At 40.4% G+C, this 144,179-nt stretch overlaps 1 protein-coding gene across 2 annotated transcripts; it reads right to left on the reverse strand.

Moving 5' to 3' along the window:
* Positions 1–44,339: 44,339 nt before the first annotated feature.
* MINDY4 (MINDY lysine 48 deubiquitinase 4) lies at positions 44,340–120,223 on the reverse strand. 2 transcript variants are annotated; one of them, XM_075082218.1, is made up of 18 exons: positions 119,983–120,223; positions 117,813–117,932; positions 116,416–116,624; positions 112,613–112,871; positions 111,144–111,562; positions 95,428–95,486; positions 94,969–95,078; positions 93,707–93,823; positions 89,849–89,937; positions 85,174–85,275; positions 84,120–84,183; positions 82,695–82,760; positions 82,365–82,432; positions 64,816–64,879; positions 62,774–62,935; positions 54,264–54,440; positions 49,279–49,351; positions 44,340–44,873 (listed from the first exon to the last, which is right to left on the reverse strand). In XM_075082218.1, exons 1-18 carry the CDS (start codon positions 120,043–120,045, stop codon positions 44,821–44,823), a joined length of 2,274 nt encoding a protein of 757 aa, XP_074938319.1. In that variant the 5' UTR covers positions 120,046–120,223; the 3' UTR covers positions 44,340–44,820. The 2 variants fall into 2 exon arrangements, with proteins under 2 accessions (XP_074938319.1, XP_074938318.1); XM_075082217.1 differs by having other exon boundaries at positions 54,260–54,440.
* Between the last annotated feature and the right edge of the window lie 23,956 nt (positions 120,224–144,179).

Below are 144,179 nucleotides of genomic sequence, written 5' to 3' on the forward strand. Positions count from 1 at the left end.
TCCTTTATTTTCTCATCAGGGGAACAGGCAACTGTACTGCTGTTGGCTCATTGAATAACATTCTGTCTAGTCTTTCCATTTTTTTAAATATATAGTCTTTATTATTTTAGTACAAGGATAATCTGCCTTTCCAGCCGAGTTCTGGAGGCTTTTTTCATTCTATCTGATGTCTACTGAGTTTAAACAAAACAATTTCACTTTTCTCTCCTTTGTATCCCTGTCTGTAACTTTTCCTGTGCCAGGTTCTTGCAGACTGTTCTCTTCAAATGTTTTATTTACTGCTTTGGGTTTTAAAGATACACTTTGGTTTTTCCAACTCTCCAGTTCCTAATGTTTGTATGTTCCACAGTCTCCCCTTATCTCTTGACTCTTTTGCACTCATGCAATATGCAGCAGTATTGGGAAAATCCCCCAAAACTCCACATCATCCTTTCATACTGTTTGCAAGGTGGCCAACAGTTCATGGAAACCTGGACTCTTTGGTTCCTTCAGGATTATCAACACGAAGAGAGACACTTTGACTCACACAGAAGTTTCCGGAGTTTTCTTTATTAATCTTGATGCCAAAAGCTGCATTTACAAATCAGACTTGCTCAACAAGCAACTGGTGAAATAACTTCTCTGGTTTACTGGACTGTGTCCACATGGTCTGGAGAGCGGGTGAGGAATAGCTGGGGTTCAGGGCTCACACTACTGTCCGTGTGCTCAGCAATGCTCCAAAACTCGCTCGCAATTCCAGTGTTATGGGTTTCACTCATGGCAAGGACAGGAATCAGGGCACTTGAGAGGTGGGTCTCAGTGTCTCACAATGTAGCTGAGGCCCAGCTGAAACTGTTGATCTTCTAAACATTTATTTGCATTGACTTTTCCAGGACAAATGCTCAGAGTGGATCACTCTAACCATAAAATCTATGAAAGAAGGGGAGAAAAACACATAATGCAGAGTCCTAAATGGTAACAAACTTTTATACTTACAGGAACTTTTGCTTCCATAGTGGCGGGTGCTGAATTGCCCAGAGAACACATACACTGCCAATTACCTAAAGTCTTGATATCTTTGGCAGGATCGCATAAATAATGTTTCTCCTAGAATAACATGTTCTTGAACTGTTTCTCCAGTGCATTTTCTGCACATATGTTTCCCATCAGTAGCAGATGGAGAAGTCTTACCCAAGAGCACTTGTATATCTAGTTTATAGAGGTGAAAAGGAAAAAAAACAAAAGATTTCTAACATTGTCTTTGATTTTGGTTTGAAAACTTTCTGATCTGCCTCATGCTTCTTTACAGCTGTCTGTGTGTTAAAGGACACGGTGCCTGTGCAAGACTTTTGATGCTTTAGGACCACTTCCCACTCTTGTGATCTCTGAGAATTAGATAATTTTGTAGGTTAGGAATGAAGAAAATATTAAATGCATTTATCATTGCAATATTATAAAATAAAACAAAGAAACCCTTTACATCAGTCACTGTGAGGTAACCCCAGCTCAAGTAGAAAAATGCTGGTGGATTAGCAGGTTTATATCAGGAACACACTGCATGAAAACTTCATACTGCCCAATGAATTTAGACAGCAAAGCCAGTGGACACTGGGGAGTCGGTCGGCAGAGCAGTACTTGGTTCAATACTTCTGCCTAAATGTAAGTATCTGGCACCATTTTATGCATTGCAGTCTCTTGCCTGGCCTCTGGCAGCTCTGCCAGAAATATTGGGTGTCCTTGTGCTGTCTCTCTGTCATATATGCCAGCCTAATTGTGGGTATTTCAGCTACCCAATGGTGAAGAGTTTCCAGCCTAAATGACTAAATAATGTGTGGCAATTTAAAATCAATGCTCAGGTTTATGAAAGTTATGTGGGCCCCCTTTACTGAAAGTAGATAATGAGCAACACAGTCAGGTGGTAATGCACCCTGTCCCAGTACAGTGGCCAAAAGAGGTGATGCAAACCATTCCCTGGAAGTACCACCTTCTCCCTAGAGAGGAACCTGCTCCTTCATTTTCAGATGCCTAAAGGTGAGGTGGATCCCAAGCTTTACACCACACTCAGTGAACATTTGTCCAATACAGTTTCTTTTACTAACTCAGCCATAAGGGATCACTTCAGCCTCACCGAATTCCCTTTGGAAGCCTCTCTGACACACACAGGTTTGTGCTAGCACTTTCCACCTTGACAAACATACAAGACTGGCACAATCTCATTCCAGGGTTGGAAACATAATTAATGGTGTGTCAGAATGACTCACATCACCACTTACCTCATGTTTCCCCTTCTACATCTTAACTCTGCATAGTCTTATTTTCCAGCTGCCACCCATGTGCAGGTGGCATGCAGACCTGTCTGCTCTGAATTCTCATCCTGCTCAGTGCGGCTTCTTCTCTTCACCTCCCTTTGAGATAAGCTGCAAAGCATCATAGTTTTCATAGTTTCTATGTTATTGGGAAAGACTGTCATGTTATTAGCTATCCCATCTTTCTCCAGTTAATATATTGTTGGAAATTAGTTTTTCTGTCCATCCACAGAAGGGCAGATCTCATTTTGACTCTTATCTTGTATCTTTGTCTCAAATCCTAACATACACAACCTTACCTTGCTACTTACACATGCTGAATTTTCCTCCACCTTTCCTTAACTGAGAGTTAATGATATGTCATTTTTCTCCTCTGATCCCTTGCCTCGCTCCTTTTCTATCATATGAAACAAACTGCTTGTTTTCAAACTCAGAGCCTTTAATGGAGGATATTTATCTTCTTTTAATTATTAACGAGCTGATACAAACTTCTAGGCAGGCAGTGAGGACAAACCTTTTTATCTGTTTAATTTTCAAGTGATCTGAACACAGACTTTTTTCCACGTTATGTTTTACACACCAAAAAGTATTTGTATGTATGTTCAAAACATTTTTGTTGCTCTTTACTCATCTCTTCACAGAATCTCAAAGCGGTTAAGGTTGGAAGGGACCTCTGGAGGTCATCGGGTTCAATCCCCCTGCTCAGGCAGGACCACCTAGAGCTGGTTGCTCAGGACTGTGTCCAGATGGCTTTTGAATATCTCCAAGGATGGAGACTCCACAACCTCTCTCTTTGAAACCAGCTTTCACTGTGATGCCTGCAAAGCACATGAGAACAGAGGGCTTGTGCTGAGATGTGAGGCAGCCATCCAGGGTAGCTCTGTAAGAGAGAAACCATCTTGTCATTTTCACAGCTATAACCTGCTCCATGAGGGATGATGTTTCAAATCTCTGTGATAGTAACACAAACAACATGTGTCTCAGTATTTTATTTAGCAACACATTTCAAAGGGTCAGTAAATGCCAGAAGCCCAGGTAATATGATCTCTCACAATCTCATTTCATATGATATACCCCTCAGATACCACACAAGCTAGGATTTTGGAGGAGGATCTAACAGTGAAGTATTGTGATTGAAATACGACTCCATGGATTCTCTGTTTTTTTTCCTTCTGGAAATACATGGTTCTATTACTCGTAGCCCTATAATCTCTCTTCCAAGACCAGCTAAGAAATCATGAGAAGTTCACATCTTAAACTGAACACCCCAAAAAGTCTGTGAAAAGAAACAAACCTACATGTTAAAAAACTTATTACCTCTGTCAAAATCTATGCTCTTGTTAGGAACACCATGATTATTATCTTCTTTTTTTTTTAATTATATGGTGTTTTCTGCTGGAATTCAGCTCAAAAAATCAGACATCTCAGTGTTCATGTCTACATGTAAACTAGGTGCCTATGATCCCTTTGTATTTAGTTGAGATCTGGAATTAATTGTTACCTTAATATAGGCATCAAGGTGGCACATTTTTGTGTCAAGGGCATTTGACATTCCTTTTCCTATCTGATAACCAGTTGCTAGTCCATAAATTCATGGCTCCTCTGTAATGGCCACTATTTACATGTAGATTCATCCCAAATGGCACTAGACCCTATCTTCAGGCAGATGAATCAATTAGTAAAATCAACTCAGCCTCGGGACTTTTGAAACTTATGTTGTAGAAATACCTTTGACCAGTTGAATTATTGTCTAGATTTCATTGATTATATTGATTGGCCATCCATAGATTGCAATGGGATGGGACACAGTTCCAGGTAGACATCTAGATGTAAACATCTAAATATAAGTGTCTTAATCTCTGAGGTGAAACCCAGCACATATTCCTAGACAACCTGCTTCATAGTACGCTGGCTGCATCCCATTATATTTCTTGAGATGGCACAGTTTCAAATAACAACTGGAAAAACACATGTAGAACAAAAATACCAAATATTCTTTTGGAGGGCTTTTTTTTTTGCCTTTTTTTTTTTTTTTTTGGAAGCAGAAGCTTTGGAGACCTTCCAAGGAAAGTGTAATCAGTATATATTAGGTTTTGTTCAACAGCCAAATGTTACGGATGATTCCATTTATATGCGAAACTGAAAGAGTCATATTGAAAGGGTCAGTTTATTTCTTGTTCCAAGAAACTTCTCAAAAATAATACCTGGATGCAAACTTGCAAACATTGAGAAAGTAAATACATTCACTTCAGACCATTATGAGTCTCTTTTAATTGTAATGTTTATATGTCGACTGTACGCTCACTTACTACAGTGTTTTCATACTCTCCAATCAAACCTGAATTTAGATCTCTTAATGGGGAAGAGTTATTTACCACCCTTGGAAAACTGTTCCAGGACCTGACGGATCTCGCTATTATAAAGTTGGTTATTGCATTACACTTAAATTACTTTTTTCTTCCATTTTGTTCCATCCTCCTGGTTATATTCGACTACACTTACAGTGCTGAGTAGCTTTTTCTCTGTTACACTTACCCCTCTCATTACTTTAAGATTGCTCTTAGGCCCCTCAACCATTCTTGGGTTAAGTTATTTATAATACTTTTTTTTTTCATAAGTCTTAGCCCTTTCAAAGCCTTTGCTGTTTCTCTGAATTCATTCCAGTCTACCTCCATCTAGATGTTTTACGTTTAGAATAATATAGGTCACGGCAGTTTTTCCATCCATAGTATGTCATATGTAAGTATTATTAAAAAAACACTTTCTGTGGATTGCCTGTCTGTATTTTAGGATTATAATGTTGCTAATTCCTGCGCACTTAGCATCTTCCATGATTTGACAAACATGATAAGTCTAAATGCCTAAGATCTGCGTTGCATCAGTTTTAAATCAAGTGTGCTCTTCCATAAGGAGCTGTATCTATTCTGAAGAGAAATGAGAGGTTCTGCATAACGTTTTCCATCATGGATTTACAGTGCCATTTGGCAAAGTAATATGCCAGTTATTCATAAGAACAAAAACACAGTGAACTCAAAATATCCAGTCTACTTTTTTTCTTACCACAGGTTAAAATTAGAATAAAATAATCGGCTAGATATAAACTTGGTGAACTTACTTACAGTTTCCAGCTGCATTTTTCCTTTACCACCTGAAAATGTGAAACTAACTGCCCTGGGTCCAATTTTGAATGTGTTTACCCAAACATAAATAAGCAGCAACTCTGCTGAAACTGAGAATCTATAGAATGTAAGAATAGTAAGTTGGGACCCCTAGGTGATATTATTTGCCAGCACAGATTTTCCCAGTACAATAAATGGAAATGATCCAAGAGAAGAAAACAATGAAGCTATCTATGGTGGTGTACTGTGAAAGAATAACAGAGAAAAAAGCATTGTTGTTGGAGAAAGCAGCTGGAGTTGTAAGGCTACCCTTCTTGCAATGTATTTGTGGTGCTGTAATCAATTCTCTAAAAACCAAAGCATTAATGAATGGGTTATTATACAGCAACTTACTCCAGGGGCTGGTTCTTTTCCAAGTGATTGTCAGCTTCACCCTGCCTGCGGTGAGAATATGTTGGCCCTGGGCCTTTGATTCAAGCCTAAAAGTACTCTTCAAAGATGCTCCGTCCCAGTGCAATTCTCCCATACGCTACAAATTGCAGATTCATGGTTAGTTATTCTGCCACTGACCGCAGCAGGCCATGGTCTACAGCAAAGCCTATATTCAGAGAGATTAAATAATACATAAGCTTTCTTTAGGGCAACACCACACCATGCAAATCATATACTAAGGCTTTCGTTGCAATGTGGCAGGCCTACCCGCTGCTTTATGTCTCCTAGCATAGCAGAACTCCTCTAGTGTACGGTCACAAGACAATGGGCTCAGGAAGACAACCTTTGATTTTCAGGGGCCTCACCATTTTTTAAAAATTATTACTATAACAACTGACACAGGTTGAAAAAAAATTCTTTGATTTTGCTGCACTTCTCATGAAGTAGCCATAAAAAGGCAAGTTACAAAAAAATAGTCTCAACAGCGATTTCTATGATGACAATGCGTGGAAATAGAATACGAGAAAAGAGGCAAAAAAGAGCCCTAGAAAATGAGAAACAGAAATTAATCAGTGATACACGGCCTTGTGGAGTATACAAAGTGAAAGCAGATTTCTTGCACTGTTTTGAAGGTTTCAAAGAAGGAAAAAATAGCATATTTCAGGCTCGGGTTTAACTGTTATTTGGAAGACTTCCAGTGGTCACCGACTGACTGAGCCCTGAGCTTTAAAATAAAATACAAATGGCTTGACGAACCACTGGGAATTTGTCTAGCCAAGGAAAAGAGGGGGGCAGGGGAGAGGGCATAGGCAAAATCACATTCCTAACTCTGATCTGCATGGGATGTTAGAGTGCACCGGTCCTTGTTTTGTGTCAAAGATGTCTTGTAAAAGCAAGTCTGGGGATGTAAAGGACATAGGGGCCACAGAGCTCTCAGAGCATTTCCTTGGTGATCCAATTGCCAGGGCCTCAGTGTTCATTGCTCTGCATACCCAATCTTTCTGTAAAAGAATTCAGAAATTTTGTTTACATTTTGAGCATGCTAAGTAACAAATGCACAAGACAGAGTGCTTAAATGCATAAGAATTCAAACACTGTTTTCTAGGATTTATAAATACATTTATTCAGTATACAAAATTAAAGCCTGAAAATTGTTCTTAAAAAGAAAAATCACTTAATGTAAATTGAAAAAAAAAAAAACAAACACAAAAGTAGATGATGCAGGTGTCGATCTAGGTTGAGTTATCAGTGCCAAGGGACAGATGGCATGCACTGACGCATGCTAATGATCATACAGATTAGCTTTTAATACACTTATTGTCAACATGAAAGGAAAAACATGATAGATAATCTGCTGTTGTTTTCTATTCCTTTCATTCAGTGCTGCTGGGAAACGTATTATTGGGGCTGTGCTATACATCAGTAGTAGTGAGTGTTCAGCTGAGCATGACCCCATGTGATGACAGAAGGTATATTTTTAACTTTCTGCTCCATACTTTTCTGCATTCTCCTCCATATTCAAAAGCAATTTTGAGACTATAGGGCGACACTAAAATCAAGTGCCTATAGAAGTGTCTACAGCGCCTGAACAGCATGTGCTGTTCAAGAGCATAATACATGAACCATAACCACGTAGGCTCAACTTTTCTATACATTCAGTGGGGAAACCAAGACCAAGAAATCATTAGAAATTTAGCTAGATGCCATCCAACAACACAGGTGAGAAAACTGAACTACAGCATCCCATCCTCACAACTACGGAGAGGGTCAATGAGTTTAGTGCATTGAAGTCCTTTTCTTGTGGTTTTGAAGAGTTGTTGGCCTACATCTCCCAGCAGAAAGTCTGGCGAGCCAGCCACACCATGCTAGAGATGGTTGTAGCAACTTAATGTTATAAATGGTTGTCTGCTGGAGACATAGAATCATAGAATCATAGAATGGTTTAGGTTAGAAGGGACCTTTCAAGGCCATCCAGTCCAACCCTGCTGCGGTGAGCAGGGACATCTTCAACCAGATCAGGTTGCTCAGAGCCCCATCCAACATGGCCTTGAAATAACATACCCCATGCCCTGGACCCATTCAGTTTGCTAGTACAAACACAGACAATTTAATTCACCTGGATCTACGAGGTACTGTTGCAAGAGAGGAGGTGGTGTGATCTGTAGCTGAAACTCCACTGTGGACTTTCAACAGCACTGCTTTTAGTTCACCTGGGCAGGCATTAGGATGACACGAAATATTCCACATTCCAGCATTTGTGCCACAGTGAGAAGACAAAGATGGCATTAACAGCTAAAGAAACGATAGATTAACATCTTCAGGGCAGATGGTTGATTTTGGGGGATTGTTGTTACTTCTGCAGTTGAAGGTTGATTATATGGTTCCTGCCCCAAAGGCTTGCTCCTAAATAGTCTACGGAAGAAGCTATGCTATAGTGCACTGTAATAACCTCTGATGTTTCCTAGTAGGCTGCAGTGTTTTTCCATTTCCGTTAGCTGGTTTGGCCACAGGGCTCCTACATTTTTTCATTTTCTTTTATGTAACAAGAATATTAGGTAGTAAGATCGAGTGGCTTGGTGTTTGGTTGATTCATCATTTAGGTTTATTAGCTGAGATAGTCAGTGTGGAGCCTTAGAGGCAGATGGGTAGACAGGGGATGGGATGGGCATGAGGTATTATTTCCAATTTTTGTCTTCCTGTTGTGTTCAGTGTTCAAAAGTAACGAACACTGGAGTATCTCCACACAGTAAAATTCAGACAAAATTTCTCTACTTTTGACTTTTCTTAAATATTGGATTAATATAGAAATAGTATACTAGCAGTAGCCTACTACTAAACAGTAGAAATATAATCAGCAGCCACTAGAAATATTCCCTTGATGACAGCAAAGGCTTTGTACAGTACAGGACATAGGAATAAACTACCTTAGAGTCTTTTCTAGCCTTGAAAGGCAATGAAGTCTAATGCAGCTTGAAATCCCTCAGGGGCACCAAACAAAGGCCCTAAGGGAAACATCTGTATTAAATTGGACTTAAAAGCCACCGTCTTTGGCACTGACCAGTAGTCTTTACTACAGAGATGAATAGTGTGATTTTCCAGTGAGATAAATTATAACATGCTTTCAGTTTTGACTCCAGTATTTCAAACCCATGAGCTGATTGAAAAAAAAGGGCTCTGATATTGCTGAATGCAATAAATTGGGCCATGAAGGAATAGTCTTAGGTATGCATCCCCATAAATTAGACTGAGATAACTAGCTAATTTTATTGAACATAAAACAGCCTCTTCATTTGCTGAGAACAACAGCCTGATTTCCAAAGCTGTCCTCTGCTGAAATCTTCCATATCCTGTCTCTAATCTCCTAAGCCATCTCAACCCTGGAGCACAAATATTAGATAAAAACATGGAGATACATTTTCATTCCATGTGCTTCCTCTGCTTCTGTGTGAATAGTGTTCACAATATCTTATCTAGCCCATGTACAAAGAGGACATGTGGTTTTGTCAGCATCTGTTTCTTGGAAGTGAAATGAGCTGCATGATGTCTTCCACCATCAAATTCAATTCACTCCTGTTAAAAAGAATCCATACCTTATTATTCCTTCAGTAAATACACAAAGCTCCAGCTTACAAGCAGTTGGCCCTTTCTTTCCTCCCTCTGTTTCTCCTATTACAGTGCTGTTCCGAAATTCAGTGGAAGCATGGCTAGGAACATCTAATTTCAGAATACAGGCATATTATTTTTTCAAATAAACCCCACTATTCCTGTGCCATGCTTTAACTTAAACAATTCTTCTCTCTCTCTCTCCTTCATCTTCCCTCAAAGTAATTACAAAGAACAGCCACAGCCTTTCTCAGTCATTGCTCTAGCCAAGTTCTTATACTCTCTGCTCTGAAGTCAAGTTGACCAATTCAAAACAGCATAGAAACACTCTAAATTTGCAAGATTTTAAGAGTTTATAAAGGTGAGCTTTGACTCAAATTAAACTGTATTTCTATTAAAGCTTATCCTGTCAGCTCACATATCCATTCAAACTGTCTATAATTTCTTGAAGGCCTATGGTTATCAAGCATTCCAGCACTGAACTTAAGCAGCCAGCCTGGTTTCTCAGGCTAATCTAGACTGCTTCCATATGGGGCATCCTTTGGTATCATGTAAAGACCCTGACAACCTCCTTATGAAGGTTGGATTACACTTTATATGAAATAAAATTACGCTTTGGGGAAAAAATAATCTGTCCTTGGATAATATGCTTATCAGGAAACACTTTCTTCCTTTTTTCCTTCTGCTACCCATACTCCTGGTTATATTAGGGGGACACCGTGTCCAGCCAAGCCCCTCTTTGCTGGCAGATTAAAGATGTATTTCTTTCTTTTGTTGTTTAGACAGTTGAACTAAATTATCATCAATGCATTTTCTGGCCCCAGAGTAATAAATTAGGTGGCCTGTTTCAGGCTTAACCTTGTACTGCTTATTGAGATGAATAATTCAATTTACTTCTATGTGTGTAATATGAATATGAACAGGGGGGTGCAGGAGCAGGTTCCCCCTGGCTGGTTTGAGGCATCTGCCAGCTCTGGGACCTGCACAGTCTAGGCATACTGGGCAGGATAAAGTGGGAGGCGACAACCCATTGATGCTTCCTTGGTTAAAATATCCCCATTTACATGTAGTTTAGATAGCTTATTAATAGAAATGCAAGGCTTACTTCTGCAGCTACAGCCTTCAGACCTTTTTTCTCCTTGACTTTCAGACACAGAACATAATTTTTAGATACGTTCTGGGCATTGTCCTTGGATGCTAACCAAGACTGTCAAGCACTCTGCTGCTCTCAGAGACTTTTAGCAGTCACTTGGAGCAAGTTTTTTCATGGAGCAGAGCAGCAGGATATTGGAGTCAACATGAAGTCCCCCCATCTCCCAGCACTGAATCAAATAAAACCTTCTTCCACCCACACATTGCTATCTCAGCTTAACAACAAAAACAACCTGCCAATCTCTCCCCACACAGAAACCTTCAGAGTTTTCATCAAAAGTAAAGGAAAGGTACTGCAAAATTTCTCAAGCACAGACGGCAGAAATTGCCATAATTCCTTTCAAATTATCTTCTGTTATTTTTTTTGAAACCACTGGATGGATTAGATCAGGAGCAAGGGAGTGGGATATTTCCTGTACCCAAAACATGCTAAAACTAAAGACACTAAAGTTTTGCTCCCCTCTAGAGGAGCACTTGTTGGACAGAACTATCAATGTCTGCTGAGCAAAAACTTCAGTCTAGAAAGTCAGAAGCAAAAGCATATGGGAGCCTTTAAATGCAGTTGTAGGTATGGGGGAGACTAATCTTGGAAAGGCTACCAGCACAAAAAAAAGTAAATTCAAGTATTTGAAATCCCTACTCTAAACAGGGGCAAGAAAAGAGAAGGCTGAGGGGGGATCATATCAGTGCTTATAAATACCTGATGGGCAGCTGTCAAGAGAATGGGACGAGACTCTTTTCAGTGGTGCCCAACAACAGGCCAAGGGGCCACGGGCACAAGCTGGAACACGGGAAGTTCCACCTGAACATGAGGACAAACCCCTTCCCTGTGCGGGTGCCAGAGCAGGGGCACAGGCTGCCCAGAGAGGCTGTGGGGTCCCTTCCCTGGAGACATTCACCCCCCGCCTGGACGCGGCCCTGTGCCCCTGCTCTGGGGGTGCCTGCTCACGCAGGGGGTGGGACGGGGTGAGCTCCAGAGGGCCCTTCCAACCCCCATAACTCTGTGATTCTGTGAAAAAAAACAGGAAAAGAACAGTCAGATTCAATCTTGATAAACCAGAGACAGTTAGGGAAAAGGAAAACATCCAAAACAATTGCACTTACAAGGAACAAAAAGAACTAAAGATGAAAAGTCAGAATCTGATGGAAAGGATATGGCAGAGCAAGAAACTGAATTTAAGTCTTCCCAGACTTGGTTATTACTGTAGTCGTGGGGCTGTGGTGACTTACTAGAAGGAGGCTGGAGACATTAATGAAAATTAATAAGGGAGTCATAAGAGTAAATTGTTTATCCAAGCTGTAGGTTATGCAGGACTTTGGGGTATCATACCCCTTAATGACGTGTTAAAAAACACAATTGGGAACTTATTTGAATCATTCACATTATTTTGAACCTTTCTCAGCATGCCCCTCTCTAATCGGCAAACATGACTCAGCCCATGATTTTACCTGGATCACAGTATCCTGCAATTCTTCACTGGCCACATCCATGCTTGTGAATAACAGAGAGCTTAGAGACCATTCGCAGGACAAGATATGGCCAAACTCTTAAGCCACTCAGCTAAAACCGTCATCGCCCTTCTGCTCCCCAGACGGCCTTACCCATACCACCCATTGTGAACCCGTCTCTTTGTGTTACCCACCCAAAGCATATCCAGGCCCTTTCTGGCAAGGTGCTGCTCATCCTATACCAAAAAACAATTAGGGATTATGCCACTAAATTACACAGTGTGGACAACAGTGAGCAGGTTACTGAGTCCCTCTTGTGGCCCTCTGCACCTTAATGAAGGGCACCAGCATATAGATGGATAAAGGTGACTTAAGTAAGTCATCATAAGCAGCAGCAATCCTTATGGGCATGTCTTTTGCTGAACAGACAAGGTATGAGGAGCACGCTGAATGGATGGAGGATGTTGGAAGATGTACAAGCTTGAACACAACTTTTCTCTTGCCTGTGAGTCACTTACCAAGTTTGTGGTTTTTTTTCCCTGGCCTTCACCACTGCTATGAGACAAGGTTAACTACAAGCTGTATAGGATTATTCTGTGAAATCACTTTTTCAGTTAATCTCGTTTTTCTGCTCTGTGCACTACACTGTGCCATGAGATAGACAAAATGGAGCCTTTAAGCCCATATCACTCATTTCTTCTTCGGGTGGTTTTGGTGCAATATGAGAGTATGTATAAATTTCTGATGATGTGTTTTTGTTCATGTAAACAGACCTTCTTTGTTTTCAACCAAATTTAAAAGTTTAAAACTCAGGGATGGTAAATTTCTAAAACACTTATTAAAATAGGCAGCTGAGTAGAAAAGTCCTCTTAGTGAACTTTAACTACCTTTCTAGACATCACAAAACCTACTCATTGGGGAAAATAAATAAGAGAGGGAAAATATACACAAACATGACCAGTGCAAACCAGTCTTCATTTATTCCACTGCTTATAGAAGAAGAGCATTTTTGCTCTAAATTTACATCTCATTGCATCTTTAGCCCTTTGGTATTTCATGCAACTCATCACACAGGAAAGTGCATTAATGTAAGATTCCCAGCCATGACACAGTTCCTGACAATCATATTGAAGTGAAATCTGTGAGGAATATGAAGCCAATTGCTAACTGCACTATATACATAAGAAATAGCGTCATTAGCATTCAGGGTGTTTTAGACCTCCTTTTATGCTATCACCATAATTTTATAGACTTTAATTGTAATTTGCTGACAGGCTTTTACTACTCAAACTTAGAAAAAGGAAAACAGTATTTCACTTATCCATCTTGGGCATTTTCTATTAATAGTTCCACTGAAACGCAGACCTGCACATAAAAAACTGAACAAACACAGCAACAGGACTAGTAAGATATATATACATACGTGTGTGTGTGTATATATATGTATATTTATATATACACCCTTAGGAAGAGAAAATCTGGGCTAAGTTATCAAGGTAGAGGGGAAACCTCCCTTACAAGACCTATTGTGTAATAGCTCTGCTGGGGAAGTGATGAGCACATAATTGCTTGAAATACTGGACGTGAGCTTTTTCAAAACCAACAAGTGTGCAACCAGAAGACCTCTACTGGCAAGAAAGCAGACCATTTAGAGACCATTGGACTGTAGAGATAGGAAAGGATAGGGCCTTCCCTATCTCTACAGTTTGTGATTCTGTGAAGATCATTAGGGGCTAAACAAGCCACAGAGATTTTGACAATGTTTTCCGGTAATTTGCTGTCAGTCACAAGGGAGAGAACAGCTGTGGAGTTACTAGACCAGTTCATGCAATTTCCCAAACCCGGTCAGACCAAGCAACCTGTCACCTTGGTACATGATAGAACCAAGAGTGGAAGTGATTAATACCACGTAGTATCTGACTGTGCTCCCTATACTAGTGTGCCGTAAAGACCTATGCCTTGCCATTAACAAACACATTGTTTGCTAATTTCTTATTAATTTCATGAAGAAAATTCAGAAAAACAAAGATGAAGACAATCAGAACTGATGAGGCAGGGGAGCAACATTTTTCTTTTTTTCCGAGCTTTCTTTCCAGTGCACCCCTCTTGACCCACTTATCTCCAGGCCCTGGTCTGCAACCAGATAGCTAAGGGCAGCTGCTTTGCTCAACAAACAAGCTCATGTACCCACTGCATGTGGGTTTTGCCTATGAATCACCTTCTGATGTTGTTCCAGTTCTTTTCTGTGCATATATTGAAAACCATTCCAAGAGTGGGATGGACATCAGATGAAAGATGGCTTGGTAGACGAAGCTGCAATTTCATACGGAATTGCTTCAGGACTTATCAGTCTGAGGAAACTGCATAGATTTTGTATTCCTAAGCTTTAACTTATCACTAAATAAGCACTGTTTCAACATAATTTATATTTCAGTCTTGGGATTTCCCTGACAACCTCCTCCAAATAATTTCTAGCTGTTAATGTCCTGTCAGATTTAATGGTTCTGGCTTCTCTGACAGTTTTATCCTTAATGTGAAATAAATGCTTTCCTGATGCTTCATTCTGTGCTGCTAATGGGGTGGCAGCTTAGCATTTTTATTCATGTTTGTCTTTTGGTCCTCAGCAGCTAATCAAAGCTGGCCGCTGAAGGCCATGAAATTGATCCTGCTGGCTTCACTGAAAGTTAGAGTAGTCTCCTGGCCAGGTCAGACTGCAGTGGTCACTGAAGCAGATGTGGAGTGGGATAAGTCTCAAAGGAAGCCACTCCTACTGGATAACAGAAGTCAGATAAATTGCTTGAGAGACAAAATATTTTTGCCAGAGGAAGTAGAAAGAAGGGAAAGTATTGGGGCTCTTAGGGCATCATCACAGGCACAGGATCAGCTGCATTAAGCATAGGCCAGAGGAAGGAAAGTTTTTGTTCACTAAAACTTCTTTCACTCTATACAAGTAAATATCCAGGTTTCACAGTGCACACAATCTAGTCGCAGCACCACAACACGAATAAGCAGCCCTCGTGTATCAACCACAAGTATTTATTCCAGACACAGAAAGGTCTGGCATTTCTTAATTCAGCTCTTGATTTGGGTCAGAAATCCTCCCTAAGACTGTACTGTCTGCTTCTGTAATGTAGGAGAAAAGCTGTTCAAAAGCATCTCTGAACTACAATTCCCTAATCTATCAAATGCTTGATTCAGCAAGACTGGGTCCAACCCAATGCCAGCAGGATAAATGGTCCTCTCTGGGAAGTTATCATCTTTGCAAAGCCTAAATTTGCTCCTCAGGATTTGCCTTTGCTGAGCTGCAAATCTCTATGCCATAGTCCCTAGGGACTGATTATTATGGGAAGAGGCTAATACCTATATGCTTTGTCTCCTAGATGGTTGTTATAAAGAGAGGCTCCTCCACAAGCTGTCACCAAACACTCATCCCTCTCCTTTGAATAGGGAGAAGTACATGGAGCCTAAACTGCTGAATTTTGTGACTCACTTTGATGCTTAAAATTAGGTGACATGAGTATCTCCCTCCCCACGGTGTCTCTGCTACAATCAACTTTCATAAGGATCCAGGAAATTTGAGGTCCTTAGCCACAGAGGTGGAAGAATGTGTTGCCATCAAGAAAATGGCTGTACAGGTGACGCAGTTGTATGGAATAATTGCAACATTGTCAGCACATTCTAATACTGATAAAAGATAGAAATTTCAAATCCAGGCTTCAAGGAGTACAAATTATCTTCCCCTGTATTATGCAGGCTGCTGAGGGATGCACGTTGTTCTACAAACACGATGACAGAAAAGCAAGACATACAAAGAAGCATTTTCCCCATGGCAAGACTTGATTCTGCCTTATTTGGGTGATTTTTCTGTGCCTGCTTAATGTGACCAAAACATCTTCAGCACAAGACAATGCAAGAAAAGAAGCTGGCCCAGAAGCACAAAATGTGATGTGGAGAAAGAATTCTTGTTTCTAACATAGCAAATATTTCAAAGAACCTCATTTTTCATACTCACTGTTTCCTTCTGTGATTTTTTAATCTTTTTTTTTCTCCACAGAATAAGCCAGACCAAAAAACACCTCCCCAAACCCAAAACCTTCTCAAAAGGTCAGCACGAAGAATATTTCATACTGCAGGTTGTGGAGTCATTGCATTCCTTTTCAGAAACACCAGAACCACATGAGAAAGTCTGCAAATACCATTTAAGATAGCAGGGAATGGGTTGCCTTACATAGGATCCCACTGTCCTATTTAGGTAATACACTGCCTAGCTAAAATTGCTGTAACTGGTACCAGATATCACTGTGAGTAACAAGTACTCTATAAGCAAGTTATCCCTTAATCTGCCAGTACCACTCCCAACATTTAATTACTCTGACTAAAGGGCTAGTGCTGCCTCAGTGGGGTAATGGAATGTTTTGCCATTTATTTAGAGCTAAAACATAACCCAATTGCCATTTTTAGGCACTTGAGCACTGTCTGATTTTCCAGATGTGCAGCACCATTCGTTTCAGCAGCACAGCCAGATAGCTGGTTTCTAAGGGGATTTAGAAGACTAATTTCAGAGCTGACAATATTTTTTATAATATCTGTAACGTTTAAATACCTGGCACTCCAATGATCCTTGGTCATCATTATTTTTATTTTTCTTCATTCTGTAAATAAATATTTGTGAAATAATTCAATCCCAGGGCACAGTGGAGGGATAAACTATTTGTGTTTCTCATGCAGTTTGTGTATACGAGAAACTCCAGGTTTACAACTTTTCCTTCCACTTCTTTCCCAATTCAATAAACCTACTGGAAGGGGCATTTGTTCCAGAAACCAGTCTGGTATATAAACCTATCAGCCACAGGCTGTGAATGAAAAATGCTGGTATCGATATGAAGTGCTCACGTGGTGTGTCCTTATGTGTTGGCCCATTTAATCTTCCAATATAAAAGACCACCACATGTGTAGTTACTGTTTTGTGATAAAAATAGTCTTTTTTTTCTGTGGTATCAGCAGCACTTTCAGCTATCACCATGACAGAGTGAAGTAATTTATGCCCACTAGGTCTCAATTTCATACAAATCCTTTCTCAAACTAACTTCTGAATCTTAATCTTTTCTTTTCAATTTCATACAAATCTTTTCTCAGACTAATTTCTGAATCTTAATCTTTTCTTTCAACAACAACAACAAAGTAAAGTTATTTTATTCTTGGGATTCTCCAAAAATCAGTAATGCAGAAACACAGGAAATAATTACAAAATTACTTAAAAAAAAAAGCACATACATTTGCAAACTCCCCCCTTTTGGCCAATGACCACACCCAGCACAACCTGGACTTCATCCTGTATCCATTTATTTAAACAACTGAAGAACAATGAAACATTTCTGAACATTCCTGCAATTGCTTTCTATCCATCAGCTCTGGCAGCTGCTTGGCAACTCTTTACTTGGCCTCCAAAGTAAACCCACCCTCTGAAGAAAACACGGCAAACCTCTACAGCCAGCCTGTTTGTGTGCAACGTGATTAATTTTGAGCGTCTTGAAACCAAAGCCAGTGCGCTGATAACATGAAGCAAACAGAGGAGCAGTGTGCTGAACAGCTTGGAACGAACTGTTCTTGCTTTGCAAGCCAGGCTGATAGCTTCACCACACATTAGGTTTTCCAAGGGATGCAAAGGGAACACCCTGGGCAAGTTTGAAAGGCTTGAGAGGAGATCTTCCTCGTTATACACCTCCTCATCTCTGTGATTGTGGAGACACCCTTTGATAAACGTACATTAAAGCTCTTCATGTTGCTCAAGTCTGAGATCAATCTCTCTGCTGAAATTCAGGGTCTTCCCGCTCTGAGACACCCCTGAAAATTCCTTCCATTATTCTATTGATAAAACAGGAATATTTCATATAACATATACTGATAAGACACAAAAGCTGAGATCAAGAGGCCTCTTATGAAAGTCAGTTAAAAACACTTGGGTTATCTCAAACAGATGTTATTAAATTCACCACAGCAATTACTGGCTTAGATATGCTAGCCTACGTTAGGAAGTATTCAAGCTACATGATTAAAACAGTATCTTTTAGCTTTAAAATCCACCTATCCTTGCAGCTACTGAACTTGCTAACTCCTTCTCTGGAATTCATGTGACAACATCAGTTTAATCCACCTTTTCAGAAAAGTGTTTGCAAAGAAAAGATTAAAAGCATCAAAACAACAAAAGAGTCCCATTTCCTTTAATAATTTTCAAGTCAGTATTACAATCTGTAGGGATCTGCCTGAGGATTTATGAGTTATATGAAAAGTTGGCCTATTTACCTACCTTTTATGCTTTTATCTCATGCTCATCCCATAGTTTCTGGACATGCCCTGTTGTAGCCAAGGAAAACTTAATTAATCATGACTTAAGTCAAGGTAAACAATTTAAAGCATTTTAAAATGCTCTCTGGGGCTCAAAAAACAAGCAAACAAGCTTCAATAGTGGAATACATGATTTCATTCCACAAGCTATTGTTGAGGTTTCTTCAATTTGATTGAACATCTGCAATGATTTTCCAAAAAGAAAGCAATAACTGTTGTTTGTAGCTACAGGGCGTGATTTCATGTCCCATTTGATCTCTCCTGACAGCTGTCAAGATGATCCTAGGAATGCCCTGCTCTTTTTTCTTTTTTTTTCTCCCCACCCCTTCCTTCATGTATAGCAAAGCATCCTGAGAAATCGTGACAGGGAGTGGAGGTGTCACCTGCTTGTTCAATTTAACGAAGACAGTGTGCTCACAGCATGTTATACATAACATCAGAGCCATGCATGGGGATAGTGTATCTAGGGACTGTCCAAAATGTTGACTTCCTCTTGCCTAGGTGTTTTTGGAAGGACACCAGGATGATGTAGCTTCCAGCATGTACCTGCCTTTACTGAACTTCAAAATTAAGTCTGTGCTGGATAAGGTGTATCCTCTACAAGCTGCTTAAACTCTTTATTCTCCTTAGAAAAACACTGAAACTAGGTTGTTAACGACAAGTCCTCAATACATTTCAGAGCATACTGAAAGTGATCTAAGTGGGTGGCTTAGAGTTCATTGAACTATCACACATTCACTGCTCCCATAGCCTGGAAAGGTTTCCAAGAGATACAAACCAGTGAGCCAGGACCAAGCAAGAAGGCGTCAGAGAGCTCGACGGCACTGCTTACATTGCTGCCAAGGCTCAGGCGTGACCAAGGCAAGAGAGTGACCTGAGAAAGGCGCTTACATTGCGATCGACAAGCTAGGGCCAGAGACTACCTATGAACAGCAACCTTAAAACCCTCCGAGGACTTTTGACGACATTCGGTGACACCACTGGGAATCCAGCCATGGCTCACAGCTTCATCTTTCCTGTGTGTAGTAACCTCTGTGTGTTTTGTCTTGAACCTCAAAAGCACAACATTCGTCACATTAAATTATCCAATACAGGGCCGTGATTCTTGGAGAGGCCAGAATAGAAGTTTGAAGGGACTTTAAGGAAAAGACCTTTGCATCCTGAAAAGAAAAGGTTACGGAAACTGTACCCTAAGCAAAATGGGAAAGGGGGGAAAAGTTGTTTTATGTCTGTTTGTTTCCAGATATAAAATGAAGGGGATTCCCCATTGCCTTATACAAGGCTGTACAGTTCTGGGCAGCAAAAGCTAAATTTCAGTGCTCAGGAAACCATATCTTTAGAAAGCTGAGAAAACTTCCTTTAAAATTCCTAAACAGTCTTAACATTTACCATGCACAAGATCTTCCGAATGGTAGCTGCAAAGTGCTTTTGCACATAAAATCTTTTGAGGGGAAAAGAAACACTGAGACATTATTTGTTCTCTAGCCACCAGATATGGGAAGGAGAAGGAGAATTATTTCAGGGTAGAGTTAAATTTTTCTTCTGGATAAAAGTTCACATTCTGTTAGTCATCTCAATGGAAATACGGTGTAAATCAGCCATAGTCAGCTGAGTTCTGCATTTCTGTACTCTGCCTGAATTTGAGTCCTTTGTTATTCACACATATATAGAAGACTATAAAGGTCACTCAAACCCAAGTGATTCATTAGTATATTCTCATCACTGCAACGTCTCAGCCTATGAAGCCTTTTGGTTTTCTTCTTTCTGTTCATTCACCGGTTGGTTACTGCATAGTAGCTATTCACTGTCCTTTATTTCTTTATTCTTTCATTTCAGGCATGGTTTTCTATAGATTTCTCTTCTTCACATTTGATTGTTGTTCTGATATTTTAAAGTTATAAAATTTAATTTTTAAAGAAAACTTCTTTAGATATGAAGGCATTAAAAATAATCAGAAAATACTATCCTGGTGGTGTACATATGCTTCACTTCTGAGCAGTCTTGTGTATTCATTTTGATAAACTCTTTGATTTGAAAAGACTGTTTGTCATTACAGTTCTGACAGGTGACATCTGCCTTTTTTGTTTGTTTGTTTGGGCTATTTTTTTGAAAATGAACTTATGGATGCTTTAAAAATGTAAATGTAAAAAATGTCTATGAAAACATAAGATGAAAAGGTAATATGAAATATCCTGTTTCTGTATAATCACCCTATTCTGCATGAAATATCAGACCTACCATTGATTCTGTGTTTCTTTTACTTCATGATAACTGTGTCCAGGCCATTAAAAACACACAATTCTGAAACATCAAGAAAACATCCAACCTTGGCTGAAGAAAACTATTCTGTTTGGTGGACCAGGGGGGAGCAGAAAACATGTATCTATTTCCACCATGAGCTGTAAACTTCACGTGTCACAGTAATGGGCACTTGCTCAGAACCGGTCCACACATTTATTACAGCCTATGAAAGCAACGTCCTGTTCCCATCCCTTGTTTGCTCTGCGTGGTGAATGCCAGCACAGTAGTGCTGGTGTCTGATGTACCAGACCAAAACAGCCCTTGGCAGAATAATGACCCTGTGCTAAGACCTGTGCTACAGTCATTGCTTCACCTCCAGAACGAGAGCTGGCTTGGTTGAAGGTACAAGCTACACCGGGTGTACAGGGTGTAAATATGTGCCGTGACACCAGATGTGTTGCATTTACAGTGCAAGACTTTAGAATTCAATTTTCATTTGCTCATTGCAAACAGGGGTTTACTAATGTAAGGAAGCCGTTTGTTTGGAAGAAGATTTAAGCAATCAGCGTTTCACAGCAAGCGCTGATGATCTACACGACTGCGGCATTAGAACAGCGACGTTTGGGATTCCTAAAATCTGAAGCTCGATCTACATATAGTGGAAAGTGGGAAAAGAAAGAAAATGGGGAAGAAGTTTATCTTCCAAGCCACCCACATATCATGTCTGACTTATATTTGTCCTCTCTGTTCATGGGTGCATAGCCTTTTCCCTCTGTCCCCAAAGAGATGTCAGAAGCTCCTATAAACCCTCCACCTAGCAAAACCCCTGAAACAGGCTGCTGTTATTTGTCATCCTCCTCCTCCTTCGAAACAAACCTTCCATTCATGTGTTCCACTGTACATCAACAAAACAGACAATAAAAATGCCAAGAAAGGCTGTTTTCTGTATTTTTATTCCTTCCTGTTTCACACAGCTTCTGTGAAAAAACATGACAGGTGGTTTGAATAAAACATCCTACGTGCTTTCTTTTTTTTCACCAAACGGCTGACAAAGAATGGCTTGTGTGTCGCATCTGTCTTGCAATGTATTTACTGGGTCAGGCTGAGACAGAGGCATTTTTGGAAGCATCAGTGCTCCTCTGCATTTCTAGATGGCTGGCCTGAAAGGCATGTGTGCCGATAGGTATATCAGACTGTTCTGATGCACTGCAAGCCAATGCCTTCTCTTCAAGCCAACCAGCGTTACCAGGGATTTATTGCAATTGAGTCTTGGCCAGTGGGTGTCACTAAAAATTAGCTGTAAGGGAAGTTTAAAAAATGAAGAAAAAAAAAAAAAAGAAAAAAAAAAAGAAAAAAGCTTGGGGTAAGAGAACCTGAATATTAAAAAAGCATTTCAGAACTTATTTTTGGCCCCAAGCCTTGTTTTTAAACCTTCCTTTGGTCAAACAATGGCAATGAGATCAGAGCCAGGCATCTAGTGCCCACTAATTACCATCTGGACTGATGCTTACAGTGAATAGCTGGTAGGAGGCCCAGATAGGATGGGAAATTATTTCACTAAAGAATCCCGCGTGGATTCCCTGGTGGTGGTGGCATGTTTCTTTATGGGCTTCCTACGCTGCTCTCCCTCACGCAGTGGGGGAACGCCAGCCAGGTGACTCACTGAGGTTCTGCCCCATGTTTACTGCAACAGCCCTCTCCACAGAGACTTACTCACTCTGTGGAGCTTGATTTTCCCAAGAACATCTCAAAGGGCTAATTTTAAATTAACAAAAGCTTTGGAAGGCAGGGAGAAGGGAAAGGGGAGGGGTATTTCTTGCAGGAGGAAAGAGATGGCAGAAATAGACTCCTTCCTTTTTCCTTTCTCTTGTCCAAGATAAGGAAACATCACACGCTAAAGGCAATTTAAAAACAACTTAAAAGGCAGATAATTTTAGTCACAAGTATTCCACTGGGCAGAAAATTGAGATATAGAACAAGTCTTCAGCCAGAAGGTTTTTAGGGAAAACTACCAATGGTCAAGGCAAAGGGGCAAAAATCAAGGAAATACTGTTTGTATTAAAAGTACCATAGGACCAGGTCATAAATCCCCTTAGAGAAAAGATGGTCCACTAGTTATCACAATAGACTTTAATTTATGCATTCCACCCAGGTCTCCTGGTCCACTCTAGGCTTTTTCTCTAACTTCGACAGTCATTGCAGGTCTTCTGTGTCTCAGTTCTCCACTCATAATAATATTAACATGAAGATGGCCAGGACCAACGTATGATCAGCTATAACCTTTGCTGAAATTATCATTATATTAATGAGAAGTTGCACCCAGTTCTAAAGAGGCCTATTGTACCCCGCCAAAAACAAGGCTGGAGGATTTCGTTGGGAGCTCAGGTACTCCTGTTACTTTCCAGTTCATGGCCCAACTTTCTAACTAATTGATAAAGACCAAAACATGTGAGCCCTGCAAACTGATTGTGTAGGGGATGAGATTTGCTTCCTGAGCATATGAAGCCACAGGCAATACCTTCATGGTGTGTCTCCAGGAAAGCTGGAAGCTAACTCATTCACCCGCAGAAAAGGGAAGCTGCATCAGGATGCCTTGATATACTTTGATTGGAGGTGTCCTTCTGTAGAAGGCACGGACTGGCACATGATAAGCATAAATGTGTAATCTTCAGAAAGCCTAAGAGGAGATACTAAAGAGTTCACGTTCCAGTTCTACCAAGACTCAAACTCTTTCAAATCTCTCAAAGGGTGAAGAAACTCATAATTCAAGGAGTTAAAAACTGAAGGTGGAGAATGAATCTTGCAGACACGGTTACAGTCTGATGATCGTTCTGTCAAAAATTGAAGGGACTTGTAGCTCTGAGGCAGGGAGATGCCATCAGAAAATGACACTGGCAACTACTCAGTAGAAGTAGAGATTTTGCATGAAACCTGACCGAATATAGTCACACTCCAGATTTAATACAAGGATTATAGTAAAGCCCCCTCCTTTTATGCTTCTTGTCAACTCTCTTTTTGCTACTGTTATTGACTGTTTTTTCAGTCATCTTTGGGTTATATGCAATTCGAGCCAACTTCTAAAGTTTGATGGTCCAACAAAGATATTCTATCCATTATTGTGGTGAACATGTATCAACCACAGGTCAGTACTAGCTTGGGGATATCTGTATAATGCTCCGTTGCACTAAGTAAACATGTCTTTAATCTCTCTGCACCATCTGGAAAATAATAATAATATTTCTTTGATTTTTCCCTTTTGGTTTTCTTTTCTGTTGAGATTACAAGTATTAAAAGGCAAGCCCTTTCTGTTATTACAAAAGGATACATCAACACAAGTATGACAAACAGGCCAGGACCTGTTCCTTGGCCCTGAAGGCAAGTGGTGTGATTCATCTCATGGCCATATGGCTAAACTTTCTTCCATGTGAAAAAAAAGCATGGCCTCACCCATACCGCCTACTGGGAACAGTCTCTGACCTGTGATATTAGTTGAACCATCTCTGAGCATTGCCTAGGAAAAAGGAAAATGACATGGAGCAAAACTGTTTCAGGGAGGGTGCTGACAGTTGATCACTATGGAAGATCACAGGTGCAGCCCCGGTCATCTTTAATTTAACAGCATAAACCCAATTTAAGTGCACAATGCCCAAGACAAAGAGCCACAAGGTTGATTGGGGCCTGTAGGTATTATCATAAAACAAAAAACAGCCATATTTTTCCAATTTACTATTCGATTTGGCTTCTATTAATTCAAATCACTAGTCATGAGCACCTCCCTGAATAAAAATACCAACTCAAAGGCAGCATGTAGTCTCTACAAAATTACTCTTCCAGCAGATGCTCTTGTGCACTCCCAGCCATTCTCTGCCAGTTTTCCAGCTCTAGAAAATCAGCACAATAAGTTACACCAGTGCATGAGAGGAAAATGCCATTAAAGAACATGACTCTCTTGACAGAGCGGTGGAGGTGTATGTTGCTTGACTTGGCTACGTTGCACGCTGTCGGCGTCTTTGAAACACGCGACAGTGAAAGCAACATCACTCAGATGATTCTTCCCAAGCGTAGTGAGACGGAATTGCTGGTCCCATAGAGCAAAAAAGATTTCCAAAGGTTGATTCCAATTTCCTGATTTTTAAAAAGAAGTTGCTCATCTGCAGTTAATCAAGTTTGTGCCTTTCATTGTCTCCAAGAGCAACATTCTCCAAGGTGCTTTGAATGAACTGAACAGCCTTTTAAAGGCTCATGAGAGACAGAGAGACTGTCAGAGACAAATTGCTTTATTTGATTATGCTTCACAAGATCTTGGTACATTCTTAACAGAAAAGAACAAAACAAAGATTGATCCTCCTCCCACTTAAATCAGTTGGACTTTTTCTCTAAGGGGGGATCAAATCCAGAACATATTAATTAGAAATGTGTTTTGATGAAATGTTGTTATGTAGTGTGAGGAGTATAACAAGCGAAGCAGATTAGGTTACAGGAGAGACATAGCTGGAGGGGACTTCCAAAGGAAAAAAGGCCAGGAGAGGTCAAGGCGGTAGGTTTGAAAATGGAGGGCTCACCGGGGAACAAGAAGGGACATCCACACAACCTCAGCCTCAGCTCTCATGTGGGCTTGGACCCTTGTAGGACATGCTGCCTTAACCCCACCTACATTCCCAATAGCTTTGCCAATAGATAAAGACATTTATTTATAACGAACTATTTCATGTGCCTTGGCAGAAAAGCGCATAGTTGCTGAACAGTTGGGAAAGCGTTTTGTCAGAGACAGCCTGGCTGAAGGCTTGCCTATAACTCTGTTTGCTAGAGTTCTGTTGGGCTACATCTCTCATTTACAATCTGCTCTGCTTTTGCTGTTTTGCTTTCTTTAATTATTGCGTTAAATCTGTCTAAAAGGGCACTCTTCCCCAAACTCAGATGAAATTTTCAAAATTCTTAACTTAGTCATTCAGCAGCAAATCCTTGTGATTTCCTACAGGTAACATGGTCTTGATAGCAGGAAATTTCGTAAACTCTTTTGACAGAAATCACAAGAAACCTTCTGCACTTCTAGGTGCAGTCTATGGTCTGCCAACGTATCTCCCACTTTCACTCTCTCCCTCTTTTTGGAAGCCAAATATTGCACAGAATTTGCACATATAATTTGAATCACTTTAGCGTAAACTGAAACACTGTCAAAAGCTTATTCACAAGGTATCGATCCAGTCCCAGAGAAAAACACTTTCCTTTCTGCTTTATCCTTCTGACAATAAACTGCTTTTGAACAAATGAAAAAGCACTTAAGTTTTCAACTGCACCTTTCCTGACAAGTGAAAAATTGACAGACTCTGTGAAATAATGTTTTCTCTTACATGTCTTCTTTCTTTGGTACAACTGAGATTTGGCTGGGACAGAACATCAATCTGCCAGAATTATGCGGAAGGCGTAGGATTCGTGGTATTTCGGACCCAGTCAACACAATTAAGCAAGCTTTGTTCTATTTTAAATTCAGAGAATATAACCATCACCTCAGAAGTAGCTTCCAGAAAGTTTTGTTTTGTTGTTTTGTTTTGTTTTGTTCTTAAACCATGCTCATTCCAGGCTGATTTTCAGAACACTGAAGTATCAAACCCAAATAAGAACTGAGGAATCATCTGAGCTGAACCTCCAGGTGTTTGACAAGACTTACCTGTTGAGAATACAGAGATGTTCTCTGCACACAGAGTTCTGTTTAGCTCCAGGTGTCCCTTAAAGGTCATCTTCTGTGACTGCAAAATTAATATTTTCAGCAGTATCTAGACTCACTATGAGAAAAATAGAGCAAAAAGCTTCAACAACTCTGACGAAGCTTGTTAAGCAAATAAAAAATAATGCCAAAAGCCCTCCAGTGTTCCAACAGTGCTGGTGTATGATGATGTAAAAAAAATCTCAGAGGCCTAAATTAAAAAATATGAACCATTACTCTATCTTTGTTTTTCTATTTGATTGTAAAATCATTCAAATAGTATCAGGTTAAATCTAACTCAGCCTTTTCAGAGCTATAATAACCCCAAAGCAAATTACATCCTCAGTTTGCTGACAGGAGTCTTAAGGGTCAGAACCCTCAATTTCATCACTTTGGTGTAGTGCCAGGGATTTTAGAAAGTAAAAAAAAAAAAAAAAATCAGGTAAACTTCATGTGTCTTAACAGATGCAAATAATTTTAATAAAACTAAGGTGTTGCCTGGGACAATGTGCACCCTGGAGTCTCATCCATGTTTTATTCTGACATGTAAAATAAAATCTAATGAGAAGTTACCTTGGATTTATGAGAAGAGAAAGGGGAATATTATTTTTATTTCATTTCCAAACAGTTGTGGAGCCAGTAAGGGATAAGACTGATTTGTGCCAGATACTGTGATGTACAGTTTAGACTGTGGTTACTGAAAATTGGTTATTATGTAATATCAGCAGAAAGACATGGAAAATGAATAATGACAAGGCATCTTCTGGGCTTGCTGTACCCTGAGTTTCCAGAAGAATTTTTGTAACCATTATGAATTTAACAGTTATTTATATACTAACCCTTAATGGTTCAAAATTATAAAGCAGAATTCCATGTTTTCATTATCATATATCTCAAGTGAGGTGCTTATATATGTGGGTAGGGAAATTCTCAGGAAGAAAAACTCTTCTGGAAATCAGATCACTTTTCTTGAGACGTTTGAGTTTGGAATAAAGCATCGAACTCAAGAAGCCCAATTTTTTGGTGTGGTTTTTTTTTCCTGCTGGTGACTTAGCACTGGCATGGACTCCTTTCTGATATTTGTCATGCAGCAGAAACATGTTTTCCCTTACAGTTTGCAACTGAATATTTACAATTTAACTTGCGGGATTTCTTCAGATATTCCTGTGCTTTATGAAAATTGTTCGGGCAGCGCTGGCAGAATTTGCTGTAGGTGGCAGAAATAAGCAAATTCTGTGAAACATTCTGCTCACCTAGGCTGTTAGTAGAGGCAGACCTGGGACACTGGGATTCAAAGCATGGAAGCCAATCACTTGGACTCCATTATCTGGCAACAAGCTCTTATTGCTTACATGACCTGATCATTAGAGGAGAACGTGAAATCTGAATAATTTTTTTTAATAATATCTCTCTGGTTATTATTGGAAGCATAAGGTAACTATACCATAATGCAGGCATCTCAGTCAGAGGTTTAAATGGAAATGGGATCAATCTGGTTCATTGTTTCTAAGCACGAAGGTAGAAAGCGAGGGAGTCCTGTCATTATAACAACAGTCCCTATAGCTCTTATTATTGTGACAGTTCTAAAATGTGATTAATTTTCCAGAAATGTCTTTTATTAAACACATTTACAAAAAGGGGGAGCTGGGATGTCTTGGGCATTCTGGTATTAAAGTGAACGGTGTGCGACAGATTTCAGTTCTCTTCCCAGTTCTCCTATCCTTACAGAATTAGCCTAGGGAGAGGTTGATTCAATGCAGCAGAGGCAGAGTAATGATTCTTTTCGCTCCTTGGCACGAGGAGGCTGCAGGATTATCCGCTCCACACAGCTTCCCTAAAAGGAGAGGAGGGGAGCATGCGGTGCTCTATAAATTGCCTCCCAGGGAAGGTTAAGTGAGTGTTTAGGCAGCGATGATCCTCTTGTGCCTCCTTGGGCAGGGAAAGGTCCCGTTTGCTCTGGCCCAGCCTAATTTTTCAGCACATTTGCCTTGGTAGCAGCACTGCTTTTTCTACATCCGTATTTTCTGTTGAATCAGTATTTGGTTGTTTTAGTTCCAAGTTTTGTTAACGTTTTCTTTTTTTCCTACGAACCTCAGTAAGCGGTCCTTCATTTGTCAGGTCCTGACCGATTATTTTCACCTGGCTGATGACTCTGTGTTTTTCCTTCTTTGGTAAAAACTGCGTGGATGTAGCAATTTATTCCCTGTTGCAAAAGTTTTCACTCTAATTAAGAGAATACCTCAGTGTAGCTTATTCTTTAGTCAAACGTTCATGGCTTTTTACATCAAATGAACAGAATTTTTCTATTTAAATCAAGGGCTATATTTTGTCCAGGAATGTGTAACTGCTACTCAATTAATTAATCTGAAAGTGGCCACATGATCATTTGTGAGGGGATCCACACATCGTTGACCACGAACCTCAACTTAGCACTGACAGTGCACCATGGCTGTAAAACTGAATGCAGGTGATCTAGGCTAGCCCAAAGGACTAACTCACAGATCTTTGACTTCAGTTGACTTACACACTATGTTATCTATTTTTTGCTTTGTGAGCTACCAGATTAAGAACACGTTCTCAATTACAGAATTTTATTTGACTCCATATACCTTAAAGCTGGTTTTTTTTTTTTTCAGTGAAATCCTCTTAATTTTGAAACCAAATCATATTGATGTCGACAGGAATGGAATTTCATCTCTGAAGCCTTTTAATGGGATACTCAACTTTTAAATGGAGTTAGTTTCCTTCATTCCTCGTCATAACTGTTTTTTTCTCAGCAAAGTATATGGGTAGAGATGCAGTCAGCCACATTAGTTGGTCATTAGAAATGTGTAGGCCTGTAAGACTCTACTATGAATTACTCTACATATTTTATGCCTATATTGACAGGAGGTATTTAAGACATCACGATGCTGATAAATACTGAGAAGTATTTAAAGGCAAGTCAGAAGTTCTCTGGTTAATCCTCATAGAAATGTTCCATTTCTAATTTTACAATAACTGCTCAAATTCACAAGGGAATTTTTTTTTTATTTTGCAATGAGATCCTTCATGTTAGAGTACGAAGGTGTCAGTTTTATTCTCAAACACCATGTTGTTAAGAAATAGGAAAGGGAAAATAAAACTCAGCCAACAAAGATTTTCCCAAATATCCCTAGGTATTGCAGGACACAAATAAACATAAAACAATCGGATGGTGCTACTCTACATGTCCTTAATTTGAGGTTATGTTCTTCCCTCAATTTCCCTTCACCTTACTGCAATCATGTATATTGCTGTTGTCATTGTATTTTTTCTTTCATTTTCAAAATAAAGAAGTGAAACAAGGAAGTTTCGGTTATTCACTTTCAATTTTTTATTTTTACATATAGCAGTATTTTCCTAAATATTCAACACAGACTTGGCTCTCCTTTTGCATATTTACTGTGAGTTTCAGAGGGAAAACAACTAGAGCATTACAGTTTGTTCATCTGATTATTTTAAATGGGATTCTGAATCAGTAGTATGGAACTGCTTAAAAATTTCTGAGATTTATTCTTTTTCTCACCACCAGCTTAGGGCTCCTGTGCTCTAAGCAAATGAAGTTGGCTTGGAGCTGTTCTGCTTTGTAGCTTGCTGTGCTCAGGGATCATTAAAAGAATTTGCCCTCCCTGAACTTCTCAGGTGCAGAGGGCTTGATGAACAAAATGATTAATTTTGTGTGCTGTGACTCTATCCTAGCGCAACTCCTTGCTGTTATTTACATACGCCTTTATACCGGGACTCTATTAATTTCTGATGTCTTTACTCTTGCTCGCTTCCCCAGGCTTAATAAACTGGGCCTTTTCATCAAATATTAACAAGTTAATAATAAACTGTAGTGTCATTACAGCATGGGTGCATTCAGAAAGACATGCACAGCCTTACGTGGGGATGCCACACGCTGTTAATTTTGGATAAAGCAGCAGTTTTATACTTCAGCTGTGGAGAATGTTAGGGGCATTCTCAGTTCTCACTCCTAATTTACACAAAGGGCAACTGCAGCATGGCGTAGTTTATTTGTTATAGTAGCAATCATTCTGGCACATGCTGGCACTGGCACTGAAAGCAGCATAATGTCACCAGAGGCCGTTTCCTACACACTGCACTGGAATTGCACAAAAATCTCAGCTGGAAAACAGCCTGCTGAGGCCTGAGATCATAAAGGGCTTCTCGTGAGTAAATGACACTGATCCTGATGCTGGAACAAGTGTTAAACCCTCTGTAAGCTCTGAAAGAGCATGGAGGAAAAGCCCAGAAAATTACACTTGATTTTGTAATTTTATTTTATTTTTTTCCCACCAGCCTATGGTCTGCACACAGATGTTACTGGCTATGATCCATGTATAGAGGGGGAGGGGATTAAAAAAACCCCCAAATCTGTACTGTTACAGTTGCAAGCAGAGGGCCCCTTGAAGCACCCTCTGAAGTCACAATTTGTCTTGCATGCTGTGCTCCACTCTCAGAAGTGCATTCATTTTTTCCTAAAGTAGCTCTAAAAGGCAGGTCAGGAGGATGCACCCATTCATCTGACCCTAAAAGTTGTGTACGGTGAAGAGTTCACACATAACATTTCAAGAATAAAAATAAAATTGATATCTTCCACCTCAAGAGGAAAACAGCGTTTAACAAAATTATGTTATTCAGGTATCAGTCTGTGTTAAGGGTTCTCCAGACCAGACCATCACTTCGCACACGTACTCAGCGAAGTTCTTTCCTTCATTTTGCTCCATTTTCAATATACAATGGAAAACAGACTAGTGCTGCAGTAAACAAAATGCAATTTTACTTTATCCTGATGGGACGCTTGTTTTTAAACATAGCAGTGATTACAAGAAGCATGATAGCCATGGGTTTGGCACAGAAACTGATAAAATCTTCTAGATAAGTATCATTTTCCCTATCTGCATGGTTTGTTTCTCCAGTTCTCACGCTTAAAATTTTTGTATGGTTTGTAGAGTTATATAGTACAAAAACTGGCCATGAGAGCCTTCCTAGGAAACCATGATCAAGGTGTGTTTATTAGCTTGTTCATTCAAAAACACATCCTTTATTATCAAAATCCTTAGCAATAAACTGAAAAGCACAAACCAGAGATGAAAATTGAGGTCATGCACTGGTAAACAGCAGGTCAGCACATCTAAGCATAAAATATATGACTATGAAGAACTGAAGAAGTGAGTAGGTGTGCTTTTACTGTAAGACTATGGGCTTCACTTTGGATTTTGATCACAGGCTAAAGTTACCCACGATATAAATTCCCTTTGCCTGAATCTGTCTAGACGTTGAATATTTTTTGGTAAAGATAATCTTTCTATATTACATGTCTTTAAAAAGCACAGGAAAGAAGAACCTGGTATAATAGTCAGAGTTTCACTGGGGTGCCATAGAGTTAAGAGTCAATAATAAAATTCTAGTTCAGCCACCTGACATTTAATTTTGGATTTGCAATTAATATTGATGTGAGGCACAACATACTGGTATGGCATTTTGTAACTCTTTACCTTTATTATAGAAAAGATGCTAGGAAGTATTAAATCAGAAATCCATTGATCCGTTCCACAAAACTCATATCTGTAGAGACATGGAGAAAAAAAAAATCACCTGAATTGCTTAGTAAGCAAGAAGTCAGAGAGTTGAGCTCATGGAGGGTGAAATTTGAAACCTCCTCAGATGAAGAGCGGTGATGATGTGACTTTCATACATGCCTGCAGTGGAATGAAGGACCAGAGGAGATTTCCCTGAGTTGCTGAACTCACCATGCTATGTCCTACAACCCCTTTCAGCAACATTTGTTGGTGGAGGAACAAGTTCCCATCCCATAGATTCAGAGCACAGAAAGGCCTCAGGGGGCTGCAGTTGTCCAGTAGTGCTTTAAAAGCCCCCAAAAGTATTAATGTCAAATTTATGTCCTTTTTTTGATAGCTTAAAATATGTATCCAAAAGCTTGGCCTCTGCCTTAGCAGCTTACATCACATTACATGATTAAAAGCTAATCACCATAAACACCGAGGTTTAGTGAGGATCAGATGGACCACAACTGGGGAGACCACAGGTCAGGAAGACAGATGTTAGAGGCAGTTGGATCCAAGAGGCCAGTGGATGTGAGGCTGCCTCAGCTCCATGCCCATAAGCTCAGCCAGCTGTGAGGTTCAGCACGTGTTCCCACCAGGCATGCACACACACTCACAGTCTCTCCAGTAGCTTCTTCAGACCTACAGGCCCTCCAGTAGCCAACTTGCCAACTCTCTGGCCAGTGTTTGGCTTCAGGGCTGTGGTCTTTCCCATGCCTGGCTCCCAGACCTCTTACCCTTCTCGCCAGCTAGTCTGGCTTGATGTTTGCTAACAAATTAGGTGTACCCATTGCACACACACACAGGACTGCAATTCCTTAGGGAAACACTCACACACCCTGGTCTTTCCAGTTCCTGGCCCCACAGACACACAAGCCCTGAGAGCCACAGCCCCTTCATCAGCCACTGATACGCAGACCCTGTACACACACGTGGATGGAGCATAGGGAGCCCCTCGCCCAGGAAAATATTTGGAAATGGAGTTTAGTAAAGTGACAGGACAGACTGAGCTGAGCAAGTGCTGAACAGGGCCGGCCTCAGTTTATACGTTTGACTGCGTTTATCCCCTTATCACTCTCTTTTCCCACACTTGCTCTTCCCCAAGCCACATTGGTTGGTCCTTCGCCTAAACGTCCTATAATAAGTCTCTCACACTCTCCCAATTCCTGTAAAAACAATAAGTTTTACAAAATCCTCAAATGCTCCTCCCTACCATCCGAACTATAAGTCCTGTTCCTGTGAAGACAGTAAACCCCACAGCTTTCAAGGTCACCTGGAAAGCATTTCTTCGGCCAAGACAAGTCATCTCAGTGGGTCTCAGCCCTGACCATGGGCTAGTCACCCTTCCTGGGTAGCCCCAGAAGTAACTGAGTCAGAGTACTCCATTGGCACTAATTATGTTATTCAGGTTCCTCCACCTATTGTAGTTAGAAGTCATGGAAGTCACAGAATCATTAAGGTTGGAAAAGACCTCTGAAATCATCAGGTCCAACCCCTAGGCCTCCTAAACCATGTCCTGAAGTGCCATGTGTACATATTTTTTGAACCTCCAGGGATGGTGTCTCCATCACCTCTCTGGGCAGCCTGTTCCAATGCTTGACCACTCTTGCAGTAAAGAAATTTTTCCTAATATCCAATATAAACCTCCCCGTTACACCCCAAGGAGACTTCCTCTCATTCTATCACTAGTGACTTAGGCAAAAGAGACCAGCCCCCCCCTCACTCCAGCCCCTCTCAGGCAGCTGCAGAGAGCGAGAAGGGCTCCCCTCAGCCTCCTCCAGGCTAAACCCCCCCAGCTCCCTCAGCCGCCCCCCAGCACACTTGTGCTCCAGACCCTGCCCCAGCCCCGCTGCCCTTCTCTGGACACGCTCCGGCCCCTCAAGGGCCTTCTTGTCCCGAGGGGCCCAAACCTGAGCCCAGCATTCGAGGTGGGGCCTCCCCAGGGCCGAGCACAGGGGCCCCATCCCTGCCCGGCTCCTGCTGGCCACACCAGTGCTGACACAAGCCCGGGGGCTGGTGGCCTCCTTGGCCACCTGGGCACTGCTGCCTCATGCCCAGCCCGGCTGTCAGCCAGCACCCCCAGGGCCTTCTCCGCCAGGCACTTCCCAGCCCCTCTGCCCCAGGCCTGTAGCGTTGCCTGGGGTTGGTGTGACCCAAGGGCAGGACCCGGCGCTTGGCCTTGTTGAACCTCACACAACTGGCCTCGGCCCATCGATCCAGTCTGTCCAGGTCCCTCTGCAGAGCCTTCCTAGCCTTGAGCAGATCAACGTTCCTGCCCAACTTGGTGTCATCTGCAAAGTTACTGAGGGCGCACTCAATCCCCTCATCCAGATCATTGATAAAGATATTAAACAAGACCGGCCTCAACACTGAGCCCTGGGGATCCCCGCTTGTGACCAGCTGCCAACTAGACTGAACTCCATTCACCACCACTCTCTGGGCTCGGCCATCCAGCCAGTTATTTACCCAGAAAAGAGTACACCCATCCAAGCCATGAGCCACCAGCTTCTCTAGGAGAATGCTGGGGGGGACAGTGTCAAAATCTCCTCAACTCTTTGATGAGCCTTTGTGTTTATGGTGATTAGCTTAATCACATATGCTAACGGATTAGGGAAACATCCTGCCTGCTGCCTGGATGGCAGCCTTTGCATGGCACCTAGCATGACCTGCCCACCTGCTGATCCAAAAATATCCTGCTCTGCTGCTTCCAATTGCCCAGGCCACATTAAGCTCCCAAGGTCTGGGGTACCCTGTCTGGCCAACATCTGATTGTGCTCTCTTCGTTACAGCCACCCTATATCATTCACCAGCTTCTCCTCACCCACATTTCCAAATGTTTTGAGATCATATAAAACTCTTCCTGACATACAACATCTGTCTCATTTCTTATTGTGTGTCTTTCCCTTTGGCTCCTTCCCTTCGACTGAGACACTAGTCGTTCCTCCAGGTTTTCTTCTCATTCACTGTGAGTAAAAGATATGTGAGGTTTGCAGCTCTGCCCCATTCATGTCCCTACTCAAAACTTTTTCCTGGAACATGCATCGAACCAGCTGGTGATAATTCCTCACCCCACTGTGAAATATAAGGTCAAGAATGAAAAGATCATAGAAAAACAGCAGTAACCTTGCTGTATCAAGCAGATATTCTAGATTTTGCAGACTGTTTTTAAAGAAAATAAATTTATTTTTAAGCAGGGTCCACTTGAAGCATTTTCCCATTTCCAAACCTGGTAACAAACATGGGGTACATAATTTCATCCTTCCAGCCTCACTCCAGCAACGACAGAATCTGCACAACCCTTCTGCTGCCCCTAGAATCAAACAAAATTGGGCCAAGGCAAAGAAAAAGCTCCATCTCCCAGAGTTGTTTGTCAAATTTAGCAGCACCCCAACACACACTTTCCAAAGCTAATACTTTGAAGACCCGATTAAGAAAAGATTATTCGGTTTCTCTATTTTTCCAGCTGTTTTAGGGCATACTTTTTCCATACTCTTTGATGCTTTACTAGAGCAGGGACTATGCTCTGAAGGTGTGGCAACGGTACAACTCAACCGAAGTCAGAGGATTTACGCAGTCTGAAGACCTGGCCCTACATTTCACCTTGGCCTTTCCAGTATGCTGATTTAATTTAACCCAAGGCCAGGAATTAAAATAAAAAACAATTCATGCCTGGTTACATTTGTGCTTGTGACCTACGCCTGTCCGAACAGGAGTTGGACAGGACAAAGCACAATGCACTTCCTTGCTTTTATTGCTTTCATTCACTTCATGTCATGCCAAAGAAGGTTGATTTAGGAAGTTCTAGTAATTAACTGTTGATGTTTTTGACTGCTGTTCCCAAGAGACTTACAATGACTTGTAGTGGTTGTTCTGTAGGAAACTCTTTCTGGAACGATTGTAGATAACATACATTCTCCGTACGGCTTTACTTTTACTTGATTAATTTTTAAGCAAGGAAAATAATTTCTCCTTTAAACAAAGGTCACCTGTTCCCTGCACCCCAGAAACCTCATAAAACACCATTCTCCTCTCAGACCATACTGGCATTTTGCTGTCAGAGTCCACAAAAGAAAGAGGCTTCCTAATTCAGTTACACATTAAACATAGGATATGTAAAGGGGAAAAAACAAGCAAGGAGAGAGTAAATATTAATGCTGTCTTTATACTGTCAGTTATGGAGTGCTTTTCATTGCTCTTAGCAGTTGAGAAAACTCAAAAGGAGGAGGCACTGGAGCAATATATACCCAGAGACCACAAGTTGTTAAAGAATTTAAATCTTGTCTGGTGCAGTTAGAGGAGACTCTTAACAACTCCCAACATGGTCTCATGGCTGTCTAGTCTCTCGCTCTTCAGGATACTTCCCTGTATTTTTAACTCACTGTTCTGTTAAAAATTAGTGGATGCCTTAACACTGTTGCATAAAACCTTGCAAATTGCACCCAAAATTAAAAGAAATATAATAATTATCATTCTAATTTCTCTTTCTGTGCCCTCTGCTACTCATATACACATGTATTTCTCGAAGCATATGGCATGCAGCCATTAGACACCTATTTACTCTCTCAGATGACTAAACAGTTGGGTACCCATAGCTGTATTTTATACTGTGAAAAGAAGCACCTGATTTTCAGATTTTCACCTACTACGTTCACCTGCTACCGACATTGAAAACTCCAGGAAAATAACGCCAATAGAAGCAGGGCAGGTTCTAATGCTGTGTCAGGTTTGCAAACTGGAATCATACCTTTAATAAAACTGGATTGTTTCTTACAGAACTGACTTGACCAAGAGTGACTCAGGAAGGATATTGTGTGTGATGGGAACTCAGCCCTGAGAAGGATGTCAGTCACAATAAAACTGTTCTGTGTTGAAGTGCTCGTAAAAGACCAGTTTACTTCACATGCCGTTGCGAAGCATTACTCATCTACCACACTACCTAGGACTGACATTTACCAGCCACAATTTGTTATTGCGATATTTTCCTCTTCTACTTCTATTAACCAAACGCAAACAACATATGACAGCAGATTTGAAATCGTATCAACAACATATTACAGTCACTTAAAAACAGGAATATGGAGATGTATCATAGACAATAAGACATAAAGACACAAGCTGTGAACCTTTTTCTTAGCCAAAATGTAATAGCACACAGGACAGTTACCTTCCATGTGAGATAAATAAATATATTGAGCACACTGAAAGCAGTATTTAGCTGATTTGCACTCGGCTTAAGTTTGGCCCTGAGTATGTTTTTCTCCTGAAGTTAATGGTCACTAAAGTGAATGAAGTGTAGGCTTAAAATTCCATCACAAAGAATCAAAAAAATCAGTGATTCATGATGTTCTGTACCTCCAGAGTGAAATGAGTTGTAGCCTCTTCCATGTTCAATGTTTAAGGTGGATTTTTTTTCTTTTTACTTGGGTTACTAAATTAATTTACTGCTGCACATTCCACCCCCACTTACAATGATGTGTTTTTAGCATTTAAGATTTAATCCCTGTCAAAACTCCATCAATGTGACCCATGCCATACCCACAGCTGACTGAGTGGCTACTCGATAACTGTGATCTTCAGTTGGGGTTTTAACTTCTCTTTGAAATAAGCTCGCAGAAACCCAGATGCCCTCAGGGGAACTGTGCCACACAGATCTGCACAGGTGAAGACCACGGACCGCTCCCTTCCCTTAGCCAGAAGTTATATTTTTCCATGGTCCCTGCAGCAATGATCCAGAATTCAAGGTCTGGAGACCTTGGCTCATATCCGCAACACTTACCAAAACAAGTACATCTCAACAAAAGGTATGTTTGCGGAATGCGACTTTTAACCTCATATTCTTTGTGTATTGTACAGAGAGGAGCTGAACAGCTTTATTCTTTTTCTGGTTACACATTCTTTGCTAGTGTTTTGTCAATTAATAAATATTTGCTGAATTCCAGTGCACAGAGTATTTTTACAAATGCCCAGAATATTTCTTAGGTTAATTTGGAAGTCCTTGCCAAATGATAAGATAATGGTAAGAAAATAAGCAGAACGCCCATGCAAGGTACTGATATCTTGGGTGTTTTATCAGGATTTAGGATTGTGACACAGTCCTAGTGCTGTTGTACAAGAAACCTGTGCTTACAAAATCTCATGGCCTGGACACCTTCCAGGTCTCACCTCCAAGATGCCTCCTGTGTGCCCACATCAGCAACCAAACTTTATCAGCAGCTTTTTCTCCAAACGCTGGAAGATTCCTGCTGCTCAATCCTCTGATTTCTTTCACAAAGAGGTGTTTCTCTATCCCACAGCTAAAAGCTGTGAAGTGAAAGACAGACGTAGCAAAGGCGCAGGAGCCAGAAGGAATCTCTAACCCATCATCTCATTCACGTGTTTGGTCGGGTATATGGGTCTATAAATACATTCTTCTTCTTTTCTGACTTTATCATTCACACACAGTGGGTTTCAGTTGAACTAGTCACCCTAACCTGCCGAAAGCCAGCATAGTCGGCAGAGACCCAGCCAGCAGCAGGCAGGGAAGTGAAAAATGCAATTCATGCGACAGGCGCCTAAAACAGGTCAGGTGATTCATGCCCAGGTTGTGCCTGTTTCTCACCAATGGCTGTGATGATACTCCTGGGTCACTGGTTGACATGGAGATATCTACCCTGTAGACACCTCTGACTAGATTAGATAGATCCTGCCTGAGATTCACAGATGAGACTAAACTTCCTACAGCAGGAAGGTGCCAAAGTAGAATAACTATTGTCAAGACTATTTGGCAACGTTGGGAGCTTTCGGTTTGGGATGACCACTTCCAGACATGTGAAAGACCTTTATTTTGAGATCATGGGTGCTCGCTACTTCCCAGTACCTTTGTAGGCATTGGTACATCAAGCAAACAGACCGTGTTACAAACATCTGCCAGTAAGTCATGCATGGACCAGCTGCAAAAATTAAAACAGTGTTGCCTGTAAACCCAATAGCCTTGCTGCATGTCAGCCAATTAGCTTCCATAAAAGAATGAGGGTTTATAAGTTCAGCTTCAGAGCCATATTAACGTCACACTGCTGCTTCCAGATCTACTGTCCCTAAGTATCTGAATCTAGTCTCTGCTCAGGAGCACCTCATCTCAAGCTGTCTACAGTCAACTCATTATACAGTTTTTTTCATAAATGATCTCAGGTTTCTCTAATGGACCTTGAAAACTGAGGCACCCAGATCCATGAGTTACTATAAGACATTTTAATCTGTGCAGACCAAGGATGGGCTATGTAAAGTGTGCTGTGAACAGCACGTAATGTGTACGGTGCCATGGAAACCACACACTAGCTGAAACTCACTTTGATGCCAAGAACCAGAGATCAAAGAAATAGTGTTCTAGTTTGAGGGTCTAGAAAAAGCCTCAATGCTATCCATTCTCCTGAACAGCTAAGAGTTGTGCCTTTAAGAACAACTTCCATGAGGTGTCAACTTCAACTGTTACAGTTTAATATAATTCCTTCAAGAAAAAAAAACCAAAAACAACCCAAGAAAACCACAGCAGATGATACTTGAAATCTTGCCTGCTGATAAATATTTATCTTTGGAAAAAGTAACTTTGCACACTTGAGGGGTTTTTTATTTTTAAAATCAGTGCTTGTTTCCATGTTGATATAGTCAACAACTATTATTAATGAGGGACATCAGAAAAATAGGTTGCTTTCCACTGTAACAACAATCCCTCCCCACCCTGGTTGAAATTACAAATAAAATATCTGACTGAAAATGCCCTTTTTCTTTCTCTAGTTTTATAAACAAAGCTGCTAAGGAGAAAGTACTTCCTTATTTCAGAGCTAATGTTGGCTTTATTATCTTTTAGCCAATGAAAACAAATAAATGAAGAGTGCTAGTATATACAAACTGTTCTTAATGGGATGAGTTTTCCTTAGGTTATGCAGCACACTGGGCCCTGGATCATATGGGCAGGCAGAAGCAATCATTTTCTTTCCATGAAGAAACCTCTCTGTTTCCTACATGACCTTATTGATGAACAGAAAAACAAAATATAGGTCAGAAAGGCTTTGGGCTTGATGCTTAAGGTTTAGGTTTCTACAAGCATGAGCTGAAGGGACGTAGGCTTACTTTTTATCACCTACTACACAATAACTGTCCATATACTGGGTTTGGTCAAAGTGAAATAATCTGAGGCAGTTTCCTCCATAGTAAACTTACCCTGGGACAGGAAAATGAAACAGAGTTACAAACATAATGTGAATCTGTATTTTGTGTCACATTACGTTTTTGCAAGCATATCCCAAATCATGTTGGCACTCTGAAGAACTTACTATTTCACCCCTTCAAAAACTGATACCAGCATTTTCAGAAACAACCAGTGATTTGAGGTCCTCGTGGTTTAATGGAGCTCCCAACCACCACCACAAAATCATGCCTTCTACAAGTATTTCAGCTTCAGCAACTGAATCTTTAGAGTCCCAAAGCTACTTATCACTTCTGAAAAACCTGGCTTATGGCTATGTCATTTTTCCAAGCTCTACAGCTTTCCTCTGATTTCTAAACTGACCGTTTCCTGTCATTTCAAATTACCCCATTGGATATATTAGGAACAAAAGCAAAAAGAAATCTGCCTCAGAGAAGCGAAGACTTGAAAACAACTGACTCAAGTTGTCATTTTTGCTCTACCTGGGAACACAACACACAGAGACAGCAGACTCGTTCATGATAGCCATCATATCTCAATGTTTTCCTAGATTTGACCAGCATAATAAGGGCAGATATGTAGAAAAACACACACTAGCAGATTCATTGAGTTAAGCCTGAATTTTACACACAATTATGACTTTTTCACAAGTGGTTGCTGCTATAATAACAATAAATGTTTTCTGCTGTAGAGTAGACCTGCAGGTGGATAAGAAACCTACCCAGCGTGCGTACATACCCATCCTGCCCAGAATCCCAGTAAAACTGCAACCCAACTGCCTCTGCTCCGATTTTGATCAGAATGAAGCGACTCATCTCAGGCTAAACAATGACAAGCAATGAGTCCTTTGCAGTTTTCACTACCGCTTGGGTAGGTTTCAAGCAGAACGTGGTGGACGAGTGTACATGGAGTCAGATAGTACCTCCAGAGTAGTTGATTTAAGCATTTGTATCTGCCTAGGTATAACACGACCGAGGTCAGCGTTGGCTACTTTATCCCGCTCTGACTGCACCTACGGTTCCTTGCACAGAAGAGGAGGCCTAACTTCTCGTTTTTATTCCACTGACCTGATGAGGCCCTTGAAACATTTATAATCTCCCAGTTTAATTTCCACTAGCAAATGAATTATTAAAAAAACGAGGAGGAAATCTGGGCTTTTATTTTACCATTGCTTTAAATGTTTTATTTGTATGGGACATTCTGTACAAGACAAAGATAAATATACATTTTGTACAAAGGTGACATATATGACACCTTACCAAAATAGCACCTCTGCTTACATATTCACCTGCATACACAATATGCCATGCCTGTTGTTAGCTAAGGGGTCAGTTTTCAGCAGAGGGTATATTTTTTTATGGCACAGAAGAAAGGAGAATGGAAATAAGACAGCATGCAGACCAAGTGCCGATGTCACCAGTGTCTTTCAGTACTCAATTATCAAACAACTGCTGTTTTGTTCATTGCAGGAAGTCCCATTTGCTGGGTAGCGAAAAAGAAAATAAGAAACAATGAAAAGGAAAACACAATTTAAAAAAAATAGATGCATGCTGCTGCAACAGGATATGATTCTACACAGATCTGTGCAAAGGTGTTTCATTGCCATATAACATTTTGCATTGCCTTGTCTGATTGACTTAAAAAACCCTGTAATGTCTTAAGAGAAATAACTTTTGGTGCTTTATATTGAATAAAAATATGCAAATCTTCTTCTTGATGCAGACTGCAAATAAGGTAATGCTCTGGCATTTTTCTGAGAAGAACTAGATCTAAATTAATGTTCTGGTTGCACATTTTTTCCTCACGGACGGATGCCCTAGGAAATCTCAAGAGCCATCGCTCTTGCCTAGTGAGGACACTGCCACTGAACCCTGGTGAAGGAAGATACTGCTTTTAGGCTCCAGGAGCAAGGAGTGGAAGGAGCTTAGCAATGCTGAGGTTCTCAGTGCTCCAGCCCAGCGGAATTACTCTACACAGGTGGTGGTTAGGTGAAGTGGTCCAAGTGCTTTATTTCCACCTTTGTGAGTGAGGGCACAGGTGGATCTGGAGTTAGTTCATCTTAAATAGATGACAGGTGGACAGTGGACTTTGCAGAAGAAATATACACGGAACCGATGACAGAAAATAGGTACAAAGGTCTGTCTCACTGCGGTTCTGTGGCCACAGAAACCAAGTTTCAACAAAAATACTCTCCATAACCAGGGATGAAGAAGCCTCAAAGTTCTTTGCAGACTGTTTTAGAAAGAGAGTCAGAATTCAGGGCCTCTCCTAATCTTCATTTATGCTCCAAGATAAGCCATAAACCACAGACTATTTCCAAGTTCTATTCACTAATCTGTACTCTTTCTTATAGCCTGAAAAATCTTTACATCTTCATGGGTGAAATCCATTTGAGGCAATCCTCTTGGGCTTTCTTTATACTCATCATCCTACAGGCTGGAGCACAGTTGTTCTCATCCTGAAGCAAAGATACATCACACCCTGATATCTCCCCTCCTCTGAACAGAGGAGAACAGCTCCTTTGAACACATCTGCACTGCAGACATCCATATTTTAGTCAGATGAAATCTGGCCTGTCACAAGGCAGCTCCCTCCTTCCCCAGGTGAACACTTATCTTTGCTGCTCTTCTATCAGGGAGGGGAAAGCTATCTCCTAATGGACATACTTTAAAGCAGCGCTTTAAATAAACAGTGTAGGTTTAATGGACTGGAAAATCCAGAAAGGAATTTTTTGTTAAACCTGGTTCCAAAAATCTTCCACCATTTTTCATCTCTACACTATTTTCTAACCAAATGCATTCTGCTAACAATCTTATTTTACATTATAGATGCCCTGTGACGTTGGTGGGAAAATCAGACTATATTTGCTTCATGCAACGAAGTGTGGACTATAGTTCATAGAAACTTCAAGATGAACAGAGGCTTTGGATCTGTGATCTTTGACTATTTGGGATCTCCCACTCCCAGAAACACTGAAGCTCACACCGAGGCAAGATCTGGAGTGCTTGAAGTATGGATGATGAGTGTATCTTAAAGGCAGTACTGAGCCTACCTGTAGCTGACAGTACAAACATATCCCTGTACACACAAGATGAAAGGGTTTGCCAAAGGCCACGAGTCCAGAATGAGCTCAGATCTGATGCTGCCTATGCCTCAGAGGCTAAATGGGAGATCTTAATCTCACAAAGTTTAAAGAAGTTTGCCTACCTATCTGATCTAAACCAAACAAATTACATTACACTGAATTAAATAAAATTAAAACAACTGAAATTCTGAGATGCTTTACTGCATATAGTTTGATGTGAATGGGAAGCAAAGTGGGAGACCGATGTTCATTCACAGACTATTTAAACCTTTATGGTACCCCATTATGGCTCATATTCAGGTTGGTTTCCAAATCTAGCTCAAGTGCTAATTCCCCGAGATTTGTATTTGCAGTCAGTTTGGTATCTCGACACTACACACAGTAGGACTGAGCTTTTGTTGGAAATGGATTTTGGAAAGAGCAACTAGTTTATCAGGACTCACAGGAGTTTGCATACTGAATAGGGAGAAGGTGCTATGGTAAATATCAGAAAGCAAAATTTCTTTATTAAGCTCTCATGAAATATTCACTCTCAAGAGAGAAGAATAATTCTAGAAAAAAATATTTATCTGCCTTTTTTCCAAGGCATTTTTTCCAATCTTCAGTTCAGTAACATGTTCCAATTTTGGTAAAGTGTTGCCAAAATATGTCACTTAAAGAATTCATTTCAGAATACAAACTGCTGTTTCAGTACCTCATGATACATCTCCACAGTACATCATTTCAGTACACACACTTTATTTAATCATGAAAAACGGTACCTATCACAGATAGGCACCATTTAAATTTCAAACCTAACAGCTCTTCTGTTTTCTTGTAACAATGAAGAAGAAACCGCAGACCTTATCTGTCTCTTTGGCGTAAATAATCCCTAGTGTATAAGTAGTTACAACGGTATAAATGTAAAGATACTAATACAGCTATCTCTCATCCATAAAGAAAAATGAGCCACATCAGCGTGAGTGACTGTTACACACCAATTGCACCCAGTACAAGGAATGTAGTAGTAGTATTATTCTGGTAACACAAAACCACAATCCTTACTGCAAATTTTATGACACAACAAGAACTTTGTATAGGTCAGGCTTTGTCTGAAAAGCCCGTATGGTTGCCAATCTGTTCAGTGCAAAATGCGACTTACTAATATCAGGTAAAGAAATGAAGATATATTTATTCAATGATATTCTGTGCCTGCACAGGAGTTTTGTAGGTGAAGAACTAGGCAGTACAGAAAAGGCATGTACAGTAACAGAAATCTGGGTTCAGCATCCTTCATCAGATGTTTTGAAACAATTGCAGGATATAGAGTGGATCCAGAAACAGACCTCAAGGGGACATTGAGGACTTCACTGCTTCATCTGTAACTTTGATTTAGTGGTGGACACTCAGCCTGCTCTCAGAAGCTGTATGTTAAAGGCAGGGACAAGGAATTTACGTAAGTGTTGTTTATACTACAAAGAAAATATCTGAAGCACAAGGTGATTGAGGTGAAACTCTTCCAGCCTGTAAACCATGTCATTCTTCCTCATTGTAAACTGCACAACTCTTGTCCTATTTCCTGTATTGGTGGGAATAAGAATGTGCTAATTCAGTCATTTCCTTTTTGTCTTTACAAATAAAGTGCAGGTCAGGTCACTCACAAGATTGGTTCCGTGCCATTCCAGTCAATAATAGCTCCTTGCCACCTAGAAATGAAAGCAATCATTGTACATCCATCAGCTAATCAGGTAACTGGAAAGGTAACCCAACATCCCTCAACCACCCATCAGACTGAGACTGATTTCAGTCTCCTTACCCTTCCTCCAGTCTCTCCTGTCCAATAGAGAGTCCTCGTCAGCCGCTGATTCAGAACAAGTACTTTGGTTTTGCAAAGACTGTAGGGAATCCCCCAGCTGGGTCAAGAATTAATCCTATATAATCATAGTGCTCGGCCTCTCAGTTGTCAGAGCACTTCCGAATGCTTCAGTCTCAGTCTGATGAAGACCTCAACCAAGACTCAATGAAATCAGGATGATGCACTCCAGTGACCTCACTGGGTTGAAGTGAGTCAACTTTACAGTCAGAGTCATTCATTGCACCCTTGTCTGTGGCATTTCTCATGTTTGCAAGATCACGGTCCAGATCTATTGCTTTCCCAGTATCAAGAACTTAGATCTGGTTTGAAAAATCTGTCTCAGAGAGCATGTGCCCAGTAGTAAGACATTGGTGAGGGGGCGGAGACAACAATGAGTTGCCAGAGTGCCACATTCTTTCTGTCACCGAGGAAAGGATGTGTCAGCAGGGCTATGGCAGCTCAGTCCTTTCACTGAGCAAGTCAATTAAGTGTAAAACAAAACCAAAAGCTGAATTCATGCAGTATTCAGCGCAAAGTCTCAAAGGAAGTGACCATCTGAGGGCTGTTGTGAAATTTTTCCTTCTTTTTTTATTTTGCTGGGAAAATAAATATTAAAAAATTGCAGAAAGATTGTCCTCATCCCCGGGCTTAGTAGGAATACACAACAGTGATGCCTCACATCTTAAGATAAAAGCAGAGTGTGCCCAAGCTGGGCATATTCAACCTAGTCTGGCATTTGCCAGTGTGGAGAGCTGTCTCTACCAGAGGCTCAGAATATCACCTTACCCCCAGAACAACCAAAGGCAAGTGGGAAGTACAATCACCACCTTCTGTCACCATTGGCTTTTCCTGGTAATATCATCAAATCATCCTTTATCTTTGTATACAACCTTCCCAAGGCACCACCTTCTATCTCACCAGGGTGATTAAAGCTTTGAGAGGGATCCGCAGAGATGCCACAGAGGCCAAAAGACACCAAAAGAAATCTGCTCTGAGACTAAACTGTACTATGTAAAAATACTAACATGTGCTGATACCATTTTTGCTGTTATGGCTTAAGGTATTGCTAATCGCTATGCAGTGAGGAACTGGCCTGTTTCAAAACAGGCTTTCAGTAAAGAGCTTAAACAGAAGGTGATATTCTGAAGCAGGACTCAAGATAACGTTCATAACAAGCCTTATTTCCTGTGTTTATTTTCAAGCCATTTTTTTGAGCTGTTTGTAGACTGAAAATCAGGTTTTGGCTGTTTGCTCCTATCAAGACAGCTTCAAAACTTTTTCACATATTGAATCTGCACAAGAAAAGGTGTCAAATAGTGAGGAACCTCACTCACAGGTGCTGAACAATTCTAGTCTTTACAGACAGAAACCTAACTGTTCGGACAATGGAGTGTGATCATTTCCCCAAACTACCCAGCCACAAGGTAGTTCAAATGGAACCCAGATTCTAGCTGTTGATTCAATTATAATTTATCAGATGAGCAATATGAAAACTACATTTGACCCATCTGGTTCAACTACAACCTCACCCAAGAGTCGTGGAGTTAACGGGAACCCAAGAGGAACTGGTTCACGCCCTGAACAATGCTCGGTCTGGAATAACATTCACAGTATCTCCTGTACTAATCATTTGGTAGAGTTTTAGAGCACACCAATAACTCAGGGTGAAATGCCCATGCTCTCCTCTCCTCTTATCCACTAAATTTCCACCAGATGCCTCACTTTAAAGTCAAACAGATGAACTAATGTTTCATACAGCCCCACTAGCAAAGAGGAAAGCTGGTGCTAGAGGGTTAACAAAATATACCGCTGAATTCAGATTATAATATCAGATCAAAGTTTTATTTCCCTCAGGCAGAGCTAACAGATGTTATTTCTGCCAGTGGAGAGGGAGGCTGAGGATTGTGACTGTGATATAAGAGTATTTTTCAGGGAAGAATGGGATAAGATGTCTGCACGGCATCTCCCAGATGAGCCAGGGATGCACATTCCAGACATCTCTTGGTCAGAATCTGACTGCTTCTACAGATGTCTAGGGCTGAAAGCCACAACAAATGTACATGTACTTGCACTGACCCTTTTGGCTGGGAGCCTGCAGGTTAAAGCAATACCTGTTGGTGACCAGTCCTTCTAGCCATCCGAAGTGTCATCTGCTTTAAACTCAAATCCCGTTCTGACATTTTACAGAACAGGGATTAAAAAAACTAGCCTCCTCCTCCTGCAGAAGCAAAACAACCCTTCTCCTCTGATAGCAATAATAATAATAATAATGAAAAAACCTAAATACAGAAACAGCCTATTACATATGCAGTTTTCCCTTTGGGAGAGGATAAGAGAACAGACAGCAGACAGATGTTAGGCATATAACTCAATGTACTACAGGACAATGGTGTTCAGGTATTGGGGTAAAAAATGCGTAAGGCTTTTCATGGATTAAGACAGAACTGAGTTACACGAATGAAAGGAAAAACCCCAATCAACATTTGGAAACAACAGTTAATCTTCTCAGTTCTGATTGTTCAGACTGTGAAATTCTTCACTGTGCCTGAGAAATTATCCTGGACTTTTTGATGAGAGAGGTTCAATAAGGATCTTCATCGTGAATGCTTGGTCAAAATAAGTAATGTCTCTTTAGTTGCTTGCTTGCTTCACTAAATATCACTTTAGGAGTGTTTGCCATCGTTGTATGATAGAAGAAAATGTCTTTTTTATCTCCGGATTTGTTAAAATATTGGTTAGTTTGGTTTGTTTTTACTTTTCCCTATATAGTGTTTCATAGTTGGAAGAAAAAGTTCTTAAAACAAAAAGGAAAAATATAACATGAAAAACCTTTAGCAGCAAGGCCATGGTTAAATAAATACACTCAAAGCCAATGAAGAATACTGAAAACAAGGAGCCAGACTGATCAGGGTAAATTGGACAGTCCTGAGAACGGTACAAACAAAATAAATTGACACTGGAATTTGCTCATAATTTACTTCTCCAGTAGATTAAAGCAGGGAATTTAAAATAAACAAACATCACCATTACAAAAACTGTGTAACTTTGATACGATGCCAGGAGTGGAATATGTTCTAAGAGCAACTTTAAGTAGTTGCATGCATTGTTCACCCCCACTGTGTGGGTTTCTGAGGCTACATATTATTTATTTTATTTTGTAGTCATGCTTATGTGTCACTGGAACAGAGGAATCAGTACAATCTCTATGTTCGGGGAGCCTGGACTATTGTCACTGCTGTCATGTTACAGGATGCCTCTTCTGCTTTCCTGTAACTCTAGATTGGCAGCCCGGCATGAACACGCTATTTGGCAGCCATTGTTCTGTTTGCTTGCAGTTTTTTTGGTGTTTTTTTACAGGACAAATTATGGCAAGGAGAGGAGGGAAATTACAAGAGAAATCTGAAGCTACTTGGCCTGCTGATTTAAGAAATGTTACGGTCTTTGACAATGAGGCTTTTACTTCTTGCTCCAAAGATAGTCAGCAGCTTTCAAAGTCCTGCTGATGAAGCTGATATAAAGCTGATTTTTCTACCCCGTTAAATTTCTCCATTTCACTTCTTTCATGTCTCACTAAACTGCAAATGTTCTCATTAAATTCAGTATGACTTGGAAAAATTGCTTAAAAGTCCATCTAAATATCATATAGATCTCAAAATGGCCATGAAAATCCTAACATGATGGGAACTAGCCTTGTATTTGAGGAAATAATATGACCTAAGAACTGTCAAGACTGACTTCACAAAACACGGTGTTTTGTAATCCACTGTGCTGCCCATCCACACATGGAAAGTTTGAGAAAACTGAGACCATTGAGCACAGGGCTTCATGCATCAGGAATGGTACCCAAGTCCTTCAGTGCAATTATATTATTCAGAAAAGACTGATGAAGATGGAATAAAGTTTTTCCTTTTCTCATTACAATTCTACAATAGGAATCAATCACTTTTGGGAATCTAAATTTATATCTATTGAAACCAACTTGTGCTCTCAAACGGAATTTAGCTCAGTCAGTTCTTGGTGATGTAATGAAGGTTCCTCTAAGAATGAAGTGAACGCCTTAGCCAGTTTGATGTTAACTACAATAACACACAATTACATTTGCACAGCCTGGCCTATTCAATAGATCCTTTCTGATTTTCAAGCAGCAATTTTGCAAGATGACTTGCTGCGATATTTTTTACCACACTCCAGCCTTACATATATTATTTATATTAACAACTGAATATATCTGTATGAAAAACTGTAGTTTCACTTACTTTGTCCTAATGCAGTGCTCAAGTGGAGGAGTGAGATCATTTTCTTTATCTTCAGTGCACATCTGAGTTGTGTCTGCAGAGACATATCAGACATTATTAGTAGCTGGCATATACTTCTATTCATATAGAGTACAGCAGCAGCTTCTAGGAAACCCACCCATGGAAGTGACGGACAACCACTCACACTGTAAACCTCGTGGCCCACAAAAGACACGTATCTACTTTGGACTGAAATACCCTGGCAGGTGAGCACTGCTGGCACCTGGATACCATCTCATGCGCTCGCTCACGCCGTCTGAACAGAGTGGCCACAGACAGGGCCAGGAATGCTCTAGAGCAGACACCTCAGCTATGGCTCTTTGCACATACCATGGACTTTAGAGCTGGCCTTAGAGTTGACAGTCAGGCACGCACTGCTTTGTCACCTCTTGAACCCTTTCAGCTAGTGGTCTACTGCCTGTTCATGTGATGGGAGGCTAAAGGCTGGAAGGGGGTGACTGAACACAAACGCTGTCGGGAATGATCCCCGGTATTAGTTGTTCTGGGCCAGAAACTTGCCCAGAATTGTACTGACTACTTAACAGTAAGAATGGTAATGGGACAGTGTTCAAACTTATGCCTTGACCCAGGTTAGTCTGCTAGTATAGAGATGGTTTCAAGGAAAAACATGGATTAGAAGGTGAAATAATATGCTGGAGGGCTGTCATGAGGTTTTTATTTTGCAATTGATATCATAATTACGAAGAAAACAATTTTCATTCCTCAAATTCTAAGGACAGCGGTAGTCCTAGTCTTGAATAGGAAACCCCAAGTCTAGTCCAAACTGGGTTAAGATTCACCCTGGAAAAGATTTTCCCTTGACTGTTGAGAAAGCAACGCACAGATGGGAGAAGATGATGTGTTGGATATAAGAGAGCTACCACAGATTGAGCATTCCTTCGGGACGGAGAGGCAATTGCACTGTTCTGGGGAAAACAGAGAGGTCAGTGTCTCAGACACTGGATCTGTCAACAGTGAAAGTAGTCACTGAACTTCCCAGAGAGAAAACATCCTGCGACCAGCTTGGATGTCAGTCTGCTCAGCTGTTTCCTGTTTTGGAGTAAAATATTTTAAGATTAAGGGTTTTTTTTCTTTTTCTTCTTTTCTGTCCATCATCCAGCCAATGAGTAGGTTGTGAGCAACAAACGATGCCAAGACAGGGTGTAGGATATGGGTCTGCTTCAGTGAGACTGATGTAGACAGGATGGGAGGCAATTGCTCTCACATTCACAGCTGCCAGTGTCAGATATATCTGGCTTCCTCATGTCACAGCAAGAACCTGGCTCTCCCTTGCCTGTTGATCTTGTCGGTATAAATACATGCAGAAAACTCTGAATGACTGTAAGAGCTGGAGTAGTAGGAAACTGACAATATTTAAAATTACATAAAGTACTGGCAGTTTTCTCCTAGATCCTCGGGAACTTAGAGGTACACAGGAATTGTTTACGTTTCAAAGGGCCTCTTTTATCTTAATATTGTAGCGTCTAACACGGTTTGTTATAGTATTTGGACAGTCCAGTAGTATTTGGATCCCTTTAGGAATTCCTGATACTGATGTTCTGGATCTTCTCAGAGTAAGAAGCAACAACCACTGTCCTGACCTTAGCACTGGTAGCAGGATAGGCATATGGCACAGATGCCTTTCCCAGTCATTGCCAACTTGCTGAATTTTGTCATTTTTAGACTTGAGTTCTTCCAACCAGAAGGTCTGAATGGTTCTTCATACAAAGGAATAGGGGAAAAAAGTGTCGATAAAGGCATACCTCACAGGAGCAGGCAAGGAACATTTGGCTAAGTTAAATAACTAACACACTGTGTTAAAGTGTTTCATATAATTCATTTCGGAGCAAAGCACATTGTCGTTACACTTTTCCATTGAGGGCCACAAAAATGATCCATCCGAGGGCTGGAGCCCCTCTGCTGCGAGGCCGGGCTGGGAGAGCTGGGGTTGTTCAGCCTGGGGAAGAGAAGCTGCGGGGAAACCTTATTGCGGCCTCCCAGGGCTTAAAAGGGGGCTGTGGGAAGGGTGGGGGCGACCTCTTTAGCAAGGCCTATTGTGGCAGGCCAAGGGGTGATGGTTTTAAACTAAAGGAGAGTAGATTTAGACTGGATATAAGGAAACATTTTTTTACAATGAGGGTGGTGAAACCCTGGCCCAGGTTGCCCAGAGAGGTGGTCGATTCCCCATCCCTGGGAACATTCAAGGTCAGGCTGGACGGGGCTCTGAGCAACCTGATCTGGTTGAAGATGTCCCTGCTCACTGCAGGGGGGTTGGGCTGGATGGCCTTTAACGGTCCCTTCCAACCCAAGCCATCTGTGATTCTATGATTCTGTGGTCTCTTAGATCTTCACTTATATTCTAAGCTAAGGGTAGTGAGAAACTGAGTGCTGGCACAGTTACAAACTTGCTGTTCAGGAGATATGATGAGTACAGGTTCAGAAGGGTGAAATCTGAAGAGGCAATCACTGAAAGAAGTACTGCCCATAATTTCAATGGCAACCTTAGGAAGTGATGTTTTATTAATCGCCTTTCCAGAAGACTTGCACACTGGAACAATCCAGTCTTAACTGTGGGAAAAAATCTGTTCTGAGGAAAGTGTCATAATCAATATACCAGCTTTCCCTAGAAACTGTCTCCAGCTTCTGAACCCCTGCTAATTTCACTGCTTGTGCTATCTTCTGTGGCATCTGCAAAGTGGCTGAGGATGGTATCCATAGCTCTGGAAGAATATTTTGAGAAATTCACTTATAGTCTTCTTAGGAATTATTCAGCTGCTTTTTGAAAGGATACTGGGATGAAGGCATGCATCGATGAGGTATAAGAATGATCTATTAAAACAGAATGTACAAAAAGTCCTGTATATCACTTGGAGACAACATATTGTAACTGTTAACACAGGTAGGCGTTAACTCTATATATTAGGAAGGAAGAGCAGTATCCCTCTGAGCACTGAGATCAGTGTTTATGATCTCAATCATATTCATTTTATTAATCTTAAGATATAAGAGATTAATGAGAGAGACGCACTTTTTCATACACGTACTTTCTGTGACACAAAACAAAAATCACAGAATCTCCACTTGGTCCCTAAACAGCTGAAAAAAAGATTACCAAAATGCAGAGGGTTATTAATTTAGATACACTGGCTTGTTTTCCTTCTCCACCTATCAGGAATTTCTACCCCAATGGAAAGGATTAAAGAACCTTCATCTATTTATGTCGAACTCACTAGCAGGCATTGCCTGCTTTTAGGACAGAACTTCATATTCCTTGTCTCCATTTTGGCAAATGGTTATCAGCAGGAGAAGCAGGGTAAATTCTCAGTGTAAAGTGGCAATTGCTGTTACCCCAAAAATGTAATTCTACTCCCTGGCTTTTTTGCCTTTCTTGCCCAGTGTATTTTCTTCAAGATTTCATGAAATGTGACCTCGATTGTAACCTTCCTAATTATAAATGAGATTCCCATTTCAAGGAATTCACCTGCTTGCTAGTGAAAAGCAAATGACTTTGCTAACCAGCACCAGTGAGATGTGGCTGTGCAGCACCCAGGACCTCATGTTGTATCTCTAGGTAACACTGCCTAACCATCATAGCTTGGTGATATTTCCACAATGGAAATACCAGTGATACTTAGCATGCTGAAATTTCCACCCAGTACTGTGTTCATGGTTTGGATGCATGATTGATGTTAGCTTTTAGACGTAAAATAATTTCAGTTTTTCTCCAGACATAACAAAGGATTACCGTACAGCCAGAGCTAGGACAGTGTTTCCCTGGAATGACAAAATTATTTGCATTTTACAGCCTCTTGCAGAATTTCACAGATAACAAAAGATTTAGTAGGACACATCCCTAGAGGAGGCTATAACCTCAACAAAAACATATCTACCTCTCAGTGCAAGTTTAGTCTTTGAGGAGAACAGGTTGAACAGTAAAGAGAATAAAATTGTACAAACTCTGAGCACTTTCCCACCCAGGGATCTCAGCGTGCTTGGTAGCTCTGGATTTTGGAAAGGTTCCTGATATATTAATAATGAAAAGACAGATAAGCACACCTCTTTTGGACTGTATGTTATATGGTGCAACACAATAGAAAAAAAAAGTGCCTTGATCTCTCTAGTCCTATGCTGAACTATATCACCTCTGACACTTACAAAGAATCTTTTATCTGGGAAAGACCGTGTGGGAGCCAGTTGGCAACTCTAGTCCAGTAAAGATTAAGCATTTTTTTTAAGATAATATATAATGTGACCACTACAATAGAATGACAGGGATTTTAATTAAAATAAGAGGATAAATAACAGGCAGAAAGATGATTGAATTCACTACCAAATCTTGTGAGATGCGAAAGCCCCCAGCACTGCCGTACAAACAGCTTTGCCACATGGACTCAATTAGAACATACAACACCCATGTATAACTCACCCTGTACAAGAACCAGAAAGTAGATGCGAGCAAAGAACACAGACAGCTTATTTTTAGAGTGGTCTGCAATAGAGTGACTTCTTAAGATTGAGAAGGAATTTGATTAGATAGTATAAATACATTGAAGGAAAGAAAACAAAAGGTAAGTAGGATATTATTAGCAAATAGGAATTTAGTGGTCAAGAATATCTCAATATGGCAATAAGTAGGAGCTTTCTAAGAATCAGAATACCTCTTGTCCAGATGCTTTCCAGTTGGACAAATGTGTAATTTCTATAAAAGCAGCTGCATAATTTGGCATCATTTCCTGAAGGAATGAATGTAGCAAGTTGGAAGACCTTTTGCATGCTTGTGTTTCCAGGTATGCTTACAAGCAGGCAAGAGACTAGACTTTATTAGCAGATTACTGCCATCTTCTGAAGGAGCTGGTTTTGGAGGCAAGGATTTCATGCTTCCTCACCCTCTATGCTCATTTTACTACAGTCATGTAGAGTTGAGTTACTGAGCCGTACATACCAACCGTTAACCGTATTTCTTCTTCCTGGTTGGCCAAGCCATCGTAATAATATAGATCAAATCTCCGTTCTGTTTTCCAGTCACCTAATAAATCCTTCTCCAAACAAAAAAGCACACTGAAGTGGCTTTCACTGCATACCAACCAAATTGGGTATTTCGGGGTCTTCAAGTAACAACCAACCTAAAAGAAAGATATAAAACATTAGAACATCACAGGGGTCAGGGGGAGAAACGATTCATTGTGGAAAACACGAGACGTATAAGATCACTTATTTATTATACTCTACAAACATTAACGAAGGTTCATTATATAGTGCTGATGAAGCAGACCAGGCTATTTCTGGCAAATCATGGAACACATAAAGCAAGTATCTGGCCTGGAGCTATAGGCAGGTAATGAAATCCAGCTGTAGCATCCTTGCAGCAGAAAGATCATATCCCAGCTGATCAGAATCAAAAGGAACCCTGTCCTCTGCAACAGCTATAAAACTGCAGTGATGTTAGGTCAGGAATTCTACATGAGATCAATGGGAGACTGTGATTTTATACAACAGTAGCTGGAAGCCAGACAAGAGACTTTGTTGGATCTCAGAGAGCATGAGACACCCCTATGTGGGCAACTAAACTGAGCCCAAAATCTTTTATTGGATTAAGAGTATAAAACATTTTAGCATCTTCCAGCTTCCCAGTCCAGATATGTAAAATATTTTTAGCTACAAGAAGAAAGTAATAACAAAAGCACCTGTTTGATTCATTATTCTTAAAAATTAAATATTCTCAGCTGAAAAAAAACCCCAATGATTTCTTTACCTTTTCTAAGCCTTTGCCCTCCTTTTGAAAGCTTGAAAGTATACTTGTTTATAAATATCCTAAATATTCTGTATGAAATTGGATATAATTGATTTTCATTCTCATTACTGATTTGAAGTATTATTTTGATATCTATTGGCTATTTAAAATGGGGGCTACTACAGCACTTCTTTGGATTTGTAAGTAATTGCTTTTATCTATATATGTATCCATTTATCAGTTTAATCAGTTTTTTCTGCTGCTTCTCCCCATAGTCTTTAAAGTTCAAGTCCAGCACAGGATTGAGGCTAGTTTTATGTACATTTAGGTTCATAGCTATTATTTCGCATGGAATTTGTTTTAGGGCAAAAATATATATGCCTTAATACCAGGGGGAGTGAATCTATGGTTTTGAAACTTAATATACGCTGATGTCAAATGAATCATGGAAGTTTTCTGCATCCCCTGGGGTCAGTGAGTATCCTGTAGTATTTTCTTCACCTAATATTAATGTGTTCTGAGACAGATACAGTGCTCCTATTGCACGCTGCTGCTTTAGAGCAGCGCTATCGGTTAATGATTTTAGCCCCTTCAGTAGTAAATAAGAGTAAAAATAGTGATTAGATTGCTTAATGTAGCAAAGAAACCTTATTTCTTCCAACTGGGATTTTAATATTCAGCTACAACAGGTATTGGTTATTAGCTACAGTCCTGTCATTGAAAGCTGTGTTCTAAGTTCAAAATAATACTGTTTGTCCCCCACTGAAGTGTTGTTTTTTGTATCTCTGATAAATTGCTCAGGGAAACGAAAAATAAAACTTTTTTTTCTTTCAGGGGAATGTTTCTAACTACAGCTCTGCTTATTATTCTTACAATCGACAGAATCACTACTGTGCAGCATGCTGTGTATAACCTTCTTTATTTTATCCCTAGGTTTATGTATCCTTTGTTAAACAAATGTTGCACTGCTGGTATACTACCAATCTGCAAAACAAGGAACAGCAGCCAGGTGTGCAAAGATACGTGCATAGACATATAAGATCAATTCCTGTCTCTGTAATACAGACACATGGATCAAAGAAAATTTGCTAGTTCAGAGGTTCAGGAAGTTTTGAAGAGGTTTGCATGGTAATATGGAGAGTGATATAATCTACAGAAATCATCTCTGCCTATTGCTACCTTTACTGCTATGGGATTTGAATCATGCTTCAGCATGTGCAGTGAGTGCTTGTGGAAACTGGAGGACTTTTAACATAAAAAGCCTCATACATCTTTTCTAGATATAGACTCGCAGATACAGCTTCTACAGGACAGCCCTCAGTTCTTCACCTTGGACATGTGGCAGCAAATGTCATCCCATATAGTGCTAAAAGGCAGAAGACAACATATATGCTGTTGTAATTAAGAGTTGAAACGGCACCCTGAGTGATAAGAAATAAGAAAAATAAGCTTTTATTATTAAGATTCAGAATTTGTACCTGAAGTGTTATAGGAGTACAAAATCAGTTACCTTCCCCCATGAGAATTTCTTCAGATGTTAGGTAACAAGTCTCTAGCTAATTAAGTAACCGTTCTCTGACTCATTACTTTGCTAGTATCTATTTAAAACAGCCTTTTATACAACAGTTCTGCTTTTTACATAAATTCTTGGCTTAAAAGTACAGAAATTTTTTTACAAGCTTACAAAAATACTCGTAACGGGAGTTATCAAGATGGGAAATATGCAGTTGCAACAAAAGATGGCAAATTAGATGGATACGGATGAAAAGATTCAGTCTCACAAATGTGGATATTTTAGTATGCAGACAAATCAAAGCCATAAAAGAATGGCCAGTCTTCTCCTAAAAATGTGTTCTTCCTACATATTTCTGCTAAATAAACACCCAAGCTTCATCAAACAACCTTTGACAAAGCAAGATCAGAGAGACACGGAACTGTTTCAAAGCCCACGTCCACTCCAGTTCTTACTCCCATGAACAGTCCTATTGAAGTCAGGACAAACTGTTCAGATGAGTAAGGTCTGTAGGAACATTTTCCAACCATGTATAATTTGCAGTTACAGTGCTTGCAGAAGAAGGCGAGGGCATGAACTTTAAGACAATAAGGAGAGTGTAAAAACATTGCAGGTCAAATCCTCATCTCCCATTAAAAGGGAGGAGTCTTCATTTCAATTACATCTATTATACTAGTTGGGGATCAGCTGCTACCTTTAACATTAAATTGCATTCCAGGTGTTGGCTGGTCCCTACATGTGGGCTTCTCCCCAAAACTACTGGCCGCTCTTTCCCAATATCATCACCTTCCAAGGGCTTCTGGCCCTCTAGACACCTCACTAGTGAGTTTTCTTTCCTTAAATATATTTATACAATCTAATCAAATTCCTTCTCCATCTTAAGACGCCACTCTACTGTAGTCCACTCTTACCTAAAGCATTTTCAGCCTATAAAGGACCTAAAGTTAGATGGGATAAATCCAGATCCAAATGCAGGTGTTTATTATCCAAAGAGACATGTGGAAAATATTTGACCTGTCAATTTCTGTTTTGCCTGTTTGTAAAGCATGCAGAACTCTTCTAAACATGTGGGGGTTGTTATACTTATTGTCTTAAATAAAAACTCTGCGATTCTATTTTATTTGGAAGGACGTTGACAAGAAATCAATGACAATATCCCAGCAACAGTGACTAGCCTCTGGGAAAATAATTGTCCATGGATAAGTAGGAGGACAATAGAACTTCATTAAGGAAAATTTCAGTTTCAGGCTAGAAAGGGAGACGTAAAAACAACGAATGAAGAACAGACTTTTGAAATGTCCAATGCCTTGTCAGCCCTGTTTCAGTTAAACTTCTACGTAACATGTGTTTTTGCCCACAGTGGTGCTCACAAATATCTTAAACAGCAGGGTCCCTTGCTGAATGCATCTACGCGGCACAATATCTACTGCATACCCATTACTGAAAAATAAGTGGAAAATTAAAGCCAACCATCAGTTTCCATTTTGCACACACATATTTTTGTTGTTGGTTTCTTAAGCGAGGTGGTTAAAAACCTCTTTCCAAACTTTCCCCTCTGCAACCCCTCCAATGACCTGGCTTGAGTCCAGTCCATCTGACGGAGAAAGGCGCCTGGTTAGCAGACATATTTCCCAGCGAAGAAGGTTATAGGAAGGACGTTCCACAGGTCAAATAAACAGGTGAGGTGCCAGAAGACAGAGCATATGTGCTGAATTTAATAATTCAAGTAGGTCTTATAGCACAGAGTGTGCTACTTTCATCAAAAGGACCAAAGATAATATTTCCCATCTGTGGAATTTGAATGAATAATTTCTGTTTATTTATGTTTCCCTCTCTTTTTGAAAAGAAATAGGAAAAACGAGCATATAACTTCTTTGTCAATGCCACGTTCTCTCTGTTTTCAGAAATGCAAAAACTAAAACACATCAGTCTCTGGAAATGCTGACAGCTGAGGCAGAGGCTTGGACACTGTCAAGAATCAGAGTAGGGTGAGTTTGGGAGGTCAGATGATAGGAGCTTTAACCACTATAGCAGGACAGGTTAAAAGCAGGAAAGAATCAGTGAAGACAAAGAAGAGTCAGAGTCAAGGTTCAAAAGAGACAAGTAACCTCAAATACTTCCATTACTTCATGTACAACAGCCCATACCTAAAGTGGTTTCAAAAAGTATTTCAGAAGGATGGCCAAATTCATCAGCCAGTATCATACTAACTTCAGAATGAGATTCAGAAGGCCTGTACTCTCTTCCCAGTTCAGCCACTAGCTTACTGGATGACTTACTGGGATAAGCACTTTGATTTCTGTTCCTCTGTTACCCTCCCTGTAAAATGGTAATGCTACTTGCCTCTCTCGCAGAGCACAGATCTATTCATAGGAGATGACACATAAATGCTGGATATTATTATTGTTGATAAGAATAGTAACATCAGTAATACTAGTAGTATCTTTTAAATTCTTCAGATGAGAATGTAGATTATTTTCCTCTTTTGTCCTTGTTAGTCTCTTACATGATCTGGTGTAAACACAACGAGCATCTGTTTCCATCTGTTTCTTTTAACACCACAATAAGTTTTGAAAAGAGCATTTCATCGTTCAAATTATTTTCACCTGCAAATTCAATATGGCATTTAGGCCAAAGACTCTGACTGAAATGCACGGACTTTCTCACTCACAACTGCTGTGGTTGGTCCTGGCCATGTCTGTGCCTCACCTCTTTCTCTGAGGTCTCTCCCTGCTGCAGAAACGACTCAGCTTCCATGAGACTCCTGCTGAACTGCTGCGCGCGGCAGCCTAGCAAACAGAGCGAAACCTGCACTCAATTTTGTGGGCTGACTGGCTTTTGGAAATGTTTCCATTGCTTTAAAACCTCTAAAGAAATCCCCGGAAACCAGGAATATCAAATTAGGCTTCTTAGTTAAATGTGTAAGATCAGATGGAATTAATATAGCATATGTATGGGCTTAGCACAAAGAAAAGAAATCCAAAGATGTGTAACTTGTCTAAGGAAAAGTAAAAGAATTGGACTTTTAGCTTTTTCGCATTAAAATATGGAATCTCACTATGAAACTAAATGCTTACATATGAAGTAGGTTGAATGAATCCATCTGTAATGGTGAAACAATTTGCAACAAGTGATTACACCACAAAAAATATTCTGATTTTAGTGATACGTTAGGACTTAGAGTGATAATTAGACATTAACAATTACAGACAAATTACACGAAGCACACATTTTTCCAAGCAGCAAAGATAACACATTGGCATGATCCACTGAAAGAGATTACTGGATCAGCAACAGAGGGGTTCTCCAGGCAATCACTGGGGAAAAAGGGGCTGTTCATTTTGTTTTGATTTGCTACTGTTGAAGTTTGACAGAAGGATTAATTCAGTTCTCAGGCCCTTATGATATTTTCAGCTCAGAAGACATGCCAAGGAAATTGTGGATTACACACAAATACTGCATTTATTAGACAAGGGAGATAAGATGGTTATGTGGATTTACTGCATCTAGTCTGGAATCTTGCATTTCTCTTCTGAAATGCATTGGTAAATTGGAAGAAGTCTAGCATAGAGGAATAAAAATAAGCTTTGGACAGGATGTGCTAATGAAAAAGGGAGGACGTGTTACATCAGCTTGCAAATGTCTGGTGGATGGGAATGAATTGTTTAGGGCGCAGGCTGGATTAGAAGTAAGGATGATAATCAGAGGAAACTAAGTAAGTGAACAGTCAGATTTAATATTAGTACATCCAAAGCACAAGCTGTGTAGTAGACTTAAAATCTCCATGTTTGCAGGTACCTGCAAATCTGTGTTTGCATGTCCTTGTATTTTAAAGTAGAGATGTGTGAGAAAAAAGGTAAGATCACAGTCCTGTGCACTACAGTCAACTAATAAATGGCCATCTGAACAGAAAGGCAGGAACTTCATGGATACAGATTTTTAAAAGAAAGCCTACTATATAACAGGACATAAAAATAACCTGAATTATTCCCTGAGAGATTGGCTGGATATGACCTAAAGGGAGTTTTCCAACTCTAATGTCTATGATTCACCATATATCATGCTCAGGATTTCCTTACTCCTGGAAACACACACACAGAAAAAAAAATCAAAAACAAACAAAAAAATACCCACAACCAAAAATTACAGTCCTTTTCCATTACCGGTTTCAGTTACCATCCTTGTAGCCACAATGTAACTGGATGCTGAACCCACTTACTGAAACACTGAGAGGAAGAAAAGAGTCGGTTTGAAAGACTTACAGGCAAATGCTATTCTCAGTTCCACTACTGCACACTATCAGTGACATTTACTTTTTCTAAATTGTTCTAAACTTATACCTTTGTAACAGAAAGCGGCATCTGGCCCCTCATGCTGAAACCACGGTGGAGGCTCCCCAGACTTGAGGAATCTGGCTTTTGTCAGATCTCCCCAGATCTCAGCCTCCCCAGAATGTGACTTTTGTCCTAGTCCTAAGGCACGCACTGCAGCGTGTGCTGAGACGTACAAACTGAAAGGTGGAGCACTCGCAGATGTTCTTAATAAAAAGCAAGACAATTTGCATCAGATGCCCAACTAGTGTAGACTGAAAAAAAAAAAAAGAGGAAACTACGTCTACTGGAGTTTCTGTAACTGATTAAGAGTCACTGCCTTGGAAAAGAGATCACTGCTCGTGACTCCAGCTCCCATGCAAGAGCCCAGTAGTAGAAAAACAGAACCCCCTCCGCTGTATAATTTACAGGATAAGTGGAAGACAGTGGCTGATTCTCTGGGTAACTTTTTACTTTATTTTTAGAGGGCAGATGGGAAAGAAACAGCTCTTACCTGCACTGACCTCACTTACCACTTTGCTACTTGGAAGTCATTTTACTCACTAGAGAATGGAAAAACTGCTACAGTGGTGCATAACCATTTTTTGATTTTCTAAATGTTACATAGTTTAGAGAAAAGGACAAGGAGCTTGAACTAGACACAGAAGCTAATTTATTTTTAGTCCAGTTTGTTCTAAATTAATCTGATTTGGACACACTGATATGCTGTCTTGACTGAATTTAAGCCTTTTCATAGTCTTGTAAAAAATGTAAAGGATTGCGTTAATTAAAAATATCAAAAATTATAATTTGCCAGTAGTAGGAAAATGTAACTGACTTTACCCATATGGGAAACAGTTAAAATCAAGCTTTGTTTTCAGTCACACATTTCTATTAGATCAGCACAAACAAATTCTTTGTTAATCCCTTTCAAATTTTTATAGAGGCGCCAACTGCAAATCCAGATGGGACCGTTACAATTATCTAATCTGGCATCTAACGCAAGCAAGAGAATCTCAAATAATGCCCTTGCATCAAACACAAGATTGTCTCTTTAAGACAGAACATATCTTTAGGAAAGATGTCCATCTTGATGACAATGTCTGTTGATGGAGAACCACTGAAACCCTTATACAAGTATTTCCAGAGGTAAATTAATTGATGTCACTTTTAAATTTTTAATCCATCTTTTAATTTTCATTACGACTACAATTAAAATACTAATTTCAAAGACATGTTTAAGGGAACATTCCCGTTATATTAACAGCCATTTTAATTGTCTATTATTTTCTTTACTGTTAATACAATATGACCACCATTACAGCATGGAGTGGAGGATTCAATCAGTCTGGCTCCCCATCACATAGGAATTGCAGAAAACTGAATATTTAGAGTGAGTTTCAGCTCAGATTCAGTTGCTTATATACACGTGACTGAGATACAGGTGTCCACATGTGAGCTGGGTCTCTCAACTCCACTATGATCAGTGGAGATCTAGTGAATACAGCCAGGGGAACAATTACGTTTAGTCAACTGAACAGCTTTTAACTCCACGTGACTATACAGTTCACGTATACAGATCTCTAGAGTAGCCACGTAAGTAGAAGTGTGTTAGTTTGTAAGCTGACTCCTGCTTCAGGAGATCAGTTAGAAAACGACACAGGCATGTAAGATTTGAGATGCTGTAGACTATCCAAGTCATTTACCAAGGGGTGGCAGCTGTGACACAGAACCACACCCAGAAGGGAGACCACGTTCTGCCTTGGGGCATCTAGAACAATGCTAGATGCCCCTGAGTGAGCAACCGAATCAACCCCATAATTTCTTAGTTGTTATACTCATTCCAAGAGTATTTTAAATTTGTTTCCTTTTTAATTAAAATCAGAAGAATGGGAACCTTACCTGGCAAACATCATAGTGCTCGAAGAGAGACAGCAAACCAATGTCACTGCGGCTTGTGATACCTTTCAAAATTGTGATATTGCCATTTCCAGAGTCTAGCTCTATCACGTCGTTGAAAACATTGGACACAGCTTTGCCAGTCAAAAGCAAGTTCACCAATTCCTGTTTGTGACATGTTGAAAAAGAAAACAAAAATCGTACTAGTTAAGAACAGTTTCGTCTCTACCAGACATCAGTACAAGATTTATTCAGGACTGATAAAATTACACATACACCAGACACTTAATTTCTGTGGTGGCTTTAAGTTTAGGGTTGGGATTAGGATTGCTTGTAAATTTTTTTCCAGATATTTTGTGCAAAGTCTACTCCCAAAGTACAATGAGGAAATATTAGCAGAGGTTTCAATGTTCATCTTTCCAGAAGCAAACTGCTGGTAATCAATTTACTCCTACATCCAATTCTCAACCTTCTCATATTAATGTTGGGGTTTTTTTTTAAATTGAAAGATTTTGGTGTCCCTTGTTCTCTACAATGAAAGCTACAGCATAAACGATATGAATTAAAAGCCTGTGCAGTACTGTCTGATATTTCTGCATGTGCTTAGTGATGCGTTTTGTTTGTTGGACAAGATTTGTTACAAGATTTTTTTCTCACTGATTATTTCTGGATGAACTTAAGTCTAATTCAGTAAGACATTCACCGATATGGCTTCACATCTGGTCCGTATCACTAATACACTCATACCCACTATCGCAGATTGTTATTTCCTCTCTAATTGAACCCGAAGTACTAGTGTGTCAGAGGGTGAATACATGTGAGAGGGTGCGTGTGTGCATGCTGCACGCGCACATGCAAGTGTGCATAAAGCTCAAGGAGCACAGACACCAGACATTTTGCTCAGCATAAGACCTCACGAGGGCCAGCTAGGCTGTAACAGCACATAACATTATCTAGCAGCAGACTGTGCTACAGCAATGAACCAGCTAACTCTTAATAAATAACATATGTCAAGAAACATGAGGGGAAATAATAAGAAGAAAGTTTCCAGAAAAATTAATCCAAATAACTGTTCCCAAAGACATGAATAATACTGGTATTGCCAGTTTGGACTTGATGTATGATTTAAAAATACTGCACACATTTATAGCCCCATGTTTCTCCTGAAAGACTCCCCAGAGTTTATAGGTTCTTACTGATGTTTTTAGGACTCCTAATCCACCAGTGATATTTCACCACCTTCCTGAGGAATCACTGTGTAACCACTGTACAAAAGCTTGCCTTTTACAGCCAAAATGACAGTACATTTAACAGCTGTGGACCATATTCAGCTGCCCATGTCCCAGCTTTGGGACAATCCATGTCACAGAGTTTTGGGATCTACATTCCACCTATGTGTCCCAAGGCAAAGCATTTCCAACTGGGTGGATACCTCCTCAGGCCTAGAGCCAGCGGGAGACATTTAGTACAGGACACAAGCTGGAATTTAGACGACAGACAGTTGTGGTCCTAAGTGTCAGACAGCAATTCAGACTGCTTATTTTCAAGCACCATATGTCTTCTAGACACACCTATAATAAACCAGTGTCTCCAGTCTGAAGTACCAGTTAGCTTCAATCAGCATCAGCTCCGTTAGCTGGGCAGTGGCCGTTTATGGAGGAGCTGTACGATCAGAGATGCAACATCAGTCACCTTTCTGAACTGGCAGGGAGGAAACATGGTTTGCAGACTCAGCAGTATCTCAGCTCTAAAATCAACTAAGGAGTTCAAAAGAGGCAGATGAGAGGAGTATGAGCACATGCACACACAGGTACAGACACACGCAGACCTGAAAACCAGGCCAAAAAGCAGAGGCTCTGAAAGCAAAGACAAGAATATGCAAAACCCAAGGTAATAAGAATAAAGGATGAAGGTGCTTGACACTGTGGGGAAAAAGGAAAAACATAAGGAACTTTAAATAAGAAATGCTACCTCTTCCCAGAGGTCAGCTCACAGCTCTGCATGCAGAGGTGTATGACATCCCCACGGCTGCACGCTTGACTTACCTGAGTACAGTAGCCGTGGCTGCCAATCAAACGGTTTGTAAGCACATCGAAATCATTGCGCACCCTGAAAAGGAGCAGAGAATACAACTAAATTAGGAGTGGAGAATACAATTAAATTTAAATATAGTTGCTTCTTTTCAGTAGGCTTAACATCTCTAAATCTTGGGAAAAAAAAAAACCCAAACTGTGTCCCAACCTTAAATACATTCTACATTTTGGAACCCTTTCGAGGTGATTTTTTGCATGGCAAAAAACCCCTGTATATATCAACTAAACCTGAGGCAAGCAAAAATTTGTTAGAGCTAGACTAAAGAAAATAGTTGTAGAGTAGAAAAGAAGCCATTGTCACAACCAGTTAGAACTTTAGAAATTAGAACTACTGGACTACTTGTCTTACAGAATCACAGAATGGCTGAGGTTGGAAGGGACCACTGGAGGCCACCTTGTCCAACCCCCCGGCTCAAGCAGGGCCACCTAGACCCAGTTGCCCACCACCATGTCAGATGGTTTTTGAATATCTCTAAGGAGGTAGACTCCACAACCTTCCTGGGCAACCTATTTCAGTGGTCAGTTAAGACGTTCTCACAAATGCATATATTTGTAATTCCTATCATCAATGTTTGGAATATACCCCCACACTGAAGATGATATAATCTATACACTATGTATAAAGACTCTAGGTGTACACGTTAATCATACCACTGTCTGTGCTCTTCTTCTATTTTATGACATTAAAGAGAAAAGTCCATGAAACTACATTATTGATAATTACAGAGTAATATCTCCCCAAACTAAGTTCCCTCTCCCATAACTCCTGGAATTATTGAATTAGTGATTCGTTGATGACCTAAAAAATAAAGGTTGTAACTGTGATCATTTTTATCCTGCAGATATAATGTAATTGTAAACATTATTTTATACTTAAACAGATGTCTAATCTAGTTTTGAGAAAAAAAACAGTGTACTATATTCTGGGACAGCTATGGCAATAAACACCACAGATTAATTCCATGGTTCATAAAAAAGCTATTTCCCTTCAGTGTAAAATATGTCAGTCTCTGTTGTTTTGGCTACACCCTTATATTGTTACAAAGACAGAAAGAATGCCTGAATGTTCATCAATTAAAACCTCGTTATTCTACATAAATCTGGTCTTCTCACTCTCATTCGACTTGTAAAATCTTATATGCACCCAAATATTCACGTTTCCTGGCAATTAGCACAATTATTTTTTAAAAAAAGGAAAGTATTTACTTTTTGATAAAGTAAGAGTTGAATTGATGTGGGAACTAGAAATTTCCCTTCGACATCACTACGCATGCTCTGTTAAAAAATTGATTTCTTAAGTAAGAAGCTGGGACATTCCCTGTCTTCATCCCAAACGTTGCATAATTATTTTCTCATGGAATTTCTTTGCACACCAAAATCAGAATGAAATATATAATTTGTAAGATTTCCAGCCCAAATGATACTTAAAATCATTCAAATCAAGTTGAATCACAACTCCCTTTTTCAAACATTTATTTTAAAGGTGATTTACAAGTTAGACTCAAGCATGACAAAGTGCCACAAAAACATCCCTTGCTAGTGTGAAATCAAAGAAAAGGCCACGGAAAGTGCCCGTGATATGGAAAATTCTCTCATGCAACATTGCAAGGAATGGATGAGGCGATAATAATCTTTGGATTTTGGCCATTTTTTAGTTTTAGAAACAGTTTCATCTTGAAAACACCATAGCCTTGTTTGAAATGAGCGGACTATACAATATGCGTCAGTTAGGGACGATGGGACATACGACAAAGACAATAGGAGGAAGTTCTAATTTCATCTGTAGGTACAAACAATATGGGAGTTTAGAGGTGTATCTCAGATTTTCAAGAAGAACAACATATGCCTTTCAAATCATCTCTGCTAATGAGGAAACAAACATCAGGCATATAGCTACAAGATTTACACCGATTCTAAATGGTTTTAAGATTGTTATTCTTACCTGCCAAAGATTTACCAGCTTCTGTGCAGGTGTATTTATTGTGTGATATAATAAAAGGCATCAGCTTTTAAGTGCTACTACACTTCATGTATTGTAAGAATATCAGATAACTATAACAGTGTGTTATTCTGCTGGGCGTTGAAGACATTCATTGATGACAAGCAAATCTGAAGCATCTGTTCATTCTGGTGTCTTGGCTATCAGATGTCAAAGATGTTAATGAATAAATCATTACTACTAATACTATTTTGTCCCTGCTTGGAATTCTTCCATTTTTAGTTTTTAAATCACTTTAAAACAGAAAACCCCATTAATTTTAAGCCAGGAGACTTTTAAGTACCCCAGTCATCATCAGACAATGAGTTAAAGGTTTGACTCTACTGAATCCCTCCTTCTTAATTTACAGCCCGATGCTCTGCATGCTGCTTTGACAGAATCACAGGTCAGTAAGGAGACACTACCAAAGAGAACAGTGTTAATAGTAAATATTTCTTCCTCATGGTATATTATCAGTATCTTTCAGTGTCATGGCAGTACATCATTCTAACTGGAGAGCAAGGGAGGAGTATGTCAACTGCTGGTGCAGAACAGTGGTGTTTCCCTCACCTGGCAATACGGTGAAGTATGTGATAAAAACTATTCAATCAGGGAGCAAGATACTGATTTTTACAATCTCCTGGACAAATACTTAAAATTAAGTATGTGTTCAAATATGGTAAAGGCAATCTTCAGCAGGAATCATTTCCTGAGTCGATACACAATCAAAAAGTTGACAATGAGATTTGCTGAATTTCAGATCTCTCTGGAAGATCTCCCAGTTTGACCTTTGTTTTCAGTTGTACTGAGTGTGAAGTGATGTGGCTTACGTCTGTACTGAAACCAGGGAGGAGAGAGTTTGAAATCTCTATAGAGAGAGTGAAGCTGTGGATTCTGCTAAGGCAGAAGCAGCCTGTTGAGAGGACAGACAGGCAGCAGCAAATACACTCAGATTAACAGACTTCCTATTATGCGTAAAGTCACAGTTTCACCTTTCGCCGTGTTTTAGTTTTTGCCCTGGGACCCTTGAGACACTGATTCTCCGTTCAGCGGTGCTGGAATTGCTTAGCCCAGCTTTTCTGCTATCTCGACAAAATGGGAACATATTTTTATATGCTCACAGAACCTAAACAACATGGCAAAACTCATCTCCACATATTTTATTAATTTTGTACTACTATTGTAAAAAATATTTCTATTTAAATCTTCCCCCCACCCCACCCCGTAACTGGGTGATCAGGGTGAGGAACCTATATCCTGGGGCTTAACTGCCTTTTCATTCAGCACGCAACCAAACTTTTTTTTCTCACATTATTATCACATAAAATGAATGTCGTTATTTGGCAAAGCCAAAAGATGTGTAAGGTGGCTTCTGAGCAAATACCTACTTTATAGCAACTGCTGAAATCTCGTTATGACAGAAATTAACACATCTGGTGTGAATTATACATATTTGCTGATGGTTTTAGGGCAAGAGTGCCTGAAATAGCCTTTCCAAAAAATATCATTACGTATTAGAAATCTCATTTTCTCTCCATGTTCCTGTTGGTGATTCTGTGTTGATCTTCAGCATTGTTGAAACTGCTAGTTTCAAGTTATAAATAATGCGGGTATTAAGGATGTAAGGTACTGAAGATGTTCTGAGCCAAACCTTTGATGGCTCTGAATTGTCACAGCCATATTGACACAACTTGCTGACTTCAAGGTAGCCATGACAGTTCCTATTAAGAACCTGCCTCGTGTTTTCAATTCATTCATCCATTCTAGGATATAGAAATTATAAAAAAATATTGAAAGAGTTTAAGACAGATTGACAACAAAAATACCAAAGTTAGAAGAAGCTGTAATGGCAGGATAAACTTAGCACTGATGGTGCATTGATGAAATAAATTACAGTGATCTGTATGGACTCTACTAAAGCTTTAGAAGAGCATAAATTCAAATCCAAAATAGAAATATTTTGAGCAACTGGGTGCTTCAGTATAACATAATCTGTAATCAGATGAACTTTTTCTTAGCAAATAACATTGAGTTAGATAAATAAAACGTTTTTAAAATGCTTCATACACATTAATTCTCAATTTACTTCCAGGAGAATTCTTGCCAAGTCTTAAACAGAGAACATCTGAGCATTGGATATTAAAATAAAACTCACATACGAACTGTAATACTAGGAATAACTCCAGACTGTCAAAATATGAGTTAGTTCATGTCAGTTATTTACCCTAGATACCAACTGCGTTGATAGCAGAAAAAAATAAAACAATATAAAAAAAAAATAGTTCATTCAGATAAGGGCTAGCTGTTTTACAGTCCTTAACTCTGTGGCAAAGCTGTAATAGAAAATTGGTGACCTCACTTTGTTCATGGCAACAGACAGCTATATTAACAAACACACAATTACAAGTCTACTCCGAAAATAGAATTTGGGTTGGGAGGGAGAAAAACTTGTCTTCAGGCATAAGGATTTCAAATAATTACAATGGGGATGTGGAAAATGACAGGATGGGTGACTGGCTTATTGTGTAAATGTTCCTTTTTTTTTTTTTTTTTTATACTGGCACACTGCAAAGGTTTCAAATGAATGTTTAAAAAAGAAGGGAAGAGCCCCTCTGAAGAAAAAAAATAATTGCTCTTTGGGATTCAAATGAGTAAAAGCAAGGAAGTAGCTTCAATCATCACAGCTTTTTTCACATACCTGCTAATTTCACAAAGTTCTTCAAAGGTACACATACTCAGATAATTGTACACATTTAATTCATCAACCCTGCTGCTACAGGGTGCTAACATTCTGTGGGAAGTATTTCTATTTCAGAGGGATAGATCTGGTGTGAAAAGTGAGTAACCTATTGGCACATTCAACCTATTATTTCACTTTTTAAAATAAATTATCTGATATCTGATATCTGACATCTTCCTGAGCACGACGTTAAGCAAAGATACTAAAGGCGGATCTGCTTGACCATGATGACCTTACGCTTAGCGAGCAGAGCTCAACAGTACACAGTGTGACAGCACAGTGGCTGAAATCTGGTAAAAATACAACAGTGTTTTTGTTACTGTTCTACTTTGTAGTAGAGTAACACTCTTTCACATCTTAAGAGTCTTTTTTAAAAATATACTTTATGCCCCTAAAATCAAAAGAGTTAATTTCTGAAATGTTTTGATTTCCTGAAGGAAAGGGAAAAAACCAAGACCGTGAAGATGACAAAGCTAATCAATCACTTAGGGATGGGCTTCATATAACTCATTTTTTTATACCTGAAGATGGACACATAAACATCAGCTAATCACTGTGGTCTTCCTTACATTTTTTAACATGGAGAGAAAATGGTACATCCTGAAGGTAATTTATGTGACCTTGCTTGGGTAATTTGCAGAGTAGAGGAAGAAACGCTGCTGGAAAATGCCTTTTCTCCATCTGGTGAACATAAAGTAAAGGGAGACTGCAATGACTCAGGCATGGCCATCTAATTGCTATATACCAGGGACTGGACAAATAAATCATACTCACAAATATGCCGGTACTGCAGACAGGCTGAGTATATATTTTTTTTAGATTACAAGCTGAAAAATAAAGTTGCTATAGAAATTACAACACCCTGTAGCCAGCCTTGAAGAAAAGACTCCTCGACTGGACAAGCCAATTAAAAGCAACACATGAACACTCGGTTCCAAATAGTCACTTTGTTATAAATTTTAGCTCAACAGTAACAGAATTTGAGCATCTAGGTATCGTAGAGTCAGAGGAAGTTCAGCTGGTCAGAAGAAACCACTGTCAAGATACGGAGCAGCTTACCTACGAGAAGAGACTACATAGACAAGGACCGTTTTACTACAGTTGATGACCGCAACAGAAGTTCAGAAACTCCTCAATGGTAAGGAGGTGATTAAGGAACATTTACTCACTACTTTTCATAACATGAACTAGGCAACACTGTAGACTTATTGGGCAACCAGTTAAAGCAAATGAAAGGAAAAACTCTCACAAAGCACATAACTACATTGGGGAACTCATTGCCACAGGATGTTGTGAAGGCCAAAAGAATCAAAGGGTTCAAAAAGGTTTTAGAAAAATTAATGGAAGATAGGTTCATCATGGGCTAATAAACTCAATGGTCCGGATACAACTGCCAGCTTAGGAAGTGTCTGAATTACTGACTATCGGAAACATGGAGAATATACCAGCAGAATAATTACTCCATGTTCACCCCATTTCTTACGCAGTTTCCTTCAGCAGCCACAGCTTTCCACTATCAAAGACAGGCTACCAGGCTGGATGGCCCTTCCCTTTGATCCCATATGGGCCTTCTTATGTAACTGAGGGGCAATTTTTCTACATATCTCAGATACTTCTCAGAACAGTACTCTGTGTTTATACTAGCTATGGTGTGGACTACAGCCATAATCCATACTGGGATAAAGCAGAGTTGCGGAGAGGGGGAAGAAAGGAAGATGATGTTCTCTGCATCTGGCAGGTAAAATGCAGCCATCCCCTCTCTTTCACAGAAAACCACATTTCTTAGTTGCTTTCTTGGCCTTCCATACTTTTCTCAGTGGCAGCTTAGGAACCTGAAATCTAGTCACACTTTGACTAGGTTTACTGAGTCACAGGCTAGGTTTACTGATACACTTTCATTTTGTACTAATATCGTTCTTTATATTAAATAACTCTCCTCGGTCCTACTTGTTTACTTACAACTGCTACCCTCCCATTTTTTAGAATATAGTTATGGCCCCTCTCAAGATTTGTTTTTTAGGCTAGAAAAGATAAAAATTTTTGTTATTTTATAAGACAGATTTCTCATTCTGGTCCTCCCTTTCCCTACATTTCTCCCAGTTTTAATGGGTGCACCCAGTTTGATGTGGTTTTCAATGAGGACACATCAGTGCCTTGCACAATCTATTAAAATGTCTTCACCTCCTAAAACAATTTATGCCGATACAGCCTAAGAGTAGATCCTGTGTTGTTTTATAATGCTGGCTCAAAGTCACTGTGTGCTCCACGACTCTTCTCAACTCCTCATCCTGCCATTCACAACTTATGAACCCCCACAGTACAGTAGGGACTAGTCTCTGTTTGCATGATCTTGTAGTTTCTGTAGTTAAAAGAAACTTTTTTTACTACCCTCATCATGAAGCTGAGTGAACTGAACACAATTTGTTCTCTGTATTGACAGTGCCTTTCCACTTTTAAGTCATCAGTAGATTTCATTAGCACACCACTCCCTTTTTCCAACATTATTGTAGGGCATAAAAACTAAGTTTAATCCCAGACTGATCGTTGAGTAACTGTACCAGTAACCTTCCCCACACTGAAAACTCTTTTCTGAGCCCCTTTCCCTTATCGCCTTTCCAATTCTTAAAAGGCCTTTTATTTTCACATTAGCAAATGAATTCCATTTGGCATGATATCAAGTACAAAAACCTCTTATTACCTCTCCATTAACTTTTTTTTTTTTCAGTTTAACTAACAATTCTCCATTTGGTAGTATAATTGCACACTTTGCTAAAGTTCAGATTTCATTTCCCACTTTAAAAAACCAGCTGTTTTATCGAAGTACAATATTAGTTCAGTCTTGTACAACTTCTCTTCTGTAAAATCAGGCTGCATTCCCTGCTATTTTCCATTTATCTCTGTAGTTAGTTACTCTCTCTTCAGAATTTTGCCTACAGCTTTTCAACGTGCTGGGCTAAAGGCTAAGCTTTGGTCTGCTTTTCCATCTTTCTTAAATGTAAGCATTGCTTGCTATTACACAGTTATACAGTGACCTCTGTTGTGAAAAGGTATTAAGCATCATTGTCATTGTATCTGTGATTTTAGATACTAGTTATTTCAGTATTTGGAGACAGAGAGCATCCACTTCTTCAGACTTACAGCACAAGAGATGCAAGGTTACTGTATGTTTTCATGGGACAAGTGGCATAATACGACAAATCCATGTAAGCTTTCAGGATCAAGTCCATTCATAAAGTCTGACAAAGCAAGAGAGAGCTCAGAAAGTCTTGCATAAGTTTTGGAATGAGATCTAGGCAAAAAGACAACTGGTTTAATTTTTTTCCTTCATGTTGTGTAGCCATCACTTTTTCAGCTTCACCTCAAAATTAATTAAATTTCTGTGCATGGATTCCAATTATCCATCCTGACTTTGCACCATGCTGTCCTCCTAACTGAAATGTAAGGCAGGATATTAATTTAGATTTGGAGCATTCTTTGCATTATTCCTAGTATAAGCAACATCCACTCTGCACAGAAACTTCACACCTTTTCCTGATATTTTTATTGATACAAAAAGGAAATAGCTTGTTGTTTCAGTTCCATGTTTTTCCCCCTTTGTCGTAAGAAATCTTTCTGCTGCATATGCACACACCAAATATGCTATCGCCCAGCATATAGTCCACTTCTCTGTTCTGTGGACCCTTGCCAGTAACAGGCTTCCTGAATTTTCTTAACAGGGACACAAGGGTCTCCATTATTTGTGCAAATCTCAGTTCTTTTCCCTTTTTTAAAAATTATTATTTCCCTATATGCCAGTCCCTTCCCTAGCAAGATGTCAAACAGAATCAGTGTAACAACCTCATTGTCTTCTTGATATTTCCCTGTTTTGCTGAATTTGGTTTAACTTTTTCAGTTTCCTTTACCACTAACTTTTGTTCCTTTTTGTTCAGTGCAGCAAACTTCTTCGAACTTAATTCAGCTCTTCCTCTTCCTTGCCTTTGTGGTCATGTTTCCACCTGGGTCACATTCCTTATCTAGCAGCCTATGTAGCTTCCTTATCTTATTTAACAGATGCCTACATAGTTGTATTTTGTCAAACCCTACTCTCCTTTCCTGTATCTTGTCTTCGAAATCCCATTCTGCCATCATCTCTAGCTTTATTCTTTTGTCCCTGAGTCCCCTTTCTCAAGTGTTGTAAGATGATGTTTCACAAATCAATATATTCCAGAGCATATCCACTTTTGAAAGAATATAAATCTCATAGCTTCAAATCTTGGACTCATGTCCTCCTTCGAATATTGCTAAGGCTGTCTCACTTATTATCCCTGTCTTCTTGTCTTTCTTTGAAGGAAAAACATTATCTTCTTTCAAGCAAACTCCCTTCTTTTTTGCCTCTTAGCAGCTGAAGCTGCAATCTCTGCTTCATTAAGGTTCTGCATATATTCAAAGAATCACAGAATCATAGAATGGTTTGGGTTGGAAGGGGCCTTAAGGATCACCTGGTTCCAACCCCCCTGCCATAAGCAGGTTGCTCAAAGTCCCATCCAACCTGGCCTTGAACGCTTCCAGGGATGGGGCATCCACAGCTTCTCTGGGCAACATGTTCCAGTGCCTCACCACCCCCACAGTAAATAAATTCTTCCTCATATCTAACCTAAATCTACCTTCTTTCAGTTTAAAACTGTTACGTCTCATCCTATCACTAAACTCCCTGACAAAGAGTCCCTCTCCAGCTTTCTTGTAGGACCCCTTCATGTACTGGAAGGCTGCGGTAAGTTCTCCCCACAGCCTTCTCTTCTCCAGGCTGAACAACCCCAACTCTCTCAGCCTGTCTTCATGAGAGAGCATCTTTGTGGCCCTCTGTTATTTTTTAATATCTTTATTAATGTAGCAAGCAATTCTTGCCTAGTGAACACTCCAGCTAGAAGGGCCTCTGTCTAATTCACACAACAGAGCTTCAAGATAAGGAAGATCCTGAAGATTATGAATTGCATTCAGCCTACCAAGCAGGAGGCACAGAAGTTCACTTACCCAAACAAACAAGGACTCAGTTCTTCCCTGCCAAGGACTGGATCCCATACAAACTCTCCTACTTGCTCTCCTCCCACTGTTCCATGTAAATCTAATCTCACGTTTCCTCCATGTTGTAAAATCACAAATGGGTCTTGAAGAGGTCTGAGACTCTCAAATACGGATTTTTCAGTTAGGTCAAGCTGCTTGTTTTTTAGCCCTGTAACATAATTGACAGCTGTTTCCACATAAAAATAGCTGCTTCCCTATCTTTTTCAAACACCAAAAGATTAAGCTGTAAAATACATGATGACCAGTATTTATATTACGTAACTGTAAACACTGGGTGAAAACTACTCACACACCCGTAATTTCCCCTTGCCGTTGGTCTCCCAGGCGTTCTCAAGTGTGGGGGGAACCACCTCTGAAAACGTTTTCCTAGAAAACTGGCTCATAGAAAAGTATATTTCCATCAAGAGCTGAGTATGCCCCGTGTGATTGGATCTTTTATGTGAAATTGTAATTACTTTGAAAGAAAGCCTTTCGTCACCAGCCAAAGAGCATGACAGTAGGTGCATTTTAGGGGAACTCTAATTTAGAGATTGGCTCTGAGACAGGAAAAGGTGTCAGTTAAGGAATTGAAGGTGAAGGACCCATTGTCCCACCCACAATTCATGTGCCAACAGAGCATCACTTTCTATTTCAGTGTCCTATGGGACTGAAAGAGCTTAAAAGTCAAGTAACATGTCAGAATCAGGGTTATTTCACAGTAAATGATACAGAAAAAGGATACAGAAAAAAATGGCTTGATACGAATTACTACAATGATGATTAGCTTCTGTTACACTTCTCAATAAAAACTTGTCTTATTGAGTAAAGGTAGTCCTCCCAGAGCTTGGCTTTCTATGTTTTAATTGCACTAATATTTTATAATTTTCATATGGTTATTTGAGATTATTTAACATTATTTGTTGTAATGAAGCCTATGGTTACTTAAGAGTGATTCTTCTGTCCTTGCAGCAATATAAAATAATCCAGATGAAAACGGACCAGCAAATCATGTCTGCAAGGCAGGCAACCTCCTGGCTAGGGATGCCAAAGCAGTCAGTTCACACAGCTTGTTCTCTGATTTGTGGCACCTCCTTCTGGCCACAGTAAAACAATGTGCTCACATGCTTATAGCACATGCCCAACAGATTATACATATCTGGAAGCTCTTTGATAAATCATTTCCCACAGGTTTCTGCTTCCCATTTGTCACGTCCCTCCTGTTCTATGAAAACTCTCTAGAGCAGGAATTGTGGCTACCGTCTGGTCTTGAGGCCAGGTAGAGTGTGACCCATAGTAATTGCATATATACATGCTCTTATCCTGCAGCAAATCTGAGATAACTTTCTCCTGCGTGCAGCGAAGGGGAACGTGTCTGTCTGCCCTATGTTTGTGTATATATGGTCAGAGCTATTGGATGGTAGGTGGCATGCTGAGGTGACTCTGGGTTTGGCTTTACTCTTCCTGACTCTTTGGCAAGGAGAGATCTTTATTATGGCCCATAGGTATTACTGTATATAGTACACATAATGTACATATACAACAGTCTGTCTCACAGTGAAATGCTGTCCTATGGAGATGAGTAAAAACAGAACTGTGATATTATTCAAACAATTGATAAAAATAGTTTGCCAATGGATCAAAGCCGGAAGATTCTTGGAGTATAGCTTGCAACCAGACAAATCATTACAGAAGTAAAACCAAGCTGACAAACAGATATATTTGAGCATAGCACAGGGCATAGTAACTATAACAAGGCGTAGTTTGTCCAATGTCCTCAGAGCACTCAAAAATCAGGTTCCTCAGATGATCAACTTAGTCATTCAGGAAGGTATACTAGCTCTGTAAATGCTGAAGGTAGATGCTCTGCATAGCCAAAGGGGGCTTGTAGCCACTGGTCCTTTAGCCAGTCTGATCAGGCTTTCCTCTCACATGAAGTTCAAACAAGTCAAAGCTTCTCTCCCCTGTAACATACCAAGTACAGCGCAGCTTCAATTATTACAGGAAGGGTATTTTTTGAGATGGAACAGGTATGCTGGACAGCTGTTAACATGATCGGGCACTTGTGTGTGTTTGTTTCAAGAATGGATTAGAATGAAAGATGAAGGAAATTTAACTTCTCCGGTTTGGTAAAATGGCACCACAGGAATGAAGAATAAGTGCTCAAGGGCACATAACAACATAGTTGTAATCATATGATTGCCCTTAGTAAAACACTGTTAATTGATAGACGATTTCAGAGAACTAGATAAATTACTAATAACTAAGGGCAGACTTATTTGGTGTGAAAAGTCCTAGATTGATAAGGAATCAAAATGTTACTTATTCCATTTAATAAAGAGGTATTGGCTTTTGGGGGGGAAAAAATAAAGAAAAAAAAAACAAACAAAAAAAACCAACCTAACCTTCCAAATTCAGATATGGAAACAGCACAAATAATTCTGAAATAGGGCTGTACTTACTAATTTCTGGAGCAGTAAAGACTACAGAGGGATATTTACTAGCGTTGTGGGATCACAATAAGGAAAAAGGTGTTGACTTGTATTTTCCCAGGTTTATAAGTGGCCAGCCTTAACAAAGTACACAGCCTCCTCCTGACTTGCAAAATCACTCCCCCAGATAAAGCCATCATTTTCTTTATTCTCACACAAACTCTTCAGAGAAAAAATTGAAAATCTACCCAAATGACCAATGCTGACTGCAGAGTTACGTTTGTAATTGGCTATTAGTAAGCGCTAAAGTATCCCTAAGTGGACAGAAGAGACTGCAAACACTGCTGTTTGAATCTATTGGTCAGCAAATTTGTGAGTAACACAATGAGTCTGTTTCAGATGAGGGTCTATTTCATTTTCTCCGCATAGCTTGAAAGGGGCAATGCACTGCTTTTCCACCTAGGAATTTGACCTAAGGAATTTTCTCATTCAATATGTTCTTTGCTATAATAGGTTCTAGTAATGATGGTTTTGTGCAATGAAGTTATTGCACTGATTAAGAAAAATTATGGCAATGAAAACAGACAGTGTGACTGGTTGGTAAGAAGCTGAATTTTAAAGAAGTCCTTTCAATGAATGGATCAGAATCAGCCACATCCCAATACAGCAGTGGTTTTGCGTTAGTAAGCACAGTGAGGAAGGTGCCAAATGTTACAGGCGAGGAGATGGCATCTAGCAGAGAAAGCTTGCGCTGCTGTTCCAGTATATGTTTTAACTTCAGCATGACTCCATGAGTTACTAAAGCTGCTGTTACCGGGTCAGTGTAAACCACTCCTGAGTGTTCAGAGCTTCCCTACGTGCAGTGTGCCATTCTCAGATGCAACAGTGAGGCCCACGTGAGGGCTGGCAGCCCACCTTTACGCTCAGTCTCTCCCTGGTACATGGGAAATATCTTGTAGCTTTTAACAAGATGAAGATTTTAGTACACGTTTTGCACATTCAGGAAGATTAGTCCCCTGAGCTAGTACAATACGCCTACTATTTTTTAATTTTTGAGTGGTTGTAAAAAAAAAAAAACAGAGGTTACAATTGTTAGTAACTAGCATTCCTTCCTGTACCAGAAGCAACAACACGTTCTCAGCAACTTCCTCAGGAATTCTCACTCCTCTTTGGCCATTTGTTATCAGTTCTACCAGTGATGATCGTTAGTGCATGGAGTATGATAATCTCATTACCAAAATCTACAAAGCAGTGCAAAACCCTGCATTTCCCTGCATGCATTCCCATTAAATAAAAATACTTTGATTGTCAGTGGTTTAGAACAACTGCCCGACAGACTTAGCTGAAATCTGGGATTTTCATTTACAAGAAGAATCAGTAACAACATAAAAATTATGGAGCCAGACCAAAAGTCAGCGTATACCAGCATCCAGGCAGCAGCAGCAGCAGCAGCAAACATCAAGGCAGAACACAAAAACGGGGCAGATGGAGATTACATCTAGAGAGGTGGGTTAAAAGGTACTGAAGCATGTTCGTTCCAGTAATTTGTCTAAATTTATTTGAACTTCTTCATACTTTTGGCCTCATCTCCCAGTACTCAGGCCTCATCTCCAGTACAGAAAGTTACTTATGCTGTGGAAAAATGTCCTGTGGTTTGTTTTAAAATTGAAGCCTGAGCATTTCCATGACAGCCCCCAAGTTTTTGGACTTTGAGAAATAATGTATAACTGGTGAGACAAGACTACATGCAAGATAAAGACATGAGAAGATCATATATTTATACAAAGCTATTACCATATTGGCTGGAATCTTATCACAACTCCCAACACATTATGATCTCCAGAGGTCCCTTCCAACCCCTACCATTCTGTGATTCTGTGATTCTGTGATTATTTCTTTTTTGTCTATCATAGAAAATTGAACTGATATCTGCAGATAATTAAATTACTAGTAGCAGTGCCAGAATTTCTCTCCTTTTTTATAATAGCCTATTTAAAGCCCATTACTAGGTAAGTATAGTTGAGACTGTTTTATCATTGTGTTCAATGTTTTGCATTATTAACACTGAATTTCATCTCCCATTTTATTGACCAGTCACTGTAAGAGAGAATTCAGTTCACCACTTGATGTTTACAGTGTAAAGCCTCTATATGAGTAGGTCATTTAGTTTTTCTTTTTATATAAGGGAGATAAGTAAGCATTTCAGGAGGTGATTTCTCTCATTCTAATGTTGACATTCAAAATAAGTCAAATGAATCATTATCTTTTCCTCTTTTTTGAGCATAAAAGAAGTCTAGATGCAAGTATTTCCATAGAAAGTAAATAAGGATAAGTAAGACAGATCATTACCCTCAAAACAGCAAAGACCTAAGATATAGGAGTCTTAGCTAGTAGTTCTCCCTCCAAAATGAAAGAAGAAATAGGCACTTCCCACAGCAATTCTCCTCACCTTTCTTGACACTTATTTTTGGATGGGATGACTCTCTCTTAGAGAAGCTTCTCTCTTCTCACTGATTCCAGGGGGAGCTGGGAGGACTGACTTGGAGTAACCTTTAGAAGCCTAAACTTATGAGGTAACTCCATTGTTGGCACTATGAGATCCTTCTAAACTGCTGGAACTTAGTCACAGATTTAAGAAGGTGCTAACAGGTCTTGATCATGCTGAACCACACCCACTACTGCAGCTATCCTTCCCAGTGCCATCTTCCACCTGTACAGACATGGGAAGCATCTGGCCACAGATGTGACTGCTCTGAGGGAGTCTGTAAGCTTTGTGGTCTCGTTACCCTGCACTCCCTCCAGGTCAGTTCTGGATGGGTTGAACTGCACAAGTCTGGTACAGTGGTACTTATCCTTCAATTATCAACTTCACCATTTAGTCCACATTCAGTGCTCTGCCTTTTAACCTGTAATTAATGCTTCCTCACCATATAAAATAAGGTACCATTATTTTCTTCTAATTATATCCTGAAGTGAAAGCTTCAGTAAACACTGGAATTATTCATGGAACAGAAAACATTGGGAAGAATAATTTTGATTTAATTAAACATTGCCATATTCATTAATCACAATTCCAGTCTCCTCTTTGTTGAACCAAAATGTAAATGCTTTGGTTTGGTTTCATCGGGCATGCACATCCACATGCATCTTGCACAATGTTGTTTGATGATAACCACAGTTTGAGACTATTCCATCCTTAGTCTTCAACTTGGTTACAAGAAATGCCAATCACTTGTAGAAGAGATATTTACCAAGAGACCGACACCAGAGAGTCAGCACTGTGGGCACACGGTGAAGAACTGACACAAACAGAAGCCTTTCAACATGGCTGAGAAAATAAGATATGTCGACTTCTCAACTAAAATTAAATAAACTAGCTTTTTCAGTAGAATCTGCACACAAACATCAGGACAGTTGAAACTTCCATGGAATTTTCTCTTTTTTTTTTTCTTCTTTTCTTAAGAATCCACTGATTTTGTGTTAAAAAACTGGGACAAAAAAAATAATCCCTGGGAGATCTATTACTGGATGAAAATTCCATTACCTAAAATAACTCTTATTTGTCTTCTACTATTTATCCAGAACTATGCCAGTTATGTAAATAATTCATTACAGTGTAACACTCACTAAATGGTACATATTTCTTGATGATATGCACGGTGAGTTATTTGTCTTGATATCTGTGATATCCTAAGAGAAGTACTACAACATGGCCACTCAAAGCTATTGCTGAACATTAAATAAACCAAATTTAGTTTGCACTTCTAAAAAAATTTATGCAAGGGTCTGAAAACACATTCCACTGTACCTAGTGACAGAGAAGAATTCCTGTTTCTTATAAACAAAAGATAGGTACTGATGCAGTGTCTTACACAGTACTAAACTAGAGGAGTAATGGTACTTTAAAAGGAAGTTCTGTGAGAAAGAAATGAATCTTCCTTGAAATAGAGGTACATTTTATAAACTGTTCTGACATTGTGGACCAGAAATGTAAAAATATTTAGATACCTAAAAATGCAAGTAGGCACCATAAGGAATTTTCACGCTCACTTTAGGCACTTAGCTCCCCCAAATACAACCGCAGATGATTGATTGGCCTTGTCATAATCCATCTGTTAAGAATTGAGAGGTGATGGCAAAAATAAGCTCCTTGCTCAAGTTATTAAAGAATGTTTGCCATTTTGTAGCAGCTAAAGCAATGCAATTAATAGCAATTAGAAACATTCCTGCTTTTGGTGATCCTACCAAATTCCAAATGTATCATTACTTGCTCAAATACCTTTACTAATGTGGAGCGCTCTGCTGTAACTAGCTCAGAAAAATGGGAATAAATGACATGTGCTATAAAATTATCACATCATTTGTGTTAGAGTGCAAAAGTGGAGTTAAGCCAATGGCCTGTAGTGTTACTCTAAGCCAAAGAAAGGAAGAAATGACAACAAAACCAACAAAACAATCTGTAAATGCTTGTAGGAATCTCAGTAGGTGAGATACTGGATGCATATCACAAATTTGGACTAAGCTGCTACTTATTTTCAACACAACACAGAGATGTAAGAAATAAAAGCTTACACAAATCAACCCCGTGGTGCTTTCAAGTGCAGCTGCTCTCTTCATGTCAGTTGTTATTGCAAGTTGTCAGGGAACGGTTCTGTTCACTTGCAGATAACTCTAGGAGATTTTTACAAAAGTGGAATTTGACAAAATGAAGAAAGCTTTTATATTCTGACCCACTCTGGTATTCACAGTGACACAGAAATACATCTAATCTGTATAAAAGCACAATTAAATGCAACTGTGCTTGGGCCAGCCTCAATGAGTTTTTAAAAGAGGCTGAGCTTCGTTAGAGCTCAGCATATTCATTACAGCTATAAACTGAGACCAGAGTTGTCATACCTTACTTATAAACATCTAAAAGTAAGCCGCCTAATCTAGCCATTACTAGCATTTCTTTATCGTTATCATTGATGGAGAGATTGGGGCATCACAAGCAAGTCATTCATCCCTACCTAAGATACCTGAAGTATGTGAGAAACAACCCTCTAAATGATCCTTGCTTTCAGCTGCCAAGACAAGGAGCATAGGCAACTACCTTAGACATGATGTCTAATGTTTAGGTGGAGTTATTTATACCAGATATGGTGGACTGCCACTTTAACAGCACACATTATGTGAGTAAATGTGCATAACTTCCCCATATTTAGCAGAGTAAACATCAAGATAGATTAAAAAGTGTTAAGTATATGGTGTTTTTTTCCTCACTTTGCCCAGCTTGTCTGCTTTGTTTATGAAACAGGGATACAAAGACACTCACAGATTGATAGATCTTGATAAGATGACAGACACGGTCAGAAGGATGCACCCGCAGGGACCAATTTCAAACTGAAAAAGAAAAGGACAGGTTTTATTTAATTTGTTGCGTATATTCCTCTCCCAATTGTAAAGAAATGCAAATCAAACTGAGAGCAGAAAGAACTGTTCTCATTTATGCTACAACTAAATTTGTTGGTCTGTTTGTTAAAATGCAAGACAGGTCCATATAGTGTTTGAAACAATGTTCAGAAGGCATCTTATGAGACTGATAAACACAGAAATACTGGCAGCTGAACTATAACAGGTTTAGTATCATCTCTATACACAGTACCTGGTGAATATTCTGCTGAAGAAATACAATCAGATCTTCATATCTTGTGGCGCTATGCAGTATTAGCTGGGCAGAAATGCAAGAAGAAAAAAAAGTAACTGAGGCAATAACAACTCATTCTTATGAACTGAAAGCTGAACTAACATAGCCAAAACATTAAATCTGACAGGAAGGAGTTGGACTACCAAAATGGAATAAAGATTAATGAAATCTACTTCTTACTGTTGTTACTTGGTGTAATATTGTATCTCAGTGCTTCGTATATTCTGAGCTTTTAAATACTGTTTCTTGTTGGTTTTAAGTTCATTGCACAGAGAGTTTGATTCAATTTAAACCATTGTTTATGCAACGAAAATGATTCCTAGGACAAACATAGGAATCCTGCAGCTTCAGAAGACACAGAATGGGCAAGCAGTTTAGGCATTTGTACCTATGTGGTCAGCCATCTGTAGCAGGCATGTATCAGAGCACTTCTCTTACTCAGAGAATACTCCCATGAATGCTATTTAACGTCAGGTTCAGGAGAGTTCACAGATCCAACCCCTTCCTTCAACATTCTTTGTCTATTTTTCCATCTTCAGCTTTTGACAGAAATTATGGCCTTGCAGATACTGTGCAAGGAAAGATCTGGCAGTCTGGATTATATTCCTTTCTGTCATGTTTTCACTGGGACTATGTCCACATGACCTTTGATAAGCTGTACTTAGAGGCAGCGCAATGATGTTAGGTGCTCTCCGAAATAGCCAGCATCTCAGAATGATGTTAACATGTTAATTAAATAATCTATCTTGTCTCTTGGAAGAGCATGTTACAGCCAAGGTTTTTTTGCTGCATTCACCCTGTTTATACAGGTTTTCATTTCCAGTTGTTGCAAAACTGTCAGGTTTTGAAAAGTTGTTGACACATCCTTTCCTCCATTTAGGAGGCCAGTAATATTTCCTTAAACCACTAAAGCCTCTGTTTGCAAAGCCATTTGTGAGCTTCAGATGGAAATAAAGGCAAAACTGGAAAGTATTTTGCCATTTGGAGCTTCTGGAGGAAAAGAAAGGCAATGAATTCTGTGTAAGACATGAACAAAATACTGCCTTTTGATGCTCATGGCCATGCTGGTCAACTTGAAAGGATCCATGTTCACTTTTACTCCATACCGATAAAACCAGGCACAGTTTATAAGCTTGAAAGATAGATGGAAATAAAAGGACTTCAGAGAGCCCATGTGCCCACAGACACTGGGACGACCCAGAGCCAGACAGACTACAGGATTTTGTTATTTCCTATTGGGTTTTGGATCACAGTTTACTAATTTGACACAAAAGAATTTAAAACACTGAGACAGCAATGGAAATGAGATTCATTGTACTAAAACAAGAAAAGCCAGGAAAAGGATATATGGAGAATGTTACTGTGAGTTACACAGAGCCTTACAGTTTCTAAGATTCCATCTGCCTTGTATTTTCCTATGGGAGTGAACTGCTGTCTTCCTGATGGCCTGAAGAGGATATTCAGACAAAACCAAAGCTCATGTTAAAAGGAACAGAATGGCATGAAAGAGAAATCAACAGTTGTTACATGAACTGAATGACAAGCCGAAGATTTTATATTATCATTTTTAACCACTTCTTTAAAAAAAGACCTCTTTCATAAGAAGTTCATATTACATATTAAACAAACTTTGATCAATGAAATATATACTTTAGCTGTGCTGTGCTCTCTCAGTCTATTTAACATGAATTATGAGTGTCTCTATACAGAAAGAGGATAAATACAGGTTTAAGATGTTAATGACAGGTTTTTTTGGAAAAGGATATTAGAGCAATGACATTAAAACAAGCAGAAGAACATATGCACACCATCATCAAAGAGGAAGCATTTTATAGATGTAAAATATGCAAAATACCATTTGAAATGTCTTTGAATTTGCTGCTTCTATTTCAGGTTTGAAGAAAGACTTCTGTGCCCAAAAGCTTCTGTTATTTTTCAGCTATCTTAGTTGATCTAATAAAAGAAATGACCTATTCTCACAAAACCTGGCTCACTTAAAAATATTGTGTAGGATCCAGTACAGCCAAAGCCAGCAATCTAAAAGTTAGGTGTCTTGTGTACAAGCAGCCTAATTACGTAGCATAAACTAAGTAGCTATTAGGCAGCAAAAGGAAATTAATCCCAGCCATAATAGAATATCCTGCAATACAAAATTGTTGGAGTAAAATGCTGCATCTGGAAAAGTAACTCTTGGTAAAGATTTTGGAGGAATCCTAGCCTCAATGAAACCCACAGGATTATTCACAGCAGTTTCAAAGAATTTGACTATTCTCTCCCAGCTATTGGGACAGCAGAAATGACATTTTGCATTTCTCCTTAAGCCATTTTAGACTGCATAAATACAACCTACAAAACTTTCGTTTTGTAAACTATGCACCTATATAACAGACAAGCATAGAAGCATTGTACAGTCACCAAAGCTGCTTCTCCTACTTACAGTGCCACAATCGCCTTTTCATTGCCTCCTGCACGCCACAGTATGTCTGCAATAGCCATGGTGAGGCACTTGGTCCTGTGAACTTCTGAAGGCTGAAGACAACTGCAGTCCAGGAAATGAAAGAAACAGACAAGTACCAAAACATGTATCGGGGAGCTTGCTCCTTAGAGGGGAAACTGCTCCAGTTACAGTGTACACGGATTCATAGCAAGCTTGTAGCTCAAAGAACAAAAGCATTTTTTTTTAGAGATTATTTAGGCATTGGAATGCCTAATAATGAATCTCTGGCCAGTTGCCTCAGAAAATTATCATTTAGGTATATCAGTTCCTTCTATAGTTAAGAAGAAGACAACCTGGATGGACAACTCAAAAAAATCCTGTGAGTTGAACTGGGAGCTGGTATTGTTACTGAGGGGACATACCAGGTATAAAGGTACAGCTGAATCCGACCTTTCTCTGAGGATTAAGCGTCTGAATTAAATGCCATAAGAGCGCTCGCTCTGCATGCAGCATGAAAAGTTCTCAGCACTGGCCTGAACAGGTGATAGGAAGGTGCGGTGCTGCTGTTCAGCACCTAAAGGGCTCTAAAGAGGGAGATGCAACTGAAATCCCACTGGAATATGGGCTTTCTGGAACCATTCTTTGAGGTGAACCACCTTAAATCTCATTTTAAGCATTTAGGAAGGTACCTTGGCTCTCGCTGACGATAATCAGATCCAGTGAATAGAGCTGTATCTAGAACAACTTCCTCTTTAGATTGCTAGTAAAACAAACTGGGCACAGAGGGTAGCTCTACTCTGAAGTCAGAAGCAAAACAGAAATTTGAGGGAAGCTGATTCACCGAGGTTGCGTGAACAGCTGTTTGGTGCGTTTTGGGGATCTGGACGAGCTAATGCTGATGATAATGACAGTTAGACTGCTGCTATGGGTACTTAGGCTAAGCAGTTGTAAGCTTGCTGGCCTAAGTCTGTGTGCTCTGTGACAATACCCTTGTAATACAGGTGAAGCTGAGAGATGAAATGCACAATCTCTCCTTCTAGGAGATTAATAGTAAAGATGGTGTCTGATTTGTAAGGAACGATTAAAACAAAACTATTATTATCATTAAGAACAACAGACAAAAATGAAGAGAAGACTAAATAAGGTATGATCAACAACAGGAACTGATTATACCCACATCTATAATCATACCCTGAAAACTAATCTTCCAAAAAAAATAGGGATGCTTTTTTCAGAATACATATTTATAATTGGTTGGACAAAAATCAGGTGTATGAAGTCTACGGAACAATAATATATTGGCATTTAACGACAAATAAGAATTCTTCTTTAAATCTGTAATAGATGCTTTATATATTAAATATGATTTTTAGTTTATAAAGGCCTTCATACTTAATTTCTTAAGTTTTTATTTCTTAACTCTTGTCAACAAATCTACACCATGATGTTCCTACCTACTACTAATCCTTATCTAAAGTACCATCTGCAATAAACACTATGCTTGCATTTTTTTAATAAGGTCCCAAAGTGATGACCTAAAACATTACGGTAACTGACCCAGTATTGGCCTGTCGACCAATTCTTTCAATACTTTCAGCCCCACTGTTTCTGAAATATTTTCACTTAGATGCTTGGCTTGGAACTTACACAATGATGTGCAAACCTACAGAATATTTAGAGTAGTCTGTTGATCCAAACATGCAAGCAACACTGTCAACGCGTTTCCTAGAAGCTGTGTTTTGTGAAGTCTTCTTAAACCTCCTGTTATTCTAACTTCCAAGATGTGAATGGAGAAATAAAGAACCAGGAGGCCAAAAGTCACATAATGGAGAACTGGCAGGTATACGAATAAAACGCAGCATCCATGAGCCTGAAGAAGTGGACAAGAGGTCCGTGCCCCTTGGAAGCACAGAACTGGATTTTCTCTAGTGGCTTCAAGAATGGCAGTCTTCCAAATTCAGATATTATCAGTCTTACGGTGTTACCAGCATGGGAGATGATGTCAAAACCTCTTCCAGGCATTTGAGTAAAAGGTCTAATAATTCAAAAGACTAAGCAAGAAACGCCAAACATCAAAAAATTAAAACAGACTTTCAAGTTCAATGTCTGACTTGAATATAATATTCCTTTAGAGAATGTTTCCCTCTCTGAAGGATGTGAGACATGGGAAATAATTGGTGAGAGTTTTCAAGCGAAGAAAAATATAATCACAGTTTCCTCTTATCTCTGCCTGTGTTCTAACACAGACACTCAGAACCTGAAGCAGAGCAACTAATTATGTGTCTGAGAGAGGTATCAGAGTAAGGAGGAGACATAATTATTTCTTGAACGTTTAATAAGCCTGAAGTCGAACACTTACTGTGAAGTGGCTAAAATTTGAAAATTCAGGATAGAACTAGAAAGGAATATTAATCCTCTCATTTCAAGCTCTGAGACTTCCCTTTCTTTCTGCCTGACTAAGAGTTTCTGCCCATGGCAAACACATCGTACGAAAAATATGTTTATCTTATGCATAAAACAGTCCATCTTGCTATTCTTTTTTAGGAGCCTGCAGGCTTTTAGCATTTCTGTGCATAAAGACAAAGAGCACACCTGCTAACCTGAAATTTCTTGGAGACTTTCTGTATACTTCAGCAGCATTTTTCATACACAAATTATGTAAAAACTAAATCTTTTAAAACCTCGTGGGTAATAGGAGAGGAAGATAGGAGAGGCAAATATTGCCAAGTAACCAGGATAGGTTGTAGCTGGCGTGAGTTGGGACACTTATAGTTTAAACAACCTGACCTCAGTCCACTTATTTGGGTGCCACATAATTGTACGACATTTACGATTACTGAACCATGCTGAAAAAGGAAAAAGTTAACATCGCTATTTTCACTATAGATGACCTGAGACACAAAGGAACCAGGGAGTAGATGACCAAAGGCTGTCCTCCAAGCTGAAACAAATTATTGGTTTTCACAACCAGAAATAATTCTTCAGTGAATTCTGTGGAGATTCCTGATCAAAAAATCTAAATATATGTTTTCTTTTATGTGGACAAAAGCCTCATTCTGCCTTGAAGCATCTACTCTCATAATCTGAATTAGAATAATAAAGTTTTGCTAGCTAATTTTTGCACTTTTTGAAAGTGTGCTCTGAACAGCAGGCTCTTGATATGAATTACAGACTGAAAGAACTGAACTGAAGAAGAAAAATGCTAAACTCCATAACGTTGTAGAATTAATTTGACATTACACTCTGTACATGTATTATACCACTGACCCCATCTCTTTATCAGTCCATGCTAATTGCCTCTAAGGCAATTGCTGCAAGGAACATGCAATTTTCAAGTGATGAATTCATAGCATCTCGTTTATTTGGCCCTTCTCTTGGGGTCCACAAGCAATCAGTGCCAATAATAACAAGGAACAGCAGTAGTAGTGGTGACAGTAAAACTTCCAGTATTGTATTTAGACTCTAAGCCTCATTTTCAACATTTCTAATGGCTTACTAGGTGTCTTTTATCAGGACTGCCTACCCACTAGTACTGCTGGACCTGGGCACCTCTGTGGACCCCCTAGGGCTTGGTGATCCTTTGATTAACTGTCACCTCCCATCCTGGGTGCTGAAAACAAGTAATGATGTTCTACAGGTGCCCATTTCTTTCCAAGAGTGAGGCAAATAGCCCAGACTGAATTTACATTAAATGCCAGTCAGATGAAACTAAGGAAAAAGAACAGAGTCCCTGCCACCTTCCTAAACAGTTCTAAGCAGAAAAGTGTATATTTAAGACCAAATTTTCAGACATGATGAACATTTTTACATTGCAAGGTAATGAAGTTCAAGAAAATTCTCAGCAGGAAAGCTTTTCTTCAGGCTAAATTGGGATCAGTGTATCACCCACAAAAAACAGAAGGTGGTGGCACCGTAAACCAGTAAAATACTGTTATCCCTCTCCAACGTACTGTACCTATAAAGCACAGGAAAACTTTGTGAAATTTTTCTTTTGTAATGGACTTAATTTCTTATTGAAAATAAAAGGCAAACACCAGAAGCCTGGCAGTAATTTTTTTAATATATTATTTTCCAGTATTTCATTGAATAAGCTCTGTTCCTTTAGCAAAGTGACAAGTACGTTAATATTATAGCAGTCCAAGCAATTTTCCTTGACATTAGCAATACTTGAAAATATGCCTTTAAAGTAAGTAGAAAATATACACACAGAATTTAAATTCACATTAAGGAGTTTAACTGTGAAAGATCAAACACAGTAGCAAGAAAATAGAAGTATAACTATAACTAATTTTTGAGCCTTCCTGAGATTCTTAGTCTCAGAAACTGCATGAATTTCATGGTCTTTCAAACCCTGATTACATTTTCTTTGAAATCATATTTCCATGGGATGTCAAGGTTAAATAATTTTCACTGGCCGCAATTCAAGCTGTTGAATTTTTTAGAGGTTCTTGGGTTAATCAGAAGCAAGTAATTATAAAAATGAAACACCAACCTCTAAATGCCTGCAGTTGAAAGGGAAGTAAATACAAGTAAATCATACGCTACTTTGTTTCTGTCTCAGAGACAAAGAGGACTTCAATAAGTTCAAACTCGAAAGGCTACTGGGTGGCTGCAGCAGAGAAAAAAAATTTTACTTCCGTATGGAAAATATTTCTGGTGTCAATTGCTGACTTACCGAGTGTCTTTATTTCTGTTACTGTCTGCAAAGATAAGCTGTTGTAGGACACAAGCTTGAACTGCAGCCAGTACTCCACATGGGCCACCCTGAGGGGAATAACGGGACACTCCATGAGCAAAACAATTTGCAATGTCTGATGCTGGTGAACACTTTCACAAGCCGTGTGCTTCCATCCAGGCACAAGCCATTTTTTCATCTCTCTCTTTCCATCCATCACTTTGCAGTGTTGTCTGTTGCCATACTTTTTTGGCAAGCCAATGAAAATCAGTGTTACAAACTGGTATTGTGTTTCCCACCTATTTTTCCTGAAAATGCCTAGACACCTATAAGGCCAAAATAAAGTTCTTTTTTTAAAATCTGTTCTGTGATTATACAAACAAAAGCTCTCCTGATCGCTATTGAGCCACAGTCTACCTTGACTTTCAGAGAGAAATCAAATCTGACTGTTTCCCAAAGGGTGAAAATAAGCCTTGCTCCTTTACCTCCCCATTATGCATCCCCTCAAGTTCCCACTTGCATCACTAAACAAAGATTTCAGTTTTATGCATAGCCCTCTGCACCAGGGAGCCATCTCACTGGGGGAGAGAGAGAAACCAAAGGATGTTAGAACCTTTTAAATGATTAATGTTGGGGAAAAAAAATCACAATACCAACAAATACCATACTAACTTTAAACTTTATGGAAAATAAATTTATAGCTGTTTTGAAAGACTGTGGGAGGGGGTAGCAATGTATTTCCATCTCCTTGCTTATTCCCTGCCATTAGCCCACCTGACCCCATTGCATGACCAAGGCCTGTTCCTACGGGTTAACTATATGGCAAAGACAGCTGCACAAGTTGTCCAGAGAAGCAAACGGTATGCCCTCTTCTTGCCTAGAAAACTTCATCCAGCATAACTCTCCTTCTCTTGTCACTCAGTTGTCAGGTGCTTCGTATCTTATTATTTACTCAAGCAGTTTGCTGAGGAGACAGCGAAAAGCCATCATTTGTCTGGGACATCTATGCATGAAGGAAGCAGGCTATGCAGGACACAAGGCTAACAACACAGATACCACAATACTACACATCACTTTGGTAGCACTAGGAATTGCTGCAGCTTAACAGAGGATTCAGCTTATTAATCCCACAGATGCTGTCCCATGTGTCCGTCAGCGCATGCTGCCATTCTCAGAAATGGGTTCATTCTTAACATTAGGAAGTCCATAACTTTAACACAGGTCCTCCCTAAACCAGCATCCCATACAGGCTGATGTATCAGAGTTAGGCTAGGCTAGGCTAGAGCCTACCCAGGTAAAGTAAGAAAAACAATGAGGGTAAGAAAGTATGGACCACCCAGAAGGTTTTCTGGAGAATCTGTGTTCTGATTTTAACCCATGCCAAAGTCTACACTGCTGTTACTCTCCATAGCATGAGATTAACCCAGGATCGCACTGCTGCCATATGCACCCCTGATTTCCTCTGTAGATCATAACCAGGCTGTGATGAGTCAGTTTACAATCTATCAAAGTCCTCTCAAAACCCTGGAGCAGAATGAAGAGTGCAGCCAGCAAAGTGATTTTCAAATAGCAATGTGATCAAAGTGATCAGTATAACTCTCAGGTTGTCCTAAGTACAGCATCAAGCCTAAGGGAGCAGGACCTGCAGGTACATGCAGTATGCACAGTATGCAAAGTAGAAAACAAAGGTCCTGTAATTAGGAAATGGCTTAGACATTGATACCTTCCATTTTCTCATTTATATTACACACAAACTACCCCTCTATAATTATTTATATAACTAATGAGTGCATCGTCTGAAATATTTTAAGGCAAAAAGCATGGTTTATTTCAGTCCACCAGGGAAAGCCTCCCAGTTAAAATAATTATGGGAATCATTGTAAGTGTCTTCTTACAGCACCACAGAAACTTAACGTGGGAGAGCAACAAAAAATTGTTCAGTTGAAATGAACTTTGGAAGTGAGGCGGCATATACTAAGTATCTGAAATAAACACATCTAAGCAAAACACCTCGGTTTACCATTCCTGCTGTGGAATTTACAGTAGGGAATTTAATGGCCAGTGAGACGTTAGAAGTGATGAGACATCCTTTCTCTAGCAGCAGGGTCTGGAAACACTGAAGTAACATTACTGTGGACCAGTGAACATTATTGCCATGATTCCTTTCAGAGTTTAAATTAATATTTCATATCTTTTTTTTTTCTGCTAGGCTTTATTTAAACATAAGCAGCTTTGTTCTGAGATCGTCAGCCTAATTAAATATTTAACTAAAAAGGTAAATTAATTAAATGTCTTAATGACATGTTTATCAGCCATTCTCCTTGCCCCAAAGCCTCTTTTCCTCTCATTTCCACATAGTACATAATGGTCTAATTCTCTCAGGCCAGATAAAGATTTTATGCATCAGTGCAGAGAGTTGATGAGTGTTTTGTAAAGAGGAGTCTACTCTGTCCCTAGTTTTTACTGAAGTCATAGAATCATAGAATCATTAAGGTTGGAAAAGACCTCTAGGATCATCACGTCCAACCATCAACCCAACACCACCATGGCTCCTAAACCATGCCCTGAAGTGCCACTTCTACACGTCTTTTAAATATCCCCAGGGGTGGTGACTCCCCCACCTCTCTGGGCAGCCTGTGCCAGTGCCTGAACGCTCTTTCAGGGAAGAAATTCCTGAAACTCCTTTCGGGTAGTTGTAGAGAGCGATAAGGTCTCCCCTCAGCCTCCTCTTCTCCTTGCTCATAAGAGGTGCATGGATATCCCAGAAGCATATGTACAGAGTCACAGGGCAGAGGCAAAAGCATTAAGGTGCAGCTGAGGAGGATGCATTTTTACAATGGATCTGTTTGATTTTGGAGGTGGCTACATATCCTGTGCTACATGTGTGGTCCCTGGTCTGAGTCTATGCATTGGCCAGCTGAGAAGCCAGGCTGACCAAGTGCATCCAGCATACAGAGCGGAAGGACAGTCTGAAGCACTGCAGTCTCAGTGTGTAAGAGTCAGGTGCCAAGGCAAGGTTGATGAGATAGACACCAGATGAGTGAGTCTCCCACTGAATGCCCTAGATCACAGAGATCTTTGTTAGCACCAAAAATTTCTATGGCTTGGGTACATGCTTTCCAGGCTGACCCTAGTCATGGCATGATGGTTTTATCAGCTCTGGTCACCACAAGGACCTGCTGGGGATTTTAGAAAGGACCACTTGGTAGATGATGCCTAGGAACTGCTGAAAACTTTGGTTTAGGGAGGAGCTGGCATCTTGTGGCTGCAGTCCAGAATTACAGAAATATGGCTGCAAGAAAGGTGGTCCCACCAGCAGTCCCAATGTCCCAGGCCCAGTTACAGTGCAGGGGCATTTGTCCCTTTTATTTTAGGAATAAGCCTCATCATGCCACCCCCATATCTTTAAGAGGCAAACCCCTTGTGATTTCCCAGGCACTGCAGGCAATTCTTGCTACGTCCCCCCATTTTAAGACAGATCAAGCTCTATCTTAAGCTTGTTAAACATTGCCCCCACATATCCTTCTTCTCTTAAGCCCCACCCTTGATTTGTGCCCTTTTATTCTTTTATCACCACTAGCTTTCAGCTGAAGTGGCTTGCCTTTCTCCCTACGAATAACTCCCCGTCACACACACACACGCACACTTTCTGTAGCTACTTCAAGCTCCCCTCAGAAATATTCCATCCATCTCAGGACTCCTAACAAGACTTGACAAGATGACATCATCCAGTGGTACCAGAGAAGATAAAGAAAGAAAGAAGTCTTTACAAGACTTTTTTTTCACTGCTGAAACACACAACCGTGGTAAACTCAGTGTAAAATGCAAAGATCGCCTTAAGGAAGTAATTTACAGTACCTTTTTTTGCACAATGCCGTATTTTAACTCTGGCATGTTATTAAATGTAAAACTCTGTATTTTCCATTCCTCACTGAAGCAACAAAGACTAGAGCCAAACAAAAGAATTTTCAATTCCTATAAAAAAAAAAAAAAAGAAGGAAAAAATGTCTCATTTTAAGAACAAATCCAAAGCACAGGTATGTTTTCTTGCAGTAGTTTGTAGAAAAGAAAGGAGAATTGTGGAAGGGCAATGACTAACTCCCTATAATCACCCTTTTCTGTTTTATACATACCGTAAATAGCAACACTCAAATGAAAAGGAGCAATTTTTTCCTTTTCCTGCAATATTCCTTCAACTCATAATGCTGTGTGCTGCTCAGCATAGGAAACTGTTCATGCAGATCGTCTGGGGCACAGTTTCCCATGAAAGCATTACAGAGTATTGCCTTAAATTTAACAGCTAGATGAGCAACGCCTACTGACAGTTACATCAGGGAGAAAAGGACCCTGCCAGACACAGTATGGAGAAAAGGCAGCTCGTTTGGCCTGTCAAAGTTTCTGGTATGGGATAAACATTACTCAAATGTTTGACTGCTGTATGTCCTATGGCATATCGGCATAAGCCAAATTCAGATCTTGGCCCTGAACAACTGCAGACCACTGCTATTCAGGAACAGCTAACCTGAACTTTGCATCCGTGCTAAATTAAAGCTGAGTAAATAAGAACAGACTGCTCAGTGTTTCATAGCTACTTGGATCTCTTTGATCTAGAAATGAAATTGGAAGACACCCTCATTATCTTTTTTTTTTTTTTTTTTTTTTCTCCCCTCTCTAAATGGGAAGGAAAATATTAAAAGTATGAAATGGTTCCATCTCTGCTCAAAATAAGGAAGATAAGCAAGGGAGAAATAGCGATAGGGCAATAATAAACTTGTTCTGAACCACTGCCAATTGAAAGGACAGGAGAATAAGCACATGAATAGCTGACTAGAGGCATTAATAATAATTCAAGCTTCATTAATTAAAGCTATTTTCTGTACTTCAAGTGGGCTGATGCATTCTGGCGTGCTCTTCTGGTATTTTTCTGAATTTTGGACGGGCATCCCTACATTATTTTTTCACCTGAATACCAAATAAGGAATACACTCAGGAATGAATGCAGCACACGATAAATCACACACAAACATGCAACTCAGAGCAATCCATTGCAGCTTTGGCTAACTTAGCTGAAATAACATCCTTGCACATCTGTTTGTATTTACCATCATAGTCAGTCTTACCTTTGCAAGAGAAATATCAATTGCCTTTGATACTATTTGAAGCATGTACATTGATGAAAGATCCGGGTTCTTACTAACTTCTCCAGTTATTTCTTCATCATCAACATCAACTGAAAGAAAAAAAAAAATCATATAATGTGTTGGTGAAAAAAATTGCTTCCCTGGCAGGCTCAGTGCCAGGGAGTCGTCAATATGACAATGACATGTTCTTGTCATCTTTCTTTATAAAAAAGAAAATATAGTTTCAGCCAGAAAGGACAGATAAAAAATGCATGAGCCAGCCTTTGTTTGATTACTTCTTAATGACTTCTTTACAGAGTCTTCACCAAGAAGTTAACAGCAAATGCAATTACTCTGAATCAACTAAGAGTTACAAAAGAAGTGACTTAGATGTATTTGCTTACAGCTGCTCTGAAGAATATGCTGGCAAAAGCCAAACTGAAGCTTGACGTAACTTACCTAATTCTAGGACATCTTTCATCTGGTCTTCTTTATAGCAAGTGGATGTCGGAGACTTCCTATATTAAAATTAATAAAAAAATGAATGACCAAATGTTCGCTTTTAATGAGAAAAGTTGTTTGAATAAACAAGAAGAAATATGGAGAATTCCCATACAAAGATATAAATTTGTGTGTGTGCGTGTATGTATATACACACAGAGGGGGTGTGGGGAGGGGTGTGAGGAGGGAGGGAGAGAGAATAAAAGGTGCAGATAGACAATAAACATATTCAATGGCTTTTACCTTTAGGTTTTAAAATGTTTTATACAAAGGAGCTCAGTCTCACTAACATTTTTGGATAAAGAAATAAATGACATTACAGCAAAAATGTTTTCAGTGGAAGAAAGCTGAACTTCGGGAGTTCATCAGGCAAAGCAGCCAGTGCAGAGCAATACACTGCAACTGATTCAGGATTTCAGTCCTGTTTCGACATCGGTTTCATTTCCTCTGTGTGATTTCAGTATATGTCAGGTCCTGCAAGCTCATATATCGGGGCAGATTTTATACTGCCCTGAATTTCAAGAGAGGATATTCACATATATGTGACTGCCTCTGAGTTTGAAGGATCAGGACACAAATAAAATTTACATCCCTGACAGGGATCAGGATGAGATTCAAGTCAGTCATTAAACTACTTGAAATATCTAAATATTGTTAGTGGGAGTGGGTGTTAGACCAGCTTCTTTTAGCAGGGTAAATTTTTATTCCACTAATATGGAGCAGGTTTTCAACTGCCCCTGTGATTTAATCATATATTACACAAATAACAGGTCAAAAATTTCATATTAAAAACTGCAAGAAGGACTAAGCATTTAAACTTAGCTGTGAAGTCAGAACTTAAATAGAATGTTAGATTTTCAGAGCTGAGCTGGGTTTATTCTTCCTGTTGAATTCATACCAAAATGAATTCATACCAAAATGAATTCAGAACCAAGGAAAAGTTTCAAATAACTACTGTAAAAGGATGATCTTCTATTTTTTCAAAAGAACAATACTGCATCATTGCCTTTGCTTTGGAAAAAAGGTATTGCACTGATAGTCCTTCCAAAAATAGTATGGAATATTTTCCTCAGCAACATTCTCTGTATGCACAATGTTATTATAGCAACAAATACTGTCATATCACATACTTTCCACTAACTTAATTTCCTTTTTCAGTGTGTGAAAGATGAATAAAAAGAGGACACAGACGTATCACACTCAGGACTTTTCCAGTTTAAAAGCATTTTGGCACCTTTCTCACTGATAGCCTTTGATACTATAAGAAAAGAAACACTTCTCTTTTTCTGTAGAAACAAGTTAAAGGATTTATGCAATGAAATGTGGATGGCCACAGTTCACAAAAGGTAGACTGGAAATTAATCACCCATGTTACTAGGGGCTTGAGGTAAATATAAATATGTTGCCCAGAAGGTCAATATAAATAAGAGGATTGAGAACAAATTTGTACGGTGGCATAAGTATTGAGCTTTCACTGAATATAACAGTACTTTTAATGTGATACTAAGTTTAACATAGCTGACTGTGGTATATTTTATAATATAACCACATATGTCCTCTTGGTTTTTGCTAATATTGAACTTCAGCTGAGATTTCTATCTGCTAGCTACTTGCTGGTGTTTTCATCTCTCCTGAGCAGTGAGAGGGTCTCAATGACACTAAATTTGCCAATAAAATGTTTTTCAGCCAAGTACTCATGTCGCTTAACTGCACTTAGGCATAACCACTATCCACGTTTTTGGTTTGTTTTTTTTTTCTGAGATTCCACACTATTGTCTCCTGTTTCCTAGAGAATAATGTGTTTCTTCCTAGGTCAACCCATTTTGATCTAGTTTTGCAAAAACAGAGCTCTTAACACTTAAGAATGCAGCGCTACAAGTTGCAGCATCCCACCCAGCCTCAGTTGCTGTTGCAGAAGGGCTTGGGTGTCCTATAGGTACTGTATCATATCTCCCAGCTTCATCAGATGTCTTGGACAGCCTAGAGTCTCAAATAGCGCTACACACCCATGTTTAGGCATACACATCGCTCCCTACGTCAAATTAGCACCCTTGATTCATTCTTGTCCCAAACAGTTCTCAGCAGTATTTCATCTGGAAAGATCTATAAATGAAAACAAAGTCAGCTGTGGTACCATTCATCTATAGCTCTCCTGGCACCAGTTTTTGTAATATCATTGCGTTCTGGAAAGCCTAAAAGATTTTGGTTCTACACCCATTCCCGGGAGAACCAAGCCTGGGAATCAAAGTGTTTTGAATTTTCAAGGCACAAGGAAATTCCCATTAAGTTGAGGAAAGTGCTGACATCAAAGATTGATGTAGGGTGTTTTCTGGTTAAGTGGGGTATTTTTGCAGGTGTAGATTCCCTCCTTAAGGGGAACTTGTGTTTCTCAAAACACTGTAAGGACAGTTATTGCATTTTCCATTTCAGCAGATGGTTAGTGTTCCAGGAAAATTTATTGTACTCGTAAAACCATAGAGTTAGACTACTTAGGAAGGGGGAAGTCATCCATCATGGCAGAAAAATGGGAAAGGAAGAAAATATGTTTCATTATAAACATACTATACAGGATTTCTCTAAATATTTGAACATTCCTATCTGATCTTCACACACTGCAGAAAAATGAATTTACGCAGAATAGCTGAACTCGCGGAGAAAGCACTTCTCTGCACAATAATGCATGTATATTCTGCTACTTCCTATTTACACTACCCTACCCAAGAGGTCAGCTAAACAAAGGGGCTTAAAAAATAAACAGATCATCTGTGGCTTTAAGATGACTGAGCTGGTAAAACTTATTTTCACTGCCTGATTACAACAGCTTTTCTACTGGGCATATATATTTTCTGCATAATAATTTAGTGTTAGAAGGATGCCTAGAAGTTGCAATGCAATCCTCCAGTCCCGTGCTGTTATGCCACACACGGATGTATACGACACTCTTGGTATAGTGAGAGCTGGAGAGCAGGTAAGAGAAAAATTAGACCCTGTTACTATTTGCAAAAGGGTAAACAAGACCATTACACACACTGCAGCCTGCCACTGCTTTGGGCAAAATTATAAAAAAATGAGTTATTAAAAGCAATTGTAAATATGCAAAGGAAATGATCAAAATTGATACCAGGCAATATACTTCTATGGGAAAAAGACCTTCTCAAGGAGATTTAATATAAATTCTGCCATGCTTGCACGTCTGGTTGACAAAGGTAACAGCACATACACTTAATTTCTCAAAACTTCCTTTTGAGTTCAAACCTGCATCTGATATGATTGGCACACTAGCAGTATGGAAAATTAATTCATGAACAGGTGGCTCACTGACAGATATAAAAAAGGTAAGTGGAAAACTTGTCATTGAAAGGGTCATTCCTAATAAGCTCACACGTGCATCTGAATTTGTCCTGCTGAATTGTGGTAACTCTAGTGACAATTCAGAGGAAAACTACATCTCTGATGAGAAGGTTTGTATATGAAAAAAATATGATGATAATCATGGGTTGAACTCCAAGACGGTTTGAACTGCACGATGAGTTGGGCTCACCTGAGCAGAATGCTCTCTCACAGGCAACGAAGGGGTATTTATCTCCAGCTCTAAAACCAGACCTGCTATAATAAAAATGTAGCTCCTTTATGCACACTGTACTCTATCGCAGATTTTTCGATGAAACACCCCCACACTGGAATTTTCAAGGAGCACAGCACCACTGGTGTGAACTGACCGTTACATTCTGCAACCCAGAAGAGTTGCCAGCAAATCAAACAAGTGTCAGCAGAACAAAACAGGGAGCTAAAATTCCATTAAACACAGATGCTTACAAGACACCAGCTAAGCAGCACTATATAAAGCATCAAAAAGGGTACCCAGACTTCAACACTCAACCAAATCACATCAATGGGGGTGAATACAACGCTCCGTTCTGTTTGTCGTACATCAAGTACACACTCTGTTTGGCTTTGGCCTTCAATTTTTAGGCCATTTATTTTAAGGATGTGGAATTTTCATGGCTTTATGTTTCCCAGCAGAAACCTTAGACTTTTAACTGTCCAAACCACTGTAACCTGAGAGATTTTAGCAATATCAGTTATCTTCCTGAAAGCTCATATCAATTGTTATATTGGAAGAACACAAAAGCTTTCACTGAGAAGTGGGATAGTTCTCTTATCTCATTTTATTATAAAAAAGGTGAATACAGACAACAGCCTGGTGAGCTCATGTACTGCAGAAAGAGATTTAACCTCCTGGTAAAGTAATCCTAGGGACAGTAACACATAGGGGGGCAAAAAGTCCTTGTGCTACCTACAGAAAACTGATTCCTTTTAAGGACCAGGTAATTTCTTATGCTGCTTCCTACCGTGCTCCCCCTGATGCTCTTACATGGACACAGTGAAGGATAACAGGGTGAAGCTCAACCAGCAGAATAGGATGTATATTGTCTGCTCTTGCTTTACATTTGAGAAGATCTCAAAAGAGTCCCTCTATGTTTGCACAAACAAGGCAAATTCTCAATTGACTGAAAGCATTTTAGGCAATGGGCTCGACCTTTCCAGTTTTACATCCTTTCCAAAAATAAAGAAATGATACAGAAGCCATTTGTCATTTCCAGTAATTGGAAAGCGCTTCTTCCTATGGAGTGCTGGAAAAATACTAAAAGGGCAAATGGCAGCACACACAGATTTTATGTCAAAGGCTCTGATGCCATAAATCCGTTGGCACAAAATAAAAGTCACAATAGTTTATTACTTTTATTTTGCGTTCTTTTTTCCGGTCCAAGCATTATGTTATAAGAGGTGTTATGCAACTCCAGATACCTGAAGGTTTTCCACTGCTGAGTGATTTGGCAACTCTAATCTCTTTCCCTCTCTTTCTGTATATGGGCTAGTTGAATCCATACCCCCCAGGGATGACCCCATTTTGTTTGCAGCCACTCTTATGACTGCCAATTGCAAGAGTCAAATAAAGACTCATTCCCCGGCGGGCAGCTGAGCACCCTCCAGGAGGGTTCGGTTACTCTCTCGGGGCAGGTGCCGACTGCACTATTCTTACTGTGCTTCCTGCTTACAAAGCCACACCAAAACATTGATGAAAGCTTGAGATGACACCATGTGCTTCTTCGTGTGCCTTAAGGACAATGCCTGGGGCTACGCACAGATCACGAACAGACAAAGGTGGAAGGAAACATGCAAAGGTAATTTACCATCAGGCTGCTCACATTCTGCATTCCTTCCCATTCTTTTATCTGAAATGTTGCACTCTGACTAAGCTTCTATTTCCTAGAAATGCCACCATTGCCAATACATACTCTTCCTCTCATAGACGGAAAAATTTAATGAATTCCTCAGATATTGCTCATACACACTGCATGTCACTGAGTGTGCTGGCATATACTGAAATCACTTGGCGTTTTCTGACTGATTTTAACCAGGCTGTAGTTTATAACCATATGGCCATCTGAGCTCAGACCTCATTTCACGGAATAGTCTATCAAGGTGATGACTACTTTCAGGAACCACTCAACAACTCACAGGATCAAAACCTGATTACTTACCATAATTCCAGATATTATTTTAGACAAAGCAGTCTCTCTTGACACACCAATTTTGTATGTAACAGTGAAATATTGCAGCCCACTGGGCAAAGCGTACAGAATTCACAATCCCTAGAAAACCTATTTTTACACCAAAATGCACAGTAGAAAAGACTGGAGCAAACCACAACTGTTGGGTAAATAATGTACAATAGGTAACTTTGCTGGAACTGTTTTTCTTTGAGTTGAAAATTTGATTTTATTTTAAACATACAGTTAAAACTGGAATGTTGATTAGTATTCCTTATGAAATCTGACATTCATATATCAACCTTCATTAGGCACTGTACTTTCCTGTTTCAGTGATAGCCCATATTTAAAAGAGGGAAGCTGCTTCAGCTCTCTTATTTTTGTCGTGAGTTCAGAATCACAGAATAGCTGAGGTTGGGAGGGACCTCTGGAGCTCATCTAGTCCAACCCTCTGCTCAGAGCAGGTTCAATTACAGCAAGTTGCTCAGGCCATGTCCAGTCATGTTTTGAGTATCTCCAAGGATGGAGGCACCACAGACTCCATAACCTGTTCCAGCGTTTCCACCCTCACAGGAAAAAATTCCTCAGCCACCTGTGTCAGGAAGATACCTTCAGTGCAGTCCAGAAAGCTCCTGGATTGCTTTGTTGCTTATGCTGATGGAGGGAATGTCAAATCCTGCTCTGGACTTGCTCAGAAACTCATGGCCAATGTTCTAATGTAAATCAGCACAGCTTGTGGCCAGGAATGATGCAGGATAAAAATGCGTGAGAGAATCTTGGTGGTTTTAGGCATTCAATCATGTATATCTGACAGGTATAGGCTTGCTCCTCACATAGAAAATAAGCTCGTTTATTCCTGTTAATAACAGAAAGCATAAATCTTAATCCTTTAAGGACCATAACACTTTCAAAATATTATTTTGAGTGTCTCAGATATCTGAAAGAATACAAAAAACCTGCATATATTTTTAAAGTACTTAAAGGATTTCTTTGAAGAAGATTAATATTTTGTTTTCTTCTAAGGATCTCCTAGCTCCATAAAGTGAATTTTCAGGGACTTTTTCTTGGAACACATCCAAGCGAAAAGGCAGGAATTTTCAGTAACACAATGGGTTCACCTCTACTGGTCTCCATTTAGGATGAAGAAAGCCATAGGTGGTTCAGAAAGCAAAGCCAAGCCATTCACTCCTTGACAGTCTTACACAGAAATGCAGGGAGTTGAAGGGGAGTACCTTTTCTATAGGAACACATATTGCTTTACCACAGATTAGACTGACTTCAAAATTATACAATAAAGGCCATTTTGGAGGAAAACACACTAAACCACTGAGGAGATATTTTCCTCGAAAATGAAAGTAAGAAGGCATATGCCTGTGATAAACTGCAGTGACAAACATGTTAATATACTTTTATAATGCTGGGAATCATGTCACGAGCAGCAGGTGACTGTTCCCAGTATTAGTGAGAGTCACAGTGTGACAAAGTTAGAGGAGTCCTTAAATAAATGAAAGAAATAGAAAACAAATCAATAAAACCTAAATGAAAAACAACAGCGAAATTTCAGAGCAGGAAGGATAAAAATACATGCAGGCGATACAAGCTCTAAACAAAAAATGCCAGAAGGAACATGAAAAATAAGTATTTTAACAGAGGCAAATATGTAGCAAGGAACAGAAAGCTCAGGCAAAAATCACCTTCAGCTATGGATAACAGGGAGAAAAAAACAAATGAAAGGTGAATGTAAGGAGAAGATTCCTAAGACTAGGGATGGCTAGACACTGGAATATATTCTCAGGGGAAAGGTGTCACTTGAGTCATTTAAGACGGGACTAGACAAAACCCTGGAAAAAGCATTACATCAAATATATATATATACACACACACAGAGAGTAATGAATAAACTTCTATAGAAATAAATGACCTTAAAAGGTCTTTTCCATCTGTAATTTCTAAGATTCTATGAAATATGAGTAATGTTCCACTAAGGAACTTGGTATCTATGGCAATTCTCTAACCCTACCCTGTTTGTGTTAGAATGCAGAGCACTGCTAGAAGAAGGCTTATTACCAAATAACAAGTGATATTTTGGGAACCACTAAAGAGTGCCGGCTAAGAGGAACTCAGTTGAGAGACTATTGCAGGAAGAGAAATTCTGGCTCTGAACCCACTGGCACTCACTTTGCTGGTGGTGGAGATGAAGTGCATCAGAGATACTTAGGTTTTGGTTGGAAAAGGCATCTGAAGCCAAGCAACACAGTCATAAAACAGTCCCTACAGTCTGAAATATCCATCTGTACTCACAGACTTCTGAAAGGAAACCACTAGCTCACATTCAGTTTGTAGCCAGGACTGATGGCAAGGCAAAGGAGGGTATGGCAGAAGCAATTAGAAGGACCGGATAAGCAGGGTGATTGTTCACAATGAAAGGATGAGTGGAGAATCAATTATCTTCCTTGCTCCTGAAACTGTATGAGAGATCTCTGCCTTTGGACAATGAGACCCACTGCTGTATCCTTTTGCTCACTAACGTCAGGAGGAAATTTTTGTTCTGATGTAACAATATCCCCATTTCTTTCTGCCTTTCTGATAGGCATTCCCTTTTAGTTTCTATGAAATTGCCAAGATATCCTTAACTGCAGGTCCTGATTGCCAAGTCCTTTTGTTCCCTTGGGTCTTTGATTCCAGTTTTACACTTTTTTTCTTCTTTCATTGCTCTGATTCTAGTTTCTATGTTATTTTTCTTGGAATTGGGGGACGGAGGGTGGTTGGCTTTATACACGAAAACTAGAAGTTCAAATATTGCAATATGTTCTTCTTAATGACCAGAAGTGAAACTGAGGTCTACAGTTAATATCTGCCCATCTAACTCAGAATAAGGTGGTTCCACTACACCGCGGAACTGCCCAGTCAGCCAGCCAGCTCAGATTTACTCATTTAGAAAGTATTCAGCTGAGAACTGGAGGGTTTCCACATCACTACCACACCTTACATTGATAGAATTAAGAGGCATGGAAAATTAGGAGAGCACTTCAACTTCAGAGGCTGCAAAAGCAACAACTGTAGTATGTCTCTGTAAGTGAGAAAAAGCTGTTTCTCAACTGCTGTGACGTGGTTTTGCTTGCCTTTCCCCGATTTTGTTTGCTCAAGCCATGAAACATGGGGAAATCTTGACCTTCTAAACACCATTTATTTTTCCCAAATAACTTATTATTCACCATGGGCTTTCTGGAAAATAGAAATATTTTAATCCAAGGTCAGGCATCAACCTCAACAGCTCTTTATTTTTTTACAGTTCTTAAAGATCATTAATTCCATTCCACTATAGACCCTCATTATTCCGTGTGCTCAGTTTAGTGATACTTCCTTCAATTCAGCATTAAGGAGAATCACAGAATCACAGAATGGCTGAGGTTGGAAGGGACCTCTGGAGGTCATCTTGTCCAACCTCCCTGCTCAAGGGAGGGTTGACCCCACCTCAAGATACAAAAGGTGTCAGAGAACCTTTCCCCACTGCCGTTTAAGGCTCAGTCTAGGTTAAAAGACTTAGGAAAGTTTTTAATAGTTTGCTACCTTTGATCGGAATATGTTCCTTCAACGTCGTCTCTCCCAAGCTCCTGAGGAACTTGCTGCATTTAGCAAAATCATAACTACGGATACAGCAACTTTTTATCTGGAATCTTGGATTGTTCACTTGAATTGTGTATTTTTAAACATAATTTTTTATTCCCTTGAAAATCTCAAAATAAAATCTTAAAACTTAGTGAGTCATCCACATTTTGCTTGTGCCTTGCACACAACTAGCACCACTGAGAGGAACAAGGACTCAACATAAAGGAGAACAGCGAGAAATACTCCTTTGAGAATGAACTACAAACAACAGCATCCAAATGGCCTGAAAGGATAGATGGGGTTTCAAGACCTCCACTGAAGTGGCACTGAGACAGAAATGTCGTTTTTAATTAGTTAAGTTAAATAAAGTTGCTATGAAGGAGCATAGAGGAATTACTGACTTAATTCTCTATATGTGTGTGGATGTATAGTTTGGTATCAATATACAAATACTGGATTGTGTATTTGTCTCCATATGTTCTTGGAGAAACATTTTTCTTTTCCTTGAAATGGAAGGTTCTACAGCAAAATAACAGGAGTGCTATATACATTGTGTTAGTTTATTCAGCAAGAAAACTCATCAAAACTCTACCTTTGCATAATAAAGTCACATAGGAAAGTCTCACAGACTGATTCACTGTTAATTACTTCTGCTGCATGATTTCTCTGTCAATGCAAACCTTTACCTTTCCTTAGGTACTTCACATATTCATTATCGTACTACTATTATGTAGTTTAGTCAGAAAAGAAGAAATGTGCTGTGGCCATTGAAGCATTATATCTAAACTATTAAAAGCTAAAGCCATGAAATATGAAAAGTCAGACATCCAACTCCTGCGAAAACCAACTTAAAACTCAGATTGAAATACTGTCCTTATAATAACCTCCTGTACCTACAGCTTCCAGGGAAAGCAGAGTTACGACAATACCACAACATATACAGTAAAATAAACAAACCAAGATGCCGCGCCCAGAGGGTGGTGGTAAATAGCTCCTTTCCAAACCAGCAACCTGTCACAAGGACAGATATTGGGCCCAACACTATTTAATATCTTCATAAGACATCTGGGTAACGGGATCAAGTGTACCCTGATGAATCTTAGCAATGATACCAAACTGAGTGGGGAAATGGACACTTTGGAAGGGAGAGCCACCCTGCAGGAAGGCCTGGACAAGATGAAGAGTGGGCTAACAAGAACCTTTTCAAGTTCAACAAAGACAAATGTAAGCTCTTGCACCTGGGAAAACATAACCCAAGGGTGCAGCACAGGCTGGGATCTACCCACCCTGGGAGCAGCTCTGTGGAAAGGGACCTGGACAACAAGATCAATATGAGTGAACTGTGTGCTGCTGCGGCAAAGAAACCCAGCCGATGCTGGGTTGCATCAACAAGGGCATCACCAGCAGAGATGAAGAGTCACTAGCCCACTACTCAGCACTTGTCAGGCCACACCTGGAACACTGTGTTCAGGTTTGGTCCCTGCTATGCAAAATAGGTGTGGACAGGCTGGAAGGGGTCCAGAGAAGGGCCACAAAGGTGATCAAGGACAGGGAAGCCTGCCATACGAGGACAGGCTGGGAGAACTGGGTTTGTTCAGCCTTGGGAAAGGAAGGCTTATGGAAGACCTCATCACCATGTTCCACTATTTAAAGGATGGTTACTAAGAAGGTGGAGACTCCCTGTTCTACATGGAGTCACACCGAAAAGAAGAGGGGTAATGGGTACAAGTTACTCCTGAGAAGATGATTCTGATCAGGCACAAGAGGAAAATTTTTCACAATAAGAACAATCTGCCATTGGAATTGTCTCCCCAGGGAAGTGGAGGATCCCCCAACATTGGACACTTTTAAGATTCGGCAGGACAGGGTGCTGGGCCATCTTGTCTAGATTGAGTTTTTGCCACGAAAGGTTGGACCAGATGATCCTTGAGGTCCCTTCTAGCTTGGTGTTCTATGACTCTATGAATCAAGAAATTGAAGTAGCTGCTGTTTATTTACAGCTGAGGATACACGAAGATTTGCTGCCACCCATTTATTGCTTTTTTTCTGGATTAATTTAAAATAAGGGAATTCTAAGAAAATAAAGGCATATAGATTGCATTCACAATTACATCTGAGTAGGTGTGTAAATTCTACAGCATATTACACTTCCCTTATGGAATAACTCCTAGTGACATGGAAAAGAATACAATCGTGACAGAGAGAGCTATCATTGACCCAACAGAACAAAAATTTCTGTTCCCCCTGTAATACAAGGAAGAAAACAATCCTTTTGGTCTACTTCTTTGCTATCATTATTCTCCCTTTTCTGGGGAAGAATTTAGACATCATATTGCCTGGTACTATGGGAATAAAGGAAGATGCAGGTGAACAAATTCTTCTTCACTTTTATCTTTCTGTGATTGAAGGAATGTGGTACGCTTATTATGCAATGACAATATGTCTGCAAGGGGGTCAGCATTAAGTCGGGAGTACACTATAAAAATAACAAGCGGTTTTCTATTAATACCCCGTATTTTATTACAGTTATGAGCAATTAGATAATAACTGCAGTTAAGCACTGGCCTTTTAAACCATCACTAGAGTTACCTGAATTTGAAAGCAGATGCTCTCAGCAGTAGCAGTTCAACAAGCAAGCAAAGACTACATCTGTATCGTTAGTGTCCATTTGATTGATTCACTACCTTGATTCCATTTTCCTAAAAGGAAACAAGGAATTGCAGCAATAGCAAGGCAAATAAATGAATTTACACTCTTTTTCCCTATCTGTGGTGAGTGTGTTGGCCTGTCATTTTGGAAAACTTCGTGCTCACTCTTGAATTACACAGCCCTCTTGCAGGTAAGCATTTAATTTGGGTCATCGCAGAAATCCAAATACCTCTTCACTGTCAAGACAGCAAAATGGCATCTATTTGAGCAAAGACAGAACCTCCAATTCTTAATGAGGACAAACTTTTATGTGAAATATGGTACTCAGAAGTCTAATTTCATGTCGGTATTATAAGATTGAAATATCAAGTCACTAATCTGGCCTCTTGACTCACACACACTTCACGCAGTAGCTAAGAATTAGATAGCTGATGAAAAAAAAAGAGCACGATCATTTATTTTGTTAAAATATGTGTGTCAAAATACTGCGGATTTGTATCTCCCCAGGATATTTTTATAGCTAGGTATTTCTGCCCACTCAGTTTTTAAGCATTTATTTGATACCATTGAGCTTGTCTTTTGAAGCATGGCAGTGGTTTTGCTTCATTTTTTGATCCTGTGTAGACAATGGGTGCCTGCAGCCTGTGTGCAACAACAGCATTTTTTGCATATGAGAAAAGAGATGAAAAAGTACAGCAAGTGGAAGGAAAAACAAGATTTTTATGCCTTTCATTTTCTATGGGAAACAAGAATAGAATTGCAGATGTCTGTGAATGAACTAGCTGTGGTTAATCGTACATAGATTTTCAGCTACTCATCTACAGTCTTAGATTAGCATTTATGTCAGAGGCATCAGGTAGCAGTTACAGAGAATGGAAGGGGAGCCAGACAAATATCCGCTGCTACACTGTAATTTTTCATGCCTCAAAATGCTCAAGCGCTCTGGCCAACTCCTGAAAGGCTCTCAAACACTGCAGGATTTGGCTAAAAGGATATAGAAGTCTTGCAAGAGCCAGGCCTTATATTGTAGTGGTTGATGTTTATTTGGAGTCTCACTTCCACTCTCTGCTACTTCCACTTAACTTCAGCAGCATCAACAGTCCTGCCGATTTCAGTGAGTGTTTTCAGGAGCTCAGAGCTCGGCATGAATTCAAATGCTCTACTGGCTTTGACTCAAATCATCTGGCAGGAACGTCCCCGTTTTGCTTTGGGAACAGATTACATGGAGTCTGCTTAGGAAATAGCTCCCTCTTCTGTCCTTGCTGAAACCAAACCAGCCCTCTGAAGGAAGGAAACGATTTCAAACCACTTACTACAGCAATGGAGCACAGTACCGCAGTACGTTGCACAAAGTTGTGCACTGTGACAGTCCCCTTTCAGTCCAGCTTCTCCTTTTCTGCTCATTTCATAATTACTGCATAAGGTTAGGAAGTGTCAGCACGTCCAACTACAGCTGAGTTAAGTTAGTACAAGAGATTTCTTTTTCAGTTCTCCATTATGTACCGTACTGGAAAGCTGAGCTATGTCAGATAATGGCTGAACCCAGACAATACAAGTCCAACCGTTGCTGAACTGCAACTGGTGTCTGCAGATCCACCTGTGATATTCTGCTTCCAGAAGGATTAAGTCTTGCATGACTCTGTGTGAATGCAGAGAGCCAGCTCATAAGTCACTGTGGAAGCAGAAGCAACATGGTCTGACTCCATACAGCTCTTGTTTCATATCACTTGACTGAGCATATAAGGTAGTGCTAACCCATCACTTCATCCTTTCCTGTTTCAGGATGGTTTATTACTTCACGCTCAGCATTAATTGAGGTAGAGCATACAGCTTTGGTGGGCTTTTGACAGCTCCCTAACAAAGCTAAGAGAAGTGCGTACCTGGTATTTGATGAACAGTGAATATATAGTACATAATTTATGAGTGTCAAAGGCATAGTGGACTGAATAAAATTCTTTTGGCATCAGGCAATCTCTGTCCACACTTGGACTATCTGCTGCCTGAATGCTACATCAGGACCATCCTGAGATGTCAGGATAAGCCCCATCCTGCTGTTATCTTGGTCACAATGACTTGGGCACCAGACAATCTCTGTGCACCCTTGAGCCATCTGCTCCCTGATTTGTGTACCAGAACTGTGGCCAGAATGTAAAATACTGACCAAAGCCAATCATCTCGATCCTGTAACTAGTGATGCAAGAGGGAGACCTTTGGAGCTGAGCTCTTCAGGACCGCAGCGGTCTGTGTGACCCTGTACCTCCCCCTGGGTTGGGACGCCTCTCAGGGTAGATTTCATGAGGATTGAAGGATCGTTTCCTGATGATTTCGCGAGGACTCGAAGGCCTGATTTTGTGAGGTTTGCCAGCAGTGCACTGATGAATGCCAACACATAAAAGTGAGCAATTTATGAAACTCACGAAAAGGGAAATTTTATTCACAGGTTAACAGTGGGTGTGGGGGTGTGTGTGTGCAATTTGACTACATATATGTATATATTATCCCTATTCACCTAAACCGTTGACCAAGTCTGAGACTAAAATTTGACCTGGCCACACCTAGACTTCTCTCGGCCAGATGTTTAGAAAGCAAAGGGGTCTATTCTGCACCTTGTGACTCAATGGGAGGGTCCCCCTTATCCCCTGCATCCACAGTCCCTCTGTGAATCATTCTAGTTCAAGTATACCTCAATTACCCTTTGTGCACTTCTATGTAAGTAATAGAGTGAACCTTGCCACAAATCTTAAATTGCTAACTAAAGCTGTGAACAAATCATATTCCTGACAATTTGGTGTAGTCAGCAGGATACACAAGGCTGTATTTGTGACAATTTGGTGCAGTCGGCGACACATGGACAGGGCACAGCTGCCCTGCGCTGTTCAAACCTAGAGCATCTTCAGCTGTTCGGAACTGCAGACTGGTTAAACTCTGAAGCATTTCAAAAGCCAATCCAAGTCACAGCCCCACTATGAAGGCAGCTGTGACATGTGGCAGTCTGGGTCCTACTGCTTTAGCAACCCCCAAAAAAATAAAATCCCATGCCTCCCATTCTTCTCAACTTCTGTACAGAAAAAAAACAAGAGAAAAAAATCAAAACAGATCAATTATGAGTATAAGACAGGGAAAAGCCAAAAATACATATTTGGAGCTCACAGAAGGAGGCTGTTCTAAACCTTTTATATCAATGTGAAGCAATGCAGCACAATAAAAAAAAAATCTGAGCTAACTTTTGAGTAAAAAACTTTGAGACACAGGAGCTGTGTAGTTGCAGCATCATAATCTGTGGGGCTACTAATTGGGCTTAGTCTAAATACTGCAGTGCCACTGGCTGTCCTGCTTCAAAGACACACAGCAGTGTGGTACAGCACTGTGCTGGTCGCTAAACCAGCGTGTTTGAGCACGGCTTGGATATCACAACATAGCAGCGCACTGAATCACGCGGACATATGTATGCACTTGGCTGGTATTCCTTGATTTTATCCTCTGAGGCTTTCTGGACATACTACTGCAATATTTAGAGCAATGTCCCTGTGGAAAACTGTAAATGACATCCACAGGTGGGAGTCACCTGTACTGCTTAAATGTCTAAGTGGTCTAAGTCTGAACTAGTAACTAGCTTCCTTCTGAAGCAGTAAAGAGAAAGCAGCACCTCCAGGGTCTCTCCACTGACCAGGAAAGGGCTCATGAGTGGTTTAGGATGTCAAAAGTTAGTAACTTACATCTTAAAACTTCTCTGCCTTTCAGTAGCTTCACCTCTTCCAGCTACTTTCACTCAATGAAATCAGAAGGCCTATCTCAGCCACTCCCAGCCCTCCATCAGATTTCCTCAACGTTTTAGTATAATATTCTTACAAATATTCTTACCTGTGGCCTGACAAGCGACTCTCATTTTTCTTGAGGGATCTTTGTCTGTTCTCTCTTCCAGCCCCTGAATGCCTGTGAGGAGCGCTCACTTTAAGGCTTTTTTCGTTGCTGTCTGTGCAAAAGCTTGGAACTGATTTTCCTCCTTCTGTCTTGGTCCTCTCTCTTTCAGACAGCAGCTTGGCAAAGGAGTCATCTGTATCTTTCAGGATGTTTCTTAGTTTTTCAGAGGCTGAACTTGTGTGTGAGCTTGACATAGTCTTTGATGCAAACTCCATATTTACTTGTGTTGAAGATCCTTTGCTTTCTTGAAAATCAGTACTTGGGACACTTAGGTCATTTTCTTCATATTCTTCACCCTTGAACTGCGCTGTGCTGCTTATGCTGGTGGATCGTTTTGAAAGCCTCCTTTTTTGCAGATCCTAGAAATAAGTGCCATTAAAACCTTAGGTTAAAATCTGAGCATCTTTAAATAAACATGAAAAGCAAAGGAAGGCTCTATCACCAATTTCTGGGCTAAGCAATTTGTTTATTATTAGGAATCATGTTATATAGTAAATCGGATTTTAAAAAATTGATAATAAGAAAGGCATACACTTTTTCTTAGAATTTGAACAGTATTAAAGATGCTATAAACCATTAAAAACTGCTTTCTTTTACCCAAGAATGCCAACAAAATACCTCCTAAAAGCTTAATTTTGGGATTGTACCCAACTCAGGAAGCCAAGACATATAAGACATTTTACTGGAAAGACTGCCCACTACAGGTGTCTAGAGTCTATTTCCAAAACAGAGATATTTAGAAAAATCCAACTAATTAATTTAACTTACATATTCTTTTCAGTATTATCGAAATTCTATGTTTAAATTATTTCAGTTTCTCATTATTACAAGCCTAATTTTATGCAGGGAAAGTTCCTGTCTATATAAACACAGCATGAAGGAAAAAAAAAAAGAGGCAAGAATTTTAGAACTGTGTTTTGAAAACCCTTTCTGATAGAATGTGGTCTGATTGGACCAATTTAGAAACATATTTCTAACTGAAAGTAATTTTTGGTTCCAAACTGCTACTGATTAAATGTGGGGTTTCAGGAAAACCTGAGTAGAACAGATACCCAGGGCTAAGAAAGCTTTGAAAACTGTAGACACTGCTAAGGTAAAAAAGCAGTTTTCCTAGGAAAATGGAAAATCCCATCTGTCGAGAGATATCAAGAATGGATGAGATTTATGAGGAAATTCTGTAACCTAAGGTCACAGATATGCAGAAGGTCATTGCATGTAGTGGCTATATCTGAAACAGTTTGAATTTCTGAATTAACCAGAACCGCTTCCCTAACTCACCACCTATTTTCAGACTGCAGATTTAATGGATTAGCATGCAGAAGTCATTTTAATATTATTTGAATTTATCACAGAAGGTTAGATATAAAATCCATGGCTAAGCCAAATATTTTGTAAGTGTTGGAAATCACCTCTGGCAAACTTGTTACAGGTCCAGTCATCATTCCTCTGACAATGAGACCAGACCTGGGCCTTGGCTTCTCCTTCACTGTGGATTTCAGCTCCTCGGATATCACTGCTGCTTTTAAATCTTCTCGACTATCTTTTAACTTCTTATCCCCATCAGGTGGTAAGTAGCTGTTGTTTATTGTCCCTGTGTGGCACTTTTCACTTTTGTGCTGATGTTTTCTGGACGGAAGGATTTTATCTAATGGGTTCTCAACATCATGTCTAGAAGGAAGGAAAAGACAAAACTTCAAAGAGCAAAATAATGCACAATGAAATAAATGAAAATTTCTGCTTGGCTAATTAAAGCACTGCTGTCAAATTAAGTTACTTATTATCTAGCAATGGTACTCAAATACAATGTTTTCACCTAAACATCTATATGTAGGTGTTCAGGACATTATTTCAATATCATTATTATGTGTCACGATTGGTTATAAGTGTGTAACACTTTAATCTTATGCTTACTTATTTTGATATGTACCATATCACAACAGAAATCAAACTATATATATGTATTGTACCAGACAAGTCCTAAGATACCACCAGCAGTTCCCATTCCTTCTCCGTCTGCTTGGTTGGCAGTTTGAAAATTTGTTAACACTTTTGCTAACATCCTCTGTTATCATATAGCTTAGATTGACTCTGCTGACCTCTTTCACTCTTTATTCAAATGTCAAACACTTATTTTAGTTCAAAAAGAAAGGTACTTTTGTATTTGGGCTTTTCCTTGATAACAGGTTGCTACACTGCTTTCATTTGACCTCATCCATATTCGTCACCATGGTTCTCCAGGTAGCAACACAAGGTGTAGTTCCCTGTTTGTGTCTGTTTTCCTACATGTATATAATGCTACAAACCAGCTTTTCTGAAATATAAGTGAGATTCACCTGGATCTGTGAATCTCTTTGTACAAAACTATATGCATTTCCTTCTTAAAAATATCTTTTACCAAATCATGTTCTTACTAAAGTAAAAAAAGTAATTATTTGAGCCTGTAGGAAAGCATGATGAGTCCGATTTTCTTCATGGGGATCTGTTTCACTGTCTGCATAATATTAGCTCATTGTTAAATGGAATTTCTTTTATTGAGTAGTTACCACTTCACTAAGACCTCTTTTGTGTCAGCTGATAAATTTATATTGTGTGTAACCTGAAAATACTAGCCTTCTTTATGACAACTGTCCCTGAACTTGTTTTTCACTCTAGGATGTTTTTCTCCATTCTATTTCATAGTAAAGCAATTCCATGAGTTGAAGCATCCTGTAACACAAAAACATCCCTTTCATTTAACCAGTTAAAAATTGGGTTTTGAAGTAGTACGTCTTGTGCTGTGAAGACACGTTGCGTACGTAAATGGAAGGGAGCACGATCAGTCTCTGGGAGCATTAGGAAATCTGAGGACTGTTACATGACCTAGGACCACGTAACCCCTCATTGCCGAAGGGCACAGTGTCAGCTTAGAGACTGTTTTAACAGTTACAGACGTTCAAAAAAACTTCAAGAGGTAAGTTAAAAGGAAAAAAGACTCTTTAATAAGGAACCAGTGAAGAGTACCTGTCTACTTATACTCTCCACTCTTGAAAGAATTGTTAAAAATTATCCAGGTAGTTGAAATTAAAACTGATTTCAGGCACTGGCTGTTTGACCTGGTGATACCTGATTTTTCCTTGGCTGGAGGTGACAGAAAAGGCTAGGAGGATGACAGAGCTGTGCTTTGCCGTGGTGCTCCTCTCACTGGTTCATTTTGTGGGCTGAAATAGGATGTGGCTGAACCAAACTGGAAACCTGCCCACGATAGTCCTCGTTACAGCAGCTTTGCAGCCCCTTTCTGCGGCTGTGCTGCAGAAACGCAGGTCAGCTGCACGGCTGGGACAAGACCTGACCCAAGGATAAAATAAAGGCAGCCATCCAGGAGTGGCTACCTGTGTCCAAGGGTCAGATTCTCATTTGGTTTCGTGAGAAAAATCAGTTACAAATACTGATTTGCATCAGGACAGGCCCCGAAACCCACATTCCTGTCACACCCAGTCAACCCGGTTTTCCTTCCTTGCACCTAGAGCCAACTTCAGCCTCCCTCACCTCAGAAAGGCATAACCATTGAGTTCGGTGCATTTGAAGGCATGAAAATCAGTAGAAAACCACACAGGATTTAGACAGAAACCTGCACGTCAATACAGGATCTTGCCCTCTCCAGAGCTGGCAGCTCTCAGTGTGTGGCAGGGTAACATTTCTAAGCTTGTACATACGAACGGTTGGGTGTTTCTGGTTTTTGCTTTCCAATTTTCCTTTAATCTGCCATTTTTGGCTCTCTCCTAGCTGGGGCAGTGATGGGGAATGTTTCACCCCTTAAGGGACGGTGCCCGCGCCATGCTGGTGAGGGGCCCTTCCTCACAGCACCACACCATCCCCACCCTCTCCCATCACTGACACATGTTGCTTCTGCATGTAGGGCTTTATTTTGCCTCCTTGCATTTGTGTGTCCATGTATGTGTGTATACAGAGCGTGTACGTGTGTGCGGATGACCGTGTGGGGAGGGAATCTGCCTGTCCGGCCCGTGGAGGATTAAAACCATGGAGTGCCCTCCAGGGTAAAGCAGAGAGGCCCCATAACGCACCACTTCCTAGTCAATGATGGCCACTCTGGGCCAGCAGCCGAGCACTCGCTTGGCGGCGGGCGGGGGAGGGAAGCGCTGTGCTGCCAATACGCATGCGCGCCCCGGGCTAGCAGGAGCTGCGGGGCGGAGCCGCCATGTTGTTGGGGGTCAGTGGGGGCGGGGGTGTGCAGTGGTGGGTTAACTTCGGTGTTAAGGGCGGGTGTTAGAGGATTCTGTGTGGGAAAGGTTTTTTGCTGTAGTAAGAAAGGTCTGCGGGAACTGGAGAGGCTTGCAGGGGAAATGGAACAACTTGCAGTGTGTAGAAGGGGAGAAAATGAGGCAGGTACAAGCTCTGAGGTAGCGTGAGGTGCAATAGTATCAGTCAAGGAGAGAAGATCGCTGACAACATGCTAAAATCTGTATCTGAGAAAGAGAAGCAGCTAATTCTTCTTTTGCACTGCCTCCTTTTCAAGTGTTGCTTCTCAGCTGGTAGCATCAGCTTTCAAAATCTTGGCTTTCTTTCCCTGTAAGGAAGGACTTGCTGGGGTTGTGCAAGCACTGATGGTCAGACTTAGCTGCTTTGACCATCCTGTGTTTAGGATGAAGAATAAAATTAGATTAATTCCCTGAGAGTCAAGGCTGGGAAGGCAAATAACTCTCGTGCCCATTTTAAAAGCTTTTTACTGAAGCACAGTTAGGGTTTTTACTCCACCTAGAGGCACTAATAAATAGAGCTGAAAGACATGGTTGCGTCCTGTTTATAACAATACTGAGTTTAAGATAGTAGGCCTTGCATTTGACTATGTAAGGCATGAGTATACCTGTAGTTTCAGTGCAGATGGTTAGTTTTTCATCAGAATATGCTTCCGTTTGAATATTTCCAATTGACAAGGCATAAAAGCTAGATTTCTATGTGCTTCAGTGGCTGAAAAATGTAATTGAGATTATCAATCTTAGTAATTGGTAGGGAACATAAAAGCATTTTTGAAGGGTGGCTTGCGTAGGAGATGTTAATAATCTGGAAATTGAAGCTTTGTGTTACTAGGATAACTAATAAAAGGTACTGTAGCTGAAGGTATACATACAGCTTTTAACATTATTTCCCATATTTAATTTAAAAAAACCAAAACCCAGTGGCTGAATGTGGCAAAGAGAAAGAACTAGGGCTGTACCTGTAGGCTTGAGTTTCGCTTTCGCTGAGCGTAATGGCACTCCCACGCACAGGATCTTCATCCAAGAAGTCGGGTGGGTGAGATGTTGAGCTCTTGCTTTGAGGAGTTGACAGAGTAGAATTTGAGCTGATGCTTCTGGAAGTCCCACGGTGCTCAAGGAAGTAATTAGTAATAATTTCAAGGAGGGTTTTCAGTGGGTTCTCCTTTGCCTATCCAAAAAGAAAAATAAAATTCTTAGTGACTATTGAAACTCTGCTTGTCTTGCTGCAGTCTAAGATAGGATATTCTTTTTACTCTATACAGTAGCTGAATGTATTAACTACTTTATAGTTAGCTGCCTATGGGTGTATCCCAGACATGACTCTACAGACAATCCTGGAGGCTGGAGGATGTCAGCTAGAGAATGCCAAGAGCTCGATGGTGGTGGTGTGCTAAATGAAGTAAGCATGATGCAGAAACAACCTGTTATGGTCATTCCTTATTGTCATTTTAGCGCGACATTGCGAAGTATGGTAGCAATGCTAGAATACACCTTTTCTAATGCTACCTTCAGAAGGTCAGCTTCAGAAGAGTGTAGAATCAGCTGCAAGTATTTTTAGTTCCTGACTTTGGTATTTTGGGTTTATTTTATCAGAACTTGGTGAGAAGCGTGGACTCTAGAGCTCTATTCATGTACTTCGGATAACTCTTAAGTATAGGGCAACACCCCACCCCACTTGTTATACTGTTTTTCAACAGTACTCTGGAAAATGTGTCATGTGTACATGAGTATTTCCTTTAAAAAAAAACAAAAAAAACAAAAAAAAAACCACAGAAGTTTAGGGCTTTAGTAAAAAATGCTGCAGTGTCTGCAACTCCACTGGGAGATTTTTTTGAAGTGATTTGCTACAAGGTAGCCTCATGCTGTTTACCAAAAGCATCATGGAGCCTTCAGTCATGAGTGAAATGGAAATTATCCATTGATGTCCCTGTCATCAAATATTGCTCTGTTACATCTCAAAGAGTAATAAATGCTAGAAGTGTCATTTTGTCCGCCAGGCCTTATAAAAAAGTTGCAAATAGAAATGGGCACGTAAGGGTACTTCCAAAACCAAATAATCTAGCCATAATGATGGAAAAGGTGTTAAGGTGAATAACTGCTCCTAGTTTATTGGAGGTTGCAGTTTGTAGCAAGGGTTCATGAACTACCAGGTTCTCAGCTTCATCCCATGAGCTGCAATGTCACCTAAATGTTAACCTCTCCTTTCCTGAGAGCTGTCAGTCTGTCCACAGCAATGCCATACCAGACATGAGCTTGAGTTCTCTGCGGTTTGGACACACACTACGGCCTTGGTCAGGTTGGCCTAGCTTCATGGTATCTGATAGCACATTTTGGGGAGCACGATCTGTTTCTTTACCTTGTTCTGTTTGTACAAGGAGTGCAGATGTAGGACATTTCGGAGTTCATTCCTGTTATTGATGCTGAGTGCAGAACGTGGAAGCTCTTGGTCCATGGTAGTGATGGTTTTCTTCAAACCCTGAGAAGGAAAAGTGTCAGATTTCAGAGTACTTGAGACAAAACGACTTAGCAAAGCTTTTATTCTTTGTTAGATGTAAGATGAAACCTTTGGATACATTAAAATGGCAGTAATTAGTAACAAGCTAACCCTTAGAACCTGTACTTCAGTGGTACAATCTTGCATTACTACAGCCCACAGATGTAAAAACAATGCAGGTGGCAATATTGCCTGTGAGGTGGAAATTTTGGAACAGAAAAGACAAGACCTCCACGCAGGTGACTTCAGCTGCCTCACAGGACTGACCGGGCTGTATGAAGGCCCTTGCTAATACCTGGGTGGGCTTCTGGTTCAAATAGTTCCAGAAATACTGAGTTTGCTTTTTTCTATCAAAATGCGATACAGCTTTTTGTAAGTGTGATTTGATTTGGGTAATTACAAAGTCTGAACATCAGGTATATACTATCTCTTGGCCGGTTCAGGACAGGTTTCAGAACCTTTATCATGGCTTGAGGTTATTCCGATCAGTCTCAGCTTGGAAATCGGTTAGATCTCTACGGCATCAGCTGGTTTGGGGTCTTCAGACTTCCTTAACTACTTTGTAGTCAGCATATATAGGCACTTCAGAGACAAAATGTATGGGCATCTCATTTTCTGGAGGGAGGCACTGATTTATTGTGAAATGTCAGAGTCAATCCCAAACTAATTTGAGTGGTGAAACAGCAGGCCACCATTTGAGAGAGAAAGTCCTGATTTCTTCTCTGAAGGGCTGTTGTTACAAGAAAGGATTTATTTTTCTGCAGATGGATTGTCTGGCTCAGATTTAGGAAACCATGGACAAGTTGTGGCAGATAAAGGATGGTTCTCAGAGTTGGCTCTGAAGTGTATTGAAGATCTGGGGGAGGCAGGGGAACCCTTGTGCAGAAGCATAAAGGATTATCAGTGCTCCTTGTTTTTCACTCCAGAGTATATAGTATGGAATAGATGTGGGAATTCAAGTGTAAGTTACTATTGTAAACTGTATGATCTGTTTTACCAGCAGGGCATTCCTTTGCCTTTTCTGCTTTTATTCAGTTTTGCATTTACATGTATCTTAACTCAGAAATGTGAATGTCTCTCATTTGAAAAATCTTTGCAGACAATTGGACAGACTTGAGCCTCTCGTACTTCTGGCAGTAAATGGCAAATAATGAATTCTGCATCTGAAATTCTGCTGGCAAATGTTTCAGCTGTGTTTACAAACACTGAAGATGTGCATTTGGGGACTGGATGCAAAACAGATTAAGAAAATTGAGGTTAGTGTAGCACTTAATAAGGCAGTGGCTGTTTAATCTCTCATACACACCAACTCATTCCTGACGCCGAGGGACTGACTGGGCTGGACATCAGCAATATTTCCTTAGGACGGAACATAAACACGAGGTGATAGGTACTGTCACCTGGAAATGTGAGGTGCCTTTTCTTGTGCTCAGTCCCACACTCCCCACACCTACGTACAGTACAAAGTTTCCTTTACAGCACGGTGAAAAGTACAATGGCCTCCTCCCTCCCCTTCTCCCTGTCCCCTTCCCCTCAGGTAAATCTGCTATCTGCCAAGATATTACGGAAAACTGGGAAAAAAAGCATGTTATGGGTTTCTCTATCACCAGTACATTTTGCCTAAAAAAAAAAAAAAAAGTACATTTTTTTTAAAGTCTTTGTCCTGGGAAGTTGTTTATGCCTCTTGTAAACACAAGGGCAATAGCAAGAAAGATAATTAACGGGGGGGGGGGGGGGGGAAACAACCCTGAAACTGCATTTCTTGATTTTATCTTGGGTTTTGCAGGCGCGCGTGGGTAAAAATCAGGCTTTTGCAAACAAGGAGGAAGCTGCCTTCCATATTCCGCGATAAAAGGCATTGTGGGAAATGTAGTGCAGCTACTTACCCGACAGGCTTGTTATGGTTCAGGTCTGGCTGCTTTAAGGCTGGAAGAAGTCCCCCACCTCCCAGTATTCCTTAGTCTTTTAGCACTTAACATTTTTCATGTGTCATTCTCATTTGTACTAGCTGGAGAAAATCGAGACAAGTTACCTTTCTACTGAGAAATTCTCTCACCAGTGATGCAGCCACCTCTTCCACAAAGGAGTTGTCCATTTTTAGCCCAAAGTGTGCTTAGGGGGCGTATGCTTAACTTCGTCTAACAAATCATTCAAGTCTGCCGACATTGCAGCTCTTCGGTGCGGCTTTTAACCACTGCAGCCCTGCAGCAGCGGCACGGCTGGGTGCAGTCCCGTTGCTGGAGGGATGTTGCTGTGGAGACCATGTCATCGGAAGCAGGGAGAACTCCTCCCCCTGGGAAGGAAGCCGACGATAGACTTAAAATTCAAAGAGCTCGTGGTGTAACACTGCAGCAAGAATCTCGGTAACTGCTTTAAGTAATAAAATTTCAGAAAGGAATGTTCAAATTTGAGAGGGGACAACTTTCAGATTATTTCTTAAGAAGCACACATAGTTATTTGTAACCTATTACTGCTGTGCTAATGCAATTTTTAACCCTATATGTTTCTTTCGTCAAATTGCACTGTTGTTTAAAACAAAGAAAACCCGCAACGGCTAAGTTAAGCTTATTCTCTCATACTGGCAACGTCTAAGGTGGGAGAGTTCATCAGCTGAATCTTTCCTTTCACACTGCACCTACGTTAGCCAGTAATACAATACGGTAATGGGAGGGATTGTGGTGAGTAGCGCTTTGGGCTTGGGGGTCTGATTTAGGTTGGAGAGGCCATAGAGCAGGGTGCCCTGCTCAGAGCAGGGCATTGTCCCAGGATGGAGGTTCCACAGCCTGGGCAACCTCTTCCAATATTTAACCACTCTTGGGTGGGTAAATTATTTTCCTTATCTAGTTAAAATTTCCCTTGCTACATCTTCTGGCTGTTCCCTCTCACCCCTTTAATGTGTCCTTTGAGATCAAGCTGGCTCCATCTTTTCTTTAACCCCCGTTCAATAGTTGTATGTAACATCTGGACTTTCACCTGGACTTTTTCTCTTGAGGCTGAGCAGATGCTGCCCTCTCAGTTGCTCACTGCATCTGGTGTGCTTCAGTCCCTAATTGCCTTACTGGTGCCTTGCTGTACTTGGTCTTCTTCAAGGCTACTTCATAGTGGGGGAAGGAAAATAAAACATGGTCTTCCATGTGCAGCCTCAGGAGTGCATCACAGAGTGGCATCTGTGCTTTTAATAGTGCATTCCAGTATATGGTTAGGTGCCTTTGCTGCAAGTGCATCCTACTGACTCTTTTCCAGCTGGTCTACCTGCTCTCCAAGATCTTTTTCTGCAGTTGCTTTCTTGCATAACAGACACTTAGGCTGCATTTTTGAGTGGACTTGTCTGTCCAGCACAACATCAAAACATGATTGTTAACACACTCTAGACGTCTCTTGGGTTGGTTGTGCCAGGCCACGTTTCTCTTCCATGAGATGTTGATGTGCTTAAGTCCTCCATGAGAGGCAGGACCTGGTGATGGTGATGTTTCTTCCAGTTTTCTGAAGAAGTGATTCTTTCTTCTCGATGGAACAGGCCGTGTCAGATCCCCACAGCAATGGCTCTTTTGTTGACCTTTAGTTTAGTCCTGACTCTGGCCCATCATTTTTTGCATAGTAGATCTTTGCATTCAGGCTAATGCTTCACATACAGCACGGTTCTCCTGCTCTTCCCTGCTTCTCGTTTCTTGAAATCCCATATCCAGTCAGGTGAGCTATTTTTAGCTGCTCCTATACCTGGTGTTTTGCTTGCTTATGGGTTAGCTTAATGTCCAGAGACATCAAGTGGTACATCTGCAAGAACAACTAGCTGGTTTTTGTATCCTTTTACTTGATAGGGCATCACTTAAGGCTGCGAAATATGCATGTCAGCTTTCTGACTGACAAAGGGTGGAACATGACTCGCCGATTAAACCCCTACAGCGTAAGAGTGGTGGGTGGAGATGGGCAAGGGTGATGTGCCTATGAAGCTCAGAGAATAATGCAAAGAAGCTGACTTTATCTCAACACAAAGGGGACAAAAGGGTGGACTTTGGTTTAGATAAACAGCGATCAACAGTTGAGTGGATCACCTGGTGGTGTAAATGTTTCTCACTGAGTTAATTAAAAGAGTGTGAATGTCTCCCTGAGTTAGCCAGACCTGCGTAGGGGCAGTGTATATATGGCTCAGCCCAACAGAGTATAAAAACTAAAGATCTAGCAAAAGCATTTTGAAGAGAGCAACGGGCTTCAAACCCAAACCGTGTATTTCTCCCCAGTTACCAGGGATGCCCAGCATAGAAACAATGAACATGTTGCAGAGACTAGTAACAGGGATCATACTGGTATTGTGACTGAGCTGCATATTGCAACTGCTATATTTTGCTATGTGCAGAGCTGCTGTGGTGGACTATAGGCCTTGTGTTAACTAACTGCATGGCTTCTTAGAGCTGAGATTCCCACTCCCTGAGATTCCTTTTTTCCAAAGTTTTCAGAATGATTTTTGGTTGTACTGAGTGACAGTGTCTGCCAGGGTGTGATGCTGTTGAGGCGTAGGGGTGCCTGGCCACCTCATCTGTATAGTCGCATAAACTTGATCATCAGCAATGGCTGCCAGGTCAGTGGCAGCAACCCCCCCCCTCAATGCAGCAAGTCCAGTTTGGCAGCAGGATGCTGTGTAGCCCAGAGATGGGGCACCAACTTCCATTGGTTTAGCTGAGCTCTGACCTCTCCCCCTGTGCACAAAACTACTTTCCGAAGCCATCAGCTGCATCTCACCTGCTCCAGTTTCCCAGCATCTCCACAGCTGGTTTCTGAGGCTGTTAACTGCAAATTTTCCACCTGTCCTTAATCTCTGTCTGATCAAAGGGCTGCTGAGTGATCACAGTCTGGGGAAATGGCACTCCTGTCCGCATAGGTCTGTTAATCAACAGTAACTGGGGCTGCCTTATAGGATCCTGTTTCTAATTAGTCATCAAAGTCACAAATATCACTCTCCCAGCTTCAGGATGCCAGTCGGTGGCAATCGTGGTAGATGCTTTGAGCTCACCAACTGTTCACACAGCAGCTGGGTAGCATGGTGTATGGTTTAATTTGGTTAGTTCAGCACCACTAGCTACTGAATGTATGTGGTCTCGAAACGTTCTGGTTAGGGGCTAAGGGAAATACTGTCAGTACTATGAGTGACAGTTTCAGCAATCCAGCAAATGTGAGGTCTGGAAAGACTTCTTAAAATATTCTTTGAACATTGTGGTGTCTGTAAATACTGTTATTTTCCAGGATGAGTAATACATAATATGTAGAATAGATCTGGCTTTTAAAAGACACTTGGAGTTAGCTGACATCTTTTTGGTACAGAATTTGGAATACAATAGTCTGATATCAATGCAAAATAATTAGAACAAGTTATGTATTGCTTGTATAATTGCACACAATTATGTATGTGCTGCAGTTTGTTGACTCCCCTTGTTCTCTGCTCTGTGCTGTGGAGAACATAATTGCACTTCAGCCTGATGGTTTATATGCTGTTTAAAATGACCTTTATTTGTCTAGTTAATGTTCCTGTGTTTTTTATAAAAATGCAGAACACTTCATTGTATGTTAAAGGAGAAAGCGAAATGTATAAAGATTTTCTAAATGTGAAATAGATAAACTTTTTTGTGAACAAAAGGCATTTTTATAAGTAAGGTTTTTGGGCAGTGACTGATTTGTACAGGGAAGGACTTGACTGGTATTTGTGGTGCTAAATAAGAAAGCCAGTTGAGCTCCTTGATGCAAAAGCCTTTTTTAGGTCCACTGTTGTTTTTCAGTTGCCTGTCTTTTTCTCAGTGCTTAGCTCAATCAGAGGTGTGGGGGAAAAAATGGGTTAAAAGCATGAGAAAGAAACAGGTGACGTGGACCTCTATATACACACATAGTGCGGAATAGAGGACAGTAGTTAGAAATAAAGTTTAATGAGGAGAAAGGACAGACTGTGCTGTCCAGGTGCAGAAAGACGAATGCACTGGCCAGCCCTGGCTAACACACATCCAGCCCCTTCTAACTCCTTACCTTTCTAATTTCGTATATCTAGTTTTTCCCAAATGACCTTGATCCCTACCTTCCCCTGCCTCTGGTTCTTTCCTGAAACATCCCAAGTAAGTTCTGAACAATCCTGTAATGCTCTTCCCTGCATGGTATAACCCTTCACCTCAGTCTGAAAGATTCGTTGGAGAGTCTTTTCGTTGTCTCGTCGATGGCTCTTGTGTGGCAATCCTGGGAGAAGCTGCAGCCTGGGCTCCTTTTCTCTGGGTGAGTTATTGGGGTTCCCTTGCTTGTGTTCCTCTGTGCTCCTTCAAGCTGATGACTCCTGTGATAGCCCAGAATAGTCAGGGCAGGTATTGTTCAGGTTCTCCCAGTTACCACCGTTTCTCTGTGCTGCTTTGTGTTTGTGAAGATGAATCTTTTCTCACACAACCTAAGAGATCTCTTCCTCCCTGCAGCTTTCTCTTCTCCAGGCTGAACAAACCCTGTTCCCTCAGCTGCTTCTTACAGGACATGTGCTCCAGCCCCTGACCATCTTGGTGGCCCTCTACTGAACTCAATCCAGTTGATCAATGTCCTCCTTGTACCAGGGGTCCCAAAAATGTATGTGACATTTCACATCTACAAACCATGTAGATGTGATCTAATGAGAACAGAGCCAAGGGGGTTAATAATTGCCCTCAATCAATTTTCCTTCATTATCAAGCCATTCTCCTTTTAATACAGCCCAGGATGCTGTCAGCTGCCTTTGCCACCAGGGCACACTGCTGGCTGGTGTGCAGCTTGCTGGCTACCAAGGCTTCCACATCCTTTCCCACAGACTATTCCAAATAACCACCATCTCCTTCACGTACTCAGAAGTGTGTTCCAGGAGGACTCATCTCATCATTTCCCCACAAACTGAAGGAAAGCTGACTAGCTTGTAGGTCCCTGGGTAGAACTTTTGGCCCTTTTTTTGAAGGCGCAACATGTCTTTCATCAGTGAATGGGGACCTCCCTAGATCTCCACAACTTTTCAAAGATGATAGAGAGCAGTCTTGCTATATCAGTCAGTTCTCAGCGTCCGTGGGTGAAGCCGGTGTGGTCCTATGGAACTGGATGAATCAGGCTCTCACAGTTAATCCCTGACTTCGACCATATTCACTGCCAGTAGTTCATCTTCTCCTTGGAGGGACTCTCAATAGACCTGGGAGAACTTGTCAGGGGCAAATGAAGCAAAGAAAAGATTGGCTAACTTAACCTTATGTGTCTTTGCGATTATAAAGTCACCTGCCCCATTGAGCAGCAGGCCTACATTATCTTTGGCCAGCCTTTCACCACTAATGTGAGAGAAGCAGCACTTCTTTTAGCCCTTAAAATCTCCTATGAGCATGAACTGTTGGTGAGCTCTGGCTTTTCTAACACCATCTCCGTATGCCTTGGCAGTGTTTCTAAATTCCTCCACTGTAACCTGTAATCTGTCTACCACAGAGCTCTAGTTTTTCAGGCCTTTTGATGTGCTCATGGTCTCCCTTGACTGTTTCATTGCTGCCCATGTGAATGAGCAGCAAGTGTCCAAGGGCTGGATGAGCCTTGGCAGCCTCTCGTCCGCGTCCTTGATCCAAGCCCAAGGGAAGCAGCAAATCACCCCGGAGAGGGAGGTGGTTCTTTGTCTTGACATCCAGCTCTGGGGTTCTCCACATTAAGGTGCCAGACTGCAAGGTAGGGGCTCTGAAATGGTTTGGAGTCCTGGTCATAAATAACATGGGCAGCTATACTGGACTGCTCTAGAGGAGTGGTTTGATTCTTGGCCACTTACTGAAATGACCTTGGAAACAGGATGAAACTGGTCTTTGAGACTTCATGGGAGGTCTTAGTGTTTTGTTTTGTTTTGTTTTGTTTTGTTTTAATCATCGTCTAGGCTCACTGATAAAGAAAAAGCCAGGTGTCTGGTCCTCTTCCTGCTGGGAAAGCAGGTCCGATCCTTGATACCTATCCTCCTTGGTTTTGCCTTTGTCTAAATGTCATGGGTGTTGGTTCCTCTGTGGAACTACCAAGTGTTTGTGTGTTTTCTTGATCATTTGAGACCTTTGGAAGGAAGAGTTTGTATTGTACCTGAGTGGCTTTTAAGAGTTTTTCTGGATGCATGGTAGCACCTTGATTGACTTGACCAGAATGTGGTGGTGAACCAGATTCCTTTCTGCTTTAAAAAAAAAAAAAGAAAAAGAGGAAAAAGTACTGTATGTAGCTATAATTTTACCCTACAATTTAAATCTCCTTTCTTTGTATCGCCTACTATAATGGATTGATCTTTGCATGTCTGCATTATATAGATATAATTTTCTCTCCCTTGTGATTCATGTTCTCTTGTTCACATGAATAATTGTCTTTCCTTGTTCTCTAAATTTTTTCCAAGATAAATTATTTCATGCAACAGTACTTGAAATGCTACATTTTAAGCATTGAATTAACCTTAGATGTGAGGCGTAAATCAGCAATATTGTACTACGAAAGGATTTCTGTTAAGTGATTGACAGATTCTTTTAAAGCAGTGCTTAAGCTCTTGAAGGCTGTGACACCCACTTCAATTTATAGAATTTGGGTTTGAGCAAAATGGTGCATTTAGACTGAACTTGGCTCATTAGTGCAGATATTCATTAGAAATATTTTCATTTCAGTTCTGCAATTGTATATTTTATTTAAAAATGTAAAGTAGTTTGTGTTGACTGTATTCTGTTCTAGGAATATATGTTCTGAACAGGAATATAGGAGATTGCTGCTGATAAGCTGGAAAGGTATTAAAATACACAGTAGAAAACAGTCTTGCACAAGGAAACTTGACAGGCTTTTGAAATGTCCCCAGGGTAGTTGCTCTAGGAAGCAGAGTACTACACTGTGATCATCACCTGGAGGTGGTATTAGTGTGTTTCTGAGCATGGATGCTCTTTTTTCATGCCCTGGATGTGGTACCTTTTTTCCAACCCTAAGGCAACAGCTTATTATTTCAAAATACAAATACATCATGTCCATGGGATTCCCTTAGGCCAAATACTGACTGATAAACCTCATGCAATTCCAGCAGCCTAGTGAGGCTGGATTTCCCTCTACGAATCTGTACCTGTTCTTTCCAAATAGAGTTTATTTGTGCATGTGCTCAAAATTTATTCTTTATTATGGACTCTGTCACGGCCAAGGAGGTCACTCATGAGCCCATAATTCTCAGATACCTTCTGGAGCCCTTCTTGTAAACGGGAATTGTGTTCGCAGTGCTGCAGGCCTCTGGCAGAGCAGCTCTTTGTAAGGGTGGGTAGCACACCTTTGCCAGCAGTTTTGCAGATTCACATTTGAGAGAATGCTATCCAGTTCTGGTGTTTTATTAGCATTATTGGTTTGGTTGATACTTTTCTTGTGTATTAAAGTTGACTACAAAGGATGTAGGAGATATGGGAATCCTCCCAAGGTCTTCATCAGAAGAGATCAGTACAAGAAATTCACTGAGTGTGTTTGCCTCCCCCTGGGTGTTCCTATTACAGTTTTCTTCATCAAGCAGTCCTGTTGATTCCTTGACTGGCCTCCTGCTTTTAATGTTTTTAAAGAATTTTTTACTATGAAGTTGAGTATCCATTGTAAGGTGCTGTTTGAATTAATTTCCATCCTCTTAATTTCTTGTTTACATTTGGCCTGCCATGTTGTATGGCTTTTCTGTTCTCTGCATGTGGGCAAGCTTTCCATTTCTTTAAATTCTGACCTTTTCCTTCTGACAGCCTTCTTAACTCCCTGTTGAGCCAAGCAAGAATTAATTGGTTTGGCTTTTTTTTCTCCTTTTTTCCCTTTTGGTCCATGTTTTATCTGGGCTTCTAATCCAGTATTCACTATAGTTTTTAGATTGTTTGTAGATTTGATTGTTCCTGCTTTTGGGGCTGTTCTTTTAATCTTTTTCTTGACTAATAGCCTTATTTTTACGTTGTTCCATTTCTTCACATATTTATCCAATGCTTTCTTCACTCACGTGCTCTTTTCTATGGTAACCTAATTGTGTTTTGATCACCGCTAAAGAACAGCTCTTCCAGTGATTCCACTTGAACTGGTTTCCAAGCACCACTTGAGTCTAAATCCAAAATAGCATCTCTTATGTGGATTCCTATACAGGTTCTTCTAGGAGTTTTGTTTCTGCATCTCATCCTCCTTCAATCGCCGACCCGTTCTGTATGTAGGTAATTTAACTCCTCCTATTGCTAACAGTCCAAAATTTGAAGTTTCTGTACTCAGCATTTCATGATTGCTGTCATTGCCCTGATGGCAGTCAGTAGTGCCCAGTTCCAGTGCTAAACTGGAATTAGGTTATGGGAATTCCTAACCTCAAGGATTCTTCTATGCTTCTCTTTTCCTAAAACATCTTTATGCTGTTACACTACAAACGTATGTAACTCTTGAAACACATTGGAACACACTGACCCATACACGTGGCTCTGTTACTCTTGCAAAGTTGATAACTTAGCATTGGTCGTCCTGTTGTTGAAAGACTCTGTTTTCATTGGGTCTTTGGGATGTCTGTTGCTACTGGGGTGGTCATTAGATGTCAAGCATTTCATTTGACACCCCCCCCAGGTCTCCAGAATCAGTGGTTTCACCAGAGCACACCTGCCTTATTGAGAGTGCTGCAGTCCCAGCCCTGGACTCAGGAACGGGGACCCAGCGCTCTGTGCAGCCACATCTTTCCTCATGGGCTCACGTCTAGGTGAAGACCTCTTCTATTCACATAGTACATCACCATTGCACTGACTTACCTTCCTGGGCTGCACCTCTGGGCCACCTGCTGTGCTAACCAGTTAGTCCCTGTTTGCACACCCTGGTCATTTTATATTTGTGGGGTAAGTTAAGTAACAGGACTGATGGGAGCCTGCTCTGTCATCTCCCTCCAGACAGCTGAGTATCTGTCATTTAAAGAGGAGATTTGCAGCAACTAGCATCTTCTTGCCTGTGTTTATTTGAACTCTCTTGGTTTAACTGTTAGAAATCAAAGGTAGAAATGACTGGAAGAATAAAAACAATAAAGGCTAGGAATTCTGAAAGGCTTTTCAAGGATGAGATGTTAAATTCCTATGCTTAAAAGCCGTTACACTGCTTTTCTGCTCAGGACTACTGCTGTAAATCAGTGCTGCAAAAATTAGCCTGTCAAAAATGACATATGAAGAATGCACTCTTAAGAAAAAGCATGCTAAAATACCACCTGCTTTATTCTGTTTATCTTGCTATGTATTGTTTAAAAAGTGTCTTAAATCGAAAGATTAATTTTAATCACTGTTTTATTGGAGATGGTTTAGATTCCTCCAATGTGGTTTGGCTAATATTTTTTTAAGAACTTTTTTGATGTGGGATTGAAAAGCTGCTTCATTTTGTAAAAAGAGAAAGCATGGCACTGTGCTTTTTTTCCAGCATTCTTCACTCCCTCTCAATTTAAGGAGGATTGGGAACAAAGGATAGGGCTTCAAAAAAGCCTTTATTTCTGTACTGCATGGTAACCTTGGCTGTTTCTCTAAAACTGCGTATTTCAGAGTTACAAACAGAGCAAGTAATCACAACGATGCCAGATGCAGTTTGAAATACAGTAATGTAATCCTTTGTATAACTCATGAAGTGAGAGTTATGGCATAGTTTCAATATGGAACTTCATCCATCTTTATGTCTTGCTTCTCTGAAAAGGAGGGTTTGAGGGTTTAATGGGCACCTCAGCTTTCTGTTATCGAAAAGGTATGGAACACAGGCAGGAATTAAATTTCTTAGAAGCACACAAAAGAAAGCAAGCGATATGTACTTTTCTACCACTATGTTGTATAATTGCATCTGAGGCCTTGAGAGTAAGCAGCTGTGTAATTTTTAATATTATTGTAATATTTCATACAGGAATGTAATCGGTGACTTGCTCTTCATCAGCCCTCTTGTTAAGAGACTGCTGGATATCCTGAAGCATATTCACTGTTAACTATACACATGTGTGTAATGACGTGTATCTTTTGGGTACGATGCTGCTATTAGCTTCCCAACATCAGGTTGTTATGCTCCTGTGGATACTGCATTTTAAGTGGTTAAAAACTGATTTAGTCAAAAGCTCTGGGACTATGTGCTAATGCAAGATGTTAAGTAGGAGGAGTCAGAGATAGTAGTCTTACCTTAATGCTTGGAAAATAGTTAAATAGTTATAAAGAAATGTTCATTGTTATCGTGTTGGAAATATGGAAGCAATACAACTTAACAGTGGAACTGTACTTGGAGCATTCATAGAATATACACAGAATGTACACAGATTCATATAGGTTGAAAAAGACGTTTAAGATCATCAGGTCCATAAACCTAACACTGCCAGGTCACCACTAAACCATGTCCAAATGCCTTTTAAATAAATCCAGGGATGGTGACTCTACCACTTCCCTGGACAGCCTGTTCCAATCTCTGACAACCCTTTCTCTCAGTAAATAAATTTTTCCTAATATCCAGTCTAAACCTCCCCTAGCACAGCTTGAGGCCATTTCTTCTCATTCTGTCACTAGTAACTTGGGAGAAGAGACCAACACCCACCTCACTACAACCTCCTTACAGGTAGCTGCAGAGAGCGAGAAGGTCTCCTCTCAGCCTTCTCTTCTCCAGGCTAAACCCCCCCAGCTCCCTCAGCCGCCCCCCAGCACACTTGTGCTCCAGACCCTGCCCCAGCCCTGCTGCCCTTCTCTGGACACGCTCCAGCACCTGAAGGCCCTTCTTGTCCCGAGGGGCCCAAACCTGAGCCCAGCATTCGAGGTGGGGCCTCCCCAGGGCCGAGCACAGCGGCCCCATCCCTGCCCGGCTCCTGCTGGCCACACCAGCGCTGACACAAGCCCGGGGGCTGGTGGCCTCCTTGGCCACCTGGGCACTGCTGGCTCATGCTCTGCCAGCAGTTCTAAGCAGCAATAGAGGTACTGGCAGCTCCTGAGGTCTAGTGTATCCCTCTGTTGACCGCACAGCCTCATTGAGGTCTCCAGCTTCGGTGCCTATGTCAGCTACCAGAAAATCAGGCCAAATAACTTCCCCACATGCATAAAAAGAAGTCACTAGCAGGATGACGGGAACCTCAGTCCAGGAGATTGAAAGCTGACTGCACTGCCGGATTCAAAGGGCTGTGGTCAGTGGCATGAAGGCCACGCGGAGGCCAGTCGCTAGTGCTGTATCCCAGGGGGTAGGTACCGGGGCCAACACTGTTTAATCTGTTCATTAGTGACTTACATGTTGAGACAGAGTCCACCATCAGCAAATTTGTAGACAATATGGAAGTGGGAGAGCGACTGATACACCAGGTGGCTGTTTGTGCTGCCAGTCAGAGGGCCCTCCACGAGCTGGAGAAATGGGCAGAGAGGAGTGTCATGAACTTCAGCCAAGGCAAATGCGAAGTCCTGCACTAGGGGAGGGAAAACGCCATGTCTCAGGATGGGCTGGGGACTGATCAGCTGGAAAGCAGCTTTGCAGAAACTGTGCTGGAGGTCCTGGGGGACACCAGCTTCAAAATGTGTCAGCAACGTGCCCTTCCTTGCAGGAAAGAAGGCAGGCAGCACCATGGGCTGCATTAGGAGGAGCATCACCAGGAGGTCAGGGAAGGCGATCCTTCCCCTTTACTCAGTGTTGGTGAGACACGTCTGAGTGCTGTGTCCAGCTCTCCCCAGCGTCTCCTGGGATCTACCCTGCTCCAGCTGCGCTCCAGGGAACCCAGCGCCTCTCAGGGGCACAGGCTGGGTGCCCGTGCTAGCACCCTGTCCCTCTAACCTTGGCGTATCATCCCTCAGCTTATCTTGGGCAAGCCTCATATTAACCCCCTCCCCCTTCGAGTCTAGTTTAAAGCTCTGCCAATGAGCCCTGCAAGTTCATGAGCAAAGACCCTCATGCAGCAGCTGATAACAGTAGACTTCGTTGCTCATTCTTTATACAACTCTTATATTGTAGATGATAGCCTATTTTTCTTGTATTCTTCCCTTTTTATTTCATTCTGTGTTACTGGGTAACTGTCCTGATGTCTGCTGAGATTCTTACAGAACTTTGTTGTCCTACAATTTATAAAGCATGAAAAGAGAGAGGCCTTGGATGGATGCATTTCATATCAGCCAACTTCTCACTACAGTCTATTTTAGATAATTGTACTTCAACCAAACTTTCTTTCCTTTTTCTGATACCCGTTCTTTGTTTGCTGGAGCAGCTGTGTGGGCATAGAAGTGCTCCGGATCCCGTACTGCCATGGAAACAAGCTCCATTGGCTTGATACTGTGGTAACTGAGATGGCTACTTATGATCCTGAAAGTATGAAGCTCCTGAGCAGTGTTTGCAAGCGCGACACTGTTACAAAGTGCATTCTGTTAAAACATTGCTCATTTTTCTTAGCTAAGTAAACAACACATAAAGACAGCAATTCCTCTGGTCCATATGAGGGGGATATCCATCTAGGTGGCTGCTGCACGCTCAGTAAATGCGGCTTCCCCACCCCTTTGCAAGCCTCTCTGTGCTCTCTCTACCCTTCGTAGGAACTGTTGCTACTTCCCTGCATAGAAATACTCTTGCAACGACCATTCTTTGCTGATCCCACCTGCCACCATCCCAGAAGTCAAATAATCAGAATAAGGATACTCTTTATGTCCAAAAGGAACAGGCATTTCATCTCTCCTAGCAGTTCATGCAGTGCAGTAAGTGAAGCTGCTGATACGTAGTTCTGGACAGGAGTTAAGGGGCTATTATGAACTCAAATCGCTGAGGGCACCAGATCTGCTGAACAAATCTATACATTCTTCCTGGGATTAACAGGCTGCCCAGAGAGGCTGTGGAGTCCCTTCCCTGGAGACATTCACCCCCCGCCTGGACGCGGCCCTGTGCCCCTGCTCTGGGGGTGCCTGCTCAAGCAGGGGTGGGACGGGGTGAGCTCCAGAGGGCCCTTCCAGCCCCCCCCAGTCTGTGATCCTGTGATTAAGCAACAAGAAACAGTGAGGGTGTTCTTCCTGCCAAAGCATACTCAGGTATGGATTTAGATTGGATATTAGGAAAAATGTCTTCACTGCAAGAGTGGTCAGGCGTTGGCACAGGCTGCCCAGAGAGGTGGGGGAGTCATCATCCCTGGGGGTATTTAAAAGACGTGTAGACATGGCACTTCAGGGCATGGTTTAGGAGACGTGATAATTTTGGCTTGCTGGTTGGACTTGGTCCTAGACGTCTTTCCCAACCTTAATGATTCTATGATTCTGTTCTGTGATTCTAGGTGTTCATAACGGATTTTCTCTTCTAGGATTCCATCTAGAGAAGAATAGCAGCGGAAGAGGGCGGCTTATAGAAGGTGATAAGCGCAGAGCATCTTAAGGTACCCTAAGACAGCATATGTGAGCTCCTAACAGCACCCACAGGAACACCAACAGCGCTCATACAAACATGAACATAGATGGCCCAGTGCTTTTACCCTTCTGCATCACACCTGGATTGAAGTTCATTAGTGAAAAGGCAGCCTTGCCTTTCTAGACTCACAAGGACACCATCTTGGCAGATCTCTCAAATACTCTCATAGGCTCTGCCCAAGGACTTTAACAAGTTGTCAGCTGAGACCTTGAGCTTTACCAGATGTGGATCTTCTACTCACCAGCTAGTCCAGCTTGCAGTTTGTTAGCAAATCTCACTAAACATGGACACAGAACTGATGTTCCCCGGTGAAGCACCCACAGCTCCAGTGCCTCCAATTGCTCTCTCCAAGACCCCTGTGGCTGACAGTTTGCTCCTCAGTTGCTGACACGTAGATCACCCTCAGACACAAAGAACAGAGTGACATCTCACACAAAATAGTTAAGATTACGATTTAACAAGGAGATGGGGTAGGCTGTGTTGGTCGGGCACAGGGTCAGTCAGATAAGGATACTGAGCTGCTTATACATGGCTAACCCCATTTATTCCCCCTTCTCTCTGTTTTGCCATGCTTTTCCTTTCCCCATGCACTTTGATTTCTTCTTTCTCCAATCCTATGTCTTCCTAAATGAACAACCCATCCTTAATTACCTTTACCCCATTGGCCATGGATTTACCAAATCTGCATCCAGATTTGGTATTTCTGATACTATTACCTAGGTCATCTGGGCCTTATGTGCTATGACATTACCTGGGTCCTGTTGGTCTTCGAAGATGCTGGTCCCCAAATGGTGCCTCTGATTACCTCTGGAGTTTGGCCATCTCTCACCTAACTCCTCCTTCATGATGTGTGAAATCCAGCCATCGTTCACAGTGCTGTGTAGAATTTTCTTCAGCTTTTCACTCTCTTATTTACATTCAGCAGTTTCTAATGTTGTGTCCAGTAGTTTTTCATGGTCTGTTCAGTTAAATAAACCTCAAGCCACTGCCCAGTCATCAACTTGCAGACCTTAACAGAAGCACTGTAAGTTCGGTGGCTCCCATAATTTTTTTTCTACAATGTTCTGCCTCTCAAAGATCCAGAGAAACTGGTAAGCTTTGTGGGAAGATTTCACCCCTTCTGAATAATTTCTAGTAACAGCAATATGACTGTGTGGAAAATCAAGAGTATATTTTGTTATTTAAATAGGAATTGGCATTGTTGTCAGGAAAATAATTAACTTAAGACCAGTAGTAAACAATAATATGCTTTGGCACATAGATTGAGATGTAAACGAAATGCAGAATAAAATTACAGGAACAAAATACATGCTCTGACTGTAAAGTCAGTTTTTAAACATCCTTTTTCAAGATTTTTTTTTTCCTTTCAGATACAACATGTTTAACGCAAGAATATGAATCAAAAGAATACAGGAGATGTTTCATTTTTCTGTGCATATTATTGTCAGCAAAATAACTTGTTGCCTTGACTCTGTCATGCTTTTCCTTGCTTTTATGGATTCTGTAGCACTTCCTCACCAGACTAGCCTTGCTCTTATCTCTCCCCTCTAAAACCTTGACCCTCAAGCAGTCAGTTCTTGCAGAATCCAGTTGTTCTGAGATAGAAATAAGAGATTTTGATTTGAGATTGAGATCCCTTTGGGGTTTTTTTTATAATTTGGGAGGGGATTTTAGGAAGGGGTTAAGAAGAAGATGGAGCAACCAGAAGGCGCTGCCTTAGCATCCTTTCAGACACCTTTAAAGCTGTTAAGAATACACAGAAGTGCTCTACTTCCATTAGTTTTGCCCTCAAATTTCTCAGCCCGTCTCCAGCTTTTCCTCCTGCTGTGTATTTGCAGTGTTTTTTTGACTTCAGGTATGAATTGATCACCACCATCTCATACCAAATTATTGCTGTTCTGTTTCTTTCGTACACAGTTACACTGACGCATTGGCACAGTCAAGCAGTTTTCATCTTGGTGTCATCCTGTTGCGCCTTTTTCTAAGGGAAAATATCTTGAATAGCCACATGTCTTTGGAGCACATTTCTGTCTCAGGGAAATTACAGTGTTTCCCCGCCATGTCTGCGGAGTGGCCGTTTGAGAGCAATGCTCTGCATGCTGCAAAACACACTTTTCTTCCCCTGAAATGTGCAACCAGCTTCCAACTATTAAGGAATTCACCTGCTGTGGGCAGGGCATACTTGCTGGTTTTTTTTCTCGGCACTGAGGAAACTGCAGAAGGTTTTGCATCTGTCCTTGAAAAACTTTTCCTACTGTAATTTCAAAGGCTTGTTCTGTAGTTTTCAAAGGCTTGACATCTCCTTCCTTTCCTTTTCTCCCACAGTTTGCAGCCCACTGCACGCTTCGGTTGAAATTGAAGTGTGTGCCACCCCACTCCTCATGATACTTTCTGTCCTTCTGTTCTTCTCCTTCTGGAGAGGGTCGCTTTGCCAATTTACGGGTGATAGGTATTGCTTTGCAAAAGCCCTGTGCTGGTTTTCTTTTCCTCTAAGCTGGAGTGTATCATCGTTAATGGTATCAAACTGTATGTTTGAAATGTATTGTTTGATTGGGATTTGAAAATAAAAAAGGCAGGGAGAGGAGGCAAAATTAGAAAGACAGCATGTAGCTGCCTGCAGACTGCATTTATGTAAATGGCCTATTTTTTGAAAACCAGGTCATGAATGAATTGGGAATTTCTTATAAATCCCATATGAAATGCTTCAGATTTTTAGCTATTGCTTTTTTCCCCCCTCTCCTTTCTTCTGTCTTGTGTCTTATGCTGAAGCTATAGAGTGAAATCTTACCTACTAATTTACTAGGGATTCTCCATGATAAATGCTGCGATGCTTATAGTGTGCAAAATAAATAGTAATTTACTGCCTTGACCTTAATTGATTAACTGACTTCAAAATGCACATCAAAGTAGTTGAGTACATTCAGTTTGTTGTAAAACGGGAAGTCCAGGTGAATAAGCATTTGTTAAATACTAACAAAAGATATCAGAGTTTAGGCAGGTAATTTTTGGCTTTATTACAGAAAAGGCAGACAGGTAAAATGATTTACGAAAATGCTAAGTATAACATGAAGGATTTTTAGTTCCTCAGTGCAATCTTTCCTTAAAACACTAGGGCGAGCTCATGATTCATGGTCTCTTTTTGTTTGGAGAGCTGAGCCTCCTGTTCTCCTAACCATAAATAAAAGAGAAACTTTAAACAAAATATTGCCTTTTACTCCATATTGTAGCAATTTTTTTTTGCTAATTTAAGTTGAAATGTAATTTAATATAAGACTCAAATAATATTCTCAATAATGAATTAGCAAACCTATTTTTTACAGTTCCCCATCCACTTCTTATCCAAAAACTTGAATTTTTTTGCTGGTAACAGTTCCAGGTGTTTTGGAACACATTTAACACAGGCTTTTTTCTTTTTCTTTTTCCCCTCTGAGAGCAGCACAGGATTTTTAGTGTAATGTTAGAATTTTTGTCATGCATTTTTTGAATATTTTCACTGTCATAGTGGTCCCAACTATTCTAAATTTCCGTTGTGGTATTCAGGAGCATTTGGGTAAATGAACCACAAACAGTAGCAGCATTTCCGTTCCTTGATTGGATGAGCAGTTCTGGCATGAATAACATACTTGTGTATGTACAGATACAGTCTTTGGAGCCTCAAATATGCACCCATGAGATCCTGAAACTAATTTCTTGTATTTCTGCTAAAAAAGGAATGTTTGGGTATTTGCTGAGGGCCAATGTAAAAGGATGTCTGTCCCAAGCTCCTGTAGGAATTCAAGCCTAGTTGCATTTGTTACACTGTAATATGAATCGCTTCCAGTCCAGCAGCTTAGAAATTTGCTTGGGTTTTGCACCCAGACTGTGTGAAAAATTAAGTTTATTGAGATCTGCGGACACTACACAGTTGAAAATGGTTAATGTTCCGATTGAAAAATAAGGCTGAAGTTACCCGTAAGATTGCAGACGTTTACTTAGAGTCACGTGTGTCCATATGTTAAGAACAATCATATGGTTTCTGGGGCTGCTGTCCTGGCCATTTTTTCAGCCCTCAGCGTTGTTACCATCGAATACAAGGCATCTGTACTGTGTGTTTGCGCTGCAACCATGCATTATGGCAAGTTCCCAAACGGTCTTGTTAAGTATGTTCGACTCGGAATTGGATTAACTGATCCGGACCCTACTGCAGGGTTTAGAGTCCAACTTTTCAAAATAATTCCGTAGTTTGGAGTACCAACAGGATAAATCATGATGTTTGCTAGACTAGATCTATCCAGGCCATACTGGATATTTCAAAAGAAGGTGCAGGAAAATCTGCAGCAGACAGGTCTGGCAAAACCTTACTTCTATTCTTAAATATACTTTTAATGGCACCCAGCAGACCTCCCTTTGATCAGATTCTGTCATCTACTTACAGCAGTTCTGATGGTGGGGAAATCTGTCTGTGCTTAAAAGAGTTTAAAAACAAAGATTCAGAGAAACTGAGTAAGGAGTGAGTTTAGTAAAGTCCCTGAATGGCAAGCATTTTGAGTCGGAGAAGTAAGTTACAGCCCGTGTGCATCTCACATTCATCAGCCTGGGTCACACAGGTTTTGCTGCACAAGCGAGCCTCAGGAGAGACGATTAGTTTGGATGTTACCATTTTACCACTTACTTTCTTCATGTTTTAAGTCAGACTGAGGAAGAAAGTGTAGTGGGTCTTCAGCTTTCAGCAACAGAGGCTTGGCAGAAGTGGGCTGTAAGTGCAGGAGGTCAGAGCATAACACTGCATACTTGCTTCCAAAGAGGTGTCTATAGTCTTTTTATTTTCTCCTATTATTTGTGGATGTTCTCAAAGTTTAGTCCTTCATTTACTGAGACCTAAGCCTTTCTTATGTTTATGCATGAGCAATTATCTATTTACTCCACCATGGGTAAGAGGCTATAAGGTTACAGTTGTTGCTATCATATCTTTGAATGTCAGTTCTTTTGATTGCTCTGTTTTTCAGGGCGTTTGTTTCCCTCTAACAATACTGTTCCTTTTTTGAACAACTGCTCTCATTAGTGTTATGTTGGTTAACAACAATGTCTAATTGTTAGAGCCTCTGCTTCCCCCAGCATTCATCCACATGCGTGGGGAGGTTTTGTTTGTGTTACAGGATTGTTTAGTGACAACCTTCATAGACATTGGCTTGGATTGGGAAGTGGAGTAGGGATTAAATAATTGATTACAACAAGAACATTCAGTTGAAATTAGGCACAGTGAAATTCAGGAGAAGGTGGGGGACGTAAAAATGATTTTTAACTGAGATTCTGTAGAAAAGGTAAGGCCAAATCTTTCCACTTTAGACAGTCTGTATTTTACAGTTAACCTACAATTAAAACTTTCAGATGTTAGGAGTGCTCATCTTCTATAGTATCAAACTTGTATTTTGATTCCTATGTCAGTTTTGTTCTTCCCTCCTGTAACAGAGAGACCCTGAATCTTGCATCTCTTTCAAAATTCAGAGGTATTTAAAATTTGGTTTTAAAATATTTTGTGCCTGAAGGCTGTTCCTGCTTCATCTAATTTGAATGAAGACCTTGGAGTCTGTCCAGCCATCAAAGGTATTGGAATTTGCTGTTCTGGAGAAACATTAAAATTTTTCACTGGAGGAAGGGAAAGGTAAAATTCCAATGGAAATTGTATCCTGCCTTTCCAACAGCCCTAGCAAACATTTATCATTCTGTTTTCGTTCTTACTGAAGGCATGCCTTCAATATTAGAGGCTTGTTATAAATTACAAACGTCCATAAGGTAGCTTTGAAACATTTGTGGCTCTGAAATATTTCTGTGCTCTCTTTAGGATCACTCAAACTTTATAAAAAATATCTACGGTCTTATGTTCATGTTTTTTGATAGAAGCTAATTATAGATACTAAAACTAGCTGAAGTGGAGGACTTTTTTTTTTTTTTTTGTGGAGGCACAAAGCCAAGATCATCGTTACAAGGTTGCACAGTTTGTTGCCTGCGTAGGCCTGGGGAGCAGATGGAGGGAGGTATAGGGACTCTCTCAAGTTGAGCTGGCTGGGAAACAGTACATCTGCTTCGTGAAAAATGAGGACATTTTGAAATATGTGTGGATGCTAGTGTGGAGCTAGGCATGGTGCTTCCATGATAGATTGGGAGGGAAAGCAGCCTTCCTGCAACCGCAGGCTTCGCTGTTGAAGACAAGCTCTCGGTGATGTCAGATGCTGTATTCGCAGCGAGATTTGAGCCCAGGTGTTGTCCTGTCTCAGTGATACAACACTGTCGGGGGGGCGAGAAACGAGAATGTTTTTGCATGCATAATTTGTTTTAAAGCTTTTTAAAGTCATTCTTCCACATTTCTAGCAATTTAAGAGGACAATGCCTTTAAGCCTAAAATGTCAGTGGAGAGCTGCTCTACCCAGGTTTTTAATAAATTGTGATTCAACATTAGCTTCACCTCAGTTACACCCACTTGATGCTGAAGGAACTTCTATGATCCCAGCACTAGAGATCGTGTTCACGCGGTTTCAGCTTGACAGGGGGAAGCAACCTTGCTTGAGTCAACCTTGCCTCTACTTGACAAGGCTGTTAGAAATACAGAATTACAGAACTGTGTCTGTGCTTGTTAGAATTATAGAACCCTTTAGGCTGGACGGGATCTCTTGAGGCCTCTAGTCCAACCTCTGTCCCAAGCAGGATTCACTTCCAAGTCAGATCTTGTGGCTTAAGGTTTTCATCAGCTGAGTGCTGAAAATCCCCAAGGACAGAGATTCCACAAACACTCCAGGCACCTGTCCCAGTGCTACACCAATCTCATGTTGAAAAAAGGTGTTCCTTTATGTCCTCCCAAAATTCCGCTTGCTGCAGCTTGTGTCTTGCCTCTTGTCCTTTCAGCATGCACCTCTGAGGACAGTCTGGATTTGTCTTCCCTATAATCTTCCACTAGATAGCTGAAGGCAGAAATTAAGAGTCTTTGCAGTAACCTTTCTTATTTGGTGCATTTGGAAGAGAAAAGGAGGATGAATGCAGCCAAAGGAAGGCTCATTTTAAGATGACCATATTTTCAGGGATTTTTGACTGCTGACTCAACTCACCCAATAGAATAGACTTCATCAGCATGCCCACATTCCCAGGCTAATTCCTCTAAGCAACACATACGAGAGAGTGGAATTTTCCTGCCTTTTATTTTAAATGTTCTAAATTAGATAATTACTTAGAGCCCTGACAGATTTCCAAGAGTAATTGCCCAATGTTATGATGCAGCACTTCTGAAAACAAAGATTACTTGATCTAAATCATGTCTTGAAAAGGAAAGTTTTGCTGAATGTGTTTGAATAACAGCTGAGAAGTGCACTATCTAAAGTGCAGCCGGTCACTGGGGAAGAGCCGGTTGAGCATCTGGACAAGCCAGCTCCTGGGAAGCAGCACAGAGGAACTGTGGAGATGCATGAAGATGAGCCCCCTGGTACACAGAGGAGGAGATGGAGGAGGTGAAGGACTACTGTGGGGGACACAAGTAAGGGGCTCCAGAAAAATTATTAAAAGGCCTGAGTTCCATTTAAATCAGGCTCTTTTTTATTTTTTTTTCCTCTACTTCCAGTCATTCAAAACAACTTTGCTCATTCCGGCAGCATCGGCCCTGAGAGGAATTTGATCTACAGTAGCTAGTGCAAGGCATTCTGTCCTCTCTTATGTTGACTGGTGGCACTTTTGGACTATTAAATTGCTAGGGTGCTCTAGAAGAAGCTCCTATTTACAAAATTATAGGAAATATGTCTCTTGCCGTTGTTGCACTCCGCTCAAGCATTTTTCTGACTCTCCTCCCAACTGTACAATGTTGTAATGGCAGTTGTAAATCAAGCAGCAGGTTTTTGGCCTCTCTGACCCTTCCTGGGAAACATGATGTGCAAGTGAGAAGTCCCAGTCACTCCCTACATGTAGCCAGGAGTTTTTAGCTTTGAGTCAGTGTTGTTATAATTTTATTCTATTTATTTACTTCAGAGGCACTTTTTCATGTTGTGTGCGCAAAGGAGAGGGTGGGAGAGCTAATAATGGGCTTTTCTGCACATCCACTAAATCTGCACCAAAACACAGATGCCTTTCAAAGTAAGAGGGCTTTTATTCTAAGAGCTTCTACCCTGAAAGCAAGTGCTGCAATTTCTCTGCAAAGTGAATGCAATGGATTGAGGACACCACAATACATCAGATAACTTAAGGAGCTGGATGGATTTCTTCCTGTAACGGGGATCATCTGTCTTTGAACGAGGTGCTGAACCTTCTGTGTGGCTGAGCTAGGTTGCCTTACCAGTGCATGAGGAAGGTGGCATTTATGAGTGATTAGTGCCATCTATTTCAGAGAAGTATCTCTAACAAGTGGCATAGGTCACCTCTCGGAGGTGCCCGTCTCTCCTTTTACTGGTAACGGAAGTCTAGAAAACAGCTGGGACCCAATAGTCAGGTTCACCGTACAAACCGAGCAGCTGGAACTTATTGTCCACCTTAAGAGGAGTGAAGTTCAATAAAATTACTCCTTCTTGGGTCTCATTTGAATTTACTTAGCAAACTTCAGTCAGACCAAACAGTTAAACAAATAGGATATTCCACTGGAGGTTAAAGGAAGGATGTAAGCTTGTTACAGAAGTAAGATTAACAGCAGGTCTCCTGTCTTACTCAAAGAAGAGATTGTCTTTATGTTGAAGTAGTGATTGGTAGCATTTACAGTGACAAAACACTTAGAGATAAAAAGGTCTGCAGTATCTGTTTGTACCATATTTTTTACTATTTACCAGTGAATTCAAAGTGACAGCCTTCTGTAAACGAGAGTCGTATGTTGGTTGGTGTTTGGTTTTTTTTTCCTTCCTACTGTGACTGTCCAATACAGGTCTTTTTTTGGCCTGGTCTAACAACTCCTGCAATTTTCAAGACTGTGGAAGCAAGAGAACCTGAGCTTTGTTCAGTCCTGGCTCTGGAAGATGAGGACAGTTGAGGAACACTAGCAGAGCCCTCTCTTTGTGGGAAAAGGCGAGGAGACAAGCAGAAGTTAACAGCTTTGATTTAACCATTCCGATTTAGTTCTTGCTATTGCTCTGATACAGGGTGCTGATATGTCTAGACATTAAGATCCTGACATTGCTGCTCCTTTAATACTGCTTGCTGTTGCAGTTCCCTTACTGAACCAGTGTTTTTTCAGTACCAACCATCCCACTGCAGATTGCTATGGCAATAGAAACCAAGCACAAAAACAATCCATCCCAAACATGTAAAGGTTTATTTACCCACATTAATTCAACTGCATACTTTCTCATGAATATTTTTGGGGTATCAGTCTCAAAATAGAATGAACTGAAAAAAATCGCATTCAATATGAAAACCATGGATGACAAAATGACAGACCCTAGATGCCCGGTTATGCTGAGGGGACTGATTTGCAGAAAGTAGGTGTTCTATGTGTTTTAGAAACCATGGATCCTTCCAGTGACAACAAGCCATTCGGTCCCTGATGGGCTAATTTACTTTCTTGGAAAACAGATGAATACAGACTCTGCTGTACTAATCTAAGACATAGCTCCACTGTCGATTAACTTAGCTCCTTGCTTTCTAGGGTCTGTGACTTACCAAGTTAGTTAATTCCCAGGCCCTTTATAGGAGTCAAAAATCACCTCATTCTGGAGTGAAGCTTGAGTTTGGTTCATTCCAGGATCTCCATGATCAGTAGAGACAGGCCTGAGCTCCTCCTGTCCTCCAGTGCTGCCCCAGCAAGCTCTGTGTTCTCAACCTTGCATCATGTGTCCTCCAGTTTACATTCTTAAAAACATCTGGCCGGCTGCTGCATAGTCAGTTACCATCAATATTTTGAGTGGGGAAAAGATGTTCGCTACAACAGGAATTGTCTAACAGCCCCAGCAGCGCCACACACTTGAGTCAAATGCTCCTGAAGTGAATGCGCCCATTTGGCAGGGGCTTCTCTGAGAGCCTGGGGTTGCTCCCTGGTGTATGTACATTTAGCACCGTAGAAGTAGCAACAGGATCAAAAAGAGTAAAACCCCACCCAAAATGACACCTTTTGATGTATTCAAACTTATTAAAGTGGAAATATTTAACAGAAGACTTGCTTTGTATAAATTCTATGCTTTTGCTAAAATTGCAATCCTACAAAATACACTATTTTAGATGTTCTTCCTCAGTGCTACTTTAAGACCTTTAAATCACCCCATATTGCCTGAATGACACTACTGAATCACAGACTGAGGCTTCTCTTTCCATAAATCTTTTTAACAGAGGTATACTTAAAACGCTTTAAGTGTAGGCATTCTGTGTGAAAATAAATAGAAGAACTGAATTAAGTGTGATAAAGCACTTTCTTTCCAATTAAATCCACCATGTAATTTATAACTGTTTTATTAACAAATTCATACCTCCACAAGTGATTTTTCATATCATCTTTTAATTAAAGCTGATTTGTGTCACTGTAGAAACTCTTCAGATGAACTGCCATTATGATGCGTCCATAATCAATGACTTGTAGCATGTGAACAGACCAGTGACAGGAGGTTTTTAACAAGTATTTATTAAGAAACATTTGTTAAATTTCCCTGTTTACAAGTGAATCTCTGTTCTAACAATTCATCTCAGAAACCAATCCGACTCTAAACTCTTGTAGTTTACAGCCCAATCAGTAGAGCAATGAAGGTGACATGTATGTTTACTGGAAAGTGAATTGAGGATTCTGGCCGACGGCAGGCTGAACACGAGCCCCCAGCGTGCCCTGGCAGCCGAGGGGGCCAGCCGTGCCCTGGGGGGCATCGAGCCCTGCATCGCAGCCGGGCGAGGGGGGGATTGTCCTGCTCTGCTCCACGCTGGGGCGGCCTCACCCCGAGTGCTGTGGGCAGC

Source organism: Phalacrocorax aristotelis, chromosome 2 (assembly GCF_949628215.1).
Source record: "Phalacrocorax aristotelis chromosome 2, bGulAri2.1, whole genome shotgun sequence".
In the NCBI taxonomy this organism is placed as follows: domain Eukaryota; kingdom Metazoa; phylum Chordata; class Aves; order Suliformes; family Phalacrocoracidae; genus Phalacrocorax; species Phalacrocorax aristotelis.

Coding starts and splice junctions, on each gene's coding strand:
- MINDY4 (XM_075082218.1), bottom strand. CDS start 120,045: ATGGACAACTCCTTTGTGGAAGAGGTGGCTGCATCACTGGTGAGAGAA. Junction 112,872..116,415: donor AGCGAAACTCAAGCCTACAG/GTACAGCCCTAG, acceptor CCTTCCTTCTAG/ACATGATGTTGAGAACCCAT. Junction 84,184..85,173: donor GAAAAGGCGATTGTGGCACT/GTAAGTAGGAGA, acceptor TATCCTCTTCAG/GCCATCAGGAAGACAGCAGT.